Source organism: Gnatocerus cornutus, chromosome 6, assembly GCF_029298725.1.
Source record: "Gnatocerus cornutus isolate USDA-ARS CGAHR chromosome 6, icGnaCorn1.1, whole genome shotgun sequence".
In the NCBI taxonomy this organism is placed as follows: Eukaryota; Metazoa; Arthropoda; class Insecta; order Coleoptera; family Tenebrionidae; genus Gnatocerus; species Gnatocerus cornutus.
In genome coordinates this window covers 19,013,904-19,158,082 of record NC_142238.1, presented here as the reverse complement: position 1 = coordinate 19,158,082, position 144,179 = coordinate 19,013,904, and the positions used below count along the sequence as shown (strand labels likewise).

Genomic DNA, 144,179 nt, shown 5'->3' with positions numbered 1-144,179 from the left:
TTTTCTCTGTTTCTCGATTTTTTATCTAAATTGCGTGGTCGTCGCTCTGATTTACAACCTCTCGATTTTATTTCTAATGGTTTCTCTATAATCACACGACAAAATGGTTTTGATAAGCAGTCCCACTTTCTCTTCACGACGGGCGTCCCATGGCAACCAATAAAAATTACCTCTTCATTTCGTGAGGATGACGCAGCACGTCCATGAGCATGAGAATTGAAAAATTTTAATTAAATTAATGAAGCATGTTGCTTAATTAAAAAGGATGTTTTGATGACGACAGATAACTCAATATGTAAATTTAAAACGCACCACGCGATTTTCCAAAGCCCCATAAATCCGAATATTTAAATACCAACGACATCGAACAAGCCGTAATCCTACAATAGTAAAAAATATCATAATCAACATCATAATTCTGTTGTCCCCTCTGGTGTCAGTATTTTCCATTGTAGTCACAATACAAGCAGTATTTTCCTTCCGAATGGTTCATTGTGGGAAAATCAGGTGTGTTTGATGTTTCGTTGTTTATGTTCATGACTGGAGGCTACTTGATGTCTTTCTGGCAATAAAAGTGACAGCTCAGAAGGTGCGACTCATTGAAATGTCACCGTAATGGAGTGTTTTAGTGCTTTAGCCCGTGTCGGAAACTTGATACAAACTCCAAAACGGTGACGTTTCTTTCCCGGGTATATTTATATGGTTGTTGCCGCATTCGATAGAAATTTAGTTATCCGGTAGCGCAGGGGCCGACGGCTCTATTTAATCGAGCGATTATCTTGCAAACCAAGAAAATAAAACAAACCAAAAAAGATAGGTCCTCTCCATGTAATCTCCTTTATGGCTTTATCCCCCGTTAAACGAATTCGCCGCGTTTATTTACGATTCCGATGAAAATAATTTAAAGGAAACTTTGCAAATACATGTTTCATTTCGGCCGGAGACGACTTTTAGAATAGACGTAAGAAAGATCAACATAAATCTGAAATGCGTTCAGAAAGGATTTAGAAGATGTATCGAAATAAGGTAATAAAGAAGGGTTATACGAAACTCTGCTTAAATTTAGATGTTATGCCCCGCTCGAGGAAACGTAACATAAATATGAGACTTTATGTTGAGAAAGTTTAAAAATTATGGATATTTATTTTGCGGAACTAACCAAACTTTAAACTGATTGTTTCAACGTCAGCATCGTGCTCTCCACTCGTTCGTTTGCTGCCTTAATAAAAATCACAAAGAGCGCCCGGTCGGCTATTAGAATATTTTTAAGTTTTTCGAATGGCTTCTTCTCATGCCATCTGACAAACGGCTTCATTTTTTATCCAGCCTTCGAATAAATACATTAGGATATTAACAAAAACATCTAAATGAAAAGCACTCGGGCCAACAATGGCCGATTATGGCCATTATTCGTAATCTAAATTATCTTTAACGTCTGTTGTAACAGCGTGGAGAACGGCAATAAGCCATAACTTTATTCAGGTAGGTGAGCGAGGGGTGGATGGGGCTGAGTTATGGCCTCCTTCTGCTTGACTTATGCCGCAAGATGGCCGATCCCAAATATGAATAAGCGGCCAATTATTTTCGGTTGGTTCCAAGAATGTGGGCAGTTGGTGTTTCTACCTGTTGATGGTAAAATATGATGATTTTTTTGAGGAGTAATTTGGGGGTGGCGAAATGCCCTTTTTATGCCGCGCAACATGTGTGGTTTGGGGTGGCCTTGTTTAATAAAAGTCTGGCTTCGTAAAAACGCTTAACCCCTCTGTTTGTAGTACCATTTTAATCAATTCTAAGCCACTTGAAGTGATCTGGCTCATTCCTTTATCTTTATATTTATCTAAAGTTCACTTTTATTTAGCGCGAAGATAAGATGTAACGTCGTCGCCGAGCTTTGGCAAATGACTTTCGTCTATGCAGGCAGTGTGTTATCGTCGTCAGAGTGTGGACTTTAATTTTCTCATGTTCCCTCTTCTTCGGCGTGTCCTATTCAGTTTGTGCAGTTCTTTTTTAATCATTAAGCACGGGCCATTTACCGATGGCAATTTGGACCCATCACATACGACTGGATTTCTTTTATCTGTCTTCTTTCGACAACAGTGGTCTGTTTGTTTTCGGTTCGAGTTGAGTCGTGATTATGGCTCAGCTCGAAAGATACGAAAAAGGGAGCAAAACAATAAAAACATCGAGGACAAGTTAACGAGTCAGAAAGAGTTCGTCAGTTTGTATGTGATGTTATAAACAAGGACGAAGATAACGATTTACAAAGCCTTTAATGAGGAACGAAATAGTCCTGATGGACATTTCCAATGGGCGGGGCTATAAAGTAGACCAAATCGCGGGCTTGCTGACAGATATAGGCACTTGACTGCTTGTAAATTGTCGTTAAATTGACTATAATTTAGCCGGGGCTTTCTAGTGCATTGTGCCCTTTATTAACGATTAATAACACCGACTCATACGACGCTTCATTATCACGACTTATTGATTGCCGCATCGCATTTCCCCAAGTTGCACTTTTAAGAGGATGAGTTTTCACATCTCTTATGGGAGATCCCATGTAAATTGACGGGTAAATAACTTCTTTATTAAAAAAGATATCGACTTCAGTTTTCGAGTATAGGTTTGTTACTTCCATTACTAAAAGACTGTTTTTTTAGTTTTTTAAAAAAACTTTGGAATTTTCTTGAAATTGAAGTTATTTGATGCACAATTTAACAGTTTTCCATTTCACAATGTATTTGACGATATTTTATTATTTTGAAAAAAGCATTACGTTAGAACTATGTATCAAAACAACATCTTACAAAATTGGTTTATTTTGCTTTATAAATAAAGGAGATATGATTCCGTTCAATTGATCAAAAAGATTGATTTATTACCTTAAACCGCAAGTAATGGAAGCAGTAAACCATCGAAAGATTTACAAGTTTCATGGGTCATTTTGTAGGTACCTGCGTTTGTTACCAACCCTCCATTCCCTTGTCTGAATATTTAGACCTTTTAGCTACAGTTTGATTTTGATAAAAGCTTGATTGGTGATGAAGTCACAAGTAACAGTCAAAATTTTTACACACCGGGAAAATTACTTCGTGTATTAAATCAGTAATTTTACAAAAACCAATCCTATTGTAAAAAATGCAAAACAAGTCAACTTTTAATTTTAATTGCGGAACTTTTGAATTTATATTTGTAAAATGTCATCATTTTTATAGTCTTGACACAATTTGCGGCATATTACAATCATATAAAAATAACTGTTAGTGACAATTTAGACCACAAAATGTGTTATCTTTTTTAAAAAACGTAACTTTTTAACAGAATTCGGTTTTGAGCAGATTGGCGTGTCTAATCGCAGTTTTACCGAAGTGCACTAAGAGCTCCATTTCAAGTCAGTGACGCAAATTGCGTTGACGCAGTTTGATAGGTAGATTGGGGTTGCTAATTTGGTTTGTGATGATAAACAACATCAAATTTTGCAAAAATTTGTAAACGTAGAACTGGAAACACATCAGAACTTGTTGACTCTATTCTATACAAGTCTTTAAATTTAAATGCCAAATTGAAAAACCATGACAAAATATTTGAAAAAATTGCGAAGGCAGATTTACAAAAAAAGAAAACTTAATTTCTATACAACCATGTGGTCTATTCATAGGCCATATGTGTTTTTTGGGTGCTTCAACAGACGGGCTCGTAGATAAAAACACGATTGTTGAAATAAAATGTCCATTTGCGGCTTACAATTTAAATATTTCCCCTGAGAAAGGAACAGTACAATTATTTTTTTGTTATTTAGTTAAATTAAACCGTCTTTTACGGCATTTTTACGTTTGTATTTTCTCTGTATGTGCTTTTAAATTGTCACCTACTCTCTTTATCTTTTCAATAATAAAATAAGTAAGAAAGTACAGAATCTTTTTAGAATTCATAGACGAAATCGTATTTTCTCATTAATTTTACTTCGAGTGCTTAGTTACCAAAAGTTCTTAAGGTTAAGTAAATTTAGGCGATAGTTGTGGTCAAAGCAGAAGAATTGTTACTTGTGTTTGTATAAAAAGAAGACTAATTACTAATTAGCATTAAGATAATTGAGGCACCTCGATTAAGTTGCGATTTTAATCAACTCATCATAAAACATTAAAAAAATGTTTGGTTAATTTAGCTCATGATTCAAGCAGACCTTGGTAAACCTATTGTATAGTAACCTCAGTTGACATATACCTAGTAAACATTTTATGGCTTAAGTCAAACCACCAATAGAAATAAAACTGGGTGTTGTAAACTGCAGCCGACAAATTTCTAGGTAGAGGGTTGACCGATGGTTGAACAGGCCCGGACTCATTTCGTGCTCATTTATGGTCCCCAACCGCAAGGATTAGTACTGCTCGGTCCTCTCATATTGTGGCCATAAAATTACTAGGTGTATGTCAACTGGGTTTAGAGTACTTTTGTGGGCTGCAGAAATCCCCTGTAAATGTAGTGATTATCACTTTATGACGTTTTATGATGTCTTCAGAGGGACCAAGCAAATTTGACTGTCCGAATTTTTATTGCTTTCGAAACTCGGTTTAGGTGAAGACTCCTCTTATTAAAGATACCAAGTGGCGATAAATAAAAATTTACACGGTTTTATAGAGCACTTAGTAATAAGTTCGTGCATTTACGATGTGGTATATTTGGTAGGAACGGCGCACGACTTTATGCAAAATAATTATATCTGATGTATAAATGGTTGTTTGAAAATTCAATGCATGTAAAACAGGCATGTTACTCGGTCGACACGAAGGAACGAACAAAGAAAATGTATTCATAGAGTAACACAGACGGGAAGTCGTTACTAAGACGCATTGTCGTTCGCCGGGTAAACGCCACCCGAGGGACATCTTAAGACATTTTCATTTTAGTTTTCTCTATATCTCACCCAAACGCAATATTCAACACTTGAAGTTTATAAAAGAAGGCAATATATGTTGGTAATACGGCCAACATGATTATCATTTTATTTGGGTACGAGGTAAAGCGGCGACCCGGAATAAATTGAAAACGCTCGGAAACTTTTTTCTAATAATTACTTTTCTATGATCACATTGCAGAGACATTAGCATCCGCGCCGAAATTCCGCGTCCTCGAAGACATTAAGCGTCGCATTAAGAACCGGCCTTTCAACATCTTTAATATTTCCTTTTTCCTTCATCACCACCCACCAGTCACCCCACACAAGTTGGTTGAAGCGGCCATTTCGTCTCCCCTCGTTCCTCGCGTAGACTGTGACGATTCCATCAACGCAGGGAAAGACGAGTTCACATTCTACAGGCAAACCCAGTTATGCGCTACTGAAATCAATAAAAGCGTTTTCTATCTTGTTGTTTTTTCCACAACGTGCGCTATACATTTCTTTCCTTATACGCTTTCACAAATGTGAAACAATAAAGATAAAGGTTTTAGTTCACTTTAGAGAAAACCATCAAACACATAACTACGATGTGCTCATGCGCTGCTTTGTATCACGATGAAATAAGACGATGGAAAAATCGGGGGAGGGGGAGAAAATGAACGCGCGAATGATGGAAAATTTGTCGTTTAATTTGTTTCAATTCGCCAACTTCGAATAAAATGGTTTAAGTTATTCATGAATTTTCTATATTCGAAACTGAATTCGTTTCCCAGTTTTAAATAGCAATTACAGTTGCAACTTTTAATCTACATAACTCTCTCGAATGGCCCATAAAAGTCGACGAGAAAACTCAGAAGCTCTCTATTCAAAAGCGAAAAAAGTTCAAATGGAACGTTCGCATCTGAATACACGGAATTAATTTAGCTTTTTTCTGAACTTAATGTTTATAATAATTATTTCGGTTCTTTCGGGACGTTATCGTAATGTGGATGCCCAGAAAACGCTATAATTAAGTGTTAAAAACGGACGTTTGCAAAGATGTAGATTAGTTTTTTTGACCCAAAAAATTGATTATTTTTTGTGGATCCATGGAATGTGGAAGACATTGCGTGGTTTTATTTCATTCGACTTGCTGAAACCGTGTTGTTTTACAATTACAAGCAGTTAAAGAACAATTTAATTTGCATTTTAAATAAAACTAGGAAGCTAGGTGAATGTTGATTCAGAGACGACGAGTTACGGGGCGAACCTGCGATAAATGGAGAATTGTCGCTGAAAAAAAATGCCCAAAGTCATAATTTTTTAATTCGACTGGAGATAGGGTAAAACTACTAATGGTCCCCCCCCCCCAATACTTGGCACCCGCCATACGTTTTTTCCGAAAATAGGAGTTGCGTGTATTGTAAAAGCCTGCCGAACATTCTAAACGGTAATCCTACTTTTTGGGAAGTTCTTTGGTATTTTAAGATACCTCTAAGATGTATGACGACAGCTAAAAAAATATATTATACGTTATCATATGTTTCCAAAAGTGAGCTGTCTTTAATTGTTTGACAACGTGTTTGGAGTGCCCACTATTGGATGACGATATTTTTCGATTTGTTTTGAATTTTTTAGATTTCTTTTAGTTAACTTTTATTTACTAAATCATTTGCAAAATCTGTTATGTTTTTTCCTTGTTCTTCCACATTTCGGCACACCATATAAGTAATAATGGGCAGTGCCAATTATTGAATAACCAGCTACTTATGATAAAATTTCCAAATAAAAATTGACATTTAACATTTATTTAACACTGTTTGTATCTAATTTAAAATTTGATTAAAATTAAATGATAAAATGATAAGTAACATCCTGTCAAAATCAATTTCTCCTCAGTAATGTGTTAATATTTCATACCAAAGTAAGGTTACTACCACAGAATATAAAAAAATACCCATTTTGAAAAGAAAACGAAGAAGAAAATTGTCTAAGGCCCGTTATTTCAACAGTTTAAAATTCCTTATTTCAATCGATGGTTACTATCCAACTTGTAGTAAACTAGAAGTTAACTTAACTAGCACTTGGAGTATGAGTTAACTACTGGTTACCATTTGACTATGACAAATGTCAGAAAATGAACGACTTCGAAGTAAATGCTTTTAGTGATGATGAAGAAATACCTTTGCGGAAAGCAAGAGTGGTGCGGGAAAGGGTAAATCATTTTGAAAAATGGGATAATAAGGAGTTTTTTCAACGCTTTCGTTTATCTTCACGTACGGTTGAGAAATTTGGTTTTATGTCAATTGATAAATTTTTTATTAGAAATTTAGCTGTTTCGCCTGCAGACCCAATACTTTTGACGTTATGTTTTTATGGTCTTCATACGACCACAAGTGGAAAAATTATACGCAAAGTTAGTTTAGCACGTTTTTCGATGTGCATTGGGGCGACTGATTGTAGCCACGTAAAAATTATTAATCCGGGCGGCCAGAATGCTGAAATTTACCGAAATCGCAAGCAATTTTTCAGTTTGAATGTGCAGACTTTTTCTGATAGCGATTTAAAATTTTTAGACATTGTAGCGAGATGGCCAGAATCAGCCCATGTTTCACATATTTTTCGTAATTCCAGTATCGATTTAAAGCAGGTGAATTCAGTGAAAACAGTGTTCTCGTCGGGGATAGTGGATATTCTTGCAAATTGTACTTCTTAACTATTCTTTCACAGACAAGGACACGAGCAGAAAATTTGTATGTTGAGTCTCAAATTAGAAAACGAAACCCTATTGAAAAATCATACGGTGTTCGGAAAAGATTTCCTGGATTAACACTAGAACTGCGGACAAAATTGCAAACAACGCAAGCAAAATTTGCTTTGCATCCACCAGTTTTCGAAATTTCTTTTTATTGTGAGAAAATTTTGGTTAACCAAGAATTGAAATAACGGGCCTTAGAGTCGGAAAAGACAAAGGAAATTGAGAGAGAAAAGAAACAGAAAGCAAATGTGCTATTCTAAGCCAAAAAGAAAAAACTAGGACAAAAGACAATATAGCTATTTGTGTACCAAGGCCAAAAAGTGGTCCTTTTTTTGGCCGAGCCTTTTTTTAATGGCCGAGGCCAGAAAGAAGGCGAGGGCAAAATGTCACTTTTTGGCCGTGTTACACACAAGATTTTTTAGGCGACATCATTAAATTTACAAGTTAATTAATTTTTATTTATGATTTATTGATTTAATCAATTATAACAACTGAATAATTGTAAATATTTATGAATCCTTCAGAAAAGTTCATATTTTCCTTATTTACATTTGCAGTTTCAGCACGTGTAGCTTCACAATTTGTATGAATTAGGTTTAATGTGTTTTTTAATGTTGTTGCAGCAGCACTGCTAGACATGTTCATTTTCAATAATTCAACACGTCTTTGTTGCACTTTACAGCAGTTTGTCGATTTGATTTTACCCAAATAATTATAAAATTGAGGGTAATATCGGTATCTTGACGTAATATGCAAAACTATGGATAGATGGCGCCACCATAGATCGGCCGAAAATGTTTGCGGCCAGAAAAGACTCACTTTTAGGCCGCTTTTAAGGCCTAAAAATTTCACTTTTAGTTTAAGTCGCCTAAAAAATAATTTTTGTTAGAATAATAGCTATTATTATACCAATTTACAATTTTGTTACTATTGGCTAAAAAGGTGCCCATAATTAGCTTAATGCTGTGTTTTGTGAATTTTGAAGATTTACGAGTTTTTAACATTATCTGGAGGTTTACAACTATTTTACAACAAATTAAAGTTTTTCTGAGGAAAATGACAACAATCATACAGGCTAGAACAAAAATTCAATTTTATACAGCGTTTTGAAGTTAAGAGATTTCTTAACAGCAAATTTGCTAATGGTGCCGATTTATTGGTAGTTTTACCCTACTTCCCGTTCAATTAAACTGCCTAAAAGTGGAGATGAAAATCCGCGTTTTCTAAAGAAATAAATATAAGAAGAAATTTCGTTTTGGGTAGGTGTGTTCCTTTGCTTCTCTAGAATAAGCACTGAAAAATTTCCCTCTCAATAACGAGTGTTTTACAAGAAGAATCTTCCACTGGGCGTTTACCACACCCTCGCTGTTTTGTGTATTCTTTTGTAAAAATCCGTCAGATTGAAACCACTTTTGCTCTGTTTCTCAGGCTGATGAAATGAATGAATGGCTTGAATGTGCCAAATTCTGTTAAATACTGGAACCAATTAATAATTTGATTGTTTTTGTTTCAGATGGCACCCCGCAGTGTAGGGGTGAGTCAAAATAATTTTATCTACTTCTAATCGTGAGATTTATTTGTCCCTGGCTGTAATCGGCGTGCTGTACTAATAACGTGTCCGTTTATTGGCAGTAGCCCACATAATTCAGGTCCAATAAAAGCAATAATTGCAGTCAGTAACTCAGGCATGGAGCACATTTTACCTACGCACTTCCAGCAGCAGCAATAATTTAGCATCCGCCTCACGTTTTAATAGCAGAATGCTTTCAAGCCGATAAAAAAAATCGCTCGATAACCCGTCCGTCCGTATCTGTATTTTCGCCTCGAAATTAACATACGAGTAAAATTAAAACGGGATGATTCGAGAAGGGCAAAATATTTAATGGGGCTTAAACCGGAATGAATCCCAAACGGGGTCTGAATCGAAACGCTCCGTATATCCAGATAATTGGATCGCTGCAAAGCCTCGGATCAAGTCAGCTAGATAACTAACCCGCTAGCACTATGAAAACAGGATAGACTGTGATGGTATTTTGTACTGAAAGGGTGGGAAAGTTCACAGTCTGGATGTGTTGCCGCGGAAATGATACTCATATATTTGAGGCGGCGGTCCGAAAACAATCCACGATCTGGAGAATAAAGAGGATCGCGCGTTATTACTTCAGGTGGGAGAGAGATGGAATGATGATGAGTTGTTCATTTGGCGAAGTGCGGGCATATCGCAATGCGGCCTGGGTGCCGGGCAATTCAAACGACCATTATCACCTGAGTTATGGCCTTGTGTCGACAGAGTTGTTCTAGACGACGACATCGGATTTACCATTCATCGGTATTGATTGGACAGAGAATCTCGTGCACTTCGCACCTGCCCGATTCGAAATAATCTCATGCGAAAGAGACCCATAAAACCATTGGGCGAGGTTTCATGGAAATACGCAACTGTGTTAACAAATAAGTTCCACTCTTTGTCTGAAAGACACCCTCATCGATGATGAAAGCGGATGTAACGAAGAGCTGACTGACATTTTGATTAGATAAGGGACAACGATGGGAAAATTATGTTTCATGAAAGTAATTTGCTGTAGTGCTGATGTTCTCCTTTTTGACCTAAAGTAATTTGACTCCACCAACTAAATAAATTCAATTAGTCAGGTCAAGGTTTGCGACTATTTGATTCTCAATGTCTTTAAGGGTGCATTGTTGTACAACTTGGGAATTTAGATGCACTTCTGAGGAGATTATTCCCAAATTCCTGTCGCAACTTCCTTACGTGGGATCTGGCGGGAATTATGCACCTTGGGGGTAATGGGGCGGCTTCAGAGGGGAGGATTAAAGGGTTTTGGGGAGAAAAGGAAACGAGTCCACTGCCTAAATAAAGCTGCCTCAAAATTCATTTTTTTTTTAACGAAATGAGATCAGTTTGGCGCATCCACCATTTTTGCAACATTAAAATTGAAGAGATATTGAAATCGATAGAATTTATAAACGGAATTTTTTTGCGCGAAAACATCAATTCTATCTACTGGCTAAATTTGAGATCCATCGGACAAATAGTTTACAAGCTATGGCCAAAAATAAAAAAAAATAAAAATTTTCATCGTTTGAGTCGGAATTTTTTTTCGCGGAAAAACGACTATCGAATTTTTTGCTTTTGAGAACATTTTCTAACGTAAAATGAGCCGAGAAAAAGAATGGCGCAAACCGCATCTCAATATCTCAAACAGTTTCCGAGATATTTAACTTCAAAAATTACGAAAAATGGGAAAAATGAAAATCAACTTTCCGAAACTTTGATCGGCCATACCTCAGTTATTTGTTGTCGGATCTGAATTTAAATCTCAGATTTGGAATCTGCGTAAAATTCTGCGTACACTGATCTATAACAACTTAAATTTACTATAAAAAATAAGCGAGATATATTTTAGTTTCGAATTTTTGCGAAAATTTGCAAATTTCGACTGTAGAAAAATCAAAGAACTATTTCTTATGTAAAAAATCGCGAGAAAAACGATGGCGCAAACCGCATCTCAATATCTGGAATTGTTTCCGAGATATCGAGCACGAATTGTTTTGAACCTTCAAAAATTTGGCCCTCTGGCGACGACCCAAAATTTCAAACCGCTATAACTCGTTATTTGTTAACGAAAATTTAAAAATTCTCATGTTTTTGGATTCAGCGTAAAATTCTGCGTAAAATGAGACCCAAATTTGTTGAGTTTTCTTAATAAATAAATGAGGTATCGGCCAAAGACTGTTTTGGAAACATCATTTTAGGGTGATTTTCAATCAATGTTTTCAAAATAAAAACGACGTTTAATAGCATTGAATTTACATCAGTCGAAAGAGGAGCTCAAAATCTATCTAGTGGCCAAATTTCAGATCTATCGGACAAATAGTTTACGAGTTATGGCCAAAAATAAAAAATATGAAAAATTTTCATCGTTTGAATCGCAATTTTTTTTCGCGAAAAATCGACTATTGAATTTTGGGTTTTTGAGAACATTTTCTAACGTAAAATGAGCCGACAAAAAGAATGGCGCAAACCGCATCTCAATATCTCTAATAGTTTCCAAGATATTTAACTTTGAAAATTGGGAAAAATGAGAAAAAATGAAAATCAACTATCCGAAATTTTGATCGGCCATACCTCAGTTATTTGTTGTCAGATCTGAATTTAAATCCTAGATTTAATTTAGATACACTGATGTAAATAACTTAAGTTTACTATAAAAAATAAGCGAGATATCGATATCAGAAATTTGGCATAGTTTTAGTTTTGAATTTTTCCGAAAATTGTATGTAGGTCTTAGACTTATTTGTCGAACATTTAAATAACCACGGAAACCGTTCATAAACGCAACAACACTCTGACGTCTCACTTTATGAACACGCCCCTGCGCTCTGCTATGTTTTGATCAACTAATTAGACTACAATAAAATTCGTTTTTTTCATTTTTTTAATATTAAACAGATCATTTTCGTGTCACCACAAGGAAATAGCAACATTTAGTCAATTTTGAGAATTTTGAAACAAGAATGGTCTAATTTGGCGCATCCACCATTTTAGCCACATTACAAAAATTGTAATTTTCTTAAGACTACAAATATTTTCAAAAGTCTTTGGTAATTTAGCTGAATAAATTCTTCAGCTTAAGAAAGTTTGAAATTTTCAACCAAAGTTATTATAGTTTATGTATATCAACAATAATTGAGAAAACTGAATAGATGAAAATTCCCTTTTTAGAAAATATTTATATAGAATCTTGGTTTATCTTCTTTTCGGCCATAAAAGAACGTGACAAACGTAAAATTTAGATAAACTTAATAGGAAAATGGTGTTGAAAATGACGACACTATTAGCTCGATTTTCCACTCTAAAACAATGTTCCTCGCCCGCCCGTTTTGCACGACTTTCCCACGAATTATCTCCCACCTTTTTAATTTATGTAAAATAGCCGTCTCGAATCTTCGTCCCTGAACTCGTCTCATTAAATCAATTTTACGACCACACCAAACACAAAAATCTCTTTAATTGCCGTCGAACAAAACCGCCGAAAATTTCGTCACAGAAAAGCACATGTGCAATAAACAAAAATAACGCACCTCTCCGTTGACTACTTTATTTCGTGAAACAAGGTAGGTGGTCTCGGATAAACAGCATATCTCGCCCCCGATCTGTGGAAGACCTGTGCTCTTCATTATTGCTTCATAATTCCTTTAGGAATGTGTATGAACCGTGAGTGGAATGGCAATATCCTTTAATGGCGTAACTTCCCTTCCAAATATTTAAGACGGCCGCAATTACCTGTCTTTGCGAGAGTTGTTGTTATGGTTTTACCCCATAAAAATACCCGAGTCGTAAAAAACGCGACAAAGCGTATTTTGATTTAAATTGCTATAAATCGGTGAACGCTATTTGTCCAAAGAAAGGTTCTGTTCATTTTTTACCCCTTTATTTGCACATTTGCATTGTCATCCGACTTGTCCTCTCAATAACTCTAAACACCATCCGATCCGATCGAGCAATAAACGCGCCGGGCATAAATAAAACATTATCTAAATTGAGATATAAAAACGCAGCGGGTTTCTTCTGGGTAATCGCCATACATCTAATCCTGACAAGTTTCATAGTTTCCAATGCACGTTACCGTAGCAGCACCTGAGCCGGTAATCAATTCCGCCAAGTCTAAATCTTAGCGCGCCCCCATTGGTTGCTTCTTCAGTAATTTACTTAATGGTTCCCTGCTGCGCGCTCCCCTGCTATAAGTCTTGTGTTACAAGAAGTAATGGCCGGCTGTCACGCTTTGAACCCCATGCAATGTCGACCCTCTTTGGACCGCGGGGCTAAGAAAACGGACGGGGCTTTGTTTTTCAACTCGGGGAGGATAAAGACATCATGGACCGTGAAAATTAAAGGGCCAAAAAGAAACCGGCGGTTTTTAAATTGAATTTGACTGCGATCATAAGTAGAATCAATACTCCATTCGGATAATTGCCCCCTGCGAGTTTATTTCCAAGGAGCGGCGGTCACGAGGATTTCTTGTATCGAAAGTTTACGACGTCATCAACGTCTTCCTCCAGTGTATGAATAACATTTGAGACCATCATGTTTTCAATAACGAGACTAAATATTCAATGGGGCACTCGGAGCGCTACTTGCGAGAAGATGGGCCATTCTCGAGCGCATTGCCCATTCCGGTCTCGGGAGGGCCCATTTCAGCCGTTACAATGGTCGTTGCGTTCAGCACTATGGGTTCTCCATGAGCGGAGAATGCGGGCTCTGCCCGAAATTACGATGATTTTATTCAAATTTCGTTTTAAATCGCAGGTAAGGAAAATATTTCTGTGATATTAAATGTGACCAGTGGTGGAGAGACGCATTGGTCATTTTTTTAGACGGTTTGGAATTGAAATTTCGACGAGTTCCCGACGCTGCCGAGTCGTACTGGATACTGCATGATTATGTTATGAGTTGATCATAAAAGTTAAATGATTATTTTATCGCGTTTTAAGTAATTACGGGGGATTTTTGTTCCTACTTGTTGCTGCCTTGATTTCGAAGGTGTTTCTTAGTATTTCTTCTCTGTAATTTCGCCCCACTCGGTTTAATTTTTTTCTATGAGTTATTATTATTAGATCCGTAACAAAAGCATTTTGTCCGAACAGCCATGAGAACCTCAGGAACTTTAGAGATCCCATCTATCACTTAGTCCCTCCCTTAACATCTCAATGTGAACTTTCTTACAATGCTAGACCATTAATCTTGAAAAGATATTTGTGCGCACGCTTTATCAAACTCCTTTGAACCGTAGAAAGGAAACTATTTAAATTGTAATTATAGGTTACCTTCTTTTTTAAGGGTGAGTCTAAAATGGAAACTGAAATGACTTATTTACTAGTTTGGAAACTTTTATTGGGCCATGAATTTTCTCATCACTGCAGGTAGCGCAGATAATAAATTATTTGTGCGGTTTAGTCTCCATTGAATTAATTTTATTATCGACGGGGAGAGGGGACCCATTTCAAGTTTATTTTGATTCAACGAGGGGAAGGGGATTTTGTTCTGTTTAAAAATCAGACCATTGAGACATTTTTTATTTTGGCTCAAATTTTCTTTATTCAAAATATCGTTAGCGATACGAATTTTCAAAAAGACATTGTTTTTAAACAATTTAGAAGCACTGAGAAATATTGATTCTAATTTAGTTATTTGTTATGTTACGAAAATTCTAAAAATACATTTAGATTCTACGTGAAATTCTGCGTAAAATAAGGAAAAATTGCATTAGATTTGTCTTACAAATAAACGAGATATTGGCAACAATTGATTTTAGGTTTAAAGGTCATTTTCAAGAATTTTGTTCGGCACAAAGGTCTCAAATTTACTTCTATTTGTAATTAATTGAAAGAGCAGTTCAATATCCCCATAAGTGGACCAAACCTACCGGATTTTCAAAAAAATCATAAATTTAAAAATTTATGCATTTATTTGAATTAACTAACCGATTCTGCGTAAAATGAGCACAACACTTTAAGTATGCTCTGAAAATAAACGAGAAATCGAGGTTTTTACATACAGGTGATTTTGAAACGGAGGCGAAAAAAAAATCCATTACAGCTTATTGTAAATGAAAAGTTGGCAGGTTTCGTTTTTTAAACTGTTGTCTCAGTTTTATAAAAAAAATAAAAGAAACTGATTCCAATTTTCTGGGTGTTAATTTTTTATCCTTTCTCGAATACTGTTAAACTTAATCAATTTTTGTTTAGAAATTTACCATCAGTATTGCTGACGGCTCCCTTGCTCTATGGGTCATGAGTTCTAGGACACCTGTAGAAACTAAAAGTTTACTACCCCAACTTTAAACGCTTCTAATTCGGTCATTTGTCGACATACTTGAAAATTGTGCCCAGTTTTGGATTCTGCGTGAAATTCTGCGTAACATGAGCACTAATAGTTTGAGTTTGTTCCAAAAATAAGCGAGCGACCGAGGTTTATTATACAGGGTCCGGCAACTTGTGTCCACCCCCAAAATCGTCTTTAATTTTAAAGACAAAATTTTGAAAATTTGCATACGCTCAAAGTTGACAAACCTCTAGAAGCCGACGCAAAAATTTGTTTTTTATCACTGATAGTTTTGGCGTCGCGACGCCTTAAAAATGTAATTTTTAGTTAATTGTGAGGGTTTATGATATCAATCCCTAATTTAATTTTTTTTCAATATAAATGTGTTAAAAATATCTAAGTTGTCATTTTAGATTCAATGCAATTTGTCTTCAAAATTTGAGAAAAAAATGCTGTTTTATCAAGTTAGTTTCCAATTTCATTACGTCAAAATTGGGAACTACGTTTACACCGGTCTGTCAACATCTTGTGTCACAAATGACATCCATCTTTTGGCTCGCTTTAGATTGTAACTAAAGTCTTACTTGGTGAAATTGTCGCTTTGTCGACGTTAATTAACGATTCTGGTGTGCATAAAGTGCAACATGCCCGTGTTAATCAAAATTAAACCTGTATAAAAGTGAATAAAGTGACTTGTAAAATTTTGGTGTAAACGTAGTTTGCCACTGCGCCGTCATAATTTTGAAAACTAACTTGATAAAGCAGCGTTTTTTTTGCAAATTTTAAACACAATTTGCATTAGATTTAAAATAAAAACTACATATTTGTATCACAGTTGTGTGGAAAAAAAATTGAATTCGCGAATATTTCTGCAAAAACTCAAAAATTGCTAAAAATTCAACTTCTTAGGCGTCGCGACGCCAACCAAACCGTAATAAAAAAACAAATGTTTGCGTCAGCTTCTAGAGCTTTGTCAACTATGAGCGTTTATGCAAATTTCTAAAATTTAATCTTTAAAATTAAAGACGATATAGGAACTAAAAATTCACTATCCGCAACTTTAAACGTTTTTAATTCGGTTATTTATTCGCGTACCTACGTGAAAACATCGCCCAGTTATGAAATTCTGCGTGAAATAAGCAATTATAGTTTCAATTGGTTTCAAAAATAAGCGAGGTATCAAGGTTTACACACATGCGAACTAAAAATTTATTATTTATCTGCAAACCTAAACGCTGCTAACTCGGTTATTTATCGACGTTCGTGAAAATACCGTCCAGTTTTGGATTTCGCGTGAAATTCTGCGTTAATGAGCACTAACAATTTAAGTTTTTCAAAAATAAGTGAGATATTGAGGTTTACATGTCGCGACGTGAGAATTATAAAGTTCTAAGTGATTTTTTGTGAAAATTTAAATTGTCTGTTTTGCGATTTTTTTAAACATTTTCTATCATGTATAAAAAAGAAGTGAGTTAATATTTTAACAAGCCAAAATGATTTAAATAGATTCGGCCATTTTTTTAAATAAATGCTTAATAAATTAAAGAGATATCACTGATAACGTGAACACTGGTCAATTTAATGCAAATGTTAGTTAGAATCTTATAGTTCTCAGGTCGCGATGTATACGTCAAATATTTTAGAAGTTTCAGCCATTTGAGGTACAATAAAATTTCTGAGGTTTTAAAATCAGGATACCGCAGGAAATTTCTCACTTTGCCCCAATTTTACCGAAAATACCAAAATTTCAAAAAAAAAATCATAAATTCGAAAATGTTTGCTTTTACAAGGTGTTTTTAAATGTTTCTAGTATCAAGGATGGCTCTGGAATTCCTTGCCGCTTTGTTTTCATAGTGAAGAAAACTATACTAAAAATTATTTATCTTATTTAGGTCAACAATGTTTCAGTTACAGTTTTGTGTTTAAGTTTTAAGTTTTTGATTTTCAGGTTTCAAGCCACAACTAGAACCGTTTTTTCTCAGAACTTATTTTGCTCCATAATTGTCCGTTGAAAAATCTGAACCCACATTTTTAATGAGCGGCAAATTTCTTTGACACCCTTGATGCTAGAAACAATTTGTTCTTACGGGAATATTGTTTAGATTTTTTCCGTCTTGAAGCATCCAACTTCTTAGTTTTATTCACCTAATCTAGTTAAAACAGGCGATTCTAAAATCCGAGCAATCAAAGATCAAGTCTCGCCCTTTTATCACCCCACTTGCTAAATTAAATTCCAATATCAGTTGATTACAATTTTATGAAAATGGAAGCTGACACGTTTTACATAATTATTCTGTTTAATTTCCACGAAAAAAGGCGAATTAATTAAAATTCCACTTCCCCACTAGAAATAAATTTGTCACAGTGACATGACGCTGATTCAAAAATTGTAAAATATGGATAAAACCAGAATTATTGCTAGTTTAACATGAATTTTGATTTTAGCGTTTGAGGTAAATTTAACTCACCTTCCACTTTGCACCGGAGTGATTCTGTAACTAACAGTTGTAACAGTAAATAGCCTAAAAATTTAGCCTTGTAACAAAGAATAAACCCTTTGTGCAAAAGGTACTGGACAGTTAGGTAGGGTTGTAAAAAACCCGAATTTGTGGAAGGTCATTCCGCGCCCATAAATCTATCACTCTAAAAAACGGCGTCACCTTCAGCTTCTTTTTGCGTCGACCTTGTGTCTTTTCCACAAACGACTCGGGCTTTTATTTATCTGTTTTATTTTCACAACGATAGTAATATCTTAATACCACAAGCCTCATAAAGCACCATTCCCAGACACCGCTTTTTCAAACATCTCCCGTCGCTTGATACGGTTGATACCTCAGAAATAATGGCCACATTAGGGGTCTCAGTACTACACTCTTAACCATTTTTATCTTTAAGAGGGTGTAAAACATACAAATTGAAGCCGGCGCTAAAATTAAACGAATGAGCCATAAGAACATAAATAAATTACCTACCCCTTAGTTAAAAATCTCACGATATTAATGTTTCCTCTCGTCTCAAAGAAAATGCAGACGTTTGCTGATGGTGGTAATGGATTTATTTTATGTGATCGTAAAAGCGAATGTCTTCGCGAACAACAGCTGAGATAACAAGTAATGACGATTGATGTAGATATTGGGGGTTGTAGAAGGGTTGATAATCAAATTTACAGGTATTGAATTTCGATGCGTGTACGTGGATTTATATGCTAAATGGAACGGGGGCGGTCGGGTTAACACGGGACTATAGCTCTGCATTCTCATTAGACTCATTAGACTTACACGTAAATGCGCTTATACTCCCTGGATGCGATGTATTAGACCCCTAATAGTGTCGGCTGACATGAGCAGCTTCCAGGTAATTAGCCGGGGAAATATCGAAACTGGGGGAGGGAAATGGGAAAATTAGGGGAAGTTTAGTTATTGAAATCGGAAAGAAAAACAGTAGCGAATAAATGGTGGATGCGCCAAATCTATTTGAAAAAAATGCTCTGCTAATTAGACTAGTTGACACATTTTGGGAAAAAAATTGTACTAGCTGCCTGATTTCTAATCTAAAGTTCCTTTTACTCCTTCAGGACCGGATTCAGAGATAATCTTGAATAATTAGTTTAATGTACAAAAATGTATTTTCTTTATTTTTTCTTGGAAACTTGAAATGTTATGGGGTTGCTCGATAGTGTTTTAGAAAGCTAAGGATCTCTAAAACTCATCGCTAAGGTGAGTAGTTCTCATGATATTTGTGGAAAACTAATCGCATGTTCTAAAAAAATTGCTGTTTTAAGTGATTTTCATATGCGATTTTGCATATAACTCAAGAATTCTTACATCGATCTTTTATTGTAATGCATCATTAAAAAGACTGAGATTTTTCCTTTTTGACACGCTGATAAATGCATTGCTATCTCTTATCGTTTAGAAGTTACAGGACAAAAAAACATTGAGAAGTTTTAAAACAAAATTCATAATTTTGATAATTTTAACGCTTAAGGCAATACAAATTACGCAATATACTAGTTTGAACATGTTTATCATCTATGCTAAATTTCAAAATTGTGGACCAAAAAGACACTTTTTAGAATTTTTTTATTTATGGACAGACGGAAATTTCAAATTTTTATGAATAAAAATTCATAATTCTGAAATTTTTTACGCTATGACAATGAAATTTTTACAGTTTACTAGTTTGAACATGTTTATCATTTATCCAAAATTTAAAAATTGTAAACCAAAAAAGACATTTTTTAGAATTTTTAAAATTTCGAATTTTTGAGAATGAAAATTCATAATTCTGATATTTTTAACGCTACGGCAATACAATTAAGGCAGTTTACTAGTTTGAGCATATTTATCATTTCTGCCAAATTTCAAAATTGTAAGCCAAAAAAGACAGTTTTTAGAATTTTTTATTTAATGGACGGAAATTTCGAAATTTTAAGAATAAAAATTCTTAATTCCAAAATTTTTGTACGCTAAGACAATGAAATTTTTACAGTTTACTAGTTTAAACATGTTTATTATTCATCCTAAATTTTAAAATTGTAAACCAAAAAAGACAGTTTTTAGAATTTTTTATTTTATGGACGGACGGAAATTTCAAATTTTTAAGAATAAAAATTCATAATTCTGAAATTGTGTACGTTATGACAATGAAATCTTGACAATTTACTACATTGAACATGTTTATCATTTATCCTAAATTTCAAAATTGTGAACCAAAAAGACATTTTTTAGAAGTTTTTATTTTATGGACGGACGGAAATTTCGAATTTTTGAGAATGAAAATTCATAATTCTGATATTTTTAACGCTATGACAATAAAATTTGGGCAGTTTACTGGTTTGAACATGTTTATCATTTATCCTGAATTTCAAAATTGTGAACTAAAAAAGACAGTTTTTAGAATTTTTTATTTTATGGATGGACGAAAATTTCGAATTTTTAGAATGAAAATTCATAATTCTGATATTTTTAACGCTACGGCAATACAATTAAGGCAGTTTACTAGTTTGAGCATGTTTATCATTTTCGCCAAATTTCAAAATTGTGAACTAGAAGAAACACTATTTAGAATTTTTTTATTTTATGGAACAACGAAAATTTGAAATTATTATTTATAATAGGAGTATATGTATTACTAATATTATTATTATTTTTTTTTATTATTTGGCGACTTCATAAAAAAATCAATGCGATTGCTTAAAAAATATTAATTTTTAGACATATATTGAGTTTTTAAATGACTTTAATGCTAACACAGTGGGGAATAATAGATTTTTGAAAACTTCTAGATAATGAAGAATTCTGCTTATGGACCAAAAAGAGGGTGAAATTATTTAAAAGGAATTGCTAAGATTTCTGTGGGAACACAAATTCTCGCCAATTTGTTGGAAAGTTAGCACAAAATAGGAACTGTCACTGAATTTGAATTTTTTTTTCCGGATATTTTGTTGGCAGTAACTGATGAAAATCTCATCAATTTAATGAAAATTTTATGCGTGGCGAAAATATTATCTAGATTGATACTAAAACGTCTTCAAATTTATTAAAATTATAAAAATTCAACCAAGAACTTTTTAGCAGTTGCTGCATGATTTTTATCTATGATTTTCCATTCTGACCAGTGAAATCATTTAGAATCGCGGGATTTATCGAAAAACTACAATTTTGTGGGCATTCGAGTTGCAATTTTAATATAATCTATATAAAATTGAATTTTCAAAAATTTTGCAAAAATGGTGGATGCGCCGAAGAAATAAAACTCTAGATAATCTTAGTTTTATTTATTTCTTTGCAATCATCGCAATATATTTTTCCAAAATCAATCAAAACTGGCAATTTTTTACTCTACCCCGTGACGTGTCGATGATTTCCATCGTTGTTCCTTCTAAAAATACCAAGTAAGAGTTTTTTAAGACTTGAACTTCCGCAATAAACCCAAAGTGAAGCGCGTCAAACGTCATAGTGAGAGCTTTAGAGCCATGTCTCGGAGCAAATAACCATCACGTGTATTACCCCAACAGCTTTTTTCTAGCTGCAGACAGAACCTTACATAAACACGTAGAAACCTTCTTTCTCCCCACGTCTCGCGATAATTACAGTCGATTTCCATTTTTCGCATTCGGGGAGCTCGGATTTCACAAATTCCTCTCCTGATATAAACACGTCCAATAACTCGAAAATAATGCGATGGTACAAGAAAATAAACACAGTCAGTTTTCGCGCGCCGTTCCAAACAAGTATAATTCAGTTTATGGCCCTTCAGAGCGTCATATATGAGTCTTCCTTAGGGAAAGACTGGATCGTTTGGAATTGGAGACAGACTGTGACTCTAGTCGGGGCTTTTTTCGAAGTTACGAACGTTCTAACAGTGATTTTGGAGACGGGAAAGATGAGAATGTGAGTGGAGGGGTTGGGAGGGTTCATCGAGCGTCACATGCAAATTGTTGAACGGACCGGATCGTATGAGTTTGCTGTTTTGTTTGCGATGGGCGAGGGGATGAGTGATGACATAATTAAATTGTGATCATCACTGCGGGGACGGTTTTCGTGTCGTTGCCACCTCCTCAAGACGATAAAAACCAAACGCTAATTACAGGTAAAAGGTCCATTCTTAACCCAAGCACAGTTCCCGAATAATCTCACAGATGGCTGCAGCATTTTAAAACAAAGCTCACCGAGATACCTGCTTCGATCGAGCTCTTCAGCTTGATTGCCGTAACGACCAACAGAGTGAACTGCTATGGGGTCATTTCGCTGCCAACTTCCCATCTTATCCTCCATTTTCACATGCTTCGTTAAATTTATTCAGTAAAAAACGCGCAGAAAAAACTTGTATTAATATTTAATTGTGGACGAAATGTGGGTACCGGCATCGCCGTAAATCTCGGCTAGTCGTTGACCAAATCCTCGTAGGTAATTAGGAGATAGTAGGATTACGTGTTCATTAGGATAGTGGATATTTATTGCAATTTCGGCGGGATTAGGGTGCCGACAACGGCGCAGCTAATGCGTCAAGTTTAATTGCTTTCATGGGGCAAGGAAACGAAAATTTGTTTGTGTCGCCACGAAAAATCGGTTCTTTGTAATGTAAATCGACTTGTATTACTTGCCATTTATTGGTAACTCGTATAAATAAAACATTTCCATCTTGCGTCTAGTGTGGCAAGTTTTTTGCTGATGTCGTCTTAGTCTCCCCATAAATAAAGCCCTCGTCTCCTGAATAAATATTTGTTTATGTTTTATTTAAGGGAAGAATTGATTAGAAAGGCAAATGTGATGTAGATTCCCAGACAGATACGGAGCAGCGCTTCCATAATTTAAAAAAGCATCCTCGAGGCATCATCAAGTACATAGTAGTCCATTAGACGTTCCATTATGGTTACAATTTCGCATTTCCTGCGGCTTTATTCAAATCTATAGCACAGATTTAGTGTGCCGTTATAACAATGGACTTTCATATAGATAGAACAGTATGGCCGCGGAGCGACAATAGTGTCGTAGCCTCTCGTTATCATTCATCTGCAGACAAAGCTGCAGGGGATCCAGAATTCCCCCAAATCTCGCGTCCTCTACCTCATCCAGAACAAACAACCCGACGGAAGCGGAAAAGAGACGCCGGAGCCAATGGAAGACAACCGGATGTCAAAGAGGTCATTCCACTGGAAGATATTTATATGTTTGCGCCGGTTCCGGAACGGAGGGTGGTTTTTCCCAGGGATCGTCCTGGGGGCGGTTTATTTATTCATGATCTCAAGCGGGCACAAATCATGACTATGCCCGGATTAATGGGAATTATTATATCTGTATAAATTTTTAAGACGCGCGTAATAATTGTAAAGTACCATTTTTATTATAAGTGTTCCTACTAGCGCCTCAGCCACTAAGTGCGCCATTAATAAGATTTTTTCAGCCACGTGGACATGTGTGTGGGTTCATAAAAATTCTGAGAGCAAAGTGCGTGCTTGGTCAAGGTTGCCCTTTTTCCGTTAGAAGCCATAAAGCATTTAACGCCGCGTTTATCTGTCCAAAGTCAACACAAAAGAATGTTGACCATGACTCTTTGTTTTGACATTCTCCTTTCCTCCGTTCAGCAAGTTTTTATCGAGTCAGCTCAAATAAGGGTTCGGAATGGTCCAGCATTAGTGTTTTACCGGAAGTTCCATTTTGCAGTCCCGGCCATTCTGCGTCATGCTACGTTGAAATCTGTGCCGTCGCTGACGTCGCATCGCCGCCGTCGCCGATATTCGTTAAAAACACGGAAAGGCAAATGGTGCATGAAGCGCACCCTTCAATAAGTCAAAAATAAAATAAATACAACAATTTCACGTGTGGTCGCCGCTATCGATTCCGACGAACTTGCATTTAATTGCGAGCAAGTGGCGAAGACATTTTTATTGTTTTCTAGCTCAACTGATTGAAGCTCAATCGGTCGGAATAAATGAATTTATAATCTGTCTGATGCAGGCTGAAGGAACGACGCGATAAATTAGAACATAGAGAAAAATACAACGCGGTCGGAATTAATGGACGACTACAAGAATAAATAGACTCCTGACATGGTATATGAAGTGCGTGTCTGATTTTAACCATCAGACACTCTTCGTTATTTATTCGCGAAGAAGAGCATGGAAATTGGCCACTCCGTGGTCTCCTTGTACAAAGTCGTAAGTTGATGCAAATATGTGTGATTATGCGTGAAAAAAATGCTGCAACGCCGGATGGTTTTATCTCTGTCGGACTTTTGGCAGGTATATGCAGAGGTTAAACCCTCGGCTCGAAGAATTTATTAGGGATTGATGTGATTCACGACCTCGTATACCCTTCAAAAGCGCACTGAGACTAATTTAGAAGCACTTTTAATAGATGCGAGAGCTGCTTTTTTGACACTGAACAAATAACTTTTTGTAAATACCAACGGCTCACAACGTACAGACGGCACGCTATTAAAAGATGATAAAAAATATTTTCACTCCAAATTCCCATTCCGTGTTGTACCGACAATCCCACACTGGAAAATTGACTCATTAAGCATAAAGGTTTTATTGCTTTGCTGCAAAAAAAACAAGAAATTTTCAAGAACGAATTAGAGAATTTACAGTGGAAAATCGAAAAAAATAATTTTTTGAATTCAGAGCTAAAAAAACCTAGAGCACATAAATTTCTGGAGCTTTAAAACTTTTACCCAGTGACTCCAGCTCAAAATTTAATTCGGTTTTAATTAAGTTACTTGTTGACCTAGGTAGGTTAAAAATTCGCACAGTTTTGGATTCAGCATGAAATTCTGCGTTAAATGAGCACTAATAACATTAAATTTTCAGAGAGTCTTTTTGGGGTCATTTTAAAGAGCTTTTTCGGAGCGAAAACGGCGTTTCGAGTTATACATCAATCGAAATAGTAGCTCGAGATCTATGAACTGACCCAACCTCAAATTGATAACCCAATTAAATTTAGGATGGCGGTCAAAAAAATGAAAATTCAAAATTTTTCATTGTTTTTCACAAAAAAATCGACAATTGAATATTGGATATCTGAAAGTGGATTCTAAGCGAGATGAGTTTGAGAAAAACTATGGCGAAGACCGCATTTTACTATCTTAGCTTTGGAGGTATGGAGCATTTCGAAAATTCACGATCCGAAACTTTAATCGCTTCTAATTTTTTTATTTGTGGATGCACGTTAACAATTCGTACAGTTTTGCGCCACAAATTTAAGTTTACTTCACAAATAAAGGAGATATTGACCGAATTACAATCAGATACACAATTTTTACGAAAATTGATTCCTATTGGCCCAACTCCAGAGACATTAAGCTTCAAAAATTGAAAAAATCTACTGGCTACTTTTTTTCTAAGTTAAAAAAAACGAATTCAAGATATTCAAGACCGGAGTCTTAAGTAAAAAATTGTGAGAAAACTATGGCAAAAATCGCATTTTTCATTCTGCCTTAGTTTCGGAGATATGGAGCTGATTTAAACAGTTTAATCATCGCTCTGATGATGATAGCATTGCTATCGAAACGCGCGTCAGCATTTTTTGACAAAATTTGGTCTTTGGGAATAAATTGTAATTTTGATAATCATTTTCATGCTTTTGGCGATGAAAGGAACATAACAGGTTAAGTTTGCCACCGATTTCATTTTTGAAAAACGTAGTTTTTGGCGTTAAAATCACATATGTTAGCACTAGATTGAAACGTCAATTTGAAACGCCTTGTTTCCTTGTGCAAAAAAATAATAATTATAGCGATTTTTTCGGACCCTGTACATTTCGGAACAAAAATTCCCTTTCCGAAATTTAATGGCTTGTAATTCCTTTACTTGGGGACGTACATTCAAAATTCGCTCAGTTTTGGATTCTGCGTGAAATTCTGCTTAAAGTGAGCACAAATAATTTACGATTGCTCCGCAAATAAGCAAGATTTAAACCGAATTAGATTGAGGTAATTAGTTTTCCGAAAGAATAGAAATTTTGAATTTCCATTTGTTGTAGTTTCAGAAAAATGTAGCTCCGAATATTCCGGAGATTCAAAATTTCAAAACTCGAATTTGAATCAAGCCGAGAATTTGGTGACTATTTGGAAAATTTTACTTTTGTGAAAATAGAAACCTAATACGATAATACTTAAAAGTGATGATCTAAGAATACAGGGTCCGGCAACACTTGTGTCCACCCCAAAAATCGTCGTTAATTTTAAAGATAAAATTTTGAAAATCTGCACACGTCTATAATTGAAAAAGCTCTAAAAGTTGACGCAAAAATTTGTTTTTTATCACTGACAGTTTTGGTGTTGCGACGCCTTAAAAATGTAACTTTAGCTAATTGTGAGAGTTTTTGAAATTAACCCCTAAATTAGTTTTTTTTCGATTTAAGTGCTGAAAAAATTGAGAACTTCGTTTACACCCATCTGTCAACATCTTCCGTCACAAATGACATCTATCCTTTGGTTTGCTTTAGATTGTAACAAAAGTCTTACTTGGTGAAATTGTCGTTTTGTCGATGTTAATTAAGGATTTCTGATGCCCATAAAGTGCAACATGCCCGAGGTAATCAAAATTGACCTTCATACTAGTGAATGAAGTGACTTGTGAAATTTTGGTGTAAACGTAGTTTGCCACTGCGTCGTCATAATTTTGAAAACTAACTTGAAAAAACAGCGTTTTTTTCGCAAATTTTGAACACAATTTGCATTAGATTTATAATAAAAACTCAAATATTTGTATCACAGTTATGTTGAAAATAATTTGAATTCGCGAATATTTCCGCAAAAACTCAAAAATCGCCAAAAATTATACTTCTTAGTCGTCGCGACGCCAAACAAACCGTGATAAAAAATCATTTTTTTGCGTCAGCTTCTAGAGCTTTGTCAGCTAGAAGCGTATGTAATATTTCAAAATTTTATTTTTTAAATTAAAGACGATTTTAGAGGTGGATCCAAGTGTTGCCGGACCCTGTATATTGGAATCTGATTGTCTCAAAAATTGTTGAATTTTCTCCCGTATCTTAGAATGTGAAATCTCAAACAAGAGCCTTGTTTTTGAACGGATTAAATTAAAAGTCTGATATTCAAAGCATTTTGGAGAGTGTTTTTGAAGTCAAGGGTGTATTTTTTTGTAAAAAGCTTCCACTTATCCGCGAATGTGACCGAGATGGGTGCTGTAATAGCCACCTCACCTCCAGCGCAATTATCGTTCACCATCATCAGAAGCGGCTCCCACCACCACGTGTTGGCCCCGTAATGTAGACATAACCTCCGCTAAGAGCAAAAAATTCCTATCTGGAATCTCGAAATTTATCCCTCCGTAATTACATAATCCTATTACGACAAGCGCCATTTGTTAAATAGCGATAATGAACCATCCAAATTTGATAACGCAAACGAGATATCATATTTACGGATTATATAAAGTAGTAATGTCTAACTTTACCCTTGCTGCACTGGTGCCCCGGGGTTTTACTTAATTGAGAAGGAAATTTATTTAGCCTTAAGGCTAGGCTGAAAATCCCTTTAGAATGTGCATCTAATATTAGAGCGAATGAGGTCCCGAGACGGCACACTCACCGTCTAACACCATCATGCTTTACTTTGAGTTTGTATAAGAGCCGCTCGCGATGGTGGCACGTGAAGTGCATTCTCAATAGACGCCATTAAAAATAACACGACGAAGTTGTGAGTATTTATAACTCCCTCGTGCGACTTTTTAAAATTTTACCTTGTTTATTGCCTTTGGAAACGCTGCCTCACCTTCGGAGCGAAATGGAGGAATATATAATGGCTATGGAGGAATTGCTATTGTCGATTGGATTGCCTTCTTCGACAAAGAAAGGAAAGTTCACCTCCGAAATTTTCCCGGTCCAGGCTCGTTCATTCCCCGGCCATTGTTCGCTTCGCAGGTATCCAAAGACAAACATAACATTCATTGTACGAAACGATCAAAAGTTTAATTAACCCAAGAGAAAAGGAAGAGGCGGTGGAGTAGATTGCTTTTGCTGTTGGGGAAAAGAGATAAGAGTAACGGTATGAAATGTGGCGCAAGTCGGAGGGGAGACGTTAGTTAAATTTATCACTGCAATTTGATGGCGCTGCCCGGCAAAGTAAGGAGCCAAGTGGGATATACGAACACTGCGGAATAAGCCATTCCAGAGACGTATCGCCAGAGAAATGGTAAACAGTATAAAATTACCAAAATGGTTTAGGTAGCCCCAAATTACGCTCGCTCTGTTCACACTTGCCCGTTTTTATAAAGGAAACTGACTTTTTGAGAACGCCGGCCCTTTGTGGAAAGGGTAATAGGTCGAATCGATAAAGGGAGAGTGAATAGAGAGGGCTTAAAGGGCATAGAAACTCACTTTTTTAATTCTTTCTTAACCCACAATTACGCCTTTTCCCACAGAGCTTGCTTGCTCTGTATAAAATTCTCTAAACTTGTAATTATGTAAAAATGTTTTTATAATGAAGGCTCAGTAGCGGTTACAGGCAAAAGGCATCATAAAATTGCTAATAGCTTTCAAAACACTTCATGAATGTTAACGACTGAGGATGCAATAAAATGTTTATTTTCTCAACACTCCATGACATAGTTATTTTATTAAACAATCATGTTTGTCATACTGATAATTAATGCACAATTAGTATCAACCGCGTTTTTGCATCGCGCCGATAATAACATTCATGAACGTAAATAAATATTTCAAGCAGCGAAGCAATAGCACCTGTTAAATACCAGTTAACCCCGGTATTGACATCACTTATCATTAAATATTAACTGGAATAGCAGCAAATACCTGTCAATTAACCGAGCTTGTTCGCTTTAATTGCTCTCCTATTTGAAATATTTTGGGGGGGAAATTTCGAAAAGCCCAAGAAAACCATGTGTGGTTTCACTGAATGGCGAGATGTCTGAAATATTTACTGCGGCCGCTGAACCTGGCCAACCAGCCAAGCCTGGAGCATTCGAAGGAAATAAACCAGTCTTTCTGGCTCCTGCCAAGAAAAAAAACTCAAAACTGACCCGATATTTTTTATTCTTAACCTGATCGATTACACATAGTTTAATTTTTTTCCTCGCTTGCGATAAATGAGTACAAGCGATAAATTCAAGAGATTGCGTGCGGGAAATAAATGATGGCCGCGAATCGCTAATATATTTCGAGCTGTAATTTACATGCTTGACATACATGCATTACCAGGTAGCTAAGTACAAGTTTCATGTGCGTTCATATTATTTATTTCGTGCTTCGCTTCGAAGAGATATATTCCTGCACCCGCCTGCGAATAAAAACCGGAATATGGCGGGGACGAGATTAAGTTTCAAGAAGATGGCGATACTGATGGCGACTTTGCGGTAATATTTCTTGGACTTATCGGAGGCCATACACACCTCGCGGTTCGACAACGGTTTAATCTAACAACAAGGACTTCAATTTCGTCCGGGGGATTTATGGGGACTGGAAAGTTAGCCTACGCAGGAAATTTTTACGAATTTTCAAACTGGTGCTCGTCAGCCTCCGGCTGCATTTATCCCACTCGCGATGAGAAACTTATTGCATTTCCGACAGTCCCTGGGGAATTATTTTTAATCATAATCCATCACCGCGACGTAAATACAGGCAAAGGGTTGGGCTCCTTCTTTCCGAACAAATGATGATTAATCTTTCGTCGAAACGAGCTTATGTAAATATTTGGAATACGATTGATTTATGAGGAAAATTGTTGAGTTCGCATTGATCCGCAAGTGGTTGATTGACTTAATAAATATCTCCTTCGAGTGTTGTGATTTATTATTGTTATTATTAGGATGATCTTTTGATCTCGATCGTAAAGTACTATCTTTATGGGCGGAAAATTAATGGTTTAATTATGACCGTTTCCTGAAGAATGAATTATTGTTTATGCTAATTGGACTGTATTAATATCGCTGATAAATCACTAGTAGTATGTCACTAGTTCAATAACATCACCGCACCGAAATTTAAAATTCGTGTAATCCGAATATTACAGCCCCTGACGTGACCACTAAATAATGTATTTTCGTGTTATTTATCTCCTCCAAGATTTCTTTTGACAGAATTCCGAAAATAAGAAGCCATAATTCACTTTTATCGCGCCTTCGTGCGTGTCATTCAATCAAACGAGCTTTTCATTAAACCAAATACTTCTGTTCTTTGCCGAAGGTTAGATCTTCAGCAGCCATGCCATTTTGAAGAAAATTCCTCAAGCCTCGCGTTGGTTCTCAACATTAAGCGAATGAATAATTAAATTATGGATTTATTGCTTGCGTTACAAATTAACTACACTACAACTTTATGACGGCAATCAATTGATCACACCTGTCGTGGTTTGATTTAACGGAATTTCAGAACCAGTGGACGGTGGAAGGCCGCTAATTTCGGATTAAGAAAGTTTCGTGGTCGTAAATTTCCACCAGAGTCATAGGTTAGAGGATAGTCTTCACTATTTTCGCCATAAAGAATGTCGTTCTTTGTGTGCTGGTACGTTTATGGTCGTCACGTGGTAAATTTCTGGTTATCGTGACATGGAACTACCAGGAAAAAATTGTTTCACTGAACTGGATTGCGCTTAAAGGCAGTAATTTGAGAGCAACTAGCCAAAAACTGTTCACATTACACAGTTTAGTAAGTCGAAATCTAAATGAACAAGATACAGCGCAAAAAACTAAATAAGATGATAAATCTTATTGTAATGGCTATTTTAGAAGAGCTGGAAGAGGAAATTAGTGAGATAAAAGTAAATAAACTGTGGGTACGAAAATGGATCACAAGAAGAGATAAACTAGGAGCAACAAATTGTCTGATCAAGGAAATAGCATTGGAAGATCCCAAAGAAAATGTAGTCTGTAAGTTTTAGCGATTTTTGAGGCATAGTGGAACCAAACACCCAATCCCATTTTTCAAAATAATGCTCACATGGCGTAAGTTTTTTATTGTAATCAACAAAAGTAGATTAAAAATCATTTGCAATAGTCTATGATATTTAGTAAAAATGTTTTGTTAATTTCTATTATTTTAGAATGCGTGACTAATTGATTATTAAATTGCCCCACTATGTCCCCCGTCCCAACATATAAACGTGTTCAACATATTTCAATAGTCATTTCAGATTTGATTCAAATTGTTTTTAAAATTTAAAGAAAAATGCTATTTTATCAAATTAATCAAAATTGGAAACTACGATCTCAAATGCAAATGAATAAATGAAATGATTTGTGAAATTTGGAATAAATGTAGTTTGCAAGTGTTTCGCCTTGATATTGAAAACTAGCTTTTTTTCTCAAATTTAAAACACAATTTGCATAAAATTTAAAATTAAAACAGAGATTTTAAGCATTTGAACAAACGGGCGCATATTTGTTTTTCAACTAATTTGGATTTTTTTTAATTAAAAAAATATAAATTAGGAAATTTTGTGCTCTCATGTTACTTCAATCAGTTAGTCGCGGTTCTGATCTCTTCTTTCATTATTAAATATAAACTATATAAATATAAAATATAAATATAAAAACGCCTTTAATTTTAAAGATAAAATTTTGAAATTTTGCATACGCTCATAGTTGACAAAGCTCTACAAGCTGACGCAAAATTTTGTTTTTATCACGGTTTGGTTGGCGTCGCGACGCCTAAGAAGTATAATTTTTGGCGATTTTTGAGTTTTTGCGGAAATATTCGCGTATTCATTTTTTTTTCAACATAACTGTGATACAAATATGTGAGTTTTGATTTTAAATGTAGTGCAAATTTAAATGTAGTGCAAAACAGAGATTTTAAGCATTTGAACAAACGGGCGCATATTTGTTTTTCAACTAATTTGGATTTTTTTTAATTAAAAAAATATAAATTAGGAAATTTTGTGCTCTCATGTTACTTCAATCAGTTAGTCGCGGTTCTGATCTCTTCTTTCATTATTAAATATAAACTATATAAATATAAAATATAAATATAAAAACGCCTTTAATTTTAAAGATAAAATTTTGAAATTTTGCATACGCTCATAGTTGACAAAGCTCTACAAGCTGACGCAAAATTTTGTTTTTATCACGGTTTGGTTGGCGTCGCGACGCCTAAGAAGTATAATTTTTGGCGATTTTTGAGTTTTTGCGGAAATATTCGCGTATTCATTTTTTTTTCAACATAACTGTGATACAAATATGTGAGTTTTGATTTTAAATGTAGTGCAAATTGTGTTTAAAATTTGCGAAAAAAACAATGACATTTGTCTAACAAAATTTCAATTTAAATAATTACTGACGTTTTCTGTTTAATTTTGGAAAATTAGGTATTACAACGTTCATTATTCCTAAATTCATATTTTCGTGATCATGATGATGATCATCATTGAGGTTTTGATTCAACGTTTAAGTGTCGGCATAATAACATAGCCAACATAACCAAAAAAAATTACTGTTTTGCGTGCTATAATAAAAACAATTGTTTTTATTGTGAAACGCGTTTGCGTTTCACAATGAAAGTATTGTTAACGCAAAGTAGAAAAATTAAATTAGAGGTTGATATCACAAACCGCCATAATTAACTAAAAATTACAATTTTAAGGCGTCGCGACGTCAAAACTATCAGTGATAAAAATCAAATTTTTGCTTCAGCTTCTACAGGGTGTCCCAGAACTCGCGCCCCAGAGAGAAAGGGCTTATGAAAGCAACAATTCTGAACCAAAACTTTGAAACTATAATTTTTTAACTCAAAAAATAACCGAGATAAGACAAAAAAACTGTAGCCAATCCCGAAGCTGAACAGAATTTGAAAATTGGTAACTATGGACACATGGTATCGTCCATTGGTCAGACTCTCGTTGCCTAGGAAATTGGGATGGCCATTTACTCCAATTCTCGAATAAGCTTTTGGGATTGGTTGTTAAATTTTTATCAGTTCTCGAATACTATCATACTTAGTCAATTTTTGTTTTGAAATTTACCATCTGCATTGCTGTCGGCACCCTCCCTTGCTCTCTGGGGCGCGAGATCTGGGACAGCCTGTATGTATGACGCACCTTACCTTATAAAATTTCGGCATTTTTAAATGGTAAAGAAACAAATTAATAAGAAAGTGCATCTCTAGGTTCTACAATTTGCTTTGAAAAATTTATTATGTTAAACTGATAAAAGGTGTTTATAAATGTTTCTAGCATCAAGCGTGGCTTTGGAATTCCTGTCGTACACTATTTTGACGCTTTATTTTCATGGTGAATATAACTATCTTGAAAATTATTTATAATGTTACTTACTTCAATGACGTTTTAGTTACGGTTTTGTGCCCAAGTTTTTGATTTTCAGGTTTTAAACCACAACTCGAACAGTTTATTTCTCAAAACTTACTTTGCTTCATGTTTGAGGTTAACTGCAAATGTCAGTTGACAAATCGAAACCCACATTTGTAATGAGCGGCACATTTCTTTGACATTTCATAGCCACCCTTGATGCTAGAAACATTTATAAACACGTTGTAGTTTAATCATTTACTAAACTACTCTAGTAAATTTTTGTCGTTCGCACATGTTTAGTTACTAAATTACTCACCACTCGACTTAATTACTGGCCTAGTGCGAACGAGTGAAACATATTAAAAATGGTAAACGATCAGTTCTTGCAATTAAAAAATGGTAAATTCGAGCAACGGTCTGTTATGAGCAATTCCCCCTCTTGTAGCGCCCATTGTGCAGATCGCGACTTAAATACATCTACAATTCTCTGAAGTGAGCCGGTACATTAGCAAGCAAACGCCCGAGTCGAGATTTACAACAGCCATTTTCCTGAAATACGAGCTATTGTTCCCATCAACCCACGGGATATTTTACAAACAACGACACCAAATTTGGCCACTCCATAAACAAATTTCAAAATGGCTTCATTTGTGATCAGCTCCTGCACCTAATTTAGATACACGCCGATATTTAACATAACTAATTCGTTGTTCCTGTAAGAAAAACACTTCTTCGACAAGACGCGTTTGTCAGCCGAGCTGGGAAAGTAGGTGTCTTGCGAACAGCGACGCTAGCGTGTTTGATATTAAGCATTTTTTTCGTTGTGCACATAAAACGTTGTCCTTGTGTATTCGAGATACAGTCTGTGCCTAGTACGTACCTGACAGATAGAATTATTGCTGGAGATAAACTTCGCCGAGATGTTATGTAAAGATGCATGGTATCTAACCCACGGTCTTTCCAGCGACGTCCAACGCACATTTCGTCAAAATTGTGCATCCCAGGGGATTGCAGTTGCACTTTTTGATAAAGCGACCACAATGTGCAAGTCTGTGCCCTTTTAATTATGACTCTGATATTATGCCCGTTGTGATGCTGTAAATTTCGCAATGAGAAAACCACAGCGAAATTGCACGTTAGAATTTATGGCCATGTGCTGCATGTTTTAATATGGTAAATGTAAAGCACACTATGCATAAATAACTAGTTGCTAGTAATTAAAACTAGGAAACTGAACACCACGGAATAAATCGTAATAGATACTTCTTTATCTTGCGATGTAAATTTCTTATTAACACGGGATACAATGTTCAATCGACCTTTACTGTAAATTATTCCGATTTTCTAAAGGAAATGTCTTCGCATTAGGTACTCGACTTTATGGTGTTTTCATGAAAAACCCGTTTATTTACTCCCACTGCAACGTCATTTTATTGCGCATTTTTACCCAGTAAGACATCAATTTCTCCGCTGCATAATTGTTATGTTAATCTCCAGTCGGGAGTGATTTGTACGAAAAAAACCGTCGTAATGCATTTTTACGACAGGTTGGGTGCGCGTGTGGTTAGAATTATATTCACAGGTATGGATTCCAAGATTTTAAGTCCCATGGGCCGTAAATATCCATTATAAAGTAATAAATAGCGCACTTACGACGTTCTCGAGAAACCCTATTCCGATTTATGGCGTCATATTCGCAATTAATAAAGTGGTTTGAATAATCGCACTCTGTCTGTAAAAACGTTGCGATTGTATTGTGAGTCCTTTGCGTTTATTTCTGGTTAACCGCCAACGGTAATGTAGGAAAAATAATCGAAATACCCGCAACGGAACGGCACAATGCTTCCTCAGTATCTATACACGGACGATGTGTTTTGAATTGCCATGATAAAATGTCGCAAATGTCCATAACGCCGATCATTGCAGGTGGAAACGGTCTGGAAGATAATACAAAAGAGAAATATGAACGTAGTTGAATAAAAAGGACGCGACTCGACGAAATGCATCAACTTTGTCGCGTCCATCATTAAAATAATTGTCGGAGCAGCCGAGGATGAAATTACTGGTTTACACTTTATAATGAACGCCAGAAAACCACACTTACAAATCGAATTTAACTTTAATTAAGTACTTCCGAGGCTTGTCCAATTATTCCGGTATAATTGCTAGGAATTATCCTGGGAGCAGAACCATTTATGGGCGACCATGCGGCTATGTTTATGACAAATTAAGAGTGGAAAATTGTGGATATCAGCCCGACATTTGCATTAATTTGTCACCTTGCGACGGCACGTAATGACAGAAATTTGATGCAAAAGCTCGTGTTATTGCAGATCACCCCATCTTGCAGGCATTCCCCCCATAACGATAATTCACAGCCATCAGCCGTCGAATTTATTGTAAAAATTTCGGCAAGCACCTGCATCTTCGCACGCCATAATCGTTGCGTGCAGTGATATCTGCACGCCACTGGAAGAATTCGAGGGCGCTGCACTCAGACGGGTTGTGTCTATGTTTTATGTAAAGAAGACTCGTAAATAAGCTCTACTTTAAATCATGCTCGCCTCTCGGCAAGCTACATCTTTGAACACGGCACCTCGCTCAGGTGGTCGGAGGTTGGGCTGCACGAAGACATGATGGAGACCGTTTCTTGATCAAAGCGTGGGGCTTTGTTTTAATGTCTTTATTTCGGTTTTTCAACGGAAAGGGGTCGAAATTCGTTCTCAAAACAGCTCCAGTTCAATCAATTTCACTCCGCTCCTACGTACTGGCAACAATGTGTCTACACTTTAAATCTTTTTAATAATGATTTGTTCAAGACATTTCAAGTGGTTGTAAAGAAAAGTTAAGTGGTTGAGATTTATCTCCAGGGTTGTCACCTCTTTCGTTACATTGAAAGCCGCAAAAAACCGTCGCGGAATTTCAATATGAGGACCTCTGATTGCAATTGAGAGAGGAAAAATTGCGCAAGATGCCCCGATAGTGGATGTTTAGAATTCATGCTGGAAATTATGTAAAGTGAGTTGAAACAAACAAATCATGGAAGCACAAGTACAAATAGTTTGCGTATTTGCTTGCTGGAATAAAAATTATCTCGTGACTGTGCAGCAATTCACTGCGGGTTGTCAGGATACAAAGAGTTAAGTGAACAGGAAAAGCAAGTATTTTAAATATTTTACGGTCGCTGGGTATTTTGCGGAGGATATTCACGGATTTATCGGGGAAATAATTCGTTAACACTGAATTAAATCATTGCGAGCACGGCGGGGAGCGCATTTTTTATCTCAACTTTCAAATTTATTGTTTATGGCCACTTTAGAAACTGGACCACTATTAATGACACTTTTTGGGTAATTAGAAAGGAACAAATTACAGAATTACTCTAATTTTATTAATCATTCGCCGAGAAATCAAAATTCCGTGGTAACACGTGGATTTATTCGCCACGTTTCGGTTGCGAAACGCACATAATCATGGCTCTAATTTGCTAGTTTATAATTTCCGAAAATTTGATGGCTAGTGAGATAATGATGAGATTATGTCGATTATTGTGGGTAACAAGGTCCGTTTTGTTAAACGGCAGGAGCCACGAAATTAATTTTAACGTTTTGTCGGGCAAACTTCCTTCACAAAATTTCTTTACAAAAAATTACTCTACATCCATCCATTAAAATTTTTATGGTTTCAATCTTGGACATTTCGTTTTTTTTCCAGTATACGCCAAATTGAGATTTGCTAAGAAAAGTAAAAAAAAATAAAAATAAAAAAAAATATCTTGTTGATTGACCTGACCTGACCGACAATTCTGCAATTTGAGTTAAAAAACAACTCCAACCTCTTCGAATTTTATTGTTGTGCTGTTGAAATTACTAGAGTTAACATATTTTTTTCAAAAGATTTTAGTTCATCCGCAAAATAAAATTTGCTAAAATTTGTTTTTTCCGGTGTACAATTTTGAAATTTGGCATGTTTAATTAGTACGTCTAAATTAGTAACCTCTCCAAATTTGGTTGTTGTGGCGTCAAAATTATCCCAGCTGCAGCTTTTCACAAGATTTTGGTTCATCCTCAAAATAAAGAAATTCCAAAATTTGTCTCTTTTGGTGTGCAATTTTAAAATTTAGTACAATTGAAACGCAGGTGTAAATTGGTAATTTCTCCAAATTTGGTTGCTAGGGCGTTAAAATTGGCAGAGTTGCACGCATTTAAGTGAAAATATTGTTTGTTTTTTTTGTTTATTCTCTAAATAAAAAACTCCAAAGTCTGTTTCGTACGCTCTATAATTTTGTAACTTGGCACAATTAGTAAATAAATCTAAATTAGTTACTTCCTCGAATCTGATTATTGTGGCGTTAAAATTATCAAAGTTATAGCTCTTAACTTTTTTTTCAGAAAATTTTGGTCTATACCCAAAATAAAAAATTCGAAAATTTGTCTCTTTTGGTCTACTATTTTGAAATTAAATATGATTAATAAGTAAATCTAAATTAGTAACCTCTCCAAATTTGATTACTGGGGCGTTAAAATTACCCGAGTTACACGCCTTTTAATAAAAATTTTGTTTTGTTTTGTTTATTCTTCAAACAAAAAATTCCAAAATCTGTTTCGTACGCTCTATAATTTTGTAACTTGGCACAATTAGTAAATAAATCTAAATTAGTAGCTTCCTCGAATTTGATTATTGTGGCGTTAAAATTACCAAAGTTATAGCTCTTAACTTTTTTTTCAGAAAATTTAGGTTTATACCCAAAATAAAAAATTCGAAAATTTGTCTCTTTTGGTCTACTATTTTGAAATTAAATATGATTAATAAGTAAATCTAAATTAGTAACCTCTCCAAATTTGATTACCGGGGCGTTAAAATTACCCGAGTTACACGCCTTTTAATAAAAATTTTGTTTTGTTTTGTTTATTCTCCAAACAAAAAATTCCAAAATCTGTTTCGTACGCTCTATAATTTTGTAACTTGGCACAATTAGTAAATAAATCTAAATTAGTAGCTTCCTCGAATTTGATTATTGTGGCGTTAAAATTACCAAAGTTATAGCTCTTAACTTTTTTTTCAGAAAATTTAGGTTTATACCCAAAATAAAAAATTCGAAAATTTGTCTCTTTTGGTCTACTATTTTGAAATTAAATATGATTAATAAGTAAATCTAAATTAGTAACCTCTCCAAATTTGATTACCGGGGCGTTAAAATTACCCGAGTTACACGCCTTTTAATAAAAATTTTGTTTTGTTTTGTTTATTCTCCAAACAAAAAATTCCAAAATCTGTTTCGTACGCTCTATAATTTTGTAACTTGGCACAATTAGTAAATAAATCTAAATTAGTAACTTCCTCGAATTTGATTATTGTGGCGTTAAAATTACCAAAGTTATAGCTCTTAACTTTTTTTTCAGAAAATTTAGGTTTATACCCAAAATAAAAAATTCGAAAATTTGTCTCTTTTGGTCTACTATTTTGAAATTAAATATGATTAATAAGTAAATCTAAATCAGTAACCTCTCCAAATTTGATTACTGGGGCCTTAAAATTACCCGAGTTACACGCTTTTTAATAAAAATTTTGTTTTTTTTGTTTATCCTCCAAACAAAAAATTCCAAAATCTGTTTCGTACGCTCTATAATTTTGTAACTTGGCACAATTAGTAAATAAATCTAAATTAGTAACTTCCTCGAATTTGATTATTGTGGCGTTAAAATTACCAAAGTTATAGCTCTTAACTTTTTTTTCAGAAAATTTAGGTTTATACCCAAAATAAAAAATTCGAAAATTTGTCTCTTTTGGTCTACTATTTTGAAATTAAATAAGATTAATAAGTAAATCTAAATCAGTAACCTCTCCAAATTTGATTACTGGGGCCTTAAAATTACCCGAGTTACACGCGTTTTAATAAAAATTTTGTTTTGTTTTGTTTATTCTCCAAACAAAAAATTCCAAAATCTGTTTCGTACGCTCTATAATTTTGTAACTTGGCACAATTAGTAAATAAATCTAAATTAGTAACTTCCTCGAATTTGATTATTGTGGCGTTAAAATTACCAAAGTTATAGCTCTTAACTTTTTTTTCAGAAAATTTAGGTTTATACCCAAAATAAAAAATTCGAAAATTTGTCTCTTTTGGTCTACTATTTTGAAATTAAATAAGATTAATAAGTAAATCTAAATCAGTAACCTCTCCAAATTTGATTACTGGGGCCTTAAAATTACCCGAGTTACACGCGTTTTAATAAAAATTTTGTTTTGTTTTGTTTATTCTCCAAACAAAAAATTCCAAAATCTGTTTCGTACGCTCTATAATTTTGTAACTTGGCACAATTAGTAAATAAATCTAAATTAGTAACTTCCTCGAATTTGATTATTGTGGCGTTAAAATTACCAAAGTTATAGCTCTTAACTTTTTTTTCAGAAAATTTAGGTTTATACCCAAAATAAAAAATTCGAAAAGTTGTCTCTTTTGGTCTACTATTTTGAAATTAAATATGATTAATAAGTAAATCTAAATTAGTAACCTCTCCAAATTTGATTACTGGGGCGTTAAAATTACCCGAGTTACACGCTTTTTAATAAAAATTTTGTTTTTTTTTTTGTTTATTCTCCAAACAAAAAATTCCAAAATCTGTTTCGTACGCTCTATAATTTTGTAACTTGGCACAATTAGTAAATAAATCTAAATTAGTAACTTCCTCGAATTTGATTATTGTGGCGTTAAAATTACCAAAGTTATAGCTCTTAACTTTTTTTCAGAAAATTTTGGTTTATACCCAAAATAAAAAATTCGAAAATTTGTTTCTTTTCCTCTACTATTTTGAAATTAAATATGATTAATAAGTAAATCTAAATTAGTAACCTCTCCAAATTTGATTACTGGGGCGTTAAAATTACCCGAGTTACACGCTTTTAAATAAAAATTTTGTTTTTTTTGTTTATTCTCCAAACAAAAAATTCCAAAATCTGTTTCGTATGCTCTACAACTTTGAAACTTGGCACAATTAGTTCCTAGGTCTAAATTAGTGACCCCACCGACTTTTATCGCTGTAGCATTAAAATCATAAGAGTTACAAATTTTAATAAAATTTTTAGAGAAGTTTTAGGATCGCCTTCACACTAAAAAATTCCAAAATTTGTCCTGTTTAACTTACAATTTTGCTATTCAACACAGGTGATAAACAACCCCAAATAACTAACCTCCCCAAATTTTATTCTTTTGGAATTAAAATTGCGTTACGAAATTTTAGAGGACACGGGGTGTAAATTTTTTGTCAGAATGTAAATCAAAATTTCTAAAAAGTGTCTTTCTTGCTCTAAAATATTGCAATTTAGTACGGTTGATAAAAATGATTCACATTAGTAACCAAATTTAGTTGCTTTGGCATTAAAACTACCAGAGTTACAACCACTAAAAGAAAATTTTCGGTCCATTCAAAAGATAAAAATTTCTAAAATCAGTCACTTCAATTCTATAATTTTGAAATTTGGCACAGTTAATAACCAAGTGTGAAGTAACAAACTGCCCAAATTTCATTCCGGTGCCGTTAAAATTACCAGAGTTGCAGGTCGTCACTAAAATAAAAAATAATGTTTGTTCTGGTTTATACATAATTTCGGAAGAAACAACTTTGAAGCTTGTAGAATTTGTGCAACTTAGCAAAATTTGATCGTACTTGTGACGGTTTTATGACCCTTCACCCGCGAGGTAATTGCCTCCCAGTTCAATACAAATATCGAGAATTTTTCCTTCCTCCTCATGCGGAACCATGACTCATTGTAATCGTACGATATGATTCCAGAAAAGGTTCTTAACCTTTGCCCATTTTGATCACGTCTCTACCCATCACCGCACTTCCCTGAATTGTACCTCGCACCCCCATAAATTTCCAGCGGTACATTTTTATAACCGCTCAATTTGGGTCAAGCAAAAAACTCCGTTTGCCCATTGTGTAAAAAATCGTAACAAAGGCTTAACCTTCAATAACCCATTTCGTTTCGGTTTATTGCCGAATCCCTTTGACTTTTTTTCTCCGTTTAAAAATGCAGCGACCTTCGGTGATATTGCGGCTATCGACATGCGGTCGATTGCCTGACCTCCAAAAGGCTATTTAGAAGTGTTGTAAACCAGATATTAGGGTTGTGTGTAATGGGTAAAGTAGGGGGTGCACCACCCTCAGTGGTCATCTTGTAGTGTAGTCGTAGTGGTCACCAGGACCAAGTGCTCACGCGAAGCCTTTATTTTACGCGCTAATTGGATATAAATTGTGCCTGGTTGTTTTTTCGATGTTGCATCCAGAGGATATAAATCCCTTGTGAGATATAGATACTACTTGCGCTACGTGAGAGAATCGCAATTATTGTTTTGAACGTGTGAATGATGGGACAGGTTCGACTAACCCATTTGCATGACTAAATTACACTATTTTTAGATTAGTAAAAATACAAACCAGTAAGTCACTTTTCCTGAAAATCTCAACGAGCGCTTCGCACGGTTCTCCAAGCGACGGAAAGCGAAGATCGATCTAAATTCACTCTTTTTGTCGGCTTCAATGGAACAAACAGGAGATATGAAAGTGTTCGTGGGTGTTCGATTCCGGCTATATTTTAATCAATTTATTTTATTTTCATATTTATTCGCCGAAGACATGTTTATCTCTACCAGGAATTGATCAATGAGGCGTTGAAACTTGCCGTATCGACATGCGCCTCTGGAAATTTATTTTCATACGCGTTTTGTCTTTTTTTTTAATATTCATAATTGTAGAGGAGAACTGTTTTGTCGACAATTAACGAAATGCGGGCGTTGGAATTTTGTTTAGAACGGCCCTGGAGATTTTTACCTGTTCTGCAAAGCTGCCGACATTTTTACAAACCTCTTTGTTTTATCTGCCTTTATAAAAACGTAAAATTTAATGAGCCGGTAAAAGACTTGATATGTAAAGTGCATGGCGAACTACTATTGTATTTATAAATAAATAAGATGGTTATCTCCTGGAAGTGAAAAAGTTGCGGTTTTAGTAAGAAAAAAATTAAATGGAAGCCGTCAGAAAGAGGAAATTGGAATATTAACGCGTCTGGTCTTTTATTTAGTCATTTAATTTCAACTCTATAGGTAACTTAAGTTTATAGCAATTTTTAAATTCGTACTGTTTAGTTTAGAAACTAAACTGAATCCTAAAATCTTGCGATTATTCAGGTGTGGAAATTCAAGTCAAAACTTTTGAATTCAAACAATTTCTTCCAAAAATTTGTCAACCCCAATGAAAAACATAGCTGAAAGAGGGTAATGTTTTCCGGACCAAAATGTTACTTTTTTCGAGACAAAAACAACAGTAATTTCGGTGGTGTTGGTGAATTTCAATAGCAATGTCATTGAAAATCACAAAAGTTGGGAACTTAAACTCAGCTAAAATTGCACAAAATTTCTTTATCGGGGTAGAAACAGGCTGTGAGTTTTACAATGCCGAATTGTCTAAATTTTGATTATTTTCATATTTATTTTAAATTTTTCTGAGAATGTTCTGCATTTAATTGCAATTTTGAGCGTTTAGAACGGTTTTAGTTTGGAAATTACAAATTACGAGACACAATTTTTTTAATTCTGTCCTGCGATTGCAACAAACCAAAGGCGATAGGTGAAAGAATATTTGTGATTTTTCCCAGAAGTTTTGCAGTTGTTTTTCTTCAAATTACATTTGACGAAAACGGATAGGTAAAAAACGCTTCTAGAATTTTTCCCTTTTGTTGTAAAGTTATGTAATTTAGTCCACACAATAAACGCCTTTAAAGTAATAAATTGAGCAGATTTGGTTGTTTTTGCGTCAAAACTAAGGAGTGGAACTTGTAACTTTGGTAGAAATTTTAATAAACTTCTAAATTTTCATTTCTTGTTCTACAATTGAGTAATTTGGCATAATTAATAAACGCCTTTCCCAAATTTCATTGCTTTGGCCTTAAAATTGTTCGACTTACAGTGATCTAACAGAAACTTTATGCTTTAGTGTTCATTCTATAAATTGAAAATTCAAAAATTTGCATTTTTCGTTTTAAAATTGTAGAATTTCTTATACTTGCTAAAAGTAAAAAACTTCACCAAACTTGATTGCTTTGGCGTTAAAATTGTTGACTCTCTCTGTTCGGAAAAAAGTGTCAATTGAATTTTTAGCATTCTTGATTAAAATGTACAGCCTTTTAGCTTTCTTGTAAAAGATCTTCGTTTGCATTTTCCATATTTTCTTCAAACCCGTGTTTTAATTTTTTAGTTCAAATGACGAACAAATGAATTATTTATTTAGGGTGAAAAAACACAACAACTGGCAAAATTGCACGTACTGTCCCATTAAGTATGGATGTAACTGTCAGTGATAGTTGTTTTCAAATCTGTTTTAACAAAACTTTATTTCTAAAGAAAAATCAAAATATTCCGAACGGAGAGAGTTTAATTATAATTTTATATTAAATTACATACAAGGTGTTTATAAATGTTTCTAGCATCAAGGGTGGCTATGAAATGTCAAATAAATTTGCCGCTCTTTACAAATGTGAGTTTAGATTTTTCAACTGACATTTGTAGTTAACTTCAATCATTGAAGAAAGTAAGTTTTGAAAACAAATTGTTCAAGTTGTGGTTTGAAGCCTGGAAAATCTAAAATTTTGTATTAATATAATATAAAATAAACAATGACAATGTGAACAAATAATTTTCCAATTTTGGATTATTTTAAAACAATTTTATTGTTACTCGCATTTAATTTTCCAGAAAATTTTGAGTTTTTTAAATTCTCTGACATTCTTTGGAGTTTTCCAAGACTTGCTATTAGTTATTATTCTCCGGAAGTCCTCATGATTTCATAAGATTAGCTTCATTTCACTAAGAAGGTTTTTAATCTATTCTTCCGGATTCCTCCAAGATTTCCCGGCATTTTACTTCAGTTTATCCCGCTCCCGGAGTTTGCCCGGAAATCTCGCGTGATTTATTCGTATTTTCGTGTTTTTTCTAATTGAAAGACGTTTTTGCAACGCACACAGGTGTCCATAAAGTCGCCTGAAATATGTTTCCAACCTTTTATTATGCGCTAATTATAATAAAAACGGGCGTCCTTAAAGTTTCCGAACTCGGTCAATAAAACCGATTTTTAACGGCGTTGCCCCCTTTTCCCAGGTGAGAGGTCGTCTCAAAAATCACAACAATTCGCGGATCAAGTCGTGATAATTGAATCACATGGAAATCGAGTCACGGCGAAATGCGGAACAGTTCCAAGTCTGAAAATGCTCCTTAAATACCTAGAGCATAACGTTTAAGAGCTGTTAAGAAAACATTTGCTCCCATTGATTTTACGATCATTTTTACTGGTCGTAAAAATCTAAGTTATGGCTTGTTTATGTTTACTACTGTTTAGTGGTAATAAATGTAGGATTTAGTTACAATGCACCCAGACCTATGCCAACCTAGAGGCGGTTACTCGCCAGTCTCATTCGCATCAATGTCGGCTTTATTGACGCGTTTGATGGTCTGTTTATTATTCCACCTTGTAAATTGAATGAAATTATTATTTTACGGCCTTTTTATTATGGTATATGCTGATGTTAATTTGGCGCTAAATTCCGACGGACCTCTTGCATAATCAGCGTGCCACTGCACGTCGACACTTTTTGAACACTTTCCACCTCGTTAGTGAAGTTTACGTGGTAAAACTAGGAAGTTTATTAGCCGAGCGCCGCAATATTTACATCGAGTTAAGTAAGAAGTTTTCCCAATTAATTTTCCTATTAAATTAAGAACGTGATTGTAAAAATTCCATCGTAACCGGAATGGTCAACTTGGGCGTAGAAACGTTCGTGAAAACGAGCCACCGAAATCGAAAGGGTGTCTGAGCCACAAGGGACCGGTTGGGCGCCATTTTACTGCGCTCTGCTCCATGTTATGTTCCGTTTATAGACCAGAATAGCGCGTTTATAAACCTGTGCCGAAGCGCAAAGGGCGTCGTTTTCATTTCGTGTATTATTATTATCTATTTCGTTCCTTACTAAACAGAGGGATTGTGGCAGCTTGATTGTACGACTACGCACCACGGAATGGTAATTAACTAAAAATTGATTTTACTGTCAATGACTTCATTTCTAATGAAAAATGTGTCTTTGAGCCCGCCGTGTTATTACCTGAAATTAGGAAATTTCACTAATAAAACACAACTGGAGCTTCATCCCCCTGCGGACCGAATCAATTACGCACGCTATCTCGTTCCTTGGGGGGCACTTAACATAATAACATTGAATATTATAAAATATACACTCACCTACCACATATTACGAAAATTATACAACAAGTGTGCCCGCTCATAGTCGTATATCCTATGCATACTAATTTAAAATTTTCGTGAATATCGGCGAGCGTAAAATCTCAAAAACACGCAGTAATTACTGTAAATAATAGTTTGTTAAAATTATAAGATGCGGCTATTCCCCAGTGCGTGCTTTACCATTATCATGATTAAAAATTTAGAGCGCTATAGCTGATCTGTAAAAACGCCAACGGCGGAAATTAATGCCTGTAAAACGCATTTTTCCAAGGATGAGTGCAAGAGGAAGTGTTGTTCGCACTGCTTCTGCACCAGTGTTTGAGTAGCCGAGGCCAAGGATAACTTTATTGTTTATTGAAAATGTAAGCGGTGAAATATTTAGAGCTAAATAAAAATAAAGGGGAATTTATCGCGGGCTACGAAAATAAATCTAAAATCAAAGGGATTAGAATCTAAACCAGAGAAACGAACGAGTGCGGATTCATGGGTGTTTAATTTTTAATTGAGACGTGGGTGGTTACAATTAATAAATTTCGGCGGGTTTCTCAAAGTGCGTAAACTGGAGAGATTGGGTTTTGATGAAAACATTAATGTGCGGCTCTAAAAGTTTGGCAAATAAATTGTTTTACAATTCTGATTTGTTGCTGTTACTTTAATGGGATATTTCTAAACCCAGGAACCAGTAAGAGTTCAGAGACAAAACCTTGGGGTTTCAACTTCTAATTAAATTGACTCGTTTTAAGCTTGGGAATTCGACTTTCTTTCTTATTAAAACCATTTTTCAATTTTCGTTTCAGAATAGGTAGTAATTTTTACAATACATTTTTCAATTTTAAACAAACGGCCATGACCATCTCAGATTGAAGAAGCAGAAGAAGAAAAAGCAACATTTTAATTTTGAGTTTTTAGAACGATTTTAGCTCGAAAATTAAGAAAAAAGTGTCCTAAAACCAGGGGCACAGTTCGGGATTTTTTAATCCAGTCCTTCGATTTCAACGAATGTTAAACAGTTCCAAAGGCGATATTCCAATGAATATTCGTAATTTTTTTCAGAAGTTTTGCTTTACTGGTTTATCTTCAAATTTTGTTTTACGAAAATAAAAGTAAAAAGTAAAAAAATTCTATCCAAAAATTTTCTTTTTTGTACACAGAATTAACGACTTTAAAGTAATAAATTGATCAAATTAACTTATTATGTGGTTGATTTAGGGTCAAAATTGTGTAAATTCTATACTTTAGGAAATTTTTAGATTTTCTGTTTGGCCTACAAATAAAAATTTCCAAAATTTTAAATTTTTGTTCTAAAATTGTGTAACTTACTAAATGTTTTTGGAGTAAAAACTTCAACAAATTTTATTGCTTTCAGAAATCTTATAAAAAATTAGATGTTCTGCCCATTCTACAAATGAAAAATTACAAAATTCACATTTCTTAATTTGAATTAAACAATCTGGTGCACTTACTAAACGCCTTTAGGGTAAAAACGTCACTAAATTTCATTGTTTTGGCGTTAAAGTTGTTCGACTTACAGAAATCTAACAGAAAATTTTCGATTTTATGTCCGATCTGTAAAAATAAAAAATTCCAAAATTCGCATTTTTGTTCTAAAATTTTAGAATTATGTTTACTTAATGAAAGCTTCGACAAATTGCGTTGCTTTGGCTTTAAAATTGTTTGACTTACGGAGATCTAAGCGAAATTTTCGATTTTGTGTCTATTCAAAAAACCAAAAAACTTCAAAATTCGCATTTCTTGTCCTAAAATTTAATAATTTGACACACGTACTAAACGTCTTTAGAGTAAAAACTTGACCAAATATTGTGACTTTGGCCTTAAAATTGTTCAACTTACAGAAATGTAATAATTCTACAAATGAAAAATTCCAAAGTTTGTATTTCTTGCTCTAAAACTGAAGAATTTGGCACACTTACTAAACGCCTATTGAGTAAAAATATTATCAAATTTTATTACTTTTGCGTTAAAATTGTTTGTACTACAGAAATTTAATTGAAAAATTTCGATTTTATGTTCTAAAATTGCAGAATTTGGCACACTTACTTAACTTTGGAATTAAAGCTTTGGCGTTAAAGTTGTTCGACTTAGGGCGGTTTGACACGATTACATTTTTGCTCAAATTTTTACGAATAAAAATTTGAGAAATTATTATCAAACAGCGAAATTGGAAAAATATTTTTCCAAAAATATTTGCAAAAATTTTTTAAAACATTTTCTAAAAATTCACAAATAATTTCACAATTCCTCGCAGTAACAATGCGCTAAGTGCAGAGAATAAACCCCCAAACCGCTGATTTTGGAGGTTACCGAACAGTAAACAATTTTCTGCATTCATTATGTGGCAGATCTTGAACGTCAATTTGCAAGAAAAATTCTTAAATATTTATTCGTAAAAATTTGAGAAAAAAAGTCTTCATGTCAAACCGCCTTTATGAAAATTTAACAAAAATTTTTCAATTTTGTGTCCATTCTACAAATTCAAAATTCCAGAATTTTTATTTTTTGTTTTAAAATTTTTAAAAGTGGCACACTTTCATTTTTTAAATTATTCAGAAATCTACCTTCAATGTCAAATTCCAAAATTCGCATTTTTTGTCTAAAACTTTGGAATTTGGCACATCTTATAAACGTTTTTACAATAAAATTTCAACTAAACTTCATTGCTTTGGCATTCAAATTGCGCTACTTGCAGAATGTAATATGTAGTAGATAACTTATGCCCTTAAAAATTCTAAGATATAAATTTTCGCAAAATTGCAATTGCTTTATTCTCTAATTCGAAACCTCTTACTATTGAAGTCACATGTAAATCCTAGTTTCTCAGCGTAAGAATTCAGATTTTTGAATTCATGAATAATTCTGTCCTTTGTTTCAGATCCAAGGACTGCTAAGGTGAGTGTCAGGCCTTTATTTTTAGCGCTGAAATAATTATGGAAATTAAGAATTGATCCCACTAATCTTTCATTGTTTCCTAAACTCCGAAAATTTTCAAGTTTGAAACAAGAATTACCTCATTCTAACTCGCCTGAAAATTGCGCTTTAATAATTTTGCCGAATCCTTCGCCCGCGGCAGCAATACTTGAAACTTGCAAAACTTCAATCAATTCTACATCTCAAAGCAATTTTACAAAGAATTTCATGCACGTCGCCATATTGTAACTACGAAAAACTCCACTACGTCACATTTTCACCTACTCTGCGTCTACATCTTCAATTTTCAACTCGTTAAACTTACCGAAAATCAATTAAAAAAACCCTCAACCGAACTAGCAAAAATCTTAGAAAAGAAATGTCCTTTCGCTTCCCGCACGTTGCTATGGTAGGGGAAGCGTCCAATATGGCCGCCAAAGCGTTTGTGCTTGAACCGGAATTCGTGAATCCGGGAATTGTTCACTTAGATCCTTAAGAAAAACGGGAATTTCCAGCGATGCAGTTGTTAAAGTGTGTTGGAGTCGTTGCGGTGAGTTTTTCACGATTTTCTTGTGACTTTTGACGGTGGAGGACCTCGTGCGAGGCTATGGCAAGCCACGCCTCTTCGGCATGTTTTCATTCTGACAAAAGACAGGCGGCGGCCATTAAGCCGACTACGGTGCATTCTGGGTAGAAGAATGGAAGTTTAGAGAATTCGATAACGATGGAAATAACTCGGAAATTAAGAGTTTTGTGGGTTTATTAGCAACAATGAGCAGACGCGGAGCTAAATGAGCAATTAACGGTGCTAAGTGGGCGAGGGGTAATTAAAATTGATTGATTTAATGATCGAGGAGTCAATTTGCCACAATTGGGCTCAAAGACAATTCATTCTTTCCTGGTTTACCAAATTGGGAAGTTCGCGGCGCCACTATTATTACTAATCAACTTCGCATAAATAACACTCGCCCCTGAACATGTCATTTTTGCATTCGTAATGAGTCTTATCCATAACACTGTATTTAGCCACTTTTAGCGACATTTTTTGAATATTTTTCCAAGATAAGGAAAAACGCGTTTTTTTTTGGCATAATTTTCGTGCTGCACTCTGCTGTTGTTGTTTGCTCTTATTTGGTGTTTTTAACAAAGCAGAAGCACTGTCACGAATAGTTTTTCATTTCAAAATGCTTTCAGACAAATTAGTTGGTGAAACACAAAATTAAATTAAATGTGGGGAATTCTTTAACTTGGTCAAATTGTTGGGGAAGTTGGGTAGACCACAAATGCACGTTCAAATATTTATCTCACTCGATATTTTTCCTTCGGTTTTCTTACTGAAAGTAAGACAAACTATCCTGTTGTCCTTTCAAAATTCTGCTTATTTTGATGTAAGATGTCTCTAAATTTCTGAATTTTCAGGTATTTAATTTTGAAATCTGAAAAATTACCTAATAAGATTTCAGAATTTTGAGATTCTAGAACGAAAAACTTATTTTTTCTGGTTTTTGAAGGCCTTTTAGAAAGGAAACTACTAAATTATTGAACGCTTATAATAGTAGATTTTGTTATACGGCAGAAAAGTGGTACATTTTGTCGAGCAATTAAATTGCAGTAGCGAGGCGAAGCGTAGCGTAGCCGAGCGTATGCAAAATTGCGAGACAGCAAAGTCACTTTTCGTCCAAATTCAGTTCCACGACCGACAATGAATGAACGCAAATTTAACTAAAAACATGGATGGCTATGCGTGTAGTTGTCATTGATGACATTTACTATGAAAAATATTGGTTTCAAAGAGTTTCAAAGTTAAGATCGTGCAAGTGCCATACAAAATGTAAGTCTCAAATAGTAACCGTTACAAAAAGTACTTTTTCTGCCTAGGCATCAAAAGTGTTTCCATGTCAACGAGTGCTTTTCGTTACTTATAACAAAATTGCTTACTTTACTCTCTAAAAACGACTAAAAATAGTGAGGAGAGAAAGTAAATTTTATTATACTGTGGTTTGACTTATTTCTAAAATGATTTCATTGCTTTAGCGTCAAAAGTGTGGGAATTCAATGGAAAAAAGTAAGTTTGGAGTTTGTGGTATAAATGAGAAATTGTAAAATTAAAAATGAAAAATAAAGTAAATTTAAAATTTTTAGATATTAGAAGGAAACACTATTTTTTTTGGGTTCGAAGGCTTTTTAGAAAGGAAAAGTATAGAGTTAATTACTAAATTATTGAACGCCTTTAAAGTAAAGCAAATTTCATCTGTGGCGAGTTGACTAAGTTGAGTTTGTTTTTAAATCTAAAATGTTCATCAGATTGCATTGCTTTAGCGCCAAAATTGTGTAAATTTAATGGAAAAACTTAAATTTTGAGTTTGCTTTAATAGGTATCCATTGAACCATATTTAATACATGTTACGACAGAATTCTGTTAAAATGTATAAATTCTCTTTCTTGCTCAAAAATTCTTTAATTCAATAAACTCATTAGAAGTAACAACAAAAGCGTTAAAAAAATTTCCCAAGGCCAAAAACTGGTGCCCAAAATGAAAACGTATGCGGCTAAATTTCCCTCAGTTTTCCGCATTCTTCGTTGAAAATCTGGAATTTATGTGTGTCTGAAGAGAATGTTTACGAGTCCCCAAGCCCTGATCGCCCCAACCGCCCTTTTTCCCCATTTGAAAAAGCAAACTATCATTTTCGAAATGAACATACGACGTGCTCAGACGTGACCAGTTTGAACAAGCTTTGATTTCGCCGCACAAATAGTCAAGAAGCCGAGCAACTTTTTGCAACGTTCAGACCAAAGCCCTTGTATAGAAAACTGTTTGTTTAAGTTAGCCACTGAAACAGTCGTAATCTTCATCCAGTGTTTATTTGCCTTGAAAATAAGCCAGTAGCGGTGTTTACTCTTGGCGAATAAATCCTCTAATTAGTTTTTTATTGAAAGAATGAAACGCAGCGATTTCGGTTTGGTGGTTTGGTGACTTGCTGGCAGCCCCCAATATACTCAGCGCATTATGGCCCGTAAAAGTGGCATAAAAAGACAATAATTGTTTACGTGCCATAGTGCCAAATCAGACATCTGCACGAAGCAAGTCTTTAACAGCTATAAGAACCTCTCGACCTTACAGGAACTTTACGGCTAATAAAAAGCCGCTTTACGACATTTTAACGCGCCGTTACCACTTTTACTAACTACTAACAAGCCTCATTACGATACTGCGATGGGTGCTTTACGTAGTAGATATTATACCCACCCTATAGGTGCGATTTATCCCCTCTTCGAAAATGCGGCTTAAACTCTTTAATATCCATCCAAGGTAAACACTTGACAATTTCATTTTTATTAAACTTCACCTTTATCGTCAAGTGCTTGGAGAAAATGGACTTTAATCTAGGAGGATGCGTGCATATGGGCGGTTATTTATTAGTCATGGTCACGACATTTCTGCTGATTTATGGCATTGAGAGTAATTGTTACTAATCAAAACTGAGAAAAAACAACGACGGTTTAAATCATGTCTTATCGACTACGAGATAAACGAACAATTAACGGATGGAATCCGTTTTTTACACTTGGAAATAATTATTAATATTTTCCAGACCATTGACCAGTGAAATTATACTCAATTTAAGTGTTTACGAACGGTGAAAATTATTTAGTGCCGGTTTAATTCAATAAGTCGGGCTTGACGGCTATTTTTAGCACGTTAAAGGGAGTTATTCTAATAAAAATTTAGCATTAGTAGAGAAATTAGCGACAACAAATAATTTCAGTTAATCACGGATTATTACCTCTTCGCATCGAAATACGATTGTTGGATTACAGTAATTGATCGCTTTCACATCACTTAAATAATTTCCAAGAGACATTTAAGGGGATTTATGACAAATATGTGTAATTATGACAAGGTTGCCAGTTAAAATTACAATATTATTGGCGATTATTACAAATTTTTCCATTTCTTCTTCTGTAAAGTATGAGGCAACAGCTGTGGAGTCCTTTTTAGACTTGTAGAGCTTCGGAACTCCTCGATTCTTCCGTAACTACCTGAAACAAATCATTTTATTTTTTCTGTTTTTTTTTTGGCAAATTTCTAAATTTGAAATATGTAATTTAATTTTCGTTTTACAAGTCGGACGCAGTTTTTAAAGTGCAAAACAGAGTCGCATATTCATCATCCTGTGTAAAATATTATAATTGTATTCCAGAATGATCCGTCTAACTGGAATTAATACAAAATTCATGTAAGTCCGATAAAAATAGAAGTTATCTCGACATTTTATAATCTATAACACACCTAACCCAAAACGGCTCATATTTTATCCTTTAATCCTCATTACGAGTCAGGATATGCATAATTAAAAAACCGCCGACTACAAACATGTTGACATTATAAAACCAAAACATGTTTCTCAATTCAGATCACTCGAAAAAGTCAAGCTGCCCACTTGAAAACCAAAAAGAACTAACGACTTATTCAGTACATAAATTGAATAATAGTTGTTTATATTAAATCCATATTTTTCAATTGAGCTGATAATTGCCAGGTCACGACCTCCTTGTTTGTCGTCGACATGCCCGTTTGCTTTTCCTCAATCAAAGCGAGAAAATTCACAGGACGTGGTGAAAGTGTGCTTTAATAATAAGTAAGTTCTTTAGGGCGAGTAAACAACATAACTGGAGCTTATTTCGTAACCTTATCGCAAGTAGAAACATTTGTGCCTCATTTTACAAGCCGTTCCGTGCAGCAACGACTTCTTATAGACCATAAAACTCCCATCGTATTGATTGTAAATGTTTTCGGAATATGGTAACTGCGCCTTAGCCACTTAGTTCCGCTACTGTCTGGTAGAGTGCGTCCGCTTTTTATTCCCTCAAGTTCAGATTTGAACCGGACGACCTTCATTCCGAATTTTTCTTGCAGGGAGAGCTGCAACTGCAACAAAAGGAGATTTGCCACAATTAAGTTAAACGGAAAATTAAAGGCTACAACACCGATTTTAAAACTGTAATTTACAATGATCATAATCACGTTAAAATCGTCTTGAATAACCACAGCCAAAACCGCACTGTTGTAGGTATTTTTTAGTGCCGTTTAAGTTAGTTTAATAACTGCTTATTTGTACACCACGATCGGCGGATTACTGGATAATTGCCCATTTGAATCGCTAATTATATTAAAACGTCGATTTAAATGCTCCGATAAAGTCTAGATTTAATTACTCCATGCCGACGTTCATAATGTATAATATTTGCTCAAATGGTAAACTAAACTTGTTTATAGGATTGTTGAAATGTATTGAATATGCAACACGTGAAGTGGAGAGCTAAATGTCATAATAGCGCCAGAAATAAACCATCAAAATGAGGATTGCCTCTAACGTAATGTAGCGAATTTCTCATACTTTCTAAAATTATTTCACAAGTCCTTTTCTTTAGGGTTTAATTCTACCTTTCGAATTTTTTCAAATTTACTTTTTAAGCTCCAACAATCGGGCTTCTCTACGAATTTGAGTTTTTACCCTGAAAATTAAGTTTTAGAATTAGGTACAGTCTAATCTGTTTTTGAAAAGCTAAAAAAATGGTGTTTAATTATTTTGAATATATTTTATTAAAGCTCAGAGTCCCTAACTCGTGTAAAATTGTCATAAAACTTTATGTTTCTAGATTCCAGTTGTGAACGCTCAAAAATTGACGTTCAAACTTGGAATATTGCAAAACGACGAAAATGAACGATTTTATAATCAAAAATTTGTAATTTCGTGTCTTTTTGTGAAATGTTATCGTGAAATTTCAATTTTCAAGATAAATTTAAATCTAATTTATACTCTTTTGCGTCGTTTTTATAATTTTTCCTGACCTGGAAGCTCGAAAACTACGATTTGAAACCCAGAAATTCAAGTTCCGAATTTATCCACAAAATTTCGATTAAAACGGACTTTTTCATGAAAGTTTCTTCATTTTACGTCTTTTGGTGAGATTATCCTGAACTTTCAGGTTTCAAGATTACAGTCTGCTCTCTTTAATATAAAACTGCAAGTTTCAAACCGAAAATCGATTGAAACGAAAGGTTTTATTATTTAAAGCTCTTAGCTCTCTAATTTTGTGTTCTTTTCCTGGATTGAAATTTACTGTTTGATACGAATTTTCTCCTTTTGAAAGTTAACACATTTCTGGGCATCGTTTGGTCATTTTTGTCCCAAATTCAGCTTTGGGACTTTCGCAACTTTTCTTTCAAAACGTGTATTACTCATATCTTTGATCTAATTTAACCAAAGCCGATCTATTGATTTAAAATTGTTTCTCGCTGTACTATAATTTCACCGAATAGAAGCCCAGTAATTATTCTAATCTTCATTCATCAGCGTCAGTAATAACACACTCGCTATCACGATATTTTTTGAAATTTCTCGGCCAAGTAAAGTTATACAACATCACCAAATTCGTGATTTTATTATCTCGAAACGTGTAAAACAGTTACGGATATTTAGATCAAATAGTTCGATTTCACTAAAACTAAGGATGTTGGGGCAATAAGTCATTGTTATCTAGCGACAGGAGGGATAAGAAAAGTCATAAAGCCGGTAGAACAACAGTCGAAAAATCTTAGTTATGAGTCAAGTTGAAAAGTATTTGCCTAAGAAATTGGTTGTTTATGCAGTTGCTTCATTGCCATTCATTCAGTGGTTGCACATATTAAGTTATCGCGCATTTTTATTGCAAGGCGACAATGTAATTTCGTAACGCGTGTTTTTCATGTCTAATTTATCGATTTGATTCGTTAAATAAATCAATTAGACACATAAAATGCAAACTATGTGTGCTCGCTCGTTTATAATTTGAAAGTCAACAAAGTATTTGTTTTATAAGAGGTAAATCAGTGTGAAATTTATGTGGGGAATGAAGGCAATGCCGAAACATAAAGTTAATGATGATTGTTTATAACGTTCTAATGTTATGTAGATTGGTTTTATTGCTACATAAAATTAGTACTTAAGCAGCAAAAAGTATCAAATTATAAAATTATCGCCCAAGAATTACTTATCTTAAACATAAAACACGTAGAACAAACCTACCGGCTATTTGGGTGTCATTATAGTAGCTATTATGCGGTCGTAAAAATACAATAAAATTTCGGCCGGCCAAATTCATCCTTATGTCAAGCGTCGAGAAGAAAGCGGGGTGGGAAAGTGTCAAGTTCGGCACTTTCAATATGCACAGAGGTAAGACAGCAATAAAAGTTGATTTTATTAGGATTTGAGTGATCGTAAATGTCACCTACGACCATGGCAGAATTATGGACTCGGCAGTCCATAAAGTAGAAGAAGTCACACCCAAAAGCGTGCCAGCGCAATAAAATTTTTACTACCAAAACGATCGGTAAAGTGTAACTTTTATCGCGTATAATTTTTATTGGGTTTTTTCGTTCTTCTCCTTTGGGGTTCCGTTTACGAGTTGACAAGGTTTACGGTTTTATTTTGAATGAATTTTATCTTTTACGAGTTCAAGTGGCAATTTGATGTTGCTCGTTTCAATGCCGGAAAGTGTCTGGTTTTCGCGGGTTGAGCAATTGTCCGACAGCTGGCGCCACGCGATGGTGGGGAGGCACTTTTGGCTCGTTAGGGGCCACTTGCGCAATGCTTGAAGTGGGCGCCAAGGCTGTGACGAATTCAATTGCTATTGGCTCATGTGTGATCCCTTCCATTAGGTGCGCCTGCCATTTCGCGGCGGTGGCGAGCACGTGCTCGATAGAAAAGCTCGCGAAAAACGGGCCTGAAGGGCCGGAAGGGCCGGAAACTCGTTCGGGGGCCGTAATTAGGCGTAGCCGGACAGGTAGCGCCGTGGAGGGCCGGATGAGCGGCCGCGTGCGTCCCGGAGTGGGGGGAGAGGGATGGGGGCCGGGATGTGTGGGCCGGAGCAGACTCCGGAGCTCCAGTGGGTTCCCATCCGCGACGACAGCAGCTAACGCGCGCATTCCGGACCGAGCTGCGGCGTCGTGTGCTCGTGCGAACTCGCAACTCATCATATAGCCCACTTGATAGCGCAATCATTTGATTACTGTGACGTCATAGGATCATGTCGCTAATTCGCGTAGTCGCCCGGAGTGCCCTGGTGCAGTGACATTCCAGTGCGTCGTGTTCGGGGGCGGCGGCAGCATGAACTCCTACTTCGAGCAGAGCGGCTTCTACGGGGGCCACCACCACCAGAGCGGCGCCGTAGCCGGCGCCCACCACCACGAACAAAGTGCGGCGGCGGCGGCCGCTTACCGTTCTTTCCCACTAAGCCTCGGCATGTCACCTTACGCCTCCAGCCAACACCACCACCACCATTCACTTCACCAGGCTCGGCCGCCCCAGGACTCTCCTTACGACGCGTCGGTGGCGGCAGCCTGCAAACTCTACTCGTCCTCCGCGGACGCCCAACAAAACTCCGTCAACTACAGCACGTCCAACTCCAAACCGGACTGCTCCAAAGGAAACGCCGACCAAAACGGATACGCTTCGGTGGTGGCGGCAGCGGCAGTCAAGGACGTTTGGCAAAGTGCAACCTCTGGCGGTGGCGCTAATTTAACGAACAGTTTAACGGGGCCGGTGCGACCTGCGGCGTGTACGCCGGATTCCAGAGTGGGATACGGAACAGCGGTCGGACTCGTCGGCGGCGATCCGGCTTCGAGTCCGGGAGCGGCGGCGGGAAGAACCGCCAACTCACTTTCGTGGAATAACCCCTGCTCGATCAACTCCACCTCTTCGCAACCCGTGGGCACGCAGATCCATCAACAGACGAACCACACGTTTTACCCTTGGATGGCTATTGCAGGTTGGTCAAAAGCGCAAAAAAATCACGCAGGAACATAAATTTCAAAAAATGCCAAACTTTTCGGGGCTTGTCTAAATACAAACACATTCATCATCATTTATTAATCTCCTGCCACTGCCGGTTATTAGTGGTGCTATTAGAGCAACAAGTAACTTCTTCATGTTTATACGGTGCGATTTACAAATTGAGGAAATTTATTAGCATTCCGCCAATAAGAGACGGGACATTTATTTTGAGTTGAAAAAAATACTAGCAATATTCAGTTTATTTATGACAATATAAAAATAAATAGTGGCTTTCAAAATTCAAAAATTGTTGTCTTCTCGATTTTACCCTCGCGCCAAAAACTCCACCAGGTAGATTGATGGAATTGTTTGAAACCACAAGGCAAAAACGGTATCGTAAAAATGAGTGGTTACGACCATTACGAGAGCTCTAACGTGTTAAGCTTATCCAAACGATAATATAGCTAGTACGACTGACATTTACGATAAGTTTTATAGCATCGCCGAAATAATTCAGCGGCGCTACTCCGACTGTCCACTCTTTCAGCCTCCTCTTAATTAAATTTTTTCGGTGGCACCTTGAGGGCGAAAGTTATGTAAATGTTGAACCTGCACCCCGACCGAAGTCAAGTGCGTGTAAAATCAGGGTTGAACGTGTCCGAGTGTCTCTGTTGCACCCTCGACTTTCGACAGTGTTCTCCTTCCAACCCGTCATTCCACGAGGGCTGATCAGCTGTTCACTAGCCTATTTCCAGTGGGTCGTCTAGACGCCGTTGAAATGAGCGCCGTCACCAAAATGCTTGACCAAAATAATCCGTGTTTTGAAAGCGCGATGTTTGTTTTCGTTAGTCCGTGAACCTCGTAATTCTCGCGGCGAAATAATAGACTTGAACCGTCTTGGGTCAATGGAATATAATTTGGTTAAGGTCGTTTCACATTTTGGATGTCGCTAACGAGCCCGAGAAAAACTGTAAATGGTCGTTATTGCACGAGATATCAACGTAATGAGTCGATTCTGTTTGAAATTGCCTTTAACTTGTTTTTATTTACCGCGTGATTTATCACAGTAAATTACATTTTCAAATTTCTGAAGCTTTCTTGGTTTTACCACAATCTCCTCGATTCAGATGATAATTTCTTCGCATGGTGCAAACTGGTGCAGCGCCCCCGAGCCCGGACTTGTCCGGACTCAGTCCGGATGAGCGATGACGTATTACCGTGGCCCAGTCAGTTACACCCCCTTTGTATTTTACTCGCTACGGTCCGCTCCAAAAACATTGTCTTTGTCGACCAAGGTGTTAACGTAGGTCAGGTGTCACAGTCCCACCATTTCTTCATTTTCGGTCGTACGGCTAATGCCAAATCGGCACGGATCTGTAACACACAAACATAAAACCATAAATTATTCATGCGTCGAGCGAAATGCGTCACGACGGTCACTTTCGGGCGAACGCGCCTCTTTCGTGACGACATGAGGAGGTGGAATTGATTTTTAGCCCTTTACGGAAATGGTCAAACGGGGGGAACCCGGAAAGTCCGGTAAAAGAAACGCACCATTTTCAAAAGCGTGATAAATTCGAACGGAATTTACATAATTTCGAGATTAGGCAAGAAAATTCGTTTAATAGCCAGTGATACCATCAGAGGATATTTCATTTCTGGACGGAACTCAATTTTTGGTTCCGAGGCGATTGAAATGTCAGTTTTTTAGGGGATGGTGCCACCTTACCACGTTAATTTGACTACTTTTGGCTAGAGGGCGCCAACAACCCTAAAGAAGGGGCCGCCAGCAGCGCTTTGCGGGTAGCCGCTCGGAAAAAATTTGTCGTTTCTGAATTAATTCTAATCAATTATGGGACAATTAATTGGTGGTTACGTCATGGTTGGGATAATTTATGATGTTTATTTAAATTTTTGGGTTTTGATTGCGTAATGCGTGGGATATTTTGTTGTTTTTTCTACTGATTTGACAGACGTGATTAATTGTTTATAGTCGCAACGTTTTGTAAATTGTGGAGAAATTTATGATAACACATCGATGAGTATTAAAAAGTTCGATAAATTTGCCGGTGGGTCCGGCCCTGGACGTTGATCAAATTAGCAGGCGGGCGGGGATGAGGTCGGTTTCGATAATCGCGCAAACAAAGAAGTCGATCTTTCAGGTGGCCATAGGTGTGCTGAAGAGCGAAAATTTATGGCGTCCTAGTAAAGGAGCAACCGTTAGGATCCTAATGTCTTTATTTGGCCGGCACAACATAATTATCCCGATGTTTTCCCGGTCGAAAAAAATGAATAGTATTAAACGGTGATTTAGGCCCGGGCAAAGATGAAATTCTATTGTAAGACGTAAATCATTGCAGCCACAAAAACCATTGATTAATGGCTTAATTACTAGACGAAAATATTAAAATAGTTGGCGCAGTTGCCACCTCTTGTTATTCATGCCTGCGTTGCGTTGGATAAATGACGAGATTTGCGTTTTATGGTGTAGATTTGATAATTGCAGTTCATGAGAGACCACGACCTCAAGTTGTACTATCTCTTCATTCAACTCTTCAATGTTATGCCATAAAGGCGGAGTAATAGCTTTGTTATGATACCTGCTCCATTACCGGACACTAATTTTATTATTCCACTTCGAATCGCTGCTTCTGTTTACAGATTTCAATAGCCGCGATAATCCGAGGATTTTCGAAGACGACTAATCGAATTTTCGGGCCCACGCGCCGGCATTTGCATATTTTGCGTGTATTTCTTTCCGGACGACACATATTGTTTACGGATAGGAAAAGAGTTTTTTCAATGACCGGCCTTGGATTGAAATTTTTTCGAGAGAATAATGACCGAAACCGAAAAAGTTGCCGAACCTCGCCCTAATAACAGCCTAACAAAGCTGGTTTATAATGGCGACCCTGAAGCCAGAGGGGAGCGAATTGTCCGTTAGTCCTCCTCTGCCCAGCAAAAAGTTAACACTGTATTTTCGGTGGTCGTGCAGTGTCCGTGCAGTGCAATTTTCGCAAAAATCTCCATATTGACCCTCCGCAATTAATACGCGTAGCCCGTGGCATACAAAGCGCCCATGATGGTATGCAAAGGGCGTTCGTGTCGACATGTGCGGATTAGTTAATCTCGATTCGAAAAACGGCCAACTGGCATAAACAGAATGAGTTATCACCGCGACTCTGACAAGTAGAATGTACTAAATCATGGTAGTCTTAAAGGAAATGTTCCGAATGTCTTCGAGACAAGATGTATTATGTTTTCTCCTGAGCTCTTTTCTCTCTCTGGGTTTAATGTTACATAATTTGGACGCGACGAGGTACGAATTACACAAGTCAAAATTCCGTCGGATTTATCTACAAGCTAATAACAAGTTCGTGCCTAACTTGAATTCAGGGACGCTACTAATAGTCGTTACAAGTGAAGCATGGCGCCGTTTCATTTATACAAACACCGCGCGGTTTAGATATCGGGTATCTGCTCTGTTTATATTTTACACATTATTGCCTTAATTATTAGGGGAGGCAAAAAAAACGAAGGTGCTTGTATTACACCACAACGCGAAAATAAGCGAGAGGGGGCCACTCACGCTTATCTTGCACTGCAGATAAATCTAGGAGAATTTGTGGAGATGAAGAGAGAAATTTTTGTTTGCGATCAATTGATTCTAACATTTATGTGGCTCTGGCCTTGTACTCTCAGTATGGAAAGCTTCTATTGTATTCTCGATTTGTAAGCCTAGTAAAAAATATTTGCGTTACTCATAGATTTTATGTCTCTTTTTGCGGACTTCTTCTATTGAACTGTGGGGGTTCTCAAGGATCTTGCAGTAGTCCTTTAAAAATGACCAGTTCGTGTTCTTTCTCAATGAAAACTGCCAAATACTAAACGATCATAAAATCTATGTATCTACTTTAACATCGTCCTAGTTCGTCCTTATCGGTTTGTTACATTTTTTTTAAAGAATTTTATTATCTCTAGCTAATCGAAACTATTTTCAGTTGTAAACATATTTAGAATATTTTTCTCTGATTCTAAACAAAAAATTTCAATTTGTTAAATTTCTATATCTTTATTATTACCATTTTATTTAAATTTTTTTTTGTTTTAATGTTTTCTTTTCTTATACATTTCTATTCTTATTTTTAAGACTTTCCGTAACTAAAAATTGTTGCCACCAACAAACTTTCAATCACAATTTCGAATTTTCGAAATTGGGCACTCTTTTTACTACTTTCTTTTCTAAATATTTGTATTTTTTATCGGTTTTTGGTTCGTCAAATTCAAATCCTTAAATCGCCCCGTAAGAATATTTTTTTGAGCGTAAACCGAATTTTTTTCTTAAGAAAACGGCAAAAAATTGCACGCTAAAAAAAATTTGATAAAGAATTTGTGTCTAGTTTAACATCAATAATTCGTTCTTTTTTGTGACTTCAAAATTATTTTTAAAATTGTTTTTTTAAAGAATTTTATTATCTTTGGCTCAACAATCCATATTTATCTGTTGTAAAAAATTTTTGAATTTTTTTTCTAATTTCTAACAAAAGATTTGAATTTTGTATCTTTATTATGACCATTTGATCTAAATTACTATCTTTTGCTGCAATGTTCTCTTTTTTATAAATTTGTTTTCTTATTTTAAAGATTTTTCATAACCAAAAATGTTTGCTATCAACAAAATTTCGATCAGAATTTCGGGTTTTTATATTATTTACTTTTTAATTTTTTTTTTTAGATATTTGTATTTTTTGTCGGTTTTTTGGTTCATCAAAGTAATTTTTTTTTTAAAATCGCACGAATAATTTCTTTCAGCTTTTAGTTTACTTAATTTGTCGGTTTTTCAAATTTGCGGCTTTGATCCAATTTTACTTTCTTAAAAAGATTTAAATTTTATATGCTTTGTTATTCTATATCGAAAACGAAAGTGAACGTTTAAAATAGAGTAGAAAAAATAAGTTTTAAAATTTTCAGTTTTTAGATTATCTCTTTAGTTTCTATTTTACGAGTATTACTATTTTTTATTTAATTTTCGCCTATTTTGAGTTTGTCAAAACTAAAATCTTTGCAAGTTTTATAAATCGCCCGATAAGAATAATTTTATTTAGTACCTATAAACCAATTTTAATTTTTTTATTTTGATTATTAAAATTTTAAGTAGATGAAACAAAATAATTAGTTTTGGGAACGATACATTTTTCTTACTAAAAATAAATATAATAAAAAATCCTTCGACTTCCCAGTTTCTAGTTTATATAAGTAATTTGCTGGTTTTCCATTTTAGCCGTGTTCATCCATTTTTACTTTCTTAAAAAGATTTAAATTTTCTAAATCGAGAACCCGAAAGTGAACACTTAAAATGGAGCAAAACAATAATTTCGGGAATTTTAAATATTTTTATGAGAAATTGTCATTGTTTATATTCTCTTTTCTCTTTTTTTTTGTTGAAAATTTTGATTCTTCGAAATGGAAAATAATGTTTTATAAATTCAAGAAAGGTTTGCGTACATTTTTTAGTATTAAATATATTTGTTTCTGAATTTTATCTTTTACTACTTCCATGCTTTCCGTGTATTTATTTAGATTTTTTGAAATTTATTTTACTAGTTTAAATTAAATTTTTTTTTATTTATATACTTGTGTACCTATTTCTAATTGTATTAAAAAAATGTTGAAAATTTGGAGTTTTGTGATCTTTTTTTTCGATTTTTTCTCTTTTTATTAATTTTTGCTTTAGAAAAATTATTGCAATTTGCAAACTACCGTACATATTTGGAATTTTGTTAATTCTGGGTAACTTTGCATTATAAAAATGCGGCGATTTCAATTTCTAAACTAGATCTTTAATTTAAGAAATCATTTTCTCAACTTTAATATTTCAATCTCAAAAACATTTTTGGCATTTTTGTATTTTGAAAATTTGCCAGATGCTTAACAATGCGCCGAATTCTCAGTTTTTGGATTGGTAGCGTTTACCCGTTTTCGATCTCCAAAATATTTTTGCCACAATTTAAAAGCCATTTTAGAACAATTTTTCAATGTTACGAGTGAAAAATTAATAGGAGATTTATTTGTCAAGTTTAAACAAAATCAATAAATTTGTTGAGCATCGTGAAACAGCCACAAAATGGTGAAATTTAGTAGTTTCAATGTGATCATAAAATTTTAAATAATTGTGGCAATTCATGGTCAAATAATTTTTTAGCCTTTCATATTTAAAAAATGAGAAAACGTTTTATTGATTCAGCATTATGCAAAAAATCCGTTGTTGCTGCCGAATAGACAGAAATCCGCAACAACGAATTTAAAATTTTTGTCCTTCTTTTATCCGTTTTCTCTTACTTCGGTCATTAACCTCCTTCCCCATATTCCTTCTGCTTTGAAAATTCCACCACAGCAGTGTAACAGAACAAAGCCCGATTAGACCCGATCCAAAATAACTTGACTTACTCAGTGTTTGTTTTCTGTTTGTAAATCACGTTTAAGTGTAACGTCGTATTGTTGTTATCGTTAACATGTCGAAAATGTAAACTTCGCCTTTTACTTGCCCCATATACCAGTTTGAAAAAATAACGAAGCTTTTAACCTTGGATGAAATTACAGCTGAAGGACAGTATAATTAAGCACGTATTTTTGAAATATGTAGCATTCTAACGCCCAATCTTTGCATATAAAGTCGTTGTCCGGCGCGTTATCTAAATTAGATCGACGAAATGTTCTCACGTAAGGAAATTCGAAGTTAAAATTTTGCTGGATTTTTTCATCCAGAATGGTGTGGCACCGCCTATGCTTACTTTACCTGTTCCATAACTCACAACTGTCATACCGATTGGAATTTTAGTATAGACTTTCGGGATTTCGTCCGGCGAGGGGTTGTCGGGGGGTGAAAGGAGAAAGGAGCTCCATTACAGAGTGCGGCGACAGGTCATGAATCAAGTCTAGGATGTGTTCCGCCGGTTCTGCTCCCAGAACTGATAGATGTAAACCGCAAGAGCTAAAAATTAATCTTTTATTAACCAACTTTTGACAAAACTCCCTAAAAATACCCGAGACCACGTGAACCCCATAATTTAGTCTAAATTGGATTTGAAAGCAGTCCAAGATACTGTCTTTAGTGGCGGTAGATAATAGATACATCACAACCGAAAGTCGGGCCTACCGTTAAAACAGACCTAATAAATTCGGTTTTCGTCTCGGCTCTGCACAAAAGGAAGTGTTTTCGCTATTCATGATGAGTGACGAATTTCGTGCAAGAGTAAAAACTTCAGATATTTTTTTTGTAAAAATTTATAACTGGTGGTAGTTTTAGCACCGTTACAATGAAATTTAAGAGGATTGCTACTTTTGACGTGGTAATTAGGTCTGTCAAATTTCAAAATTATAGGCGAAAAGGAACGAATTCTAGAAATTTTTGTTCTCAAGTCGGTCAAGAAATTTCGCATATTTTTGATAAAAATTTGTAACTACGGTGGTTTTACTACTATGACAATGAAATTTTAGGAGAATGTTACTTTTTACGTACTTATTTACCTCGGTCAAATGTTAAAATTGTAGACCAAGAGGGACAAATTTTAGAAATTTTTGTTTTCCAGTCAAAGTAAAAATTTCGGATATTTTTTGTAAAAATTTATAGCTGCGGTAGTTTTAGTACTATTTGAATGAAAATTAGGGAGATTGCTACTTCTGATATGCTAACTCGCTCTATAAATTTTCAAAGTTATAGACCAAAAGGAACGAATTTTAGAAATTTTTATTTTCAAAATGGACTAAAAATTTCGCATATTTTTGAAAAAACTTTGTAACTACGGTGGTTTTAGTACCATTACAATGAAATTTGGGGAGAATGCTACTTTTTACATACTAATGACCTCTGTTCAATTTCAAAGTTGTAGACCGAGAGGAGCAAATTTTAAAAATTTTCGTTTTCTAGTCAAAGTAAAAATTTCGGATATTTTTTGTAAAAATTTATATGTGGGGTAGTTTTAGCACTACATACATATAACAATGAAATTTAGAGGAATTGCTACTTTTGACATTATAATTAGCTCCGGTTAATTTTAAAATGATAAAGCAAAAGAAACAAATTTTAGAAATTTTTATTTTCAAAATGGACTAAAAATTTCGGATATGTTTTGTAAAAATTTGTAACCCCGGTAGTTTTTGCACTATTACAATAAAAATTAGGGAGATTGGTACTCTTGACATGCTAAATAACTCTCAAATTTTAAAATTATAGACCAAAAGGAACAAATTTTAGAAATTTTTGTTTTTAAGTCGGACTAAAAATTCGCATATTTTCGATAAAACTTCGTAACTACGGTGGTTTTAGTACCATTACAATGAAATTTGGGGAGAATGCTACTTTTTACAGACTAATTATCTACGTTAAATTTTAAAATTATTGGCCAAAAGGAACAAATTTTAGAAATTTTTGTTTTCAAGTTGGACTAAAAATTTCACATATTTTTGATAAAACTTTGTAACTACGGTGATTTTAGTACCATTACAATGAAATTTGGGGAGAATGCTACTTTTTACATACTAATGACCTCTGTTCAATTTCAAAATTGTAGACCGAGAGAGACAAATTTTAAAAATTTTCGTTTTCTAGTCAAAGTGAAAATTTCGGATATTTTTTGTAAAAATTTATAACTGCAGTAGTTTTAGTACTCTTTTAATGAAATTTAGGGACTTTGCTACTTCTGACATGCTAACTAGCTCTGTCAAATTTCAAAAGTATAGTCCAATATGTATAAACAAATTTTAGAAATGTTCATTTTCATGATAGACTTAAAAAATTCACATATTTTTTGAAAAAATTTATAGCTGCGGCAGTTTTAGTACTATTTTAATGAAAAATAGGGAGATTGCTACCTCTGACATGCTAACTAGCTCTGTCAAATTTCAAAGTTATAGACCAAAAGGAACGAATTTTAGAAATTTTTATTTTCAAAATGGACTAAAAATTTCGCAAATTTTTGATAAAAATTTGTAACTACGGTGGTTTTACTACTATGACAATGAAATTTTAGGAGAATGTTTCTTTTTGCGTACTTATTTACCTCGGGCAAATGTCAAAATTGTAGACCAAGAGGGACAAATTTTAGAAATTTTTGTTTTCCAGTCAAAGTAAAAATTTCGGATATTTTTTGTAAAAATTTATAGCTGCGGTAGCTTTAGTACTATTTCAATGAAAGTTAGGGAGATTGCTACCTCTGACATGCTAACTAGCTCTGTAAAATTTCAAAGTTATAGACCAAAAGGAATGAATTTTAGAAATTTTTATTTTCAAAATGGACTAAAAATTTCGCATATTTTTGATAAAACTTCGTAACTACGGTGGTTTTAGTACCATTACAAAGAAATTTGGGGAGAATGCTACATTTTACATACTAATGACCTCTGTTCAATTTCAAAATTGTAGACCGAGAGAGACAAATTTTAAAAATTTTCGTTTTCTAGTCAAAGTGGAAATTTCGGATATTTTTTGTAAAAATTTATAACTGCAGTAGTTTTAGTACTCTTTTAATGAAATTTAGGGACTTTGCTACTTCTGACATGCTAACTAGCTGTGTCAAATTTCAAAAGTATAGTCCAATATGTATAAACAAATTTTAGAAATGTTCATTTTCATGATAGACTTAAAAAATTCACATATTTTTTGAAAAAAATTATAGCTGCGGTAATTTTAGTACTATTTTAATGAAAATTAGGGAGATTGCTACTTCTGACATGCTAACTAGCTCTGTAAAATTTCAAAGTTATAGACCAAAAGGAACGAATTTTAAAAATTTTTATTTTCAAAATGGACTAAAAATTTCGCATATTTTTGATAAAACTTTGTAACTACGGTGATTTTAGTACCATTACAATGAAATTCGGGGAGAATGCTACTTTTTACATACTAATGATCTGTGTTCAATTTCAAAATTGTAGACCGAGGGAGACAAATTTTCAAAATTTTCGTTTTCTAGTCAAAATAAAAAATAAATATTTTTTGTAAAAATTTATAACTGCAGTAGTTGTCGTACTCTTTCAATGCAATTTATGGAGATTGCTACTTCTGACATGCTTACTAGCTCCGTCAAATTTCAAAAGTATAGTTTAATATAAACAAATTTTAGAAATGTTTATTTTTATGATAGACTTAAAAATTTCAGATATTTTTTGAAAAATTTATAGATGGGGTAGTTTTAGCACTACATAAAACAGTGAAATTTAGAGGGATTGCCAAATTTAAAAATTATTGACCAAAAGGAACAAGTTTTAGAACTTTTTGTTTTCAAGTTGGACTAAAAATTTCGCATATTTTTGATAAAAATTGGTAACTACGGTGATTTTAGTACTATTACAATGATATTTAGGGAAAATGCTTCTTTTATAGACCTCAGTTAAATTTCAAAATTATAGTCCAAATAAAACAAATTTTAGAAAAAAAAATTTCCATGATAGGTAGACTTAAAAATTTCGGATATTTTTGGTAAACCTTTGCAACTGCGGTAGTTTCAGCACTATCACAATGAAATTTGGGCAAATTGCTAATTAGCCCTGCCAAATTTCAAAACTGTAGAGCAAAAGGGACAAATTTTAGATGTTGATAAGAAGCAACAGCCTTGTGATAACAGCGCAATAAGTGAATATTTTTCAATTAAATCCTGAAGCGGTGATTTACAGCACGGTGAAAATTATTTTATAAAGGTCCGGGATGGTTTCAGTTATGGATTTATTTCGCGCCGAGTTTCAGCGGACGCAGGTTGACAAATTAAATTCAAAAAAATAAAAAACGTGCGCGAACGTTGTCGATACCAGAAAATTATGATCATTGCGATTTTAATTCCACCGCTCGACTATCTTTAGCTCGTTGTAAGTCGCTGTAAATTCCCACGATTCCGTGCATACAAAATCCCAATTTGCTCGCGTTTACGTATCACCAGTGGCTCATATAATCTCGTAATAGCGTCAAACGTGAACAACACCTCCACTGGCACCAAAAAAAAGTCCCAAGATCGTGCAAACGAGCAAGTAATCATTGCAAATTACGTCCCGCGCAATTGAAACGGTCGAGGGTGAAATATCCCTAATCTTGTGCAACAATAACGGCGTTGCTAGTTGACTTATCTTTACATTTTCGAGGAGCAGTATTTCACGTATCCTGTTGGAACAAGAGGGCAAATCGTCTGTAAGCTCCTGAGAACGAGATGCAAAAGCTCGTGTGAGAAATTTTGATTTACCGGCCGAGCAAGCGATGGTATCGCGAATTCAGATTGAGCCTAATAGAATAGCCTGGTATAATCCAGCGACGTTGGTGGTCGTGTATATGCCTATTATATTAATAACACTTTGCCTTATTAAAAATGCATTAGGTCGTTTATTTATTGATTTAAAACGGTGGGTGGATTGTTTTGCACTCATATGCTTGCACGAAGTCGCTGCATTTATCTCGACCGTTGTATCAAAATTGTAGATCGCGCATTTTTAGACTCATAATTGAAACTGTAGCACGTTAATGAAACGCTCCGGAATTATTTATTGAGCAATCATTAGAGTCACAACTAAAACCAAGATTTTGGATTTTTATTTCGATGGGACTTTTCGTTGCGCGCGATTTATGGCACAATAAATCGCGTGATTAAAATCCAATAACGCTGCTAATTAAATACAGGGCGGTCTTCGGGGATAATAACAGCACGCACTAAGAGAAGCAGCCATTTCGTTTTTAATCCACTCAAATTTTCGTATTTTTAGGCAGCATTGTCCGACGCCGCGTGCCAATTTTTCAATGGTTATATTTAATTCGTATCGCCAGATTTCCTTGAACCCAAAATCAAAACGTCTGTTATTTTCCACGGTTGATTTCCGAATATCCGCGATGCACTGATAAAAATTCAAAATCCGCCACAACATATAATTTAACTGTCTGCCGACAAAAATGGTAGTTTGCGTAACATGAAGGATTTGCGTGGCATGCAGAAACACGTACCGAGAACGAAAATAAAATAATTTATGATGGATGCGTTTAATAATTTTCTGAGGTTAATTCAGTGTTGTTGGTAGTGGGGAAAAATGCGAATCTGCTCTTACAAGATGTCTTGCTTTGACCGCAGGAATTTCAATTTCGCTGGTCATGGGAAAAATCTTTTTTCGAAAAGTTGGACGTTTCGATTTGGCAACGCGGCCATCTGATTATGTCCGGTATGGTTTACCTGTAATTTATTTGGAGATGATCGCCGAGAGCGCGATATGAATCTTGGAGCGGGAATTTGGAAAAGTTCTCACCTCCGTGGTTTTCACCCTGTTAGCGGCGGCGAGGCAAGGGACAGGATAATGGCCGCTGCAACCCCATGTCCGTCATGGAGGGGGCTAAGAGATCATCAATCTGAGTTATGTCCAGCGTTGCCAGATTTGCGTCGTCACCTCGTAAACAAGACTCGTACACGAATAAAAGACAGCAATTAAATTTGCATTTAAGTGTGCGTCTCAATTTGAGGCCGTCTTTTATCAAACAGATTCCTTCTGTCGTATACAATCACAATGCATCAGGTTTTATTGTCTTACACCCATTTGCCGCTGAGAAAACCTAAGAAAGTGCCGATTGAATGAGCAATAAAACTTCGCGACGATTGTTTCCACTGCCATATATTAACACCAGAAGAGTTACTTTAATTCGCAATATCATTTTGCCCTTGATTGGTTTTTTAATTGAAGGAGGCTCGCGACGTTGCCTGTAATTAGCATAATTGCGGTTGACGGGAAATTCGTATTTAATTGCGAATCATTCAATTACGCCAGACGTGCAGTAAATATTCTAAAGTTTCTGACGCCTGTGGCGCTATCGACGTCCTGTTGATTTAGGACCATCTCGGAAGGCATAAACATGCGAGTCTACGGAGGAAATAAAATTTTCATGCGAAATTGTATTCATTATGATCAACCATAAATTGACAGTGAATGCACGTCTGTGAAAAATTGACGTACCACTTGATATATTTTACTAAAATGCAGTGTAAACATTTTAGCGCGTCCGCTGGAAATTTATTGCTTCTAAACTTCATATTTTCGATTATTTATAGGCAAAAGATTGCCGCAATCTTGTTATTAAAATTTTCACGTTTTATGACCGCTAGAACTCTTCTTAGGACAACATGTTTTATTTATATTTTTACGGGTAAAGACCCCAAATTCTAATTCTTCCTTCCTCGTCCAAATTGCAAAGGCCAAAGTCTTTATAATTACTCAATTATTGTTGAGAAAATATGAATTAGCCAGTTGAGGACGACGAGTTGGATTTACAAAAAAAAGTGTAATTTGCAGAATATACAATTAGAAGCAGTTAGCGAATTCCTGGTAGTAAACAGAATTGAACATTCATGGCGAAAAGTTTCCTCTTGGTTTTTACAGCTTTTTGCTAGCGGCAGGAAGTTTAAGATAAAATGAGCTCAAATCTCGCCGTTCCATCTTGAAAGCTCTCATTCGAAAATTATTTAAATGCCTAAAATTTTTCTAGTCAGATTTTTATTTCTGTTTATTTGCTTTGAAAGTTTTTCGGGATTTTTCGCAAAGAATTTCCCGCAAATCCTGCATTTTTGGCAAACGAGTCCGGCAGTTCTGCGTCCGTTTGAGGTCTTAATTAGTCTCCACTATTGTCGGAGAAAATGCAAGCAAAAGAGAGAGCCAACACGGTTTTTATGGAGTGTTTTCTCCAAACTACAGCGATCAGAGGCAAGATCAAAGTGTACAGTTTATCAAACGCTCTAGTGCGGTTATGGCTTTGACTTTTTAAACCGTTTATAGCCAGCAAACCCCCATAATCATAATAACCCTCAAGTGGTTGGGTCTCATCTGGCTTGAAATGAACCGTAATAAATATTCTCAATCTCTTTTCAAATATGCAATTTAAAAGCGCATTGCGAGTTATTGATGACTATTTATTTCAAATCGTGCGTAAAAGTCGTAATTTTTGATTCAAAAATATTTTTTGGGCATATTTTTACACTAGGTTCCTTATGCTTCTAAGAAAAATTAGATTATCTGGACCTAAGTCCCACTTAGTAATAGAAACTTTAAAAAAAATTAACAATGTTTTTACAAAAATGAAGATAATAAGTTATTAGAAATAATGGCTAACAAAGATATATTAAAATTGACCCAAATTCAACAACTTTTATGGACTATTTAACCTTAAAAATAACTCCCACAAATTTCGTTCTTGTGACACCAAAAATGTGGAAATTAAACCGCGTTCAAGTTTTTTTTGTAATTTTTTTTCGCTACTCGAAATAAAAATTTCTACAAATTCTCTTTTTCGCTCTAAATTTTTGTAAATCGGCAATGTAAATAAGACAGTCTAAAATCACCTAACAAATAAAGAAATTGCAGGATCTTAAAAAAAATTGGTGGCATTTTTATGGTCTTAAAACGAAAAATTTTAAAAATTCGAATTTTTAATTAAAATTTTTGCAAATTAGTTATATAACTAAAACAAACAAAAGAAACAACATGTTTAAATTTCGTAACTGTCGCACTAGAAATAACGAAATTACAGTGTTAAAAAAATTGACATATTCACTGTTGTCCAAATAAAAATTTCTAAATATTCTCCTTTTTTGGTCTAAATTTTTCTAAAACTCTTAATAAGACAGTTAAGACTTATAAACTTCACAAATTTGGTTATAGTGGCATTAAAAAATGAAGAACGGGTCGTTTAAAATTTTTGGTCACATTTTTTTTTTAGTTAAAAAACAAAAATTTTTCTTTGCTCCTCGAAAACGAAATTTCTAAAAATTCTCTTTTTCGGTCTAAATTTTTCTAAATTGACGCTCTTAATAAGGCAGTCGAGATTGATAATCTTTACAAATTTCGTTAAAATCGCATAAAAAATAAAAAAAATTACAGGATTAAAAAAAAATTGGTGGCATTTTTTTGGTCTTAAAACGAAAATTTGTAAAAATTCGACTTTTTGATCTAAATTTTTGCAAATTAGTGATTACTAAAACAAACAAAAGAAACAACATGCATAAATTTCGTTCCTGTCGCACTAGAAATAACGAAATTACAGCGTTGAAAAAATTGACATTTTCAGTTGTCCAAATAAAAATTTCTAAATATACTCCTTTTTGGTTTAAATTTTTCTAAATTGGTACTATTAATAAGACAGTCCAGACTTATAAACTCCACAAATTTCCAAATGCTCCAATACACGGATTTTTTTCTTTAGTATCCCAATTAATATAATTGCGTTTATCATCAATTCGAGTAAGTTTGGGTCAGTTGAGTAACCAAATCACCTCGAAATGTAGACCTGTAAGGAGTTGGTTTGTAAGACTGACCAGCTGGGAAAAAATATTTATTAGATGAGACCCAACCATTTGAGCGTTGTTATGTTTATAAAAAAGTCAAAGCCATAACCGCACTAGAGTGTTTGGTAAACTGTAGCTTGTAATTTGTTGTTCAATTAAAGCGTCAAAAATCCGTCGATTTTGCAGTAAATTCGAATCAGCCGAAGATTAGGCCGTCATGTTTTTTACCTCTCATTTCACATTGGTTGACTGTTTGAATTCTCAACCTCGTAACCCATAATTTATGTAATTTCGAGCAACAGTAATCACAACCAAGGTCTTATCATGATTTATAACAAAATAAATAATACCTTATTACGTGTCTCTGTCTTTTCAGAGTCGAACAAATTTTTCTCTATCCAAAAGCGAAGCCTGAAAACGTTAATAGTCCGGAACTCGTCTGTTTAATTCTGGGTGGGGCCATCTTCATATTAAAAGTCTTTGAGAAAATTGCTTCGGTATCTAACCGGTCCATTTTATCCCTCCTAAAATTTCAATCTCGGCGGGATTTGTTCATTAATTAAATAAAAATACATTTTTATAGCTAGTCGCTTGTCGGCGGCAATCCCATCATTTATGCGTTTGTCCTGTTGTTGAAAGTGGTTACGATCGTGGATTTACATAATTGAGAATTAAAAAACAATGAAACGTGGCGATGAAAACAAAAGTGCGGCCCTGTTCAGGCTGTCGACCGTGATGAACTTATCTCTTTAAAAAGTGTAAAATTCGCCGACGGTGGACGATGGGTGTACATTTTTAAAAGCCCTCAGATTTTTACCTGAAAGTCGACGACCGAAAAAACGCTCAATTTCATTGTGTGTATTTTTCCCCCGACCTTGCTCATTCAAGACTTTGTAAAAAGCTTCCATAATCGTCACGGCCGTGAAAAATGAGATTTACGACCGCAGGGCGATTATCAGGAAATTTCGAATTATATCAATTCAATTATTAGAGCTGTTTGAATGGGGATAAGGATGCGAAACCATTTGGGAAGCGGTTAGTTTGGACTCCACACCGCGACAAGGATAGTATTAATTACTTCAGGATTAATGTTATATTGATCCGGGACTGCGGCTTCAATTTCGGAGCGCTATTTGAATTCTTCACTCAGCCAGGGCCCATTATCTTTTGCAAGAAAATGGCGAGGTGACCCCGTCGAGGTTATCACCAGCCAAATGCACTGTCATATAAACAACGGCTGCACTAAGATAAAAATTCCATGATCCGAACCTTGACATTAGCATAATTAAATTGAAAATTTTACCGGTAATTACACGCTACCTCAACTAAAATCCCTAATTGCCGCTGAAACTACCAGTTCTTTGCCAACGTGTAATTTTTTCCGGCACCCCTCCTGAAGTGTCCTTCACTAACGGTACTGCAATGGTACTTATCACTTATCACAATCGTCCATCTTCTACCAATACTAACCCAGCATTTAATTGGTGAAGTATCAAACACTTTATTTTCCGCACGACTGGTCAATTAGGTTTCGGATTTGATAAAGTCTAAAAAATGCTCACCGGATGTGGTCGCTACAAGAACCGCATACGTTGTTGGCTACCGGTAAAAACTTTGTCGGGTGGTCCATGCATCATCTCTGCAGGCGCCGATGTAGAATGTCATGGAGGATCCCCGAATCGATGGCATATGGGCTCCAATGATCTATGATTAATCTGCATAGGTTTAATGGCAAGCGCGCTGTGTGAAATCTTAAGAAAAATGTGCCGATTTGGGCCATTTAACTATTGATTTCGAGGAAAGCAAGTGGCGGAGGGTCATTTGCCCCGAATTACACTCATTTGAGGCTTAACACGGCCATTAGAGCACCTGCAGCGGACAAAAACTTGAAAAAATCGTTCGTCTTTCGATGTCAGTGACCGAACGACCAATATGGTGCGTGTTTTGGCTAATAATCATTATTGAACTCGGTTTATCTGTTGAACTTGACGAAGAGGCTCGAAATAGAATCTTATGAACTGCTGAAGAGGTTCTATGGGAGCGTTTGCTCTCGCCGCAGGAAATAATTCATTCCAGAGAGAACAAAAAATCGACGTAACGATTTTAATTGTCGGTAAATTTGCCTGGTTGGTTTTCAGGCTTTCTGGTTTTCTTTTTCAGGAGGAGTCTTTCTGGAAATTCGCTAAACAATTTTCTTTCGTGTTCTTAAAAGCAAGTTCGGGATCCAAAATTGTCCCAAAAAAGGCATTGAAATAGCATTTAAAGCGTACAGTTAATAAAGGGGTTCCCCAAAATTCATCCCTCCGGCGCTCGAATCTGCACCTACAAAATTGCAAGAAAGAGTTTTTCTTCTGAAACTCGACGTATTTATTCTATAATTTGGTACAATTAACAAAGAGGTTCAAAATATAAATTTCTCAAAATTTCATTCCCACAGTGCTTCAAATAACAAAGCCAGAGCATTACACATAATTTTTTTGCCCGCACTTAAATAATAATAAAATTTCTAAAATGCGACATGGTTGTTTTACAATTGTGAAATTTGATACAATTGGCGAAGAGGTTTAATATAAGAACTTCCTATAATCTTATCCTTGTAGCGCTGCAAATCACGAATCTACAGAATTTGCAAGAAAAAGTTTTAAATTTTTGGCTTCCGCTCAAATTGAAATTTTTTAAAATTCTTTGTGTCTATTCTATAATTTTTCAATTTCGTACAGTTAACAAAGAGGTTCAAAATAGAAACTTCCCTAAATTTTATTCCTGCAGCGCTGTTAATAACGAATGTACAGAATCTGCAAGAAAAAGTTTAAGTTTTTAGCTCCCGCCCAAATTGATTTTTTTTTTAAATTCGTTGTGTCTATTCTATAATTTTGCAATTTGGTACAGTTAACAAAGAGGTTCAAGATAGAAATTTACCTAAATTTTATCTCTGCAACGCTGCAAGTAACGAATCTACAGAAGTTACAAGAAAAAGTTTCAAATTTTTGGATCGCGCTCAAATTGAGAATTTCTAAAATTTTATGTATCTGTTGTATAATTTTGCAATTTGGTACAGTTAACAAGGAGGTTCAAAATAGAAACTTTTCAAAACTTTCACCCCATAGCGCTACAAATAACAAAGCCGGAGCATTAAACAATTTTTTTTAAGTTTTTTGCTCGCACTTTAAATAAAAATTTTGAAAACGCGACATGGTTGTTTTACAATTTTGAAATTTGGTACAATTAACGAAGAAGTACAATATAGGGATTTCCCAAAATTTCATCTCTGTGGCGCTGGAAATAACGAATCTACAGAATTTCCAAGAAAAAGTTTCAAATTTTTGGCTTGCGCTCAAATTGAAAATTTCTAAAATTCGATGTAACTGTTCTATAGTGTTGCAATTTGGTACAGGCAACAAAGATCTTATCTAAATTTCATCCCTGCAGCGCTGCAAATAACGAATGTAAAGAATCTGCAAGAAAAACTTTTAATTTTTTGGCTCCCGCTTAACTTGAAAATTTATTGTTTGTTGTGTCTATTCAAAATTTTGTACTTTGGTACAGTTTACAAAGAGGTTCAAAATAGAAACTTCTTTAAATTTCATCCTGCCACGCTGCAAGTAACGAATCTACAGAATTTGCAAAAAAAATTTGAGAATTCAAATTGAGAATTTCGAAAATTCGATGTATCTGTTCTATAGTTTTGCAATTTGGTACAGTTAACAAGGAGGTTCAAAATAGAAACTTTTCTAAATTTCATACCAAATAACGATGATAATAATATCATTTTCATCCTTTTGACGAAAAATGGGACAAGACAGGTTGAGTTTTCCACTATTTTCTCCATTTTTATTTTTAAAAAACCTAGTTTTTTGCGTTTATTTCACATATGGTCAACACAAGAGTAAAACTGATTACATCAGTTTGTAGCGCTCAGTTTCCTCTTCATGTACAAAAAAAAAATATTTTTATAGCGACATAATTAATAGCGATTTTGGCCCGGGACACTAGTGTTGGCGGCCCCTGTACAGAATCTGCAAGAAATTTTTTTAAGTTTTTGGCTCCCGCCCAAATCTAAAATTTTCAAAATTCGTTGTGTCTATTCTATAATTTTGCAATTTACTACAGTTAACAAGGAGGTTCAAAATAGAAACTCTTGAAAATTTTTGTAAATTTTTTTCCTCGCACTTAAATAAAAATTTGTAAAACGCGTCATGTTTATTCTACAATTGTGAAATTTGGTACAATATAGGACCAGCAAACTCCCAAAAATTTCTTTTTCAGTGACTCGGAGGAGTTTAATAAAACGCTTGTGGTAAAATGTTAGTTTTATTGATTTGGAGGGGTGTTATCCTGTCGTTACAAATTGGAACTGGTGGAACAGAAATTAATTTCGTCGATTTGAACATTTCCGTGGCCTTGGGTGTGTGACCGGTTATGCAGATTTTGGAAGTCTGTGTTGGAGCGGCTTAAAAGGCTGTGGATATTGGGGAAACTCTGAAACAGGGTCACGAGCGGAAAGCAAGTCTCCAATTCGGTGATGTATTGCCGGTTATACATCCACTGGTTTTCCTAGCCTTTGTTTTGTGTATTCTTCACCAAAAAGCGTACTTCCACTTTAAAAACGAGCGACTCCGACGCCCTAATAACTTGTTTTGATCGTATCTCCGTAAACTGATGAAAATAAAGCGACGTTTTTACCCCCGACATGGTTTTTATTGAGGACTCCTTCCTTATGGTGGATGCCCTGATTTATACTGTGGCGATGTGAATTTTTCCCAGAACCACCACAACAGCCCCTGTTGAGAATCATCTTGTCATATCTCCGTGGAACACGCACAGCGTGTTTTATGTTCTTTCCTGACATTAATGCTCTTTTTATTAGCAGTTAAGTCGGACAGCCTGAAATCGGATCTATAAACTAATTTTATTTTATGGATTTATTCGGCAATACCATTTATTTTATTACACTGTCTTTATTTATACAAAACGCAAGTTTGCAGGATTACCCCATTATGAGTTTAATGAATTTTATGTGTTCTTTGCGCCGATGTTCAACCTGGGCTTTGCTGAAAGCTACACTCGCATAAAAAGGACCTGGATTACCCCGTTGTGTTCGGTACGAGATGAATTATTGCCATCAGAAACATTTGCTGGAGGTGGGAGGACGCCTGCATGGGATGGACGTTGCCTTTATTTTATACCATCACCTGTCGCGATTATTCAATTATGCACACCACTTCATTCATATACACAGTGAACTAACTGAAAAATGACGTAACCGATGATTAGAAGTTTGGAGATCATCTCCGTGGGGCTCGCTTCGATAATTAATTAGTTTGGTCCATAATTCACCTTTATGGTCTATTTCGTAATGGTCGGCGCTGGGCAAAAGGGGCCCAATAAATAAAAACGCTCGGAAAATGCGTGTGTGTGAGTTTGATGTACGTCCCTGGGTGGCCCAACGAATCCTAAAGTTGTTGAAAGTGGAGTAGTGAAAATGTCCCGGGAAGAGTTATTTAATATTATCACGTAACTAAAAATACATCCGTTTTAATATTTCCGCCCGTACACCTTGAATTTACGAGATGATAAATCAAAGATGCAGTGTTTCATTTGTCAGGTGTGTTTGGCGAGTGATGTATTTTTATTGTTCAGGCCTAGTGTGGCATGCTAGGTGGCAGTTCGGTCGACACTTCGCAGGGCGCGTGTTTAAATGTCTTTTGTATCGATCACTGGTATAGGAACTGTAGGTTTTAATTAAACAGAGATTTTAATTTGGTTGGGGCTTTTTTACACACCCCTGCAGGTAAATTTGTCCATTATCCCGTTTATTTATAGGGGAGGATATTGGTCAAAGTGCACGCGACGTCGCAGTGTCATCTTACGGTTATGACCCGCAAAAAATTAATTCATTACAAATGTAAAAGCTTTCGCCGCGGCTTATTTATGGCGCAATTTTCAGTTAAGGCAATGTAACAGGAAAAGAGATAACATGGTAAAGGAATGAATTTATGCATTTAAGAAAATCTCGGCCCGCAAACAATGCACTTGAAGGAAAAAATCTTTAATGACGTTTCGAGTCGAAAGACGCATTTTTCTGCATATCACAACAATGTCAATGTGCATATCCTTCCACCGCCGTTTTTTCACAACTTTCAGAAACGATAAATTTCAATAATTGTTTCCTTGATGCATTCGGAACACAGTCGCTTTTTATTTTGTTTGTGCTCCATAAATCCTGTAAAATGCTAATTTAATATTGCTACCGGTGTTTATGTTGTAGCTATTTTATTCACGTTTTTTCGATGAATTGGACTCGTTTTTCACTCACTGGAACGCAGGTTTACCAACATATTTTCAAATTCCCACTCCACACAAAAACATTTAAATCAAAGGTTCGTGCAAGGGAAATCATCGGATGGTCAGCTGCTCTATTTGGGTCGCTAGGGGAGAAATGTAATTCAGATCCTGATCACAAGTTTCGCGGTAATAGGGAGAATAATAGAAGACAAGAGGCGACAAAAAGAAAACGGCGAGTAATGCTCACTTCCGCGATGATTAATCTGACTAGCCAACAGATCGATAAATGCTCGGATTAAATTAGCAAAGTGCCATAAAAAATTCTGCCTTCTTAGCCCATGACTACCACCAGTTATGTAACCATCGATAGATTCTTCCAACACGGACGTCAGCAATCATGGGCTCGGCAGCGACCTTGACTTAAAATTTCTTTCTTGCACTTTGTTATTTTGTTGCGTGTTTTCATCCTAAAACGCGCTTTGTGGGAATACAGGAATTTGCTTTTACCCCCTATTACTTGTAACCGCAATTGCAATAATAGAAAATAAAACTGACTCATATGGGACCCTGAGAAGATTTTCGAATTTTTCCGTGCTCTGTCATAAATTCCAAGTCCATCAAAAGTAGCCGCGATAGACATTACCATTATCTTGGCCTCGTCAAATTATTTAAAGTGCTTGGCTTAATTTTATTTAATTAAATTCTCCCCGGAATTATTTAGTATCTGAGCGTAAATCCTGTGCCGCCCATTACCAGTTAATTACAGCCCTAGACGAATGTATAAATAATTTTTTTCCGCGCGTTATTTCATAGTTTGGCGCCCGCGACTGCAGCGCCGGTGGTGGTTTCGTGCAACTCTCGCACGATCGGACTTTGCTGCCATCTGCGAGAATTCCTGCGAACTTGGGGTGGTGGGGGAATCATGTGCTTTGGTGAAGAGTGGGGAGACGTAGGGGAATACAGAAAGGGGCGTTTGAACGTGTCCGACAGCGTGTCTATTGTAGCAAGTAAACAAACAATTGACGGCGTGCCTGTCAAAAGACGATGGATGCAGGAGGGAGGGTAAAAGAACTAGAGTCTATGATGCAGCGATCTTTGATAGTTTAATTGCTATTGGTGAAAGAGTTGGAGGGGGTAAAATGCAATCGCATAAATAGTGCAGGATTTGGGGAATTGATGGGATCTGATATGCTAATGGCGCATAAATATATGCATTGTTTTTATTGCATCGATTCGGAGGTGTATTTAACAAATAAAAGGCAAAGTATGGAGTTAAATATTTTTGTGAATAATCATGGCATCCGATCTCCGGTCATAAATCATTTGTCATATCTAACACGAGCCAGGTAGGTGTTTTGCCAATATGGTGTGGGGGAAAGTCGGCCTTATGGGCACCTTACCCTCGATGGGTTTTTGGATGCAGGCGAGATATTTTTCATGGTAGGCTCCTTAGCTGAACACCCTCTTGGAGCGCGGCGATAAATCAGAGGAGGGACAACCCCCGGTGCAATATGTCAGTGGTTGGCACCCGGCGTGATACAAAGTGGGTGGTAATATGGCGGATCTGCAAAAATATGATTGACAGTAAGACCGAATTTGCATTTAAATTAATAACATAACTAATGACTCCATTTTGGTGCAATCGAATGTTTGGTTTAATTTTAATGAATTATATAATTGGTTCATTAAACGCAGCTTATCGCTCCACTTAAGTCAACTTTGATTGATTTCGGTGCTCAAAGGTTATCATTTCTTTATCTAACTGGTAATAAAACAAGTTAATTTATGGGGTTACAATGCATGTTTGTATTGAAATAAAATATCGCCGTTGTGTAGGTGTTGTGCGATTTTTGTCTGTTAACATTTTCCCTTTGGTCTTGATAGTATGCAAATGTAATTTTAAAGTCATCATTTAGAGTTGCTGCAGGCTAATGGCGTTTTACCAAACCAACTGCATTAATGAACTCTTCTAGAGTCCAGACAGACATGTTTATACCCACACGAAGTTGCACGCGCTCCGGACCATATCGCTTATTTATTATTACAAGTACTTGTACAGAACGTGACCTAGACGATGGAAGAAATCACTAAATTATTGCATTTTAGTTACGCCTAGCCGAGGAAACGTTGCGAATTTTATGCCGCGGGAAAAAGGCTCAGAGGGGATTGTTTAGACGAGACTTTCGAAAAAAATGTTGGGAAAAGGGACATTGAGTACTGAATTTTCTTTGTCCGAGTCACGAGATGTCTTCAGGAGGATTCTTCGCCGATGTGGGAATCAAATTAAAAGGATGTTTCTAGGAAAAACATGCCTATTGGTTTATCTTAGTTTTTCCCTTCAGAAAGAGAGGATCCAAAATTAGATTCTTTTTTTCCAGCAGATTGTCAGAAAAAAAGGGATTGAAATTGCATTTAAAGCGAATTTTAAAAGGTTTTCCAAAATCCACCATTTTTGCTCCGGAATTTGGGAATTTTCATCCCTCCAGCGCTGCAAATAACGAAACCAGAGCATTGAACAAAAATTTTATGACGTTTTTCACGCGCCCTTTAAATAAAATTTCTAAAAAGAGACATGTTTGTCCTACAGTTATGAAATTTGGTATAAAAGGGCTTAAAATAGAAACATCCTTAAAACTCATTCCTATAGGGCTGGAATAAGGAATCTACATCTTCAAAATTTGCAACAAAAACTTTTCGGCTCGCGCTGAAATGAAAAATTTCTAAAATTCGATGTATCTGTTCTATAATTTTGCAATTTGGTGCAGTAAACAAAGGCTTTCAATATAGAAACTTCTCAAAATTTCATCCCTATAGCGCTACAAATAACGAAACGAAATTGAAGAAGATTTTTTTTTAGTTTTTCGCTCGTATTTGATATAAAAATTTCTAAAATATGACATGTTTGTTCTACAATTTTGAAAATTGGAACAATTAACAAAGAGGTTCAAAATATAAACTTGTCAAAATTTCATCCGTGTGGTGCTGCAAATAACGAATTTAGAAAATTCACAAAAAAATTGGCTTCTGCTCAAAATGAAAATTTCTAACATTTACCATTTTTGTTCCTCACTGCTGCAAATTGGTACAGTCAACAAAGAGGTTCAAAATGGAAACTTCCCAAAATTTCATCTATGCAGCGTTGCAAATCACGAATTTACAGAATCTGCAAGAAAAAGTTTCAAGTTTTTGGCACGCGCCCAAATTGAAAATTTCTAAAACTTGATGTGTTTGTTCTATAACTTTGTAATTTGGTATGGTGATCAAAAAAATTCAAAATTAAAACTGCTCACAATTTCATCCTCATTGCGCTATAAATAAGAAGAATATAAGAAAGCCAGAGCATTGAACAACATTTTTTTTTGAAGATTTTCGCTCGTCCTTTATATAAAAATTTCTAAAATACGACATGTTTATTCTACAATTGTGAAATTTGGTGCAGTTAACAAAGAAGTTCAAAATAGAAACCCCCCCAAATTTCATTCCTATGTTGATACAAATAACGAATTCAAAAAGTTCACAAAAATGTTTAGTTCGTGCTCAAAATAAAAATTTCTAAATTTCTATTTTAGGGTCTAGCAATTTGGTACAGTTAATTAAAGGGTTCAAAACAGAAACTCCCTCAAATTTCATCCATCCAGCGCTGCAAATAACGAATTTACAGAATTTGTAAGAAAAAGTTTTAAATTTTTGACTTCCGCTCAAATTGAAAATTTTTAAAATTCGTTATGTCTATTCTATAATTTTGCAATTTCGTACAGTTAACAAAGAGGTTCAAAATATAAACTTCTCAAAATTTCATCCGTGTGGTGCTGCAAATAATGAATTTAAAAATTCACAAAAAAATTGGCTTCAAAATGAAAATTTCTAACATTTACCATTTTTGTTCCTCACTGCTGCAAATTGGTACAGTCAACAAAGAGGTTCAAAATGGATACTTCCCAAAATTTCATCTATGCAGCGTTGCAAATAACGAATTTACAGACTTTGTAAGAAAAAGTTTTAAGTTTTTGGCCCGGGTTAAAATTGAAAATTTCTAAAATTTGACGTATTTGTTCTACAATTTTGCAATTTGGTACAGTTAACAAAGAGGTTCAAAATAGAAACTTCCCCAACTTTCATCCCCATGGCGCTAAAAATAATGAAATCAAAGCATTGAACAAAATTTTTTTTAGTTTCTCGCTCGCATATGAACTAAAAATTTCTAAAATGTGACATGTTTGTCCAACAATTTTGAAATTTGGTACAGTTAATAAAGAGGTTTAAAATAGAATCTTCTCATAACTTTATCTAAATAGCACCACAAGTAATGAAATCAGATGGTTGAACAAGAAGTTTTTTGCAGTTTTTCGCCCGCATTTGCAATAAAAATTTCTAAAATGCGACACGTTTGATTCACAGTTTTGAAATTTGGTACGGTTAACAAAGAGGTTCAAAATGAAAATTTCCCGAAATTTTATCCCTGTAGCGATGCAAATAACGAATCTACAGAATTTGCAAGAAACAGTAATAAGTTTAATAGACACAGTAATAAGTAATTTTTAAAACTCGTCGTATTTATTCTAGTTAACAAAGAGGTTCAAAAGAGAATTTCCTTAAATTTCATCCCTGTAGCGATGCAAATAACGCATTTAGAAAATTACAAAAAAATTGGCTTCTGCTTAAAATGAAAATTTCTATTCACAATTTTACAATTTGGTACTTTTAAAAAAGAGATTCAAAATATAAACTGCCTATGATTTAGGAGACAAAAGCAATAAACGATTTTCGAAGACGAGATCCGCATTTAATCGAATATAGACCCTTGAAAATGTCAGACGGGTAGTTGCAACCCCCCATCCCTCAACAGCGAAATCTCCCCTTTCCAGCAAAATAAATTCCACAACTCGCATTGTTTTATCAAAAAGAGTGGAAACATCTCCCCACAGTGCACTTCACGTGCCAACCATCGACAAGGCAAGTTTAAAACGTGCGCGGGTAATTTCCACAAAACAGTAACACATTGGGGTTCTCATATTCATAATCACGTTACCCCGAGCGTAATAAGCGCAGTTGTAGGTACAAATGAGAAATTGCGCCCGGCCACAAACATAACTCGGCGCAGCCGGCAAGTATATCACAACCCTGCTGAATTATGGGTAATGAACATTGTGTTTATTTAATCTAAAATGTAATACTGTCCATAAAATAGCCGCCCGCTTTGTATCCTGAAAAATTGCCGCTTTGTTGGCGTTTGATGGGCACTATTTCGCTTTTTTGTCAGTCGATAGCGATCAAATAATGCACTCTCGGCTGAAGTAAATTTATGACTTTCCCTTCAAAATGAAAAATTCAAAGAACGGAAAAATCAACTGTCATCACAGTTGGGTTAATTGTTGAATAATGATATTTACGAGGCTTTACAAACAGCAACAATGTTGAAGTAGGTATACGGCTTTATTAATGCAGATTTATGTCCGCTGTCATTTCGCTAATCAAATAGGAAACCTGTACTTCGCTCCGGTGCATTCCGGAAAGATTTCGCATCGATAATATTGAGAACAACGACGTCGCGAAAAAAGCGGTGATAATTCAATAGCGTTATTTAGGCAGGCGTAATCCGTATTAATGGTAATTGCATATTTGACCCTCTAAGTGTAAAACGCCGCAATCTCTCCTCCCCAGTAAGTGCGAAGTAAGAACTCGAAATGGAGAATTAGAAGTTAGAAGAGCTTTAGGGTTGGCCTGACACTAATTTGAAATTTAAACTAGCCATAAATTAGTTTGTATGAATTTTAGTGAGGCAGATTTGAATTATCGCTCGAACTTTAAAACTTGTGATTCGATTGTAATAACGGCGTCCCCGGAATTTCGGTAGTTTTGTGAATTCGAGCCGAGATCGTTTCTCATGGATTTGCGTGGCTCTGATTGATGTAATTTTGGGAATGATAAAGAACGCCTCTGTCTAAGATTCTTTGTGGTTGTTGGTGAATCTCATTAAGGTTTAATGGCTTAATTTGCCTGTGGTCCCTGGCAAAGAAAGCAATTAAAAAATCGAGTACTTGGAGGATCTGAAATTAAGCATGTGACGACCTTAAATGAAGTGGACGTGGAGCATGAAATACAGGTTCAGCAGGTCTGACGCCATTACTCATCTCTTTTATTTTGATTTTTCGTTCGCAAACTCGGCTTGTTTTTGTTTCCCTGCATGCGAGGAGAATTCCATTCTATACTGCATTTCTGTTAATTTTTACCGATGGATTCGAAACCGTCTCACTTCTTCTCATTAGGAGACGTCGCAGGAATATGATACCATATAAAGGCCACAATATCTGAATTTAATACCGCCGTCGTCATAATTTATAACAGCAAAGACGATCCTGATGCATTGCTCGTGTTGTTTATTTTTCAACGTGGGAATAGCTCTTCGGAAGCTGAGGAATCCTAGTTAATTAACCACATTTTCAATTACCGACTTCGTTACCGATTTTTTCGCCAACACTGCCATCAGATAAACACCTTGTTGGCTTATGCGATTTATCTCGGCGGTGCTTGATTTATCGCTTATTAGCGCAAATAGGACTGTGCACCTTCTCGGAAAGGCGCTTTTTAAAATTGCTAAAAACAGACGCCATTAGCTCGTGCTAATGGTCGAGGTGTTGCAGCAAACCGATTTCTTTTCAAGACTATTCTCTTGGGTGGTCACTAATTAAGATTCAACTTGATTACAATTGTCGCTAACGGTATGGCACGCTGATCCTAACAAAGAAACTATCCGTACCTAGAAATACAAAAAAGGAAATGTTGACATTGTTTACACGTCGTTATTATGAGCGACGCTGCTTTTGCTGAAATCTGAACCATTTCAGATATGTTCTCCCTGTGAGGTCGCGACTCGAGAGATCAGGAATGGTTAATTGGCCTTTCTAATACCAAATCCTGTGACATTATCCTGCGAATTCCGTAAGTGCTAAATGACAACGACAGGGTGGCATTTCATGCAGACGACCCTTCACCTTTTTGCTATGACGACATTGCTACATGCGAGTTATGAATTATTTCATTACAAACATGTAAGCATAATTTCTAATGTAATTATGGAAAGCGCTGCGCGTTATCGACACCTTTACACACTTTCAACAAGATTACATAAATCACGAACTAATTACTAAATATGCGACCCCAAATAGCCAAATTTATATGCCCGACACAATAAACGGGATAACGAGTGGTTACCAGTTTGACTAATTATAATCACACCGAGCGACAAAATTTTCTCTGCGAACAATAAAGACCAAAAAAACTAGTTTTTTGTTTCATTTTGAGCTCCTGTGACATTTTTTATTTTGGGGATGAACCGACAATTTCCGAAAAAAATGGTTTAAGGGCTGCAATTTTGGTAATTTTAACGCTGCAGCAATCAAAGTTAGGGAGGTTTCTAATTTAGGCTTAGTTACTTATTGTGCCTAATTCCAAACTTGCACTCTATAAGAAACAAATTTTGGAATTTTTTTATTTTGACTATGAACTAAAATCTTCTGAAAAAATATGTGAAGGGCCGTAACTCTGGTAATTTGAACGCCACAATAATCAAATTCGAGGAGGTTAATAATTTGGAGTTGTTCATTATCTCTGGCAAATTACAAAATTGTCGATGAAATACGAGAAATTTTGGAAATTCTTGTCTGAAGACGAAACGAAAAAATTATTAAAGCTTGTGACTCTGGTAATTTTAATATGTATTACATCAACCAAAGTTGCAGAGGTTACTAACTTGAACGTAATTATTTAGTGCGCCCAAATATCAAATTTTTAGAGCACAGGAGATAGATTTTGGCATTTTTATTTCGAAAATAAACAAAAAAAAACAAAATTTCTGGCAATTTTAACGCAACTGCAACGAAATTTGGAAGGATTATTAATTTTGACGTTCTTGTTAATCATGCAAAATTTCAAAATTGTAGACCAAAATGAACAAATTTTGGAATTTTCTATCTTGAGTATGAACCAAAATCTTTTGGAATATTTTATTAAGGGCTGTAACTCTAGAAATTTCAACGCCACAACAATTAAATTTGTGAGGGTTAATTATTTGGAGTTGCTTATTATCTCTGCCAAATTGCAAAATTGTCAGATATATTTTGGAAAATTTTAGTCTGAAGAGAAACCTAAAATTTTTCCAACAAATTTTATTAATGCTCGTATCTCTGGTAATTTTAATGCTACAGCAACCAAACTTACTAACTTGGTTACTAACTTGGTCTTAGTTACTAATTGTGCCAAGTTTCAAAATTATAGAGCATACGAGACAGATATTGAAATTTTTTATTTGAAGAAAAAGTCAAAAATCAAAAAAATTGTCTTAAAATGCGTGTAACTCTGGAAATTTTAATGCCACAAAGAGATTACTAATTTAGACTTGCTTATTACTCATGGCAAATTTTAAAATTCTACTCCAAAAGAGACAAATTTTGGATTTTTTTATTTTGAGCATAATGAAAATCTTTTGGAATATTTTATAAAGGGCTGTAACTCTGGTAATTTTAACGCCACAATAATCAAATTTGTGGAGGTTAGTAATTCGGAGTTGCTTATTAAATCTGTCAAACTGCAAAATTGTCGATTCTAAAAGACACTTTTTGAAAATTTTTAGCCTGAAGAGGAGCCTAAATTTTCAAAAAAAAAAATGAAAGCTTGTATAACTCTGGTAATTTTAATCCTCCAGCCACCAAACTTGGAGAAGTTACTAACTTGGTCTTAATTACTAATTGTGCCAAGTTTCAAAATTATTGAGCATACGAAACAGATTTTAGAATTTTTTATTTGGAGAATAAACAGAAAAAAAACAATATTTTTATTAACAATAGTATAACTCTGGTAATTTTAACCCTACAATAAGCAAATTTGCGGAGGTTAGTAATTTGAAGTTACTCATTAACTCTGTTAAATTTTAAAATTGTCGGTCAAGCAAGACAAATTTTGGAAATTTTTAGTCTAATGTACCGAAAATTTCCATTTTTTTTGTTTAAAGCTTGTAACTTTGACAATGTTAATGTTACACCAAGTAAAGTTGGGGGGGTTACTAACTTGGTCTTAATTACTAATTGTGTCAAGTTTCAAAATTATAGAGCATACGTGACAGATTTTGGAATTTTTCATTTTGACCATCAACAAAAAACAATTTTTTTTATTAAAAAGCTTGTAATTCTGTCAGTTTTAACGCCACAGCAACTTAATTTGGAGAGGTTAATAATTTTAACTCGTTTATTAACCATGCTAAATTACAACATTTTAAACCGGAAAAGTTTGAAGTTTGAAGACGAACCGAAAATTTCCCAAAAAAAAAGTATAAACATTAAACTCTGAAAATTTTAAAGTTACAAGTTACAGCAATCAAATTTGGGGAGGTTACTAATTTAGATTTTCTCACTAACCATGGTAAGTCCCAAAATTATAGAGCAGAAGGGGATGAAAATAGAATTTTTTTCATGAACCGAAAACTACAAAGCTTTATTAGAGGTGTAAACCTGGTAATTTTAACGAGAACAGTGATTAAATTTGCTTGGTAATTAACTGTGTCAAATAGCAGAGTTATAGAACAAATTTTGGAACAACAAATTTCCGTTCAGAATTTTTCAGTTTCAGTTATGCGGTCAGCTAAATTCTTGAAAATTCAACAGCATCCATCAAAATTTTTCCCGGCCAATGTAACTCGGCGTTCAGTCAGTCGTAGCAGAGTCCTGTTAGCTTTGCATCTGTTAATAAATTATACCTCTCTTTACTCGTTCAACTTTCGTTTAGCACCACACACGATCTGTGAAGCTATTAGTGCCTATAATCTGCAATTTTGTTAATAAAGTGTCGGTTATAAAACGGATGCAGTTTCCATAAAATGTCTCATCAATTGAATGAAATTATACGTTGAGTCTTGAAACACCTGCGAACGTAAAAATGAATTCGCAACGTTGTAACTCTCGTAATGCCTTTGGTTATTGGACTAATCGGATAGTTGTTTATTCTAATGGGTTCGGCGGCAAAATTATGGGTGTAAATCCGAAAATAAACACGTGTTTCGCTCTTGTCATTTGAATAAATGCTCCAGTAGGCATCAGACACAACATTCCGGTTATGTTTCATATTTATAGAAAGCGAGCGGGGGATATTTTCTTCTTCTCAATTGACTGTCTCTTCATTATCTGAAACTTGTGCCTCGTAAGTACAGATAAATAAAATATGCGATAAATCGTCTGGCAAACTAGACACATTTTTGCCGAGATCAGCACGGCCGGATTAATATAAGTTTTTGTAAGTCGCAAAGAAAGACGAAAACAACAGGCGAGTATCTTTTCAGATAGCAGCACGCCATACAATCGAGTTGATTAAATAAGCTCGTTGAATTCAATCTCAACCCAAGCAATCTATCCAATTTTCTACTAGTCTTATCTTTTCAACCCTCCCTTATGATGTTAACCAATCAGGACTCGTATATCAGTCACGTGAACGACCTTTTCTCTACGATTTATTCAAATAGTTGGAAATATATTTAGAAAGAGGGTGCGTTATAAATAAAATTCGTCAACAGCTGCGCGTTGTAAACAACAAATACGCGACATATTTCCTAAGAAAAAATCCGAAATTATCAGAGACTCTTCTCTCCATTTATAATAAAATCGGATGCAATATGTTCCGGGTTAGGTCCGGGTGTAGTGTAGTGTTTATTGGCCGTTCATTTATGCTGGTGTTTAATCTCTCTCTCCCCGCCTCCGCGGCCTTCTGCGGTGGCGGCGGCGGCGTATTGTAAGCCCCGTTACACCAATTTCCAACTCGTGCTCTATCATCTTCGTCGGACCAAGAGGCACGTTGCGGTGTGGAAAGAGACGGGCAATACATCGTTTGGAAATTGCCTGGGACTTTCGATAATTTAAGTGTATGCATGTTCTATCGCTTTAGGCAAGTGCAAACCGAACTGTCTGATGTAAAGCTCGGCGGGGAATTAAATCGGGCACACTAAAGCCCTTGCAGTAAATAGCAAAGGAGATGATCGGAAAACGGGGAAAATGACCCCGCGTGTGGTGTTTTTTTCTCTAATTTGCGCTTTTTGTTGCAGGTGAGGGCGTGTAGCGGGGCAATTGAATTCAGAACACATTCTTGCTGCATTTATACGTATGTGACATGCAGAGAGAGGTATGTGCATTTTGATTTTCTTTTATGACAGTCGTCCGTCATCTTAATGGCTACAGGTTTTCTTACCGGGAATTATTGAGAAAGCAGTTTTTGCTAAAATTGCATTGTTCGCGTGATTCTTTAATGATCGTGTTTTAAAACTATTACAGCCGTGCTGCTTAAAGAAATGAGAGCTGCATGCACATGCTATTATGGCGGTCGTTGAAAAATTCCAAACGATAATAAAATAGAAGGGCGGAAGGGGGAAATGCCCATTGATAGAGATCTCATTTTGCAAAAATCCCCAAAGAAAAAATGTCCTCTGGCGATGTTGCTAATTAGGTATCAAAGACTCGCACACGCGTATCTCGCATCTGTATCTACGGCATTTCATGATTTCATTCACCTTATGCGGCTCGCGTAATTGGATCCAGTAATCCGATAGCCGGGCTGATAAGTAAGAAACCTTCGTACTTATCAACTGTGGGAAATTGGCTTCGTTTCGCAAAAATCCAGTAGCTCCGAGTAAATATTAAATTGAATTATTTGAAGCGACTGACAGGACAAGAACAGGCGGTGACGAGAATCGAGCTCAAGTCCACAATTTATCTTGCGGCCTGTCACTGTCGAGATTCCTCGAGGAATTTTTCCTCGAGTTGGTCAAATCCGGAGGCTCTTTGTGTCAGATTGTCGGATCTAATGCTTGATGTCCTCCGGCGATTGCGCAAATAAGAAATGAGGGCGGAGTTCGTAATGAAGTTTCTTTCTTCAGATGACAATTTAAGGCGGTGGACGCGGCGGCGGCGGCGGCGGCAAGTGTCTCATTCTGGGGGACGAGCGCCTAGGGAGCAGGAGGCTCCGGCCCCGGCCTCAGGTTCCTTCCTTCCTATATAATACCCCGTCTACTCTGTCTGGCACGTCCCGCTGGAGATATATTGCTCCCAATGCCTCGTACATAATTTCTCTCGAGCTCGGGGCCGCCGCCCCCCAAACCCTCCCCAGTCTTAGATGCGAGTTTCAGATGTTTGCCCCGCAAACCACGACCGATATCCTCCTCAATGCGAACGAATGATATTTTTACGTACTGTCTTTCTTCCCTTCTTTATCGCGGCAATTAAGTCGCACGCCAATTTATTAATTCCGCCGACGGCTCCCGATAAACTTCCGGGGGGCGAACAATTTCGATCTAAAATGGAAATTGGACTGTCACGTCCTTTTGTCTTTTCTTTACGGAGTTTTTGTGCCCGTGGCGTTGCGATGTAGTGCCAACCAGAGATAACCAAAGATTGATGACGGTAGTCAACGTGCTTGAACAAGAAAAATATTTCATTCCTAACTTTTCTTTGTCTCCCCCTTTCAAGATTTCTCTTTATTAATAACGACATGTGGGAAGGATAATGATTGCAATTTCGAGAATTTTCCAATAGCCGATGATTTACTTCGTTTTCTGGGCATCCTTTGAAATATTCAGCGTTGGTCGCGATTTACTTGCAAAGTGGAAGATTTAAGCCACGCACATGGTCAACGCTCGACACCGCAAACGTCTTTATTCTCCGCAGGCAGCTTAATGCAAAAAGCGCTTTCCAGAGCCAAAACTATCCGGACTTAAACCCGTTTTCTCGCTGAGGAACAGGCAGACAGAGACCCGGCGAATGATCAATGCATTTATGCAGCACTTCTTATTTCTTATCCGCGACCGGATTCTGCGGCAGCTGCGATCCGGTGGTGTAAGAAAAGACGTACTTTTTACTCGGCTCTCTGATTGGCTCCGTACATTTTTATTTATAAGAGCTTTCCGAGGTTTGCCGCTTATTCAGGCATCCGCGCCGGGCAGAGGCATTCTAAAAACATCTTCAGATACATCTTAATGTCAGCCAATTATGTGCGTTTTTTACCGGCGCGATTCGCCAAAATTCGCCGGAATAAAACACTTCATAACTTTAATAACATCATCATCGGCGGATTTTTCGCGCAATTCCTACGAAAAAACCCCAAGATAAAAGTCGAGGCGGCGAAGAAGTCCGCAGGAGTTCGCATCCAGGCACACACGCTACAGACAAATGCAAATGCGTTTCCATGGCTACAAACTGCAAGACATAAATTTCAGTCTGCACTCACCTCGTGCGAATATTTCATTTCGAAAATAAAAACGTTATCAGACAATTATTTGACCCGGCCATTGTGAACCCGCTTATTTGCTCCTCGCGGTCATCTGATTCGACGCGGTGGGCGCCAATTTCAATCAATTTGCCGCCGCTCAAGCGAAGCGAGATTTTCCAAATGAAAAACGAACAAAAACACACCACCCAGCAAGAACAAGAGGAAAGAAATTGGTAATCGCCGCTGTTATGGAGCTGTTAACACTTTGTTAGATCTTTGAGCGAATTCACACGATTTCGAAATTACCGCCAGGATAAAAATATTAATGAGATCCGTTCTTCGGTCATCGCCAAGCAATTTGTAAAGTAGCCGTCGTCGTATTTTCATAGTTACCAATTGCACCAAGTTTCAAAATTGTAGAGCGTGTTGTCTCCCAATCCCTTTGGAATTTTTATTTGGAAAATAAACAAAAAAAATGTTTCTTTACTAAAATGCGACTAACTAAATTTGGAGAAGTTATTAATTTAGATGTGCTTATTAATTATGCCAAAGATCAAAATTGTACAACGGAAGAGACAATTTTTGGAATTTTTTATTTTGAGCATGAACCAAATTTTCTGAAATATTATGTTAAGAGGCGTACCTCTGGTAATTTTAACGCCACAACAATCAAATTTGTGGTGGTTAGTAATTTGGAGTTGCTTGTTAACTCTGTCAAATTTTAAAATCGTTGATCGAGCAAGACAAATTTTGGAATTCTTAGTTTGAAGACGAACTGAAAATTTCCCAAAAAAATATCAAAGCTTGTAACTCAGGTAATTTTAATGATACAGCAACCAAACTTGGAGAGGTTACTAACTTAGTCTTAATTACTATTTGTGCCAAGTTTTAAAATAATAGAGCAAACGAGACAGATTTTGGAGTTTTGTATTTCAAGAATAAACAGAAATAAACAATTTTTATTAAAAAGCGTGTAATTCTGGCAATTTTAACACCACAGCGGCCCAATTTGGAGGTGTTGCTAACTTGGACTTGCTTATTAACTGTGCCAAATTTCAAAATTATACGCCGAAAGAGACAAATTTTGGAATTTTTTATTTTGAGCATGAAGAAAAATCTTTGGGAATATTTTATTAAGGGTTGTAACTCTGGTAATTTTAACGCCATAACAATCAAATTTGTGGAGGTTATTTATTTGGGGTTGCTTATTAACTCTACCAAATTGAAAAATTATCGATCAAACAAGACACATTTTGGAAATTTTTAGTACGAAGGCGACCTTAAAATTCCCCAAAAACTGTCATCAAAGCTTATAACTCTGGTAATTTTAACGCTACAAAAACCAAAGTTGGAGAGGTTTCTAACTTGGTCTTAGTTACTAATTGTACCAAGTTTCAAAACTATAGAGCATTTGAGACAGATTTTGAAATTTTTATTTGGAAAATAAACAAAAAAGTTATTATTTTTATTAAAGAAGCATGTAATTCTGGCAATTTTAACGCCACACCGATCAAATTTCGAAATGTTACTAATGCGGACTTGCTTATTAACTATGCCAAATTTAAAAATTGTACACGGGAAGAGACAAATTTTGGAATTTTTTATTTTGAGTATGAACAAAAATCTTTTGGAATATTTTATTAAGGGTTGTAACTTTGGTAATTTTTACGCCACAACAATCAAATTTGTGAAGGTCATTTATTTGGGGTTGCTTATTAACTCTACCAAATTGAAAAATTATCGATCAAACAAGACACATTTTGGAAATTTTTAGTACGAAGACGACCTTAAAATTCCCCAAAAACTGTCATCAAAGCTTATAACTCTGGTAATTTTAACGCTACAAAAACCAAAGTTGGAGAGGTTTCTAACTTGGTCTTAGTTACTAATTGTACCAAGTTTCAAAACTATAGAGCATTTGAGACAGATTTTGAAATTTTTATTTGGAAAATAAACAAAAAAGTTATTATTTTTATTAAAAAGCATGTAATTCTGGCAATTTTAACGCCACACCGATCAAATATCGAAATGTTACTAATGCGGACTTGCTTATTAACTATGCCAAATTTAAAAATTGTACACGGGAAGAGACAAATTTTGGAATTTTTTATTTTGAGTATGAACAAAAATCTTTTGGAATATTTTATTAAGGGTTGTAACTTTGGTAATTTTTACGCCACAACAATCAAATTTGTGAAGGTCATTTATTTGGGGTTGCTTATTAACTCTACCAAATTGAAAAATTATCGATCAAACAAGACACATTTTGGAAATTTTTAGTACGAAGACGACCTTAAAATTCCCCAAAAACTGTCATCAAAGCTTATAACTCTGGTAATTTTAACGCTACAAAAACCAAAGTTGGAGAGGTTTCTAACTTGGTCTTAGTTACTAATTGTACCAAGTTTCAAAACTATAGAGCATTTGAGACAGATTTTGAAATTTTTATTTGGAAAATAAACAAAAAAGTTATTATTTTTATTAAAAAGCATGTAATTCTGGCAATTTTAACGCCACACCGATCAAATATCGAAATGTTACTAATGCGGACTTGCTTATTAACTATGCCAAATTTAAAAATTGTACACGGGAAGAGACAAATTTTGGAATTTTTTATTTTGAGTATGAACAAAAATCTTTTGGAATATTTTATTAAGGGTTGTAACTTTGGTAATTTTTACGCCACAACAATCAAATTTGTGAAGGTCATTTATTTGGGGTTGCTTATTAACTCTACCAAATTGAAAAATTATCGATCAAACAAGACACATTTTGGAAATTTTTAGTACGAAGACGACCTTAAAATTCCCCAAAAACTGTCATCAAAGCTTATAACTCTGGTAATTTTAACGCTACAAAAACCAAAGTTGCAGAGGTTTCTAACTTGGTCTTAGTTACTAATTGTACCAAGTTTCAAAACTATAGAGCATTTGAGACAGATTTTGAAATTTTTATTTGGAAAATAAACAAAAAAGTTATTATTTTTATTAAAAAATCATGTAATTCTGGCAATTTTAACGCCACACCGATCAAATTTCGAAATGTTACTAATGCGGACTTGCTTATTAACTATGCCAAATTTAAAAATTGTACACCGGAAGAGACAAATTTTGTAATTTTTAATTTTGAGTATGAACAAAAATCTTTTGGAATATTTTATTAAGGGTTGTAACTCTGGTAATTTTTACGCCATAACAATCAAATTTGTGGAGGTCATTTATTTGGGGTTGCTTATTAACTCTACCAAATTGAAAAATTATCGATCAAACAAGACACATTTTGGAAATTTTTAGTGCAAAGACGACCTTAAAATTCCCCAAAAAAGTTATTAAAGCTTGTGACTCGGGTAATTTTAACGCTACAGAAACCAAAGTTGGAGAGGTTTCTAACTTGGTCTTAGTTACTAATTGTGCCAAATTTCAAAATTATTGAGCATACGAGACAGTTTCTGGAATTTTTTATTTGTAGAATAAACAAAAAGTTATTATTTTTATTAAAAAAGCATATAATTCTGGCAATTTTAACGCCACACCGATCAAATTTCGAAATGTTACTAATGCGGACTTGCTTATTAACTATGCCAAATTTAAAAATTGTACACCGGAAGAGACAAATTTTGTAATTTTTAATTTTGAGTATTAACAAAAATCTTTTGAAGTATTTTATTTAACTTTATGTAACAACAATCAAATTTGAGTAGGTTAGTAATTGCTAGTTGCTCATTTACTGTGCCAAATTGCAAACCTGCCGATCAAACGAAACAAATTTTGGAAATTTTCAGTCCGAAGACAAATTTTTTTTATTAAAGCTAACTCTGGCAATTTGAACGCTACAGAAATGAATTTTGGGGAGCTTTGCACCAAGGTTCAAAATAATAGAGCAGACAAGACAGATTTTGGAATTTTTGATTAAGAGCAGAAGGAAAGAAATTGGTGATCGCCGCTGTTACGGAGTTGTTAAACTGTTTGTGAATTTAGAGGATGTCGAAATTCCCGGCCGGATAAAAATATAAATAAAATTCGTTCTTCGGTCGGTGTTGTTCTTTTTATCGCGAAGCAATTCGTAAAGTAGCCGTCGTCGTATTTTCCCCGTCCCGACGCCTTCCACCTCTCCAAACTCGCGAATTCTTCCAATAAATTATGCGGAACATTGCATTTTCTTATGCACCCGGTTAGAAAAGCGAGAATCAAGAACTCGTCTCCGACAAAAAGAGGGCGAATCCACCTATACCTGTATTTACTTCCAGATCTAGATTACAACAGCTACTGATTCCGCATTTACATACCTCTATAGACTACCACGCGTATCTCGGAGCGAATTTATTCACGTGGATGTTGGCGCAGTTGAAATTTTACTTAGACAAAATAAAACGAGTCGTTGATGCAAATTAATTGAAATTGGCTCAAGTGTCTCACATGCGTAATTAAAGAGTTGGAGACAACGGAATAAATCACAATGTTGCCAACACTTGTACAAATTACCTTCTCACCCCTCGGTTAAACCGGACCTTGAAACAAAAATGTGCGAGCACGCAATTAAACCTTGATAATGACAATAATTCTCCTTAATTGCACTCATTCGATCATTATCTAGACGATTAGTTGACGACAATGTCATTACTAGCCGCATATTTAGAGATGAAACTCACCTCCGCTTCGATTTTTCCCGGTGCGAAACTAATAGAGACGGCTGTATTTTCGAGACAATGCATCGTTTTAAAAGGGCTTTAGCTTGCCCGTTCAAATTACGGCCTGTGTAATTCCGTCAGATTAGCACAATCCTCGACACCGCAATGAATAGCGCAATATTACGCTTGACACATTACTACCTCGTTATATTATATAGCCAGTAACTGAAAATTATTATATTTGAACGCTGAAGATGGCCGTCCTGAGGGTACACCCATAAATCCCTTCTAACAATTAATAAATTCGTGTTAGAACACACCAATTAACTCTCTAAAAATCCATCTAAGTAGATTTGCCCCTGTCTCGTAAATTCATAAAATCTAACGCGTGTGCACCATAAATTCAAACCGTATTAATATGCAGTTTTATTCAAATTTTTTGGTTTATGACCACCGCTAATGCAAATTAATGAATTATATGCAAATTGACATTTTACATCGAGCTCCATTTTGTTCATAAAGAAAAACACCCCATAATTTCACTCACAGCGCTCAAAATGACTCCTTTCGTTGCAGGAGTTAATCACCGCGCCACCCCCAAAATATATCAATAATTCCGATAGCTCCATACATCAAATGTATTGGAAATTTAATTATCAACCCTCGCGTCACCTAATGAAAATTTACGAAACGGAATTTTACAAATATTTTGCACGAGAGGTGCATCGATGCTAATTGTTTTGAGTACCCACTATAAATTAGGAGATTTAAAAAAGTGTCAGGTCGAAGATTAAACCTGGCGGGGTGTAAAATGTTTTCATAATTCGATGATTTATCGGTATTAAGAATGGAATTCAAGCAGGAATGTGAGGCTCTCTGAAAATAAAATTGATTTTTTTTTCTTGAAATTTCCGGACAGGCGATGAAAAAATCCGGGATTCGCAGGAAATTGTCAAATGACTTTGTCAGACTGGCGATTTTTCTAAAAAAGGGACGGATTTCACTTCTTTAGAATTTTCGCAGATTTTGTTTAGACCGCTTTGTTCGCCACAATTTTTTACGAATTTATGGCTTATTCGCATTTTCTCCCCAGCTGTGCTTCCCCTCAAGAACCACCTTTTGTCCCTCCACCTTTTTTTACCACTTTCTAGACTTTCCAAATCACCTCACCTTTTTTACCCGTCTAACGGTAAAACTTTCTCTTCCTTTCATCCGAAAAAGAAACATTAAAACATGTGTCTGGTGCAATAAGGGTAGTTTGAAAAGTCGTTACCGCCAAGTGTGTCCAATTCTTGTCTGCTGAGCAATATTTCGTCCTCGTTTAAAAATCGCATGCTTGAAATGGCGTGTTTGAACTTTTCAATGATTGTCCCGAGAAATTAATGCAAGCAACGCACGAAATAAATAACATTTAGAGACGTTGCATAAATAAGGGAGTTGACATATTTGAATTTAGAGCACGAACGGGGGAAACGGTAGACATAACATTTTGAGTTTTTTTTTTGATTGAAGGGTTGTGCGAACTTAATTGGATCGGAGGGAAAAGGGCGGCGGACGCTGGCCTTGTAATTATTTTCTTTGCAAGTGATTAACTCGTTTGTTGATTTATATTTGCGAGAGGGTTATTTATTGCTCCGGCTGCTTGACATGTTGCATGCATGTAGGCTCAAAGCATGTCTGTTGCATGTTAATTTGGAATAGAGACTATAGGTTTCAGCAGAGGTCGCTAAAACGCTTCCTTTCAACACTTTTATAATTTAATCTTTGTTGTTTATTGTTCTTTCATGGCTGGACTTGGCTTGATTTATCGAGCGCATAATTGAAGTCTACATAACTGTGATACCTAGTTTTTGTTACATAAATTCCCTTTATTACGAGCGCCAAGGCTGGAAAAACTGTAATAAAAAATACAGATAATTTATCTAAAATCGTTAGTTTATATAAAGGCATAATTTTTATTGCCCGTTTCACCAGCGACAGCCTCATATTTCAGGTTTTTGCAACGCTATTAAAAACAATCAACTAATTTTACATTGCGATAAACAACTCCAAACAAGGAAGTACAGCACTGGTCACGGATCATGTTATCATTCTTGAAAACCCATCATAACACCAAGGTCGGCCAAGTTCCCATTTGTACGATTTCCATCTTATCATGGATCTCCTCCTCATTTTAATACTAGCGGTTTTTCCAGTTTCATCCATCAGCTTCAACCAACCTCCGTAAAAATGGTACTTTGTCAGCCTTTCCGTATTTATCAATCAGCCTCGGGTCGCTCAAGTCACTCTACTCAAGTAATTTTCTTTATTAACTAGTTCCTGATTTATTGCACTCCAAAATTGTAATTATTTGTGTATGATTTATCGTGTCTTAGATGTAGATTACACAGACTTTGGTGAGCACGCTTTTTTTTTAATTCAAACAGTGCACGTTTTGTTCTAGACCCGTTTCGTGAAGAGAAAAAAGAGTTGACATTTTCACAAAAATCGCCGTTTATCATTTCGAGTAGGTAAATACCTGCAGGTATCTTGCTGGGATCATTATAAAATATGCAAATTATGGTCGCTTTCATTTCATGGGGTCGTAAATTTGTTTTGTTTGTTGAAAATGAAGAAGATGGTTTTGAGTCGAAATTAAATTTGAATCGCCCCAAAAGGAGGGGTTTTCTGCAAATATTTTCAACTCAAAAATTATTTACAATATGTTTATTTGAGCACCGATTCCGAAATACATTTGCACAGAAATATATTTACGTTGTAAATTTAAAAATTTGGATTCTTTATATCTGTTGTAGTTTCGGACATATAGGGTGGGTTTTTCCAACTTTTATTTACGCAACTAATAGTTAAAAATAGCTAGAAGTTAACTTTTAAGTAAAAATTTAAGTGTCTTTTCACTATATTTCAGCTGAGAGTTAATAAACTGAAAAAATGTTATGTTGTCAAAATTTAGATGACGGTTTCTGGGTATTTTTGATTTTTTTCTAAACTCCATAAGATCTCTTTACAACATTTTTGTTTTGATCTGTGATTCGTTGTATAAATTTTCTTTCTTTTTGATAAAAAACAAATTTTTGCGTCTTTTTCTAGAGCTTTGTCAACTATAAGCGTAAGCAGATTTTCTAAATTTTATCTTCAAAATTAAAGACAATTTTGGAGCCGAACCCTGTACAGGGCTAGTCACGAGAAGATTACTTCTGAAAATTATATTTCCGCAACCCAAAATACTAATATCCTGAACTACTCGATACTGCCAGAATTAGAAATAAAATGCTGAATCCACGATTGCTTTGGGGTCATTTGGGGTGGTCAATGTCACTTTGACATTATTTATTTTAATTTTGTCTTCATTCTTAATTCCGCTCCTTTAGAGCCCCATTAGTTCGAAGTACCTTTATTAATCTGTCCTATACCGAAGCTGTAAGTGCTCGACCAATAACTTTTCTCCTCAACACGCATGGTATGTTAGGTTGAGTTGAGAAACCCGTCACAAAGTCTTATTCAAATGATGAGAAAACTGACATGATTCTCATCTACGGAGAATGCCAAATAATGCTGTAGCTGCTGCGGACCTTTATCGTAAAGATATCCACATCGAAACTGAACTGGGTTGTCTATGGACACTCACGTAACCTCCTTTTCCGTAATTGTCAAAGTGAGACTGTCAAAGCCTAAGCAATCGTGGATTCAGCATTTCATTTCTGATTCGGGTTGTATCAAGTGACTCAAGAAATTAGTATTTTGGGTTGCGAAAAAATCATTTTCAGAAGTAATCTTCTCGTGACTAGCCCTGTATGTAGCAGACAAGCGAAAGCGTTGGGAAAATTCGTTTGCCTCCCATTTTTCATGATTTATTCGTTGTTCCAACAGACGACGTCTTCTCATACGCAAATAATCTCCACCATTACTGTGCACAATTATATAATATCAATTATGTATTGTAACACTTGTAGTAGAATTTGTAAATTCTTAATTCTGTAAATTAACGTTAAACTACAAGTTAACTCGAACTTCATGTACTAGTCAAATTAAATTGTGAGTTAACTCGGAACTATTAGTTTAGGACAATGGAAAAACACTTATATGGTAGTTAACTATTAGTTAATTAAAACTGTAAGTTAACTAAAGATGGAAAAACCCAGCCATAGAATTATAAAGTCTAAAATCGGAAAATTAGATTCTTAAAAAAAATATGGAAAAAAAAACGATGGTGCAAACCGCATCTTTCTATTTGTCGTAATTCCGGAGATAATGAACACCGAAAATTCCGGAAAAATCTTACCGCCATTGATTTTCTGTGGAAATTGGGAAAAAATAAATTTTCGGATTTGGGATGTCACCAAATATTTCAAAAAAAATGTCACCGGAATAGATTTACCCGGAAAAATCTACCTACATACATTGAAAATTCGGAAAAAATTCATTTTCGAATTCCTGATATGTAAAATCGGATTTTTAAGAAATAAAAAAGCAAGAAAAACGATGGTGCAAACCACATTTTTCGATATGTCGCAGTTCGGGAGATATTGAGCACAGAAAATTTCGGAAAAATGCCACCGAAATGTCACTGAAAAATTGAAAAAAAAGAATTTTCGAAACCGGGATACTTAATTCCGGATTTCAGAAGTTTGACAAAACGAATTTCCGGACTAAAAATTCCGGAAAAAATGTCACCGAAATAGATTTTTCTATCTGTCCGGAGTTTTCGGAAAATACCTTCAATTTTTGAATTCCAAAAGTTATTTTTTTACTCAAAATTTCTCAATTGTTTTTCATAAGTCTATTTTAGAAATTTAATCTGCTTATAAAATTAAAAGTAACTAGAAGATACTCTAAGGGTGGGCCAGCAAAGCGATGCCGATTTTTTCTCAAAACTATAAAAAAATTAATATAATATGTTCCAAAAAAAATTGTAGACAGTTATAAAAAATCAAAACTGAAAAATTTTGAGCCAATAAATTAGGCTTCCTTAACAAGAAAAATCAGAAATTGAAACTAAAAACAATCAACTGGAAATAAAAATTTTAAGTAATTTATTTTTTTTTCGCAGTTATTGATAATCACAAATAAGTCCAAAAAAATTTCGTTTTGGAAAAAATCAACTTTGCATGCAAATGCAGCTTAAACGGAATGATTGATCCATTTCCCAACCCACAACGAAATAAATCCCTCTGTCACTTGATCCCTATAAACAGCCCATTTATCCGTCGCTTGAAATTTCATCCATCCCATACAAACCCATCATCCGTCCCACTCGACTTCGCGGCCGCAAAAGCTCAAGAAAGCGCCCACTCTCTCTCTTGATTAAATAAAATCAGTATAAAGTGTTTTTACGCGCGCAAATAGCGTATAAAAGGCATATAAAAATCCAATGAAATGAAGTGTAAATGGTGTCGTATCATAAAGGTGAAATGGCCGTCGCTGAGCGCGCAAATACCGGGTTGGGACCGGTTACGATCCCGCCGGTGAGTTTAGGCCGCACATCTAGTAAGCGCATGCCGAACAAACGCCTGCTGCAAGCATGGCTGACTACGATTCTTTCTTCACACATTTATTTGGAAATTTTATTAGGTTGGTAATTGCTGGTTTTACACGAAATTCAAACGACTCATAATTTAAATTCTTCAAAAATGAGGATTGTTTTATTTCCGAAGCGCGCATAATTGGAATTCTAATTACGCGTTGAAAATTATCGCGGAGATAAGGAGACGATTAATCAAATTTTCGGATTCTTAGCCCATTTTCGGACACGGATATCACAACATTTTTTTCATGCTTGAGCGAGATTTATTATTTTATACAAGGATTATCGCTAATTAATTAGACAGTAATTATGGTCGTACTGCATAAACAATTTATGGGATTGCTGTGTTATCAACTCCGGGTCGCTAACTCTATAAATTAATTTATAGGCTGTTTTCTTTTATGCTGAAGGGCCTTGTTACAACTCTAATTAAGTGGGGTAATTAAATTACAATTTTAAAATTAGTCTTAATTAAATTAATAAACATGACTCCCCTTCCTGATGAACTTTTGAGTCATTCAAATTCTTCATCTAATAGGAAAAAATAAAATAAAACTTAATCCCCAATGTAATTTTTGACTTATTAATACATAATTTTTAATTTTGAAATTCGAAACATTAATAGAAAAGTTGTACAATTTAATTAAAACAGGAATTGGTCTAATTAGGATCCAATTTATAGAATTAGTTCCCATTAAATTGATAAATGTAGCTTTCCGTGCCAACGAATTCTTGCCTCATGTTATTAATGATCGAATTCTTGTGCCCAAAGGAAAAAATACGAAAATGAAAATGTTTATTTCCACGACCACTTTTCTTGCAATTTTAGAGCTTTAAATTTGAGGGGAAAAACCGCTAAAATTTCTCCCTTCTTTACCAAAGCTTTCTCGCTCATCAATAATTGAAAATCTTATCTATAATTGATCTTAATGCCTCTCGCATTATGCATATTAGGTGAAGAAAAATGACTGACCTGCGCCCCTTAAATTATGTCCATAATAACTCAAACATCACCACTTCAAATCTACCAAGACACTGAGACCTGTAGAAAAAACTTTCTAATGCTACCTAAAAAAAACTTTCTACTTAAAAAACACCAAAGGGACAACTAGATACTTTCTATTTTACTGCCTAGTTCTGAGAATCTTTTTACCGCTTTATCTCCACGCTAGCGTTTTTACGAGGTGAAACAAAGACAAAGTAAGTACCGCAAGCGATTGCATCTAACCTGTGAACTTTCCACATGCAAATATCCCACTTGCAAGTTTGTAAGATAACCTGTAATGTATACTACAGCGGCCACATAAGCCATTATGACAACTCTATTTCGTACCGTAATAATCAGAAAATCGGGCTCTCTCCACGAGCCGATCGTCCCAGAAAGGATAAATTCTCGCTTTTGGTTTATTTGGAAAAATTACCTCCGCGACACGACCGAGTTCACGCGCATCCTTTCCTGCTATCAAAGCAGGCCATGTTTTTGTGTGCCGGCCATTGCGCAAGTTGGTGCTTCATTAGTTTCCCGTTTCTCGGCCTACTAGATGCGAAGAGCCCGCACAGAACCGTCACAACACCACTGGGAGACATGGAGGTAATTAGCAAACACCTGTTTTTCGTGAAAATCGTGGAAATTCGCCGAAAACACAAGACGAGAGGCAGCACTGTCGGGAATTCAACATGGCGGCGCGATTGACAGGTGGAGGGGCTCCGACGCCCGGAGTTGCGCCGTGCTAGGATCTGAAATTTCGATGAATGGAATGATTTACGCGAAGACGTTTCGCGATTTAGCGGGACTTCGTCATGTACGTGTCAGTTTATGAATGAATTATGTTGCATGATCGCATTTGCGTACAAGTTGAAGGAGCTTTTTGCGCGCTTTTTCCCCGACTTTTTTGGGACGGGTAATACACAGGCATTTTAAAAAGGTTTAAGTGTTGGGTTGAGCGAGGGTTCCATTATAATGACTACCTCGACCCATCAAAGCACCCAGTCATTTGGTAAAACGCGTCAAAAACGGACGTTTTTTTTCTTGTGGCTGTGCTTTTTCTTTCAGGTACGTTTTTTGGGGGTTTTGCTTAGTTTATTTGTGTTAGAACGCGCCGGGAAGTATTGATTTAGTTGGGAAAAAATAAGTCCATGCGCCATAAAGCTTGAATCCGAAGCGCATAAAACGAGGCTTTTCCGTTGCGTTCGGAATTATGAAAATTGCACGTTTCGCACTTTACTTTTCTCGGCTTAATTATTCATCTTTGGTGCACAAAGGTCTGTTTAAATTACGACGGCGGCTCTATAACTCACGGGCCTTTGTACACTGTAAACATAAGTTTCAGGATGAGTGGAGATTATTATGGAAATGCTTTAGTGAACTCTAGCTTTTACTTCGAAAATAAACAATTTCCCGAGTGATTTGCTGCCTGTTTAATGGAGGTGTTGAATTCAAAACGCGACAATTAAAGTGCAAAAAATTACACGAGTTGACAGATTCACGCAGTCTTCTTATTCGACGGCCACTTTGTTTGAAAGCCATGTTTGATTACATACTCGTACAAATAAACACGAGAGGATTTAGTTGAAAGCGAGCCAGACTTGCAATGGATAAATTCATCTCTAATTCCAGAATTTCATAAAACGCAATATTTTAAACTGAGTTGCACGATGCATTTTTATTCTGGACAAAGTTATAATGAAGCTGTGGCAATAATGGAAAGTTTTTCAAAGGAGCGGAAATGAAAAACTGAAACTTCATTTTATTTGTGTGCAGAATGGAAATAAAAATATCACTAAAAGTTTCTCCTGCAACAAATCAATGAATTTAAGCTCGATTCAGACAAATTTACGAGGATTTGCCCAAAAATTCCGTTATGGGCTGAGAATCCTCAAATATTCCTATTTTGGAACAATACGAACAAATATCTTGATTTTTACTACTAGAAATTTTTCTCATTTCAGGGCTAAAACAATTCGCCTATTTTGTAAAATTTCACTGATTGTAAGTTTGAGCCAAATTTCTATATTTATATATTTTGAAGTTCTCTCTTTTTTCCTCAAAGAATTTTTGAAAATTCAGATTAAAAAAAAGCGGCGCTACCTACATCGAACAGTTGGAATTTTTTATAGCTATTTTAGCATTTTTCAATTTTAAAAGATTGATATTTCACGGATAGTGATTTTTTACTGTAGTTCTCAAAATATATAAACCTCGAAAACTCTGAAACTAAAACAAATATAAGATGCGGTTTTCGCCATCGTTTTTCTATCGGCTTTTTATTAGGTATATGTATTATATAGGGTGATGAAAAAAAGACGCCCCTGAGTGGAAGAACCATGTCCTTTTCTGTTAAACCATCTCAGAAATCAAAGCAAAATTACAAACAATATGAATTTTTTAAAGAAAACACTTTCTAAAAAAAATACATTCGGCAGTCTCAATGAAATTGTTATGATCGTTTAAAACCGAAAGCTTCTATCTTAGTTAAAAAAAAACACAAATTTTGTTTTGGTTTTCAATTTTGGACTCTGAAAAGAACTAGCTGCAACGTGATGGGTAGCATGGGCGCTTTTTTCATCACCCTGTATATCCGAAATTAAAAAAAAAACATAAAAAATTAACTTTGAAGTTAGCTACCCAGCGATTAAGGAAAGTTGTTTTTTACTTTGGTTGATGTCTTGCTTATTAGCGGAGCAAACCTAAATCATGCTTTTTTTACGCAAAATTTTACGCAGAATCTAAAATCGTGCGGGTTGTTATCATAGGTTCACAAATAACTGAGTTAGAAGCGTTTAAAATTACGGATATTAAATTTTTAGTTCCGAACTGTCTAAAACATTAAAATTCCGAATCTAAGACAAATAGAATAATGCGGTTTTCGGCATTGTTTTTCTCGCTTTTTTTAGCTGATTGGGAATTCAAAAAGTTTGAAAAAAAATGTAACTTTTACTTCCGATATCTCGCTTATTAGTGGAGCAAACTTAAATTATTAGTGCTCTTTTTACGCAGAATTTCACGTGGAATCCAAAACAGTGCGAGTTTTTAACGTAGGTTCACAACTGAGTTAGACCAAAAAAGATAGAAAGATGCAGTTGCCCCCATCGTTTTTTTCGTGTTTTTTACCCAAGAATTGGCTCTTTTATATTCTGAATTTTTTTGGGCTGAATCGCGAATACAATTATTTGAACCTTGAGCAGGAAATGAGCGAAGTAACAGAAAGTTTCCCAAGGAAGAAGACTTTTGTTACCCTTTTTCCGTCTTGGCACCCATTGCTGCTACCTACAGCAGATTCCCCATTTTGCGCGAAGTGTAACGCTTTATTAAGAAGCAATTTTCGTCACAAGTAATGACGAGACCACCATGCAGTTTCCACAAAACCTACAATTAGCTGCATCACACCTATTATTAAAAGTCCATAATTTCGTTGTGATGATCAGACTTCCTGCGCTTCTTTGTATTATGCAGATTAATACACGAGTTAATTAACATGCATATTGGTGCAATTACAAAAAGTGGGAATCTTACTAATCACTATGATGGATGCGGTTATTATGAATTAGCGCCAATTACTTGATCTAACGAGTTTTGAGGTAATAAATTGGAGATCTTTAGGTTAGCTCGTCTTGATGTGGTTTATAATTTACTGTTATCATGTTGGCATCACTCCACAGTTTGTATGGTTTATGTCTTGACCAGACAAGGATTGTAAGAACTCCGCCTTATGAAAAACTGGCATATTGCAGTCTTGAACTCGTTTCAATTTCAAAATGGCAACTTCAATAGAGAAATGGATTTTATTTGTAACGTAACGTCTAATATATCGCAGTGTTTCACTCCTAAATCAACCTAATATAATGCTTACATTAGCGAGCTCTATTGGAAATTTATGGTAAATCTCCCTCACATGTGTCCGCTTCTTATGTATTATTTATTTTAAACTTTGATGAAATGGGCCGCTCGCCCTTTTTCGCTTTTATTAAATTCGGGAGCGAAAATGAAACCGTACGAGATCTCAAATCGAATAATGAGAACGTTTAAAACACTTTAAGCCAAGTCATATATCATGTTCGAGGATCTACTTCGAGTTGGTATAAAAATGCGGTACACCACTCCCACTTTCTTAGCTTCTTAAGCAAGACCCATGTTTATACATATTTTTTTTATGTTGGGTCAGATTTATTGCTGGTGATTTCATTCCGTTGATACGTTCTACAAAAGGTGGACTGGTCAAAATAGAAAAAAAGGGATTAAAATATTCTTTATTTTCATAACGGTCGTAAATTTCACCTGTCTAAAAACCAAATTGTTTTTCTTAGGCGGAAGTGGAGGCTTTTGAATTCTGCAGTAACGTCTTGTTCCGTTCGCAGCACATGTTGCAGGAATGCAAGCGCGATGTCTTTATGCAGCCGCAGATTCTTATGGAGATATCATACTGTTGACTGTTTTAAATCATTTACTTGTCAATAGTCTTGTTGTAATTGACAGAGGGTGTCGAAGAACCAACCACATTCTCTTCCCAGCTCCGTAACCTTTAAAGAGAACGTTGTTATTTTTTATGGACATTACGGCACGATCATGCATCTAGTTGTCAATGCAGTTGCACAAGCATGTTGTAGAAAATCTCGTGTTTTCATTCTCCTTTCAGGAAATGTTCATTATGTATACGCGCACAATCAAGTAAATTATGATGCAAGACGCGTTCTTCGGTGGTCTCAATCTCGTTTTAAATATCGATATTAGAGACTCCTCATAAAACACATCGAGCGAATAACTATAAAGCCCTTTTAGGCTTCTTTACGACTTTCTAAAGTATGGGATTTCGAGAAATATTGCCCTTATAGACAAAGCTTTATTGCGTTGTCGGCTATATCAGTGCGTCCAAATGGTGACAAACTATGCTCATACATCCTCGTATTGGACGTGGACCATTTTTACGCCCTTCAACACACATTTGCATCGAGATATACAACGGTTTATTTACTAAATTTTGACTCAATTATTACAAAGCGTTATGATATCAAATTAGGCAGGGCTCCTGATTCTTTTTGGGAATATTTTAGAAATTCTGGAGATTTCAACAATTCTAATTTTTTAGGAACTCCATTGAAGCGCTTTTCTATTTCTATTACAACTCGAAAATTACACTAGTCAACAAATTTTGGAAAAGTCTGTTTTTCTCCATCAGGTTCGGATTCAGAGATATTCTAGAAAAATTCTGTTTAGGTTCTATTGTGTGCCAACATTTTTTATTTTCTTTACTTTTTCTCGAAAACTTACAAAGTTATGGAATTGGCAATGTTTTAAAAAGCCAATTTAATATTTTTTCCAACGATCCATAAAACTTATCGCCAACGTTACTACTTCTAGTAACACTTTAAAAAAAAATTATGTTTAAAAAAAACGCCGTTTTTAGTGATTTTCATGCGCAATTTTGCATGTAACTCAAGAATTCTTACATCGATTTTTTATTGTAATGCTTCATGGAAAACTTTGAGATCTTGTCTTTTTCACGTGCTGACAAATTGGTACTTTTATCGTTGAGAAGATAATGGACAAAAAACATTGAAAACTTTTTCTTATATTTTGTTAATTTGATAAAAAATCAAGGCCAGTGCTTAAAAATAGTTATTTGTGTACCAAGGCTAAAAAGTGTTTCTTTTTTGGCCGAGCCTTTTTTTAAAGAAAGAAGGCGAGGGCAAAATGGCACTTTTTGGCCGTGATATGCACAAGATTTTTTAGGCGACATCATTAAATTTACAAGTTAATTAATTTTTAGTTATGATTTATTGATTTAATCATTTATAACAACTGAATAATTGTAAATATTTATGAATCCTTCAGAAAAGTTCATATTTTCTGTGTTTACATTTGCAGTTTCGGCATGTTTAGCTTCACAATTTGTATGAATTAGGTTTGATGTGCTTTTCGATGTTGTTGCAGCAACACTGCTAGACATGCTCATTTTCAATAATTCAACACGTTTTTGTTGCACTTTGATTTGATTTTACCCAAATAATTATAAAATTGGGGGTAATATCGGTGTCTTGATGTAATATGCAAAACTATGGATAGATGGCGCCACCGTAGATCGGCCAAAAATGTTTGCGGCCAGAAAAGACTTACTTTTGAGGTCTAAAACTTCCATGTTCAGTTTAAGTCGCCCAAAAACTAAATTCTAGACACGTTTTAAAATGACTTTAATGCTAACACAGCGCAGAATAACACAAATTTAGAAAACTTCTTGATGATAAAGATTTCTTAGTTTGCTTATGATACGAAAAATTAGAGGGTAGAAATTTTGGAAAGGAATTGTTGAGATTTTTTCGGAAAACTCAATAAAACTATTAAACACCAATACTTCCAAGATTGGAGAATTAGCACAAAATGGGAATTAGACGTCACTGAAAATTAAATTTTTGTATCTGCATTTGAACATTTCTTTCGAACAATCTGGTGGAAGAAGATATTATCAATTTTACAAACATTTTATCTGGGGCGAAAAAAATATTGATTGATTCGAAGACGCCTTCAAACTTATTTAAATTATTATATTGAATTATAAAAACAACTGTTTTACAGTTTATTTATGATCTTCCAATCTGACCAGTGAAATTATTTAGAAACGTGGAATTTATCGAAAACCTAGAATTTCTGTGGCTATTCAAATTAAAATTTTTCCAAAATCTTCGAAAGTCAGCAAAACGTGTTTTTTTTCTAAAAATTGCTCCACTTTTTTGTCATGTAACTTCTAAATGGCAAGAAATAATAACTTGTTTACCATCGCATTAGAAAGCAGAGATCTCAGCGTTTATAATGACGTATTACAACCAAAAATCAAAGTACAAATTGAGTAGTTTTATGCAAGTGTCAAACAGTTTTTATCCATAACTTTCTCGGCGACTTTTATAGTTTATTGGGAAGTTTATTTAATTACATATGAAATAATGAGTTTCATGAGTTTGCAACCAAAGCCGATGTAGTGAAGGTACTCAAAAATTACAAATACTTCAGTCCTAACCTGATGGAGCAGATGAATTGACTTTCACTTGCAAATTTCTCTAATAAGTAATTTTTAACCGTTGCAACTTTAAATTCTGTGCAAACAAATGATGCTGAATTTCGGTATCTTTTTCAAATACACGTCTATCCGTTATCTTGTATCTTGCAAATAAGTTCAATTTCCGGAATGCCTGTTATGCGACTATGAATGGTTCAATTTGGTTCTTTCCACAGCCCAGAATTCAGCTGATGATGTGCTAGAAACGGCAAAATAACTGTGCCATTAAAAATGTAATAAAATTCCAAGACCGTTTTATGTTGATGTTTTATATTCCGGAAAGGTCCATACGTTATATCTAAAATTTTAATCATAAAATTCCACACACTGATACGAGACGCACGTCAAAAAGTGCACTCACAGCGCTAAAAAATCCTGAATTTTGATCACAGTAAATCACCGAGCTCGGTAATTCACTTCGCCTCTAATTGCAGTAAATGGAGGCAGTAAATTGAGTGAAGCTAAACCATGCATTAGGTCAATGGTTTAATTAGAGTCCAGCTATTGTCAGTCCATCATGCGTAACCCGAAGACCCGAAGACGTTCGTCGTCTCATTACAAGACCTCCCGCCCGTCGTTCAAGCAACAATTAATAAACCAGTTTTAGTTTTGGAGAATGAGACACCCCATAAGACCCTTTTCGCAGAATAATGTATCCTACGTTCTCGACATTATTAAGCTTGCAGTTACTCACATTGCGGTTCTAAGGCATGAGTTATTCCGGCACTGCAGACTAATGATGCACCACAAGAAGTAACCACGTTTAGTTGCTGATAGTAAATTCCGGGGAAAGACGGTTTCATTACGACATTTTTGGGAGAGGCTGTATCTGCAATAATCTTTCAATTTGCGGCGACAGATGATCTTTCACTGCATTGTCGGGGTGTGGCAGCCCTGGCAATATCCCGGCAGAGACGTGACCACATTTAGCGAGAAGAATTTGGCGATGATCTCTTCCGGTTTGGTCGTCTTTTCGATATAGTTGCATTCGTGTCCAACTAATTGAGACCGCTGGTTCGTATTGTGCAACAAATCTTTGCAGCCGCTCGCTTAGTTACGGGGTGCGATGTTGCAGTCCATAACATCGGATGGTCGTCGAGTTTACGAGCTAACGAACTTCCATAAATCGTCGGGAATACAAGAGTATTTCCCGCAACGCAAGTTTGATTTTATTTATTTATTCATGAGTTATTACCCTCGGTGGTGCGTGGAGAAAATAGTTTGATGACGAGGCGGGCGAATTAGATTGAAGGATTCCAGAGTCCATTGCACAAAGGGCAGGCCGCCATGAGCATTCGCAAGACAAAAACCAACCCGAACGAACCAATCAGTTTTTGTCCCCGCAGTGATACATTTTTCATATAGTGGGCTTGTCAGGAATCCGCGGGCATTCTCTTGTTTTATACGAATGGACTCGTTTAATAGGGCTTCGCCGTTAGAAGTCGCTGTGCTTCGAATATTATTAGAACTGATGTTATTCCGTTTTTTCGCCGAAGCGCAGAAAAGTGGCCAACAGCAAAAGCTTGTCCGTCCAATTCCATCTCATTAGCGGAGGAAATGCCGGTGACAGCAGCAAAGGCTTGTCGTGTAGGGACCTTATATAGAACCGGTTGCTCCACGATGCAGATTCTTATTACTCGGCCAATCCTGCTGTTCTTCGCAGCTATTCGATAAGGTTATCTCCGCTCTTTAGGTGCCGGCCCAGTGCCTTTAACAACCGTTATTGAGTAATATAATGGCACAATTAGCAAAATCGCATATCGAGAATGCCACTTTCAAAACGCAACACTCATTAGCTACCGAAACGCACTTTACATTGAAAGACCTGCAAATCATCGGAGCTCTCCTTATCAGGGACATAACTCCACCGCCAGGACCAAAATGGCCCTCAATTGATCGTAACTTTGCGGTTTTATCGATGTTTACCAAATTATCTTTCACTCAACATTTTATTTATGCGAACGCACTGATGATGTTGTCGCGCGCCCTCAGCTCTAATTTTAGCGAAATACGGTACTGTTTAATCGAGACGTAAAGAATTTATGCTTTACACACTTGTCTTATTTATGATCGCGCGCTTGCCGGTCTCACATTTATATATCTTTCATCGTGAATTAGTTTGAAAGTTGGTAGTATTTTAAACTTAAAAATAAATCTCTCGCATGCTTTGCTACCAAAATTAATTGCTAAATATATTATCACTCGGCGTCTCCGCATCCTGTGTTCCATTAAGAAAAAAGGGAACCACCCGTCCGTGTTGATTTACGATCCACCACGTAAAAAAGTGGCCGTTTTTTCGAAAGTTTCTCCGAAAAAATGTCGATTGTTACCCTCTCAAGTTTCTCCCCGTAAATTCTTGTGCTAATGCAGTTCGTTTATTTGCAGGTGAGGAGCGTAGCATGTTTGGGAGTTTATCACTAGACACCCCGTTAACTGGTAATTAACCGCTACAATGGCAACCGTGAGTACATATCATGATCCATCTCGTTCACTAGCACAGAGCCTCTCGTTCCCAAAGCCCCCATCTCTCTCTCCCTAAGAGATCGCGCATTGTATCCGTGCAAGGGCGATCCATCCGCCCGTGATATTATATTACCCTCGACTATTGGATCGTGTAATAACTCGATATACAAGGGAAAAATAAACTTGATGCAATTATACCGAGCTCGATGATGACCTCTCAACTTCGGAGATAAAATTCTTTCAGTTAGACTCGTCCCAAACATGTTTTTTGTATTATTAAATGTCGGAGGAAACTTTGGAGTTTTGTTATTTCGGGCACGATCGAAGGGATTCGAGCGCAATTTGTTGTCGAAAATTTTAAGGTGGTGTTAAACAGCTCAGAACGGATCAATGAGATTTGTGGGATGGCGAGATAAAGCGGAAGAGGTCATTCGGGTTATGACGACCACGTGGGGAAACAAACGGACATAAAAAATGCGATTTTAAGAATTAGAAAGCTGAAGTTCGGGCGAGCAGGTAGAAAACGCGCGGGGATGAACGCTCAGACTTCACAGCTTCAACGTTCAATTTATAATATTTCTTGGCTAATTCCACACAAAAATCGCTAGAATTCGGGATTTTTATACAGACAAAATAATTCTGAGCCAAATTTCAGTTTCAGACCCTCAGATCTGATCAAATTTACATTCGATTTTTTCTCAAATTTAAATGATGATTTACGGCAGTTTTTATGTATTTTATTTTATTTTAAAAAAAATTTTTTTACATTTACGATTTTCTAAACACTCAAGTTCTCATTTTTGTAAATTATAAACAAAAATATTCAAGATCTAAATTGTATTGATTGTAAATAGTTTAAGACATCGGCGACAAATTCCGAAATTTGAAATGAAACTTTTGTGAATCGGTTGGCGTGAAATCGGAACTCGAAACTGAAATTTTGGGATCCTGCTGGGAGATATAAATGAGAGCAGAATTAGAAGAGAAATTTCAGCGTTTTCAGATCCTCAAATTTTCAGTTTCGTATGTTCTCAAGTTTTTAAATTTAAATTCGATTCCTTCTCAAATTTAAAGGATGATATTAGGCTTCTTTTACTGTAAAAAATATATTCTTTTATTTAAAAATTTCTAGACGCTCAAGTTTTTATTTTCGTAAATTATAGACAATAATATTTAAGGTTTAAAGAATTTTAAGCAGTTTGGGACATCGGCACCGAATTTCAAAATTAAATGAATCTTTTGGGAATCTGTTGGTGTAAAATCGGAACTTAAATCAAAATTTTAGAATCATGCAAGAAGATATAAATGAGAGCGGAATTAGAAGAGAAATTTCAGCATTTTCAGATCCACAGTTTTTTACGTTCTTAGGCTTCCAAGTTTTCATTTATTTCATAACTTTTTAAAATGTAACTTTTAGATACGTGTCGCTGGAAGCTTTTTCTGGCAGTTTTTTTTTGGGCATTCAATATATGAAATATTCCTCTATTTTCAAATGTAATATCTAAAGAATTCAAACAGTTTTGAACGTCGGAACAAATTTGAAGCAAAGCAAGAACTCCAAATTTAAAATGAAACTTTTGTAAATCTGTTGGTGTGGAATTGGAACTTGAAATTAAAATTTTGGAATCCTGCTGGAAGATATAAAATTTCAGCGTTTTTCGATCCTCAGATTGTCAGTTTTTTGCGTTCTTAGGCTTCCAAGTTTTCATTCATTTCATAACTTTTTAGATACGTTTCGCTGAAGGCTGCTTTTTTGTTTTTGTCTTAAAATTTTTGGCCATTTTTACGCATCTCAAGAACACCTTTTTGGATTTTTTTACATCGTAAAAAATATTTCTCTAATTAAACAGTTTTGGACATCGGAAGTTCTAAGCAAACCAAGAATTCCGAAATTTGAAAAGAAACTTTTGTGAATCTCTAAGCGTGAAATCGGAACTTGAAACCGAAATTTTGGGAACCTGCTGGGAACTTTTCTAGACAAAAAAAAAGATTCTCGTGAGAGCAAGAAGCGGTACCTGAAAGTCCCGTTGAAAGCCTCCAATAATAACACATTTCCAATTCCTTTGGCCGCAAATTGAATACCACAAAATCGCTAATACTTACCTTTAAGTGTGAGTTTGACCTCCACCTGTAGCACTGCTATCATTTCTTCAGAGATTCATCTGTAGTGATTATCCTGAAGCTCAAACCTATAATAAGAGTAGAAGCCCCATTGGCAATTGGAATCACTGGTTAGTTATAATTAATTGCAATTATTAGATAACATCAGTTCAGTTTGTGATTTACTAAATGGTCGAAGGTCGTTCGTACAACATTTTTCCAAGTGTGATAAACACTGCTCCATACGTTTAATTAATTTGCATGTGTCGGCTAGAAGTTATTGCATGCGCTGTCTAAACTCATTAGCAGGAAAGTTAGTGACCGGAAGTGGGCATAAAGTGAAGGATTAAAAGACTGTATATTATTTTGATTGTGAATCGGTTTTATTTTATTAATGAAGTGCAAATGTCGGCGATAGACACGCATGGAAATGATTGAGGCTAGTGCCTGTGAGGTATCCGCATTGACATCCATGCCCATAGACGTGGAACTTAGTAGTTGTCAAAGGCTGATTGATTCGCTTATCGATATTCGCATTCTATGTAGATTGAGACATATAAACTCTCATCATATTTTATGTCTTTAGTCAGATTACATGTTATGATGGAAACTAATCCGAGTAATCGAGTCATTTTTGCATTACGGATTACCGAACCCCAATTTCCATAATAGAGTCGTACATTCTTGTTCTTTGGTCATACATCACTACATTACCGTGGGTTTATGAAGTGACTCATGCGTAAGGGAAATGTAACAGACATATTGCGTTCCCAGTCACGTATCGACAGTTATTGCTTATTGATGGGTTTAGGGCACCCTCCGATTGGTCATGAAGTGTCCAATAGGACAGATGCACTTTTTATTATTCTGTCTATTTTAAATTAGCAAAAGGCGTGCGCTATTGTTGAATTCCACATGCACGCATACATCATATTTGACAGTTTTTAAGTGGAGATTTTGTCCGATTCTGATCGTTTGATTGTCTAACAACAGATGCTTGATTTATTCGCATGCTGTTCAACGGAAAACTAGCCAGTGTGAAATTGAAGAATTCTTGAGCCAATTACAGGCTCCCAAGAAATTTATCCGAGAGATAGCGGCCCTTCAAAATGGAAAATAGAGGAGGAATCATCGGGCGGAACGGGGCTTAAAAGGTACAAAGAACCATCCATTTTAGTGTCAAAGAGGATCATTAAATTTTTGCCCCAGATCTTCTACATTTTATTGGCTTCTATTTAAACGTATGCCAAAAGTTCACTCAAATGCGTTTATTTTCAAAGCTTTCAGGACAGATTTCGAATCTCTGAAATACAATTTTCGGAAAAATCGTCAATTAGCGTCAAATTTTAGTTTTGTCGATTTTATGCACTTTTCTGCAGATTTCTTCATATTTAGCCGTTGGATCTAGATAAAAACTCGTAGTTCTATGGATTCAATCGTCATTTAGCTTGAAATTTCGCGGATTTCTCTACGAATTTTCCAGATTTTATGCACATTCCTGCCGATTTCTCAAGAACTAGTAGTCGGATCTTGATAGAACTTTATTTTTGGGTGCTTTTCTATCTATACTTTGCAAATACAGCCTGAAAAACAAATTTTTTTATAAAGAAAATTGTCATTTAGCTTCAAAATAAGTGAATTTAACGAAAAGTTTCGTTTAATTCAAGCACATTTCAGCTGATTTCTTCAGAATCAACCGTTGGATTTTTATAAAATTTTACTATTATATTTCAACCTCTACTTTGTAAATCGAGTCCTAAAGACCGCCTGTATCAAGAAAACTCGTCATTTTGTATCAAATTTAAGAAAATTTTCGACGAGTTTAGTGGATTTTATGCACATTTTTGTCGATTTCTCTAAATTTAACAGTCGGATTTTGATAAAAACTTACTATTTTATGCACCGTTTATTATATGAAATTGCTAAAATTATTGCAGACAGAAAGATTTTTTTTTATTTTGTCTTGAAAGTGGTGCTGATTTTCTAAATTTCTGTAAGATCGTTATTTATTGCTCTAAAAGAATGAAACTTGGGGAAGTTAATCCTTTGAACCAATTTATTTAACACGCCAAATTTTAACTTTATAGAACAGATAAGACATTTTTTATAAATTTTTGATTTGGGGTGGGACAAACCAAAGATTTTCAATTTTATTCTGAGCTCTTCCACTTTTTTTTTCAAGGCGCTAACAATAAAATTCACTGTTCTATACGCGTTTTTTATGGTAGCAATTTGCAGAATTTTGAACTCGAGAGAAATTTTTGGAAATTTCCATTTTTAGACACGTCCAAAATAAATTTGCAATTTGTCTTTTAAAATCTTGTAACTTTGAAAATTCCAATGCTGTGTTAAAATACAAATTTTTAGACTTATTGATTTTTATACAAAATTGCAGAATTGTTGAATAGTCACAATTTTTAGAAGTTTTCTTCAATGACACGACCAAAAAATGTTGAAAGTGCATAGCTATAGAATGTTACTTGGACATGTAAATTAATGATCTAATTTCACAATTTTTAAAACAAACTATAAAAATAAAGCCTTGAGTTGCAAAAAACTCGAGTTTGGGCTGTGACGCTTCCAAAATTCTTCTTTCAAGTCTCGTTTTTAAGGACTATAGAATTTCAAAATTGTCGATTAGATTCGGAGGTTTTAAAGCAAATGACGTGTTGATGATGAATCCAGCATTCACAGCGGCCATTTTAAGAAGCACACCACTTGTCGCCTGAACAAGAAACGTTCTTCTAAACGATCCTTTTAGATACGCTCGAGTCGGCCGAGCAGATCTTTAATGTGATGGCCGCATATGAGATTCATGACTGGAAATTACATATGGAGAGTGAAACTGTCATAAGATGTAATAGTGCCATCGGCAGGTGATATTATCCGCCCCTTTAATGGGAGATCGGTAGCTTCAATGTTAGATTTATGATATCATAATTGCGAGATTATTGAAAATGATGACGCAGCTAGTAGTTAAAGACTGATGTAAATTGTGCGGAAAGGTGTTTGCCGAAATTGAGGATCGTCTTCATAAAGTTTCCGCGGTTTTCAAAGTAGTCTAAACCGGCACCTCGGGTATAGTCTGGGGTTCTTCCTCTTCCATATTTCCATGGCAGCGTCCATAAATCCTGGGCAGCGTTAATCAAAAGTCGTCCTTTCGTGCGAGTGCATCCGCGTCGGTCGTCGAGTTTCGCGTCGTTTTACAACCGTCAAGAATTTTAATTCTTTGTTTGGTCGAGGAATTTTATTTGCTTGGAAAGTCTGTCGGCTGTCGTTGTGTTGTTCCAGCGGCACGAAGTCGGGACATGCCTGACGCTTGCTTCGTTTTACTTGTAATTGGATTCTCATTTCCGACGCATTCAGAATGGCGATAAAGGTCGGCTTATTCTTTATAACGAACACTTAGAAAATTTTAATTGGCCGAGTCCTTTTTTGGTCGAGTCGCGGCTCGCGATTTATCATCTAGAAATGGTCCGACGTACAGGAATTATTTAATATTATTAAAATATTTGCAATGGCAAAAAGACCGGAACACCAGTTGCAAGGCAGGTGCAAGTTCTTGCGGTCTCAGCCGGTGCCTTCCAGACTGCAGTATTTGTGCAACGGCTGCATTATTTAATTAACTGACATTTTTTAATGCGCACATTAACAACCTCGTCGATCCAGATTAAATTATGCGGTGGTGCCTTTTATAGAATTATACATTTCAAATGTGCAGGAATGGCGTAACAAGTTTCTAATTTTTCCCATGGTTGGATTTATGGGAGTTGGTACTTGACGACTTTTCCTCGGACACCGCCCAGTCACAAAAAACGACAATACTTCTTTATGGCTGCGCCAGTTTGCTGCACCAAAGTCGATATTTTTCCAACATTTTGTCGAGACCGCGCCCATAAATAACCACAAAAATCCAACCATCACCTCATTAGCCGATGTAATAAATCACCCATCATCAAAGCACCTCCTCATTTCCTCCCGACTCTGTCAATTTTCACTCTACGAAGGCACCGCTCGGTTGGTTCATTAGAAACACTTATGAGTACTGTCAAGTACCATGGTACAGTCACGTGCTCATCGCTCCGCCCTTCATTGTTTATAATTATAGGTTGTGGGACATTTGCTAATGGTACGCAATTACGCTACTGTAAATTGCGGTGTAATTAATTGCTCCGTGATTTTCCTTGAATCTGCGGCTGACCATACCATTCTAAGGATTTAACGGATTCTTTCTTACATCACCTCGTCTAATTGCATTCTTGCTTCATATTCCTAACAAGGCGGGTTTTTTGAGCCACTGTGTTTATAGCATGACTCCATGGATTTTTCTTTTCAGATTCAATGAGTAAGTGTAGCGAGCGAAATTCGTCTAATTGAAGGTATGTTACAACAATTTCCGGAACGAAACCACGAGCACTTTCGGCCCGTTTATCTGCACACTTTGACTAAATAGATCCGACTTTCCACATGTCGTTTTTGCAAAGCGTCGCGACGCCACGAGGGCCGTTACTGCCATTGGCCGCCAAATGACTTTTACAATTGCGATATAAGTTATCTCGGAATGATCTACCCCAACGATGAATAATGGAAAAGAACGTTTGTCTCGAAGATGTCGTTCGCGGGGTGTTTTTACACTCATGACTGGTGGCACCTACGTTTATGTTGCTATTTGCATTAAAATCAACGCGGGGAAGTTTTAAGCTGGCGATTTCGCGAGTTTTGGAAATGAGACAAAGTCGGATTTCAGGAGCATTTAGAGTCGTGACAGCTTCGGAGGATCTGCATGTGGAATGTGGGGCGGATGGGGAGGTCCTTTACATATTTTGCCCGGGAGAGGAAATGGGGGAGTTTTGTATTATTTGCGTTCTACGAATTTTCGAGAGTTTTCGACTTGAAATGCATAATTTTTGCCGTCCATTTCATTTTTTGCTACAAAATTTTAAGACGCGAAAACTCAAACAAACGACGGGTTTATTTCGGTTCTGTGGATTCAAGATATTTAATTTGTCTACGACCGTCAAATAATTCGCTTTTAGACAAATAATTCCACGCAATAGTGAAATTTGTCGGCTCTGATTGGCTAAAATTCGTTTAGTTTTGACCATTCTATAGGTACAAGGGTTTTTAAAAAGGGGCGAAGTTAGTTATGAAAAGAAATGTCACTTTATAGTCTGACAATCATTCCATTCTGTTAATTTTTGTGTTCTGTCTTTTAACATACCTTCTAAACATTGCACATGTTAAAATTTCCTATGAAAACAACATGAAAATTTCTCTCTAAAAATTTTTATTAATTGGTCAAGTTAGTTATTTTTGTTTGCATTTAGTTAATTTTGTAGAGTCTACACAAAATACTAAAACCTAATCATAATCATCATAATCACTGTCTTGTAATTTGTATGTTTCTATTTTTTTTAATACTAATTTTTTTTAATAATAATTTTCATTATAAAAATGCGTTAAGTACATATATTTCTATATTTCAACAAAAGGTCGTAGATAAAGCATAGTATTACACTTGCATAATATGACCCTTATTTACTCGGTTGATTTGTTCCACTCAATGAACTACATAATTATTTTTGAAAGCAAGTTATGGTCACTGTTGGATTATATATTTTTGAGAAAAACTTGATTTCTGAAATTTGAGAAGTCATTTTCATTTTTCTTTTTAATTTAATTCAAGTGTTTTTTTAAATGTCATTTTTTTCCTGTTTGGTACAATTTTTCAAAGAGATCAGTATTATCGATATTTCAAAATCCTTAAAATATGCAAGAAAAAATTATTTTCATAAACAAGGTCTTCGGTTAATTAAAATTAACATTATTCAAATTAAAACACACGCCTATTTTCACACTCCACAAAAAACGCTTCACCTGATTGCTCCAATAAATTTTCTTTGATTAATCACCAATTTTCGATGTCTTCTCTTATCTCAACTGACAATTTTACTTTTGATTACGCACTAAAAAGTGTAAAATCTAAATCCCGGGCGCTCATAAATTATTCAGAATATCTCATTTGATAGATAAGCCACTGAATTGACCCTGAAATTAGCCTCTTTCTATTAGTGTTAATTGTAATTATGGAAATTTAATTAGCGAAAACTATTAATTTTTTGTCGAAACGCGACGCCGCCGACGCCTCGCTTTTTCCAGTATTTTTCCATCGTCTGGGTCCGTTTTTTCAAGTTTATTTATTTAAATGCGCCTGAGTTATGGTTTAGTCGGAGATAACCTTTATAAATGGCTTTATAAAAGCTATCTATGCGCTCTTTAAACAGTAAGCACATTTGCATAAACCGGACACCTGTAGTGTTTAATTTAAAACCAAATTCGATTTTTTTCCTATTCTTGTTATCTCCGTCAAGGTGTTGACGTGGACCACGTAAATAATTCATGTTAATCTCGCTCGAAATCGTGTGTTCGTGTTGAAAAAGCGTCTAAAATTTTTGATTATGGATCATAAAACCGGCGGATTTGCACTCTTTACGATTGGTAAAGTAAAATCGTAACTGATTATGGTGGAATTTGAATAATAACGTACAATTCCGCGGTCGAATTTCTTAATTTTCGACTATAAAATATGTAAAAAATCTTCGCCGAACATCTCCATTATATCTCTGGCGAAAAGTTGATGGCCGCGTGATTACCAATCTTCGCGTATAACACTGAGCTGGTTGGTCGCAACTTGGGAGGTCCGCAGCCACATTTCTTTAAACGTTTTATACTTTTTAGCAACCATATACATCATAGATTGAACATACCCTCGAAATGAATAACTCCATTTTGTGTGGCGAGACGGAAAGAAATCCCCGCGAGTGGGTTTGCTTTTTCCGACTGGAAACAGGATCATTCAAATTAGAGGACAATCGGAGTTCTAATTAAGCAGTGTAATACATTGGCGTAATTGCAAATTTGCCATCGATCACTGGTCTCTGTAGACCGGTAATTTACTCCGTGAATGGCTGGTGCTAATGCGATTTGAGCGTCCTAGCAGGATTTTTACGGGATTCCTGCAACTGGGAACTAGTCGCTGCTAATTAGCAGGAGAAATGTAGCAAGAAATTTTTACGGTATCTTGTAAAAGTGGATCAAGTGGAAATATGCGGAGCGGTTTCAATGTGATCAATGCAGAAAATAGTTTTTCGTTTCTGAGAGATTTCCCTTATTTTAATTTCAGAACCCGATACAGCGCCTGATCCACCACAAGAGATAAAGCACAAACAATGCCAATAAATTCAGAAATGCCTGAAAAGAAGAAATAGTGCACGATATCTTTACATCTGATCCGGGTCCTTATTGATTTATCGTGGCCAACATTTAAAAGAATATTTGTAAAAGTATCACGATGGTCTTAGATTCTGGGTGTTATTTCTCTCAGGAGAGGCGGACAAATTCGCTTACGCAACTTTGGGATTTGACGCGATAATTCTTCGTTAGTTTCCGATGAAGCTGTTATGGTAATTCGCGTCTCATGTAATTTGGAGGAGCGTATTGAAATTCATGCGCTAAATAATGATGTAAAATGCATAATGCAATAAATAATCAAGAGAAGGTGGATAAAAATTGAGACTGCAGTAAGAGAAACGCCGCACGAAATCTCTTTGTTCTCGGCTGCAAACAATGGAATGTAAAACAAGCTGAAACCGAGTTTACATGTAATTTTAATCAAAGACCAGAGCAGTAGCCTCAAGTTCAATATTGTAATTGGGTATTATTCGAAAAGGTGCGATTTTGCACACAATTTGCAGGACAACACGGAAAGTATATAGATGTTCATATAAAACTCGCCGCTTTGCATACGGCCGCTGTTTTGCAACTTCACACCCACCTTCCAGGTGGCGATTTACGGCCGCCAACGTTTTTATTGTTTACAACAACTTTACCACAGCGCGGCGGGAATGGGAAATTGGGAGACGGACCATCTTGCCCATTTCCCTCGTTCATCAAAAATAATTACCCTCAATGCTAATCCTGCCGTGTCGTACATGCCTTTCTCGCACGTCCTAAATACCTCCCCATAAATCTGTCGGTTTTCGACGAATGGGCTTTAGATTAACTCCCTGTTGGCACCAGACGATCCTAAGTACTTTTCGTAGTACAAAGCCTACGTTCAAGTTTGGTTGATATCAGATACATGCTTAAAATATATCGTTAAGAATAGCACATTCATCTCTGTCACGGGGGTAAAGCGGCGCAGCCCAAAGACGCGACGGGGTGAGTTATGGGACCTGAGCTTGGGGTGGGTGGGACGCGGAAACAGAAGCGTATTATGGCTGCCGGGTCAGCATGGCCCATGAGGGATTTTCGCGCGGGGTGGAGCCCATGACGCGATTCTGATGAACAAGAATTTTGTTGCTCTCCGGGCGTTGGATGGCAATTAAGCAGCACACGTTTATGAGGGTCGGGGCGTGACCGGACGGAAGCAATAGATGGTCAATAATTCAATGATTTCGTGTGTGCCCTCGCGGAAAGGATGCCACCGCAAAATGCGTGTAGTGCGCACCCCAGATGGTTCTAGTGTAAACCAATGCCGATGGCAAATACATGATTTACGTTTGTTGTTTTACAACCATAAAAGTCGCCCCTAAATTATCCCGCTGAAATATGTCTAATTTGGAACCATCCGTCCATGTGGTTGGGCGCACATGTGGTAGCACCGCAACGTAACTCAGTCCATGGTAATGAGATCCAAGTGACGGTATTTGCGGCGAAATCTCTTATTAAACCAATTAGGAGAATGCATCTGCTGATAAGTTTAACGCTTTTGCTTAACTAATTAGAAATATAACGAGAAACAGACACTCGCACGCTTTCATTTATTTTTTCTGTTGTGTACTTTTACTTCTCCCTCACCGCCTATATCAAGATTACAACTTTTTTATTTTTATCTCACCATTGAGGTTTTTCCAATTAAAAGGAGGACCCCAAGTCCCACGTGGCACCAACAACTATATAAATGCATTATGCGTCCCTAAAATAAAGAAACGCTCTGATATCACAAGGGACATGAATTTTCTAACTTTGCTGCCTATCGGCACAGAGAAAAAGTTATGGCAATTTTGTCTACAAATGTTTATAAATCAATGACAATTTGTGTGTAATCCGGTGACAAGACCAATTTGTGCAATTTAGTTGCATGTGTTTGTTTGAAATGAATTGTTATACTTTTCTGTACAATACATCTTTTACTTTTCTACAATTTTGTTCATTCGTATCTCAATTTATTGTAAAATAATTTCGCACAATGTCGGTTTCAGTTCATTGCACGATAATGAATTTTTAAACCACACTATAAAAATTTCCTCCCCAATATTGTTTAAATATATACAATCATTGCAAAATTTGTTTATAAAAATTGCTCAATTATGTGTTATATTTGTACATAGGATTTAAGGAAAAAGGTGAACAAAAATTGTGCACATTTTTTAAAAACTTTTATTTACTTTACAAATAAAATATTTCTCTAGGGCACATTAATTTAAGATGTAAGGTCGCTACGTAAATGTTCAAGTCTCATGTTTTTCAAAATATTCATTTAATAAACATATCTATCAATGTTTTATAAGTAATTACAAGTTAATTTGACTGAAATCTCAGATTAATTTGTATTTTTGATATTAATTATCATTTGATTTTTAGCATGAGATTTGAAATGTTTCCTAAATGAATTAAAACTATTATAAATTCGCCAACACTGTTCTAAACTACAATGCAAACTATCATTATCCTTTAAAAAATGGCCCTTTCTTAAATGTTTTATATACACATTGATGTCAGTAAAATGTTCATTATTACATTTAAAACAACGAAACATGCTTTATAATTATAATTTTAACAATAAACGAAAAAAAATGTCAATAATGAACGCAATTGGAGCATTTAAATCTAATAAACAATATGTAGTGTAAATGTTGTAAATACCTTTTGATACAAATAGTAAGGCTGTGATGTTGATTCCTAAACAAAAAAAATTTATTGGTTCAATTCTTGGTGTTGTTGACAAATTATCAAAATTACAATTTATTCCCCAAACACCAAATTTGACAAAAAATGCTGACGCGCGTTTCGATAGCAATGCTATCATCATCAGAGCGATGATGATGATAGCATTGCTATCGAAACGCGCGTCAGCATTTTTTGTCAAATTTGGTGTTTGGGGAATAAATTGTAATTTTGATAATTTGATTCCTAAAGATGAAAGTTTTAGACTTGGGACACTAGTTTATTCGAGTTTTTGCCTCAAATTGCTTTTCACCTGAAAAAATATTTTTACTAAATTATAACTTATAAGTTCGCTGCTAAAGTTGACAAAAGAAACCAACTTCTGGGTGTTACATGAATATGTATTGCATGCTTTATGTTAAACCTATCAAACAATTGAATTCTTACCAGAAAATCCAGTTGATTCCATTCGACTAAGCCGTTCTTAATTTCGTTTAGGACTTCATTTAAAAATGCGAGAATTTAACCAAACGAGGAAAAATCGTCAAGATTATTTTACTTACCTACTTGCGTTTATTTCAGTTTGAAAGATCACACCTCTTCTAAGCAACGAATAAATTCGAAGACGACGCAATTCTACAAGGTGTTTATAAATGTTTCTAGCATCAAGCGTGGCTTTGGAATTCCTGTCGTACACTATTTTGCCGCTTTGTTTTCATAGTGAATATAACTATCAGGAAAATTATTCATAATCTTACTTCAATGACGTTTTAATTACGGTTTTGTGCCCAAGTTTTCGATTTTCAGGTTTTAAACTACAACTGGAACAGTGTATTTCTCAAAACTTACTTTGCTTTATGTTTGAGGTTAACTGCAAATGTCAGTTGACAAATCGAAAACCACATTTGTAAAGAGCGGCAAATTTCTTTGACGTTTCATAGCCACCCTTGATGCTAGAAACATTTATAAACACCTTGTAGAAGGTTCAACGATGCACAAACATTATTTCGGTTGGTCTGTACAGATTTTCGAGAAATCCGATTGGATATGCGCACATTAATAATGTTTTCTCAAAAATTATTACTTTTGTTTCCAAACTGCGTTTTTTCTTTTTGCACAATTTGCTTAAAACGAGTTCGCACAATTTTGGCAAAATATTCGATAAGTAATGTATATGAATAAGAAACGTAATTTGTGTTCCAGTCAAACATAATATTGTAAAAAACCAATTCTCTCACTTGGTTTTAACAATTTTACACAATCCGTCGAACTAAAATACAAACAAAACAGCGTTTTGAAAAGAATTAACGCAGTTGGAACGTTGTGCAAAAATTTTTTAGAGCATTTTTCTCTGTGGGGCGATCTTAGAAATTTCGAGTCGGTGGTTGTTATGATCGGGATCGTCTGTTCTATTATGTGAGGATTTATGTTGTTCGTCCGGGCCATTAATGAGCATAAACAGGCGTTTAGAGGAACCGACAAGCTCGATCCATCATAATAAGTGACTTCGGCTCTCACAAAAAGGCGACACATGTAGAAAAGCCCCAAGTCGGTTCGTTGTTCTGGCGTGAGAGCGCCTCCAAGTGGGTGTATGTAAAACGCTGGGGTGAAGTCCAAGAAAGTGGTGTAATAAATCAGCGTTGTTGTTGGAACAGCGGGCAGCTCCCATGTCAGAACGCCAGCCATTTTGAGCAGAGCGCGTCTAGGGCCCCCCGGTGGTACATCGACTTTCTTCTAATTAGTTCGCTCCTGAAAACTAATTCATACGCAACCAACACTCGCACAAGATAAACTGTGATCGTAATTAATAGTCGCAATTAAAACAAAGATTTAATGGTGGAAGGGGGTAGCCCATAATGAAAGCCAAATGGTAGTTTACTAGCGCGGTATTTACGTGTTGCGCATAACTTTACAAGTTTACCTAAGTCCCGGGGCTGTAAACATGTCTTGAACTTAAGCCAGCCACCATCTTTCGCGAAATTAGTAAGGAGGCATCATAACAGGCACTTCTTCGGTCCGACTTACACGTACCAACGCTAAAACGGGGCGCTACCATACACACAACTGCCTAATTTATCGGCAAGGAGCTAAATTTGCGCGGGCGCCCACGTTAAAAATTAAAATATGGTAAATGGGGAGGACTGCTTCCCCGTGCAGACAAGATGAAAGTTTAACAACGAAAATCGATTTGGAAATTTTCGCCTCGGCCAACAATCGCGTTGATTATTGCGTCAGTTCAGTTGTATCTCATTATAATGGGGTTAGTATATTGCCGCAAATGTATAACACATTTAGTTGTAGTTAGTCTCGTGTAAACATGCCCAATTCACGAACAATACAAAATTATGGAGCATCCCTGCAGTCACATTGATTCGGTAATTGTGTTTACATCACGCCACCAGTCTATTCGTTGTCGGGTCCGCAAACTTTACTGTCCCCCATATAAACTGCCAATTCTAGGGTTAGTTTGCGAAGTGGCTGGCAGTAAATAAAATTACCCGCCAATTAACCGACCGCCATGCCTCAGTCAATCTCGCTTTATTAGCTTTGAAATAATTGATCTCTTCGCCGCGCGAACTCTCCAACTTTGGAAAATATTTTCAAGTGTCTAATGATGAGTCTTTGGGCGTCGTCCCTCGTATATTTTTATGAACATACGCGGCATTATATAGGGGTGCGTCGGCCCGTTATCCAATTTAACACAAACGCGCACCCCAAATTTACCGTACTGTAAATAACTTAGGCATGTCGTGGAAGTAATATTACTTCCACTTACTGTTGCATGGCGAATAAGAAGAAGGGTAGAGGATCCGTCCGAATGATTTGTCGTCGTATTTTTGCGAGTGTATGCAGGTTCTGCGAGGGCCGTTGGAAAGAGTGGCGGCTCCCAATTAAACCGAGAGCATAAATCCTCGGCGAACGCGCTCTGGCAAAGATGGACGGCATCTGCCGAATAAGCGAATAAACAGATGAGGTTAAATAAGTTCCGGAATATCGGGATTATATAACTTCCGAGGCAAAAAGTTTGTGCTGCCCTAGGGCTAAGGCGGAAATTTACTGCTTCTGTTCAAAGTTGGGATGAATTGGATGCGAACAAAAACAATGACGCGGAGACTTCATCAAATCACGCGATAACATTGGTAAACAGACGTAGTCTTAAAGGAAGTGGACACTCTTATCTCCAACTTCCTTCAACCGGATTCTTCCTCAAGTGGGTTAAACTATTCATGATGTTCATCGCCCATTATGAGCGTGTAAATCCATAATTTTATCTACTTAATCATTCACTGGCTGTAATAACTAAGTACCTCGTTGTAATTACACGCCTCGCTCTTAATGTTTCGCTAACAGTCGCCTCTTTCTTTCTCATTCGTTTGAAACTAGCCAAGTGGATAGAGGAGGTACGATTAAAAATTCCGGGCACTGTTATTACCGGATTGTAATTATATTAGAAAATTTCGTGGTAATTATGTGAAACCGGTTGGTGGGCAAAACTAATCACAACATCCTTGGGTCGTTCAACCAACGAATCGCTCCGCTTCTGTATGCAAATATTTACCTGCAAATCCCCTGCAACAATGAAATAATAATGGTTTCACCGCCAACCATCCCTTAACCTAAACCAATAGCACGACGGCATTTGCGGAGGAGTTTGCGGTCACGTGCATCTCATTATCCAATTACGAGTCTGAGCCCATGGGGTAAAAATCTGGTCCGATCCATCTCGCAAATTATTGATTCTCGTGTTAGATATTTGCGATGTTGATGGTATCTCGTTCGATAGATATTGATGGACCAGCGAGCACCCGTCGATACCGTCTTCATTACCTTCGCCGCATGTTCTCGTTTTACATATCTCGATGCACGAAGATTACTAAACGACTTTTAATGCGTTAACTCATGCTATTAACGAAATATGCTCCATCGGGGCAATAAAACGTATTCAAGTAGCCCCAGCGTCTAGGGAAATATCTCAATCAGCCTCCGTGCACGCAATTATCGATTGGGTCGTAAACATCGCCGATTCTATGCAAAAGCTCCCGATAAATTAATACCATTCTTATTAATATACGAGGCGTACGCGTTCGTTTATCCAGACAAATACACCCATTAATAACCCACGGCTTCCAAAGTCGGAGATTAATGGTGCCAGAGGTGAGTTATTTCGTTGGGTGAGTTATCTCGTCCTTGGATGATAAGCCTATCTTCAGTGACGGGTTTGGAACCTCAGGGGGCCAATGGAAGCCCGGAGACCCGCCCAAAGTCCCTAGCATTCAAGTCTCTTGGTTTCAGGTGCGAACGGACTTCGACGGAGAGGCCGCCAGACGTACACCCGCTACCAAACCTTGGAGTTGGAGAAGGAGTTCCACACCAACCACTACCTGACCCGGAGGCGGCGGATAGAAATGGCTCACGCTCTGTGTCTCACGGAACGACAGATAAAAATATGGTTCCAGAATCGGCGAATGAAGCTGAAGAAGGAAATTCAAGCCATAAAAGAATTAAACGAACAAGAAAAACAAGCACAAGCTCAAAAAGCTGCGGCGGCGGCAGCTGCGGCAGTGGCTTCTCAAGTGGACCAGAATTAGTGGATTACTTCGGTGTTGTTGGCGGATCAGCATAACTCTTAAAACAAGGTGAGTTCTTAACACCTCGTTACATAAATAAGCTTACTTACTATTCAAATGCGGATTTGCGGCTGCGGTTTCTTCACCGCGGTAATAATAATAAAAGGGGGTTGTGTCAATAATGGATTACCTTCATCGAACGACTTTGTTTACAACGGGGGAAGACCGCTTTACGACCACACTATCGGGACTCATCAAACATAACAGTTTTTGTTGGAATTAACAATGAGGCACGTAAATATTGTAAAAATGAGCTCCCCCAAGAAGTGCCGCAAAAAGAAAATTAAGATAATTGTGTTTCCATTCGGCTATTTGTAATGCCTCTGAATTTATGTACGGAATTTTAGTGTTTAATCTTCGAGTGGAGAAAATCCCCTTGCGTAATTACTTGGCGTGAGAGATGGCGCCCCGGTTGCATTCTGGCAAGCGTTCCGTTCCACCATACTACCCCTCCAATGTTTCATAATTGATCAATTTAATTGCATTTCTTACACTATACCGAATCCAACTCCTTGGGACCAGAATTCTAATTAAGAGCCCCATTCTAATAATTAAGCTCGTACATTACATCAAACTCTAAACAATTCTACAATTAAAAAAATTATCACATTCTCTTATAACTTCATTAAGCAAAAATCCGGTCCCATATAATCAATGTCTTTATATGCAATGAATTTCAATTATGCCACTGATAGCCATCTAGTCATAGCTCATTAAATTCAATAATTATCTATTGATAAACAAGCGCTTAAGGAACATGTTTGCGCTTTTCGAATAAAAAATTAATTATCTCTATTATTTTGTCATTGAATTTTATTACAGTTGAAACAAAGCAGCACGTAATTATAGTTGTAAATATCGAACGGAAACTAATAAAATAATTAACTAATTATTGTTAAATTTATGGAAAAAACTTGTCTTCCGTTTATTGAAATGATGACAGCTAATTTAATAATTATATAATAAATATGTAAATTTGTTTATATTGTATAAGAGTATTAATTGCGTTATTTATCGCGCTTTTTTCGCAAGTTTGGGGGCAAATTGGACTCGGGCATGCAACCAACAATACAGGGGATCATTACAGGCGGTGGAAATCGAAAATCTTGGATTGATTACAGTCGCGACTAAAATTATTTGGTTCTTCAATATCACTGTCGTTTAATTGGCCGTTCGTGCACATTAGCTGTAATTTAACCAACATTTTTAGCTGCCGACTGTACATATTTTTTTTACTGAAATAGAAAAATCGAATAAAAAATATTGTGGATAATTTTGAAAATTTAAGAGCGTCATTAAACTTTAGATTGTGATGTGAAGTTAGAAAACTATTTTTTTTGTTGTTTTTGTAGTATTCCCAAATGGAATCTTGTGTTTAAATTTTCAGGGCTTTTCTTTATTGCGTTTTAACTGAAAAGAAACTCGATAAGAAGCCGAAACTTGAACCACGAAATTTCCAAAGTTGCTTATCAACAAAAACTGCTGTTTTACCACAAGGGCGTGAGAAATCCCCTGGCCAAATTAAACAGAGCTTTCGCGGCATTGTGGTGCCCTCTGTCGCCCCTTTCATTAACATTCTCTTAATTGCTTCGTTCATAAATCCGTCGCAGTGTCACAAAACTTTCACTTTTCGAGTTTCGCTCAAATGGAAACAACAGCAATGTCGTTTTTATTAAAAAAAAAGTATCAAAAAAAGGCGAATAAAGCAGATCGTAGGTCGTAACTCTCGTAGGCCGTATAGCAACCATTAAATTGGTTCTGAGGCCGGCTAGAATAGTCGTTAAACTGTCGGAGTATATAGTTCGGCTACTAGGGCCTAGGTGGCACTGCGTCGGTCAAGGCTCGCTGCGATATTGAAAGCCGATATTTACTACCGATGTTTACTTGGATGAGGCATATAATGTGGGCTTTGGTTTTTTGATGCAAAAAAAGTTTTCACGTGGATTTAGTTCCCGTGGGTTTGGGGTGAGTTTTTTTTTAATTTACAGGGCGTGTCGTTGTTGTTGTTTTACAGTTTGGATTGAATTGGTTCCCATAAGTCCAGATTCAAACCCTTCAGGGACAGGCGACCCTAAACGGTCGTTTTCCTTCGCTTCTATCGTCCGTTTTATTACAAATCTCTAACAAGTGCCTTTGAAGTCTACCAGAGGGGATTGGCTCCGTGGCAAACGAACGATTTTTTCTCATCGTAATTACGATAAAGAAACGCGCCGACATTCACAAATAAACTAAATATGACTAACGGCCAATAAAGGCTGAGTATTTGTTGATTCAACAAACTGATGTAGTAAAGCATGTAAACATGCAACCGTAATACGAGGGACATTACGACTTTACGACCACGTTTACAGGTCATAAAAATCAGTTTAACTACCGAGAAGTGTGTTAGGCTTTTATTACATGTTACTTCTTCATTCTGGAGGTTTATAGCGTGTCACTTTTGAGTGTTCTTTAATGGCTTTTTAAGTGGGACATTAGATTAGCCATTGATGGGCTATCTTATCGGGGCTCGCCATTCATCAGCTAATAATTAAAAGGCCGTAAAATTTTCGGAAGTTTTACATAAACAGATGTACCTCCGTTTTATTACTTCATTTACATTAATGTCTTTGTTACACGATTTTACGACCGGTTCTTCCTTCGGCGACGCCCAACGGATATTTTATGAGTGATTTTTCACCTTTTACAATGTTCTGACACGATTTTGCCGGTTTATGACCAGATAATATTTATGGTTTGTTAGAACAATTCGCCGATTAGTGGCCGCGCATTTTTCCACTCTTGAGATGCGGCGCGATTAATTTTGCATACTCGTGTTTTTCCCTTTTCTGCTCGGCTACCATTTTTCGAACCTTAGGGGTGCGTGGTCAGGTAAGACGAGCATATATCAAAGCCATCATCCATTGTATTATGGCCTCCGCCAGATGTGTTTGCAGATAGCGCATCTGACACCATTGGCGTCCCGCTAAGCGCAATATTTATACTCGATTCCGATATGCGAAGTACGGAATTCCTGCAAATGACTTAACAGCGTTTTAATAACCAAATGCACTGAACACAGGAGGTCCGGTCCTTGAGTCCGAAAACCGGCTCGTTTCATATTCATGAAAGAATTTTTGAAGCTGGTCCGAAAACGCATTACGCAACGTGGAGGAATTCTTAGACACGCATTTATTAGATTCTTCACAAGTAACGATTTTCTTTCTGTAGATGTGGGGGTGGGTGACGTAGGGGAGATGTTTTATTGATCAACCCCCGCCTTGGTCACGTGTTGTGTTAGGGGCATAACTCAACCTCCGCACTTTTTCTCTACGTGGATTTAATTAAATAGAGAGATATTGTTGTAAACATGTTCGATTCATTACGTTATTTATTTTATTACGGCGATTCGTATTATTAATAACGGGATTTGTTATTCTTGACGTATTTATCTCTTCCTCTTCTTTCGCCGGATTATAAATCGACGCTTGCGAACGACCAGCACAAGGTGTTCACGTTTTACACGACTATTTTTGGCTCTCTCGCCATTGGAGATGCTAAATTCCCAATGACGAGCAGTCAAACTTTTAAATTTTACCTTTAATTACACCGCGTGATAAATCAGGCTTAACATTCGACAATTTCAGGGAAATCTTGCCCTTTATTTTCGCTAAAGAGCCTGAACCAACAAAACTCCGGCATTACCCTATTTACTTTGTGTAATTTATCGCGGGTTTATCTCGTACGGAATCAATTAAAAACATAACAAGTGTAGCTGCGCATCTCGAGTTTTACATCTTCATTTGAAAGTTGTAGGTAGAGTTTCAAGCATACAAAGAAGAGATATTTATTTAGATTAAGTTGACATCTGTGGGAGAGCGCTGTTAGCGTTATTTTGTGTAATTATTAATTTATGGCTAGCACAGATTAGTTTGTAACGCTGGGGACAATTTGTAGCGTTGATGTCTCGAATTAGAGCTTTGTGCGATTTTCGAGTTTTTTACCACGCTCGATAAATCAAGATTTAAAATGCGCCCGGACTTGAATAAATTATAATATTTAATAAATAGCCATCTATCCTCATCAGGATTTTTTTGGGTCCGTTAAGTTAGCCCCCCCCAGTTATAGAATTTCTATAAAATATAACATAGGCCAATGCGCTAATTATGCGCTATTATGCGCCACAATTTTCATTTTTTGCGCTGCCTCCCCTAGAAAGTTACAATCATTTATTTTATCTGCGTCAGCCCCCCCCCCCAGTTAACAAAATTAATTGATTTTTATGTCAATTATGCGCCACAATTTTCGTTTTTTGCGCTACCTCCCCTAGAAAGTTACAATCATTTTGTTTACCCAATTGCGCCAATTAAAGTTTTTTTGCGCTTCACTTTGAAACTCACAAAAACAGGGGCCGTTAAGTTAGCCCCCCAGTTATAGAATTTCTATAAAATATTACATCGGCCAATGCGCTAATTATGCACTATTATGCACCACAATTTTTATTTTTTGCGCTGCCTGCCCTAGAAAGTTACAATCATTTATTTTACCTGCGTCAGCCCCACCCAGTTAACAAAATTAATTGATTTTCATGTCAATCAATTGCGCCAATTATGCGCTATTTTGCGCCAATTAATGTTTCTTTGCCCTTTACTCTGGTTACTCACAACTCACAGCTCATAGTTGACAAAGCTCTAAAAGTTTTAAATAAGTAATTTTTAGCTAATTGTGAGGGTTTGTAAAATCAACCCCTAATTTAATTTTTTTTCAATATAAATGTTTTAAAAATATCTCTGTTGTCATTTTAGATTTAATGCAAATTGTATATAAAATTTGAGGAAATAATGCTGTTTTATCAAGTAGTTTCCAATGTTATTACGTCAAAATTGGGAACTACGTTTACACCCATCCGTCAACATCTTGTGTCACAAATGACATCTATCCTTTGGCTCGCTTTAGATTGTAACAAAAGTCTTACTTGGTGAAATTGTCGCTTTGTCAATGTAAATTAACGATTTCTGGTGTCTATAAAGTGCAACATGCCCAAGTTAATCAAAATTGACCTTCATACGAGTGAATGAAGTGACTTATGAAATTTTGGTGTAAACATAGTTTGTCACTGCGCCGTCATAATTTTGAAATCTAACTTGATAAAACAGCGTTTTTTTTTGCAAATTTTACACGCAATTTGCATTAGATTTAAAATAAAAACTCAATTATTTGTATCACAGTTATGTTAAAAAAATTTGAATTCGCGAAATCGCTAAAAATTATACTTAACCGACGTCAAACCAACCGTGATAAAATTCTAGAGCTTTGTCAACTATAAGCGTGAGCAAATTTTCAAAATTTTATCTTTAAAATTAAAGACGATTTTGGGAGTGGACTCATGTATGCCGGACCCTGTATAATTGGCATAATTGATTGACCAAAAAATGGATTTATTTAACTGGAAAAGAAGGCTTGCCAACTATAAGAGTCTGTTTTTGTGAGTTTCAAAGTGAATTAATTGGCGCAATTGGGTAAAAAAAATGATTGTAACTTTCTAAGGAAGGTAGCGCAAAAAACGAAAATTATGGCGCATAATAGCGCATAATTGGCGCAATTGATTGACATAAAAATCAATTAATTTTGTTAACTGGGGGGGGGGGGCAGATAAGAAAAAATGATTGTAACTTTCTAGGGGAGGTAGCGCAAAAAACGAAAATTGTGGCGCATAATAGCGCATAATTGGCGCAATTGATTGACATAAAAATCAATTAATTTTGTTAACTGGGGGGGGGGGGGGGGGGGGCGGACGCAAGTAACAAAAAAAGTGATTGTAACTTTCTAGGGGAGGCAGCGCAAAAAAAACGAAAATTGTGGCGCATAATAGCGCATAATTAGCGCATTGGCCTATGTAATATTTTATAACTGGGGGGGGGCTAACTTAACGGACCCGATTTTTTTGCTCCTTCTAGCGTGATTATTGAAATATGAACGGTTTGAGGTATTGTTTTAAACGAGTGTTGAACGGCGCAGCCATAACTTGTGCGGGTAGAGCATGTATAACATGGCGATATCTTCATATAACGCCGTTGGACAGCTCTCGTATTTCTTGTATCAGTACTAAGAAACACCCTGCTGCTTTGCGGAGTTATATATTGCGGTCAACGATTGTACCTTGTAGTAGTACCAGCTAGGCGCCCTATCTTTCCATCTATTTCAAACACCTCTTTTCTCAGGATGGCTTATTCATAAATTACGCGTTATTGTTTCCGAGATTTTATTGAAACATGTTTCCTGTTTTGATGCAAGAGGAAACGTCGATATCAACAGGCTATAAAAATTATATTTATTCATTAACAAAAACCGCCCGACAACGCATATTTCCAGCCACGATTAGCATGAAAAGCACATAAACAAAAATGTTCTAAAATGTGAATATTCCGATGCCAACCGGAAGACATATTAGATGATAAAGTACCCACTGAATGGATACATCCCCAGCGCCTTGGCAATGTTTACGTAATTTATAATATTTTCGAGACGATTCCTCGATATTTTTAATTGAAATGGATGCACGGAATTATTCTATACACGAGGTGATTTGTGGCCGGCCGAAAGTATAATAAAAAAGATAGAGCGCAAATTTAGATAATGCATATTTCACAGACACATAAATCAAAAGATGTGCTCCGACTAACAATTCGCAAAGGAGCGGTCGCTGCATCTTCAAAAATGCACTGGTAATTAACAAATTGCAACCTGGAGGATATCACCACAAATTGAAAAACGTTATTATAAATGCGGGCGCAATAAAAATGTAAAACAAAACCATATTTCAAAATAACGCGCACCCCATTTGTGAAGATTAGCATTTTAAACCAGACACCTTGGCTTTAAGGAGACGTAATGTAGCGGGAACAAGGCGAGGGGAATCCTGGAAGCGACTTCCCAGTCGACGTCAAGTTGTCAGGATCACCTTTCTGAGACAATACTACATATAGTGTTTTTCATTTTCTTTATATTACCCTTGATGGCCATAAAAGCATTTGCCGTGACCAAACTTCTACAGTCGTTTAGATTGTGACTGGGTGAGAGTTGGCGCTGGTGAAATATCACAGTCTAAAAGCCTCCGATATGAAGCCTATCGCTCTAGTTTGTCGGAATACTTTTCAAGTACAATTTCTTTGTTTCGATACACGCCACGCCACAACTGATTGAGTGGGGAGTTTGGGACCACCATCTCTCCACGTCCCTGAAGACTCACTATTCTAATTGCCGATATTCTCAAAAATCTTTACCTCAAGATGGTATCTTAGTAAACAAATGTCAGAATTAAAATGTCGTATTGCAGCTAAAACAACTTTATCTGCAGATGCCGCTGCCTCTTTGCGACAGCATTGCCATCTGTATTCAGCAATTTATAGCGGCCCGGTTTAAAAGTTCACATCCCCTTCTCCGTCCCGTTCTTTATCTGTGGTCTTCTCATTTCCCGGTTGGTTGGACGCAATTGAGTACCTTTTTAAGTTTTAGAAACTATTGTGTCACTTTTATCTGATAGCAAGTGAAAATTTATGAGACCGTGAGTTGGGAATTCGAAGAACTGACGAGTCAATTCACCTTTATTTTTCGATGTTTGCTTGAGTTACGACGCCTGATTATGCACTATACTGTGGATGTCGAATTGCAATATCCACTTTCTATACAAACATAAAAGCAGTTTTGGGTTAGTCTTCGAATTTATGGGTGAATGAAATTTGCTGAGTACTCTCTTTGAATTGATAGTTGGTATAAATCAGTGGCCAGGATATTGCTGTAAAAATTATGTTCGAAGTTTGCAGACTCTTTTGCAGTCAGATAAATTGACTTTTATAATTTGTTACGTTTATTACCGAGGTTGGCATGTTTGCTGAAAGCGACCCCATATTTACATCCATTTATTAATTTCTTAAGAACTGCCGAACCTTTGATTAATGACCACGCTGGCTGGTTAAAAATTCTGTCTTTTGCTCTAAAACTTGGAAATTTGTCACAACTGATAAACACGTTCAAAGTACTAAAACCTCTAAATTTTGTTGTATTGAAATAAAAAGTGGTACAGTTACTGAATTTAATAGACAGTGGACATTTTAGTTCTTTTTCAAAATTAAAATTTCTAAAATGTTTGTCTTTTGGTCTAATATTTAGAAATTTATCACAATTGATAAACAGGTCCAAAGTAGTATATTTTCTTAATTTTATTGTATTTGAATAAAAACTGGCAAAGTGACGGAATTTATTAGAAGATGATGGACTTTTTTAGTTCGTCTTTAAAATAAAAATTTCTAAAAATTCAGTCTCTTGCTTCAAAATTTTCGAATTTAGTACAGTTGCCAAACAGGCCGAAAGTAGTAAATGCTCAAAATTTTATTGTATTAAAATATAAAGTGGCAAAGTTACGGAATTTAATAGCAAGTGGTGGACAATTTTAGTTCCTCCTCAAAATAAAAATTTCTAAAAATTCTGTCTTTTGCTGTAAAATTTTGAAATTTATCACAATTGATAAACAGGTCCAAAGTAGTACATCTTCTTAATTTTATTGTATTTGAATAAAAACTGGCAAAGTGACGGAATTTATTAGAAGATGATGGACTTTTTTAGTTCGTCTTTAAAATAAAAATTTCTAAAAATTCAACCTCTTGCTTCAAACTTTTCAAATTTAGTACAGTTGCCAAACAGGCCGAAAGTAGTAAAAGCTCAAAATTTTATTGTATTAAAATAAAAAGTGGCAAAGTTACGGAATTTAATAGAAAGTGGTGGACATTTTTGGTTCGACTTCAAAATGAAAATTTCTAAAAATTCTGTTTTTTGGTCTAAAATTTTGAAATTTATCCCAATTGATAAACAGGTCGAAAGGAGTAGAGCTTCAAAATTTTATTGTATTAAAATAAAAAGTGGCAAAGTTACGGAATTTAATAGAAATTGGTGGACTTTTTTAGTTCTTCTTTTTCTCTTCAAAATGAAAATTTCAAAAAATTCAGGCTTTTGCTCTAAAATTTTGAAATTTTTCCCAATTGATAAACAGGTCGAAAGGAGTAGAGCTTCAAAATTCTATTGTATTAAAATAAAAAGTGGCAAAGTTACGGAATTTAATAGAAATTGGTGGACTTTTTTAGTTCTTCTTTTTCTCTTCAAAATGTAAATTTCAAAAAATTCAGGTTTTTGCTCTAAAATTTTGAAATTTTTCCCAATTGATAAACAAGTTGAAAGGAGTAGAGCTTCAAAATTTTATTGTATTAAAATAAAAAGTGGCAAAGTTACGGAATTTAATAAAAATTGGTGGACTTTTTTAGTTCTTCTTTTTCTCTTCAAAATGAAAATTTCAAAAAATTCAGACTTTTGCTCTAAAATTTTGAAATTTTTCCCAATTGATAAACAGGTCGAAAGGAGTAGAGCTTCAAAATTTTATTGTATTAAAATAAAAAGTGGCAAAGTTACGGAATTTAATAAAAATTGGTGGACTTTTTTAGTTCTTCTTTTTCTCTTCAAAATGTAAATTTCAAAAAATTCAGACTTTTGCTCTAAAATTTTGAAATTTATCAGAATTGATAAACAGGTTCAAAGTATGTAGTATATTTTCTTAATTTTATTGTATTTGAATAAAAACTGGCAAAGTTACGGAATTTATTAGAAGATGATGGACTTTTTTATTTCGTCTTTAAAATAAAAATTTCTAAAAATTTAGTCTCTTGCTTCAAAATTTTCTAATTTAGTCTAGTTGCCAAACAGGCCGAAAGTAGTGAAAGCTCAAAATTTTATTGTATTAAAATATAAAGTTGCAAGGTTACGGAATTTAATAGCAAGTGGTGGACAATTTTAGTTCCTCTTCAAAATGAAAATTTCTGAAAATTCTATCTTTGCTCTAAAATTTTGAAATTTGTCACAATTGAAAAACAGATCGAAAGTAGTAAAACCTCTAAATTTTATTTTTATTAAAATAAAAAGTGGCAAAGTTACGGAATTTAATAGAAAGTGGTGGACATTTTTGGTTCGACTTCAAAATGAAAATTTCTAAAAATTCTGTTTTTTGGTCTAAAATTTTGAAATTTATCACAGTTGATAAACAAGCCGAAAGTACTAAAACCCCTACATTTTTTTTGCATTAAAATAAAAAATGGCAAAGTTACAGAATTTGATTGAAATTGGTGGACTTTTTTAGTTCCTCTTTTTCTCTAAATGAAAATTTCAAAAAATTCAGGCTTTTGCTCTAAAATTTTGAAATTTATCACAATTGATAAACAGGTTCAAAGTAGTATATTTTCTTAATTTTAGTGTATTTGAATAAAAACTGGCAAAGTTACGGAATTTATTAGAAGATGATGGACTTTTTTATTTCGTCTTTAAAATAAAAATTTCTAAAAATTCAGTCTCTTGCTTCAAACTTTTCTAATTTAGTATAGTTGCCAAATAGGCCGAAAGTAGTGAAAGCTAAAAATTTTATTGTATTAAAATATAAAGTTGCAAGGTTACGGAATTTAATAGCAAGTGGTGGACAATTTTAGTTCCTCTTCAAAATGAAAATTTCTGAAAATTCTATCTTTGCTCTAAAATTTTGAAATTTGTCACAATTGAAAAACAGATCGAAAGTAGTAAAACCTCTAAATTTTATTGTATTAAAATAAAAAGTGGCAAAGTTGCGGAATTTAATAGAAAGTGGTGGACATTTTTGGTTCGACTTCAAAATGAAAATTTCTAAAAATTCTGTTTTTTGGTCTAAAATTTTGAAATTTATCACAGTTGATAAACAAGCCGAAAGTACTAAAACCCCTACATTTTTTTTGCATTAAAATAAAAAATGGCAAAGTTACAGAATTTGATAGAAATTGGTGGACTTTTTTAGTTCCTCTTTTTCTCTAAATGAAAATTTCAAAAAATTCAGGCTTTTGCTCTAAAATTTTGAAATTTATCACAATTGATAAACAGGTTCAAAGTAGTATATTTTCTTAATTTTAGTGTATTTGAATAAAAACTGGCAAAGTTACGGAATTTATTAGAAGATGATGGACTTTTTTATTTCGTCTTTAAAATAAAAATTTCTAAAAATTCAGTCTCTTGCTTCAAACTTTTCTAATTTAGTATAGTTGCCAAATAGGCCGAAAGTAGTGAAAGCTAAAAATTTTATTGTATTAAAATATAAAGTTGCAAGGTTACGGAATTTAATAGCAAGTGGTGGACAATTTTAGTTCCTCTTCAAAATGAAAATTTCTGAAAATTCTATCTTTGCTCTAAAATTTTGAAATTTGTCACAATTGAAAAACAGATCGAAAGTAGTAAAACCTCTAAATTTTATTGTATTAAAATAAAAAGTGGCAAAGTTGCGGAATTTAATAGAAAGTGGTGGACATTTTTGGTTCGACTTCAAAATGAAAATTTCTAAAAATTCTGTTTTTTGGTCTAAAATTTTGAAATTTATCACAGTTGATAAACAAGCCGAAAGTACTAAAACCCCTACATTTTTTTTGCATTAAAATAAAAAATGGCAAAGTTACAGAATTTGATAGAAATTGGTGGACTTTTTTAGTTCCTCTTTTTCTCTAAATGAAAATTTCAAAAAATTCAGTCTTTTGCTCTAAAATTTTGAAATTTCTCACAATTGATAAACTGCTCGAAAGGAGTAGAGCCGCAAAATTTTATTGTATTAAAATAAAAAGTGGCAGAGTTACGGAACTTAATAGAAAGTTAACAATTTTAGTCCCTCTTGAAAATGAAAATTTTTAAAAATTTTGTTTTTTGGTTTAAAATTTTGAAATTTATTACAGTTGAAAGTAGAAGAACCTCTAAATAATAAGCCATTCTGATAAACAAGTCAAAATTTTGCGAAAAACCCCCAGAATCTGGTACTCATTGATTACATTTCCGGCGTTGAAGCAATAAACAGTTCTATAAGTGCCTCCTGGTAAACAATGCGAAATTCTTCCCCCCATGAGCATCTTGGAGGAGTCCGCGCGCTCGACACAAAAACACAAGTAGACTTATTAAATTTGCATTTGGTGGAATTTGTGTTCCAAATGAAGTCAGTTAATCATGTTGCCGCTTGGCGGCGTGCGGAGAACTGCAGACAAAGCCAGTTCAGTTTTCTGCGTTACCCACTCAGCAGCGCCGGCAGTAAATTATTGCATATTAATCTCTTTGCTGCAGTATTAGTTACGTTAATTATAGTCCGCCATATTGAGAGCAGCAGTCGAGATGAAGGCGGACCACAGTGAGGCAAGGTCGATTTATAAAACCAACTGCAATAATGAATACGTATTGAAAACGGAATGAGTTATGAAAATGTGTTGTCTTGTAATCGCAGTCCGGTGTAATTTTGAAAATTAATTCCAACAACAAATTGATATTTGCCGGAACGGACGGGTTATTAAAAGGGTAATAACACGTGCTTAATGCATATTGTAATTCAATTAATTGAGAAATATTAAGAGCGTCGTTGTAAATTCATTTAGCCCGCGCATTATCGACACAAAAGGTGTCCGAAATCCAATTAAAGCGGACGGTCTTCAGACATGCGACTTGACCATCGAGGGTGGTTTATTCCGGTAATAACGCATCGAACAAAGGGTGTTTTTTACGGGACGCGCTTTTGTTTGTCCATAAACATGCGGACATATCTTATTGTAATTTTATAGGGGGTTGATACATTTTAAAATGTGCTGAGTGCGCAAAGAATGAGCAATGTGACGTTCGCCGCCATACTGTCGCACCCCTTCCACTTACGCGACCCGCATACACATCGCATCCGTCTCTTATCTCTCTCTTCAAACTCAATAAATAGGAAACTGCACAACTCCTTTATCCATCTCTCAAGTTTTCCACCCAACTTTTTCATTTTCCGAGGGTTCGATCAGATTTGGCTTTGGATGCGATGGAAAGACGAGACAGGAAGCTCAAAGTGCCGACACGTGACTGACAATAAACGCGACGGTCCGGGAAGTTTGGGAAAGACATCAGAATTGCAAAAGCGAGGTGGCAACGGCGTCCGAAAGCACCCCTAGAGCGTCGTCGATCGGCTTGCAGCGGAAGTTTTTGCGCTGCATCTATTTTGCAAAGCTTGTTAACCGCCAGATTAGCAAACGCGCACAGTTTCATCAAATCCCAATGAGATCCGCTACCTTCCAAGCCTAGGATAAATTGGGGGATTGTTCCGGCTTACAGTTGAGTAATGCCGCGTCGGTTCGCGTTTGCAGCTCGATATATCTACCGGCGCTTCCATTCTATATTTAATTCTGGATTTATATTTGGCCATACATCCTCGAAATTTGATGCATTATTATACCTTGAAATATAATTTCGAGAACGCGATAAATCCCCAAGTTGGGTAGTGCCGGGGCGCGATAAGGAGCGACGGATTGTTGCCCCGCCGGCAAGGATCACAAAACAAATAGATCAAGATTGGAAGAAGCTACCCGGTTGAAGTTTTGCTGGCCTCGGCATGCTCTTCGTCAAGGCGTAAACAGAGATTTCCCTCTTGGACCGGATGCAGACTGCGAAACGACGGTGGCGACTATTTCTTCAATAACAAAAATGCGGAAAAACGGAGCCATTATAAGTCAAACAACATCTGTTGCAGATTCGCAATCGCACAAAAACTGGAATTACAACAGACTAATCTAATTGCTGTGAAATAACCATAAAGCTATCCTCTCGACGATAGAGACATCTTGCGGCCGCAAAACTCGTTCTACAAAATAGCCATAAAGCAAGTTGCTAAAGACATAAATTTCGCGGGCCCGCTAAGAGGGATACAACACATACAAATTCTCAATTAGCCTCAAAGCTACTCCCATGGATTTTTATTACTCGTTCGTCAAGCGTCTCTCCCGTCCCTCTCGTGAAATTAATTAAACCTCTGACCACCGGGTCTGCTTCACTGTCATCGTAAGGTGCATTCATGTTATTTACATTTATCTCTAATGAGAACAAGATCGCATTTACATGATAGAGATCTAGGTCGTCATTTCGGGAAAACGGCCAAAGTGCACGAAAACTCTAATTGATAATGAGGCAGGTTTCCAGGATCAAAGTGGGATAATACATTCAGTTATCGTCATTGCCGATCGACGTCCTCGTCCACACAAACATGGCCCATCTTTATCTCCTCTTGGAAACAAGAAGGCTAGCATGTGCCGCAACTTTGCGCAAATGTATTGAGATGTTAGCTTGAGAATCTTGATCAGATTTCTTCATTCAATTCGCGGCCGCCAACGCTGATCGAGACATGAGCACGAACTGGTTAATTAGAGATAACAGGATCACTGGCACCCACGATGGGAAAATGGGGATTTGGAAAAAGCGTGACGATGGGACGAGATTCTTAATTGAAATGTAAATCGTGCGGCTGCGGGACATTCAGGCGATTGATGGGAAAAACGAGATTTATGGTATGATGAGGAATCATTACGACCATTTCAATTTGCCCGCCCGAATTTATGGGACACTCCATATGCGGAGTTTAAATAATGCAAAACCTACACTTTGTTTGGCGAAGAATATCAACCTGACATTATTTGCCGCGAATATACTGCCCGGCCGAACCGATAAATTATAAAAATATATAGAAGGAAGCAAAGAAACGCCAATGACGGATGTTGGCGCGAAAACCCAATTTTTCATCATTTCACCTCCCGCACTAATTCAATACTTGACACCACAGAAACTAACTTGCGTTAAAAAATGGCCGTCTCTTCCACTTCCCCGAATTTTAAAGTACACTTATCGGTCAGACAATCTGTATCTCTCATTCTCCCTCTTGCAACCCTCTGCCATGTGACCGGCCATCCTTCACCAGAAGACAG

General features: G+C 35.7%; 1 protein-coding gene across 5 annotated transcripts; it reads left to right on the top strand.

Annotated features, from left to right (window-relative positions):
• The first annotated feature begins 56,569 nt into the window (after positions 1–56,569).
• On the top strand, positions 56,570–129,365 carry LOC148173651 (homeotic protein ultrabithorax-like). Of its 5 annotated transcripts, XM_088038574.1 has the most exons (6): positions 56,570–57,234; positions 100,494–100,507; positions 112,634–112,684; positions 119,148–119,156; positions 123,051–123,056; positions 129,053–129,365. In XM_088038574.1, exons 1-6 carry the CDS (start codon positions 56,570–56,572, stop codon positions 129,346–129,348), a joined length of 1,041 nt encoding a protein of 346 aa, XP_087894700.1. In that variant the 3' UTR covers positions 129,349–129,365. The 5 variants fall into 5 exon arrangements, with proteins under 5 accessions (XP_087894700.1, XP_087894699.1, XP_087894701.1 ...); XM_088038573.1 differs by lacking the exon at positions 100,494–100,507 and having other exon boundaries at positions 56,570–57,230; XM_088038575.1 differs by lacking the exons at positions 100,494–100,507; positions 112,634–112,684; positions 119,148–119,156; positions 123,051–123,056 and adding an exon at positions 77,033–77,047 and having other exon boundaries at positions 56,570–57,230.
• The last annotated feature ends 14,814 nt before the right edge of the window (positions 129,366–144,179 follow it).

Coding starts and splice junctions, on each gene's coding strand:
- LOC148173651 (XM_088038574.1), top strand. CDS start 56,570: ATGAACTCCTACTTCGAGCAGAGCGGCTTCTACGGGGGCCACCACCAC.